The following is a 144179-nucleotide window of genomic DNA, read 5'->3' as shown; positions in this document are numbered from 1 at the left end:
AAGGAGACAGGCAGGGGGTGGTGCCACACACGCTAGGACCCCATCACCAGTGAGGAGTCTCTCTGTCACTCAAACAGCCCACCATTCATAGACAGGCTGGGCAGAGCACTCAGAGGAGGACCTGCAGCTAAACTGACGCGTGATTGGCTGGCTGGACCACAGGGGGATCTCTGGGATGACTTCACAGGGTGGAGCTTCTCCACGACTTAGCTAATTGGGCAGAATCACATCTCTGAGAAACATTGTATGAATGAACTTCCTTCAGCTAACTGGGTGTGAAAACACAAACACAGTGTGTTTTCATTCAGAAAGAATGCCTGGAAGATAGCTACCCACAGACACAGGGAATATGGCATGAATGCATTTTGTTTGAAGACTTAGTTGATTGTTCCTCTAAGTCCCTGAGAGAGTGAGCCACTGAAGATGAAAGAGAATGGCAATGAAGAAGAGGATGCTTACAATGGGGAATGTAGGAGAGTCACCATGTTATGTAAGCAGCAAGGATACACACAGATCTCCATGTGAAGGACTAGGAGACTTCCCACCAGCATGTCACATGCACACAGATACACTATTAAATATAGTATGAAACATGAGAGAAAAGGTTGTGAGTTGATGAGAAGAGGTCTATCCAGGTCCAGTCAAGTAGCGATGAGATCATTCACATCCTGAATAGCATATGGTATGATGCCATCCTCACATCCCCTCCATGCACAATTAAAAAAGCCTGCCTGCCCAGCCATTATCACTTAAATCTCAACACCTCACTTTCCCAGATTAGCCTCCTAAAAGTGTGTGAGCGCAGTTTGACAGGAATTGGATTGTTGGGAGAATGTCATGCAGGCTTACTCACCACCTTTAGGGAGGTGTACATGTGGCGTCAGGTAATTACACCGAGAGCGTTTAATTAAATTCTGCATGCTGTTATTTTAAAGGTCTTTCCATCTATAAATAACTCTTAATAGATAGGTTTATTTGCTCTGGCTCTGCATGCAGCATTATTATACACATGGAAAGGCTGACAGAGTGAGAGAGAAGCAGTCGTTTGGCAATCATCCCTATATTACTCCCTAAGCCAGTGGATGTTGTGGATGCAGTGGTTTTATAAACCGCTACTGTGTTCTGTTCTCTCAGGGTTTTATGTGTGTATTTGTTGGGTTGGGTCTCTGTTTTGTGTAGACAGAAGGCAGTGTCCCCAAGGGAAAGGAGCTTGTTCGGTAAGGGTGGGGGTTAGGGGTGGAGGAATGGCACTAGGGGCAGAATTATGCAAGAGAAAATGTCACATTGTTACGCTTCAGTTTGGGAGAAAATCAATGTCCTCATTCCCTGTGTGATCTGTCAGACTTGCTGTTTATCCATGCCCTGCAGAGCCCTGATCCCCAAAAACCTCCTCAATTTGTCACCCTCCGACCAGCGTCTGTGCTGCTGGGCTTATGCTGCTCTGACGTAGGATGCACGGCTAAGAGACGTCATCCCAGGAGGGAAAGACATGTTTACAGCTGGCCCTGACCCACATAGCACATTTACCAACACTGATTACTTTCACTGCCGTGTGTGTGTGCGTGCGTGCGTGCGTGCGTGTGCGCGCGTGTGTGTGCGCGTGTGTGTGTGGAGGTGTCATGCCCATATATACACAATACACAAATAAAACAAATTTGAGGGGGCACGTGCCCCTGTGCCCCCTCAAATTAGTTTTATTTGTATATTGTTTCTCTCTAATACTACTATACACCTACTAATTGTATGAAGTTGGCTTTAACTAGCCCAGAAAGGTTCCCAATCTCCCAACCTTATAACTAGCTACCAAGAAGCCATTTCATGCTATCAATGAAGTTACAGTAGCTAGCTGCAGGCAGGGAGAAAACAAAAGCGCAAATGCCCCACTTTTTCTAACCCATGTGGCCACAGACGTTTGCATTTATTTTTTTCTTACATCCCATCAATTATAGCACTGTATTGTATTTGTGTGTGTGCGTATTTTGATTAACTGCTTAACCTTTTCACTCGTGAGTTCCAAATATCTCTAACATTTTTTTTATGCGCGTGATGTCACTGTTCCAAAATGTGATTGTTACGCAACAGGACAGTGCCTCAAATCAAGACACGCTGCCTGCTAATTATCTATAGGCTATGTTTCAACTTGTAAATTTCAAATTATTTTCGAACAACTTTTATTTTCTGACAACAGTTTGAATTGAGGTGTGTTCCGCCTCCTCATGAATTCACATAAGAAGTGTGTGGACAATTGTTGTGGACAATTTATGTTTGACGCTTAACTGAGCCAGACAAACTTCTCTCTTCAATGAGAGCCCAAGCACTTCCCCAGTGTTTCCCCAGATCAAATAAGCAGAGATTTGTGCATCTCCAGTCAAAACAGGCCTTGGAGAAAATTTCCCCCGGCACATTTTCCGGCTGGCGCCCGCATTGCCTTCATTGTTGTTTTCCTTACAAATAATAACTTTGGACATGTGTGCATTCCTATCAAAGTAAGTGCCTTATTTTCTAGATATCGTGTGGTCGTTTCTACTGTAGTATACCATAGGTATGTATGGAGCATATTGTATTTACTGTTTTATTCACATGTTTTCAAGTGCAGGTGACAAATCATTCATTCCGATTCCTGCATAGATTTTAATGGACACATATGATGTGTGTAAAATACTTTTTTGAAGATTGTACTGATTATGATGATGAGTTAATGCTAAGCTATTTGCCAGCTATGTGTGGCGCAATATGTTTATTGACATTATACAATGCATTCTGGGTGTCACATAAACATCTCTCAGACCAAAGATGTTATAACAAAATTAGGTGAAGGGATGGTTCACTCATCTTTCGAGTAAACTTCCGGAAGTGAATGAGGGTTAGTGACTGATGGTAGACAAAACATTAGTGAGTAAAGTGTTGATAGACACAGTTGAAGTCGGAAGTTTACATACACTTAGGTTGGAGTCATTAAAACTTGTTTTTCAACCACTTGTCACGTCCTGACCAGTAAAGGGGTCATTTTGGTATTGTAGTTTGGTCAGGACATGGCAGGGGTGTGTTTGTTTTGTGTGTTTGGGGTTTTGATGTATGTTCTATGTTCATTCTATGTTCCCTATCTATGTGTTGTATTTCTTTGTTTTGGCCTGGTATGGCTCTCAATCAGGGACAGCTGTACTTTGTTGTCGCTGATTGGGAGCCATACTTAGGTAGCCCTTTTTCCACCTGTCTTTTGTGGGAAGTTGATTTTGCATTGTTGTGTGTGTAGCCTGCAAAACTGTCTAGCTGTCGTTTGGTTTCTTGTTTTTGTTTAGTGTTCAATAAAAGTTAAAGATGAGCACTCAACCCACTGCGCCTTGGTCCATTCACTACGACGGCCGTTACACCACTCCACAAATTTATTGTTCACAATCTATAGTTTTGGCAGTCGGTTAGGCCATCTACTTTGTGCATGACACAAGTCATTTGTCCAACAATTGTTTCCAGACAGATTATTTCACTTATAATTCACTGTACCACAATTCCAGTGGGTCAGAAGTTTGCATACACTAAGTTGACTGTGCCTTTAAACGGCTTGGAAAATTCCAGAAAATGATGTCATGGCTTTAAAAGCTTTTGATAGGCTAATTAACATAATTTGAGTCAATTGGAGGTGTACCTGTGGATGTATTTCAAGGCCTACCTTCAAACTCAGTGCCTCTTTGCTTGACAACATGGGAAAATCAAAATAAATCAACCAAGACCTCAGAAAAAAAATTGTAGACTTCCACAAGTCTGGTTCATCCTTGGGAGCAATTTCCAAATGCCTGAAGGTATTACGTTCATCAGTACAAACAATAGTACGCAAGTATAAACACCATGGGACCACGCAGCCGTCACACCGCTCAGGAAGGAGACGCGTTCTTTCTCCTAAAGATGAACATACTTTGGTGCTAAAAGTGCAAATCAATCCCAGAACAACAGCAAAGGACCTTGTGAAGATGCTGGAGGAAACGGGTAGAAAAGTATCTATATCCACATTAAAACGAGTCCTATATTGACATAACCTGAAAGGCCGCTCAGTAAGGAAGAAGCCACTGCTCCAAAACTGCCATAAAAAAGCCAGACTACGGTTTGCAACTGCACACGGGGACAAAGATTGTACTTTTTGGAGAAATGTCCTCTGGTCTGACGAAACTGTTTGGCCATAATGACCATCGTTATGTTTGGAGGAAAAAAGGGGAGGCTTGCAAGCCGAAGAACACCATCCCAACCGTGAAGCACAGGGGGTGCAGCATCATGTTGTGGGGGTGTTTTTCTGCAGGAGGGACTGGTGCACTTCACAAAATAGATGGCATCATGAGGAAGGACAATTATGTGGATATATTGAAGCAACATCTCAAGACATCAGTCAGGAAGTTAAAGCTTGGTCGCAAATGGGTCTTCCAAATGGACAATGACCCCAAGCATACTTCCAAAGTTGTGGCAAAATGGCATAAGGACAAAGTCAAGGTATTGGAGCGACCATTACAAAGTCCTGACCTCAATCCTAAAGAACATTTGTGGGCTAAACTGAAAAAGTGTGTGCGAGCAAGGAGGCCTACAAACCTGACTCAGTTACACCAGCTCTGCCAGGAGGAATGGGACAAAATTCACTCAACATATTGTGGGAAGCTTGTGGAAGGCTACCCAAAACATTTGACCCAAGTTAAACAATTTAAAGGCAATGCTACCAAATACTAATTGAGTGTATGTAAACTTCTGACCCACTGTGAATGTGATGAAAGAAATAAAAGCTGAAATAAATCATTCTCTGTACTATTTGTCTGATATTTCACATTCTTAAAATAAAGTGGTGATTCTAACTGACCTAAGACAGGGAATTTTTACTAGTATTAAATGTCAGGAATTGTGAAAAACTGAGTTTAAATGTAGCTAAGGTGTATGTAAACTTCCGACTTCAACTGTATTTATATATATTTTAAAAAAAATCTAATTTTAGAACATAAGACCGAAAAGAGGTGGGGGTCACATATACCCATTAATTCCTGAAGAGTATACCTTATAAATGCCTCATGAGTTTAGTTCAACTGTCTAACCCCATCAGAGCCCAAAATAGGAGCTTGTTTTACTTAATTGTTTGTAAACAATGTAATTGCAAACAAACACCGTACAGCTTCAAAGCATGGTTAAAACTACAGTATTATTTTGATCTCATGGATGGTCAGTCCTTGCATCCATAGCCCTGTCTATGAATTTGAAAGTGGTTATTTTCTCCAGCCACGTTTGCCGAAAAATCAAATATCATATTGTGCCACTAAGGGATTTCATTTTTTACGTCTCGCTACCTGTCAAATTGAAATCCCCTGGGCCCTGAGTGACAACGTGTCTGACTAGAAAACATCTTATCTCTCTCTAGCGGGCTGAATGTTCAGTGTGGAGAGATTTACAACAGATTAAGTGATTACACTTTTCCACAAAATGTCTCTTATGAGCTGCTAATAGACGTCTCTCCCTGTGTGGCCGGCCATGTTTAACAGGAAACAGTGGAGAGGAGAGTCTAGGGGCTTCTGACAGCCTGTCTCTGTCTGTCCCTAGGATGACATGATTAGACCAGAGCCACTCTCACTCAGACAGGAAATCAGGATTTAACTTCCCATGCTTGTCACACAAACACACTATGCTGCTAAAAATAGAATAGCCCCTCCATGTCACACACAGAGGCCTGTTGAGCTGCAGCAACAGCACGTGTGAATGGATAGATGGATGGATGGTTGGGTGGATGGATGGATGGAATAACCCTGCCTGGTAAACAGTTATGAAACATGCTGGTAGACATTGTGGATGGGCTGAACAGCCATCTGTTTATTCTCGTTCTACACACACAGCAATCAGACAAGGGTGTGCTTCACACTCATCCACATTGCTATATTCATTTAATTCCACAAATACTTATGTGCGAGGGGGATACGCTGGCACCAGCTGGAATCATCAGCTTTCCTTTCAGCCTACTACTTGGCCTTATTTCAGCAGTATTACCATGCTCTTGTGACTGGACTGCTAAATTAAGTGCTTAACCAACTGAATCAATCTACACATGGGACCCTTCAGCTCCACTCTATGTCTATGTGCCTTGATTGTTTTGTTTCAAAGAGTAGTCCCAGTCAGTCACAGACCAATACATTGAATGGCAGGTGAGGTTGCTGAGACACTCTCAGGACACAGAGCCTCAGAGTAAGACACTTCTGATGCTGTGACAGACGACCCTCTGACCCTTTCACATCACAGACCTGTGCCCTGTGGCTACTGCTAGTGCTATTACATGCCTCTGACTCCCAGTGTGAATTGGAGATTAACTGGGAACTCAAGAGCTTTGTCAGTCTGAGATGTTCCTCATCGCTCTCTCTCTCGTCTCTCTCTCTCGTCTCTCTCTCTCCCTCTCTCTCTCACTAGTATATATTGAATAGTCCCTCTTTTTTCTGTTAATCTGATACATCAGGCCCTTATCTGGAAAACAGCCTTCTAACAGGCACACAAACAATCTGGAAAAGGCATAACATCCACGTGGTATGCTAAAACATATTTAAGTGTCCTGTATTCCTGTATTGGGTGGTTGGCTGGGGGTTTGATTCTGCTCCAGTGTCCAGGATTATTTCTGGATCAAAAAGGGTTTAGGTGGTGGACGTGGTAGTGGGTGTGTTCGCCAGGTTGGTGTGGCAGAATTTTAGAGGCCCTTTCTTGGTGGTGTTGAGAACTTGCAATTCTACACATTTCTCCATGGAGCTGAGAGAAAATGTTGCCGTTTTAAAGCTAATTTCCTGCAATTGTACACATTTTGCCATGCAGCTGAGAGAATGTTGCTAATTTCATTGTTTTTGGAATTTTCAATTCTCCCTGACTGTCTAGCTTTTATTTTGGTGGAAGTTAGTTCTCAAATATTATATTATAAAAAATGTATAAAATGTATAGGTCCATTATCTTTTCATTATCTTTTCTGGTTTTAGTTGTTTAAAAGTATACTGAAAGCGTTTTTTTCTTTTATCAGGAGACATGGATTTCAATGGTAGAAAAATCCCCAATGTCAGTGAGGCCAACTACAACCATATGTTTTGTCAACCTGTGTGTGTGTGTGTGTGTGTGTGTGTGTGTGTGTGTGTGTGTGTGTGTGTGTGTGTGTGTGTGGCCAAAAGTATGTGGACAGCTGCTCGTCGAATATCTCATTCCAAAATCATGGGAATTAATATGGAGTTGGTGCCCCCTTTGCTGTTAGAACAGCCTCCACTCTTAAGGAAAGGCTTTCCACTAGATGTTGGAACATTGCTGCAGGGACTTGCTTCCATTCAGCCACAAGAGCATTAGTGAGGTTGGACACTGATGTTGTGCGATTACGCTTGGCTCGCAGTCGGCATTCCAATTCATCCAAAAGGTTTTTGATGGGGTTGAGGTCAGGGCTCTGTGCAGGCCAGTCAAGTTCTTCCACACCGATCTCGACAAACCATTTCTGTATGGACCTCACTTTGTGCATGGGAGCATTGCCATGCTGAAATAGGAAAGTGCCTTCCCCAAACATTTGGCACAAAGTTGGAAGCACAGAATCGTTTAGAATGTCAATGTATGCTGTTGCATCAAGAGTTCCCTTCACTAACCCTAACTAAGGGGCCTAGCCCAAACCATGAAAAACAGCCCCAGACCATTATTCGTCCTCCACCAAAATGTACAGTTGGCACTGTGCATTCAGGCAGGAACGTGTTTCCACTGCTCCAGAGTCCAATGGTGGTGATCTTTACACCACTCCAGCTGACGCTCGGCATTGTGCATGGTGATCTCAGGCTTGTATGCGGCTGCTTGGCCATGGAAACCCATTTCATGAGCTCCTGACGAACAGTTCCTGTGATGAAGTTGCTTCCAGAGGCAGTTTGGAACTCGGTAGTGAGTGTTGCAACCAAAGACAGGTGTTTTTTACACGCTACGCGCTTCAGCACTCAGCTGTCACGTTCTGTGAGCTTGTGTGGCATACCAATTCACATCTGAGCCGTTGTTGCTCCTAGACGTTTCCACTTCAAAATAGCAGCACTTACAGTTGACCGGGGAAGCTCAAGCAGGGCAAAAATTTGATGAACTGACTTGTTGGAAAAGTGGTATCCTATGATGCTGCCACGTTGAATTTCACGGAGCTCTTAAGTAAGGCCATTCTACTGCCAAATTTAATCTATGGATATTGCATGGCTGTGTTTCCGATTTTACACACCTGTCAGCAATGGGTGTGGCTGAAATAGCCATGAATTGCATCTTAGCTGACATACCTGCTTGCAAGGTCAGTAGACTTTAGAAAACTAAGCAATTACGAAATGTACTGAATAAGACTCAAATTCCTTTCAATCTTTTACCCAGATTTTATCAGAGATGCAGGCAGCTCAATAGGTATGCTTGGATATACAGAAAAATATACATATTTTTGACATAGAATTAAACATAATTATTATGGCTCTAGATTACTGGAAATAGCTGTTTCAGGTGTTTGAAAAATGCAAAATTGTCCATCTTCTAGGCCTAGCCCCCATCCAGACCATCTGCCGGCCATCCTCACGTACTTTGTGCTCCCTCAGATTTTTTGGATGAGTGACGCCCCTGTGTATGTGCGTGTGTGTATGCGGCCTGTGGGCTCAGGGTGTCGGCGGTGTGTGTTTGTGTGTGTTTGAGTGGGTGTGTATCTGTGGATGAACTCTAATGCAGCGTGGAGGTGTTTGGAAGGGAGTAGAGCTGAGCTGTGTGGTTCCAGTGTCCTACGGCTGGCTGGCTGGCTGGCTGGCTGGCTGGCTGCGTGAAGAAGGAGCTGCAGCTGGGTGACTGGAAATGTGATTTATTTAAAGAGCAGCCCGCATCACATCCTCACGCTTGCTCACATTCTCACACTTTACACCCCACAGGGAGGAAGTGACACTGTAGAATGCTACATCACACTGGTAACAAGACCACAGCACAGCTAGATCGAATATTCAACCAGGAAATGGAGGACACAGGTATGAGGGTCAGCATGTAGAACACAGGTAGAGAACACTGGTAAGAAACATAGGGGGAAATCCTAACTTCCACTTTTAAATCAAAATGTTCACTTAGTCTCCCATTGACACCAACACTCAGTGAAAATTCAACCTAAGTGGAAGATAGGATTCGCCCCATTGAGTACAGGTACGAGACTAATGATACATGTAGAAGGATAGAGACCCAGTGGGAGGATACAGTATATCAGAGCAAAACTAATTTGGTTGACAGTGTAAACACAGACCAAAGGACAATAGTTGAGAGGTCAGGTAATATTGGCAGATGGCAGTGTAGGTCACTAGTAGCAGACCAGAAGAAGATGGCTTAACATATGAGCAGTGTTTCCACAATACAGTGGAATGACTGAACAGATGATGTAAAACAGGTGAGAGGGACCTGGCTCAGGTGTATTGGTCAGATATAGGTGTTTGTATATACTGATATCAGGATTAACATTGGCAGAGTGAGAACAAGAATTGTGGCTTCATAGGGTAGACGACTGCCTCCTTTCCTTCACTTCGTTGTATTGGAACAAAGACACATTGTATGGCTGAAAAGGTTTCCACCAGAAAAGGTTTCCATGGAAATGTTTCCACTGGAAATGTCTGGTTGATAATTGTTATCTACTATATGTTTTTTTCGTGACACCTGGAGTCTAAAATAATTTCTCAATAGATTGTATGACTGCTGAACAGATAAGAGGCAAGGTATAATGTGAAACAATGATTGATCAAATATCCCACTGGTTCTTGAGTGTGCGCTAAGTTGGAGATCACTCTGAGAATTATGTGGAAGGACAGATTGAAGATGCTGAGTATTACTAGCTGCTATACATCATTCTGTCAGATGTTTAGTAAAATAAACTATGCTGTGGCAAGCTGTCACAATCTTCACATGGAACATTTAAGGAAAGAACTTGCCTGAAGTACATGAACAGTGTTCTAACTCGAGTTCTAACGGTTTAGTGGAATGTCTGTTCCTTCATACAGTACAACAGCTCCATTTCTCTTGTGTATTATGTTAGAGTAGGAAGGAAGGATTCAGGTCAAGTGTAAAAAAAACACACAAAAAAACACTACTTTAAAACAAACACAAGTACATATGTAAATAAGTACATTTAGGGTTACGACACAGAAAATGTACTGTAGCTCACATTTCCTCAAGAAATGGATCAGTCTTCACCAAACAGGTAAGACTGTACCAACGTCAGATTATCACAGGGGCAACCATCCAGCTGGAAATTCAGCGAGTGGCCTCCACCATGGTTCAGCGGAGTGGACCCAGCTTCATCACATGCCATGGTACTAGGTGGGTCTAGAGCTGGGCTAACTCCACTGTCATCGGACTTGTGAGCACAAGGGCTTTATGTTCAATTCTTTCAAAAGCATTTATAGTTCACAAAACAGCTGAGATAAGTACTAGGCCATAGCCCTAAATTAGAACCCCAAACAAAGCTCTGGCTCAGCTCAGACCTTTCTATTTAAGCCCTGTTTCCACTGGCACTTAAAATTAGGGCCAAATTAAGACCAAATTCGAGCTGGCTTCGAATGGAATTTTCAAATTTGAGCTGGGTCGAGGGAAACCTGGGCCAGTGCAGCCCAGTTTCACAACTGGTGCCAGCTCGATTAGAATTTGGGCTGGTGATGCAAACACCAGCTGATCATTGATGGATGCTGACACCACATTTAGCTAGCTCGTCTGGGTTTGTTGCTGTTAGCACATGGACAAGCAGTACTGCAGTAGTCTGTCATGACAGAAATTACACGATAGCTGGATCATTCATTATTTTTTGCACTTCTCAAAAAACTTTTATGAGAACAGTCAGTCCTCGAATGCTAGCTACCTAACATTAGCTAGCAAATTAGTTGAAACAAGCTAGCTAGCTAACATGAGCTAGCAGGAATTTTAGCTGCCAGGTTGTATTGAGCTAGCGATCTACATCATATCAAACCTGTTGTCTGGTTTTCTTGATTAGCTAGCTAGCCAATAGCCAATGCCATGGCAAGCAAGGCAAAAATTAAACTAGCTAGCCTGTTATGGTAGCTGCCGACGACACTAAACATTTAGCTAGCTAACGTTAGCAAGCTAAATACATGGCTCTAAATACATGGGGTAACGTTAGTTACAGCATAGTGAGGATGAATTAAATTATTCAACATCTTGCTAGCTAGCTAGCAACATTAGCATAGGCAGCTGCACAGTCACATATTGGCTCTCTAGCAACATGAAATAATTTTTCATTTCTGGAGGCAGTGGAAATGCAATTCGAGCTAGCCCACCAAGGACAGCCCTACCCGGGTTCACTTCAAAGTGCCAATGGAAACGGGGCTTTAGAAACAGAAATGTAGGGCTCTGGCTCTGCGGAGTGAGGACAGAGTGATGCATTCAGAATGGATAAAGTCACTAGTGATGTGCAGTTCATGAACGTTTCGTTCTTTTTGAATGACTCTTTTTACTGACTTGAGAGCAATGCTTCATTTGAGTGGCACCTCTCAGATTTGACTTAGTTTGTTCCGGCACCTACTTGCCCCGATCCGGTATGATTTATTAATTGTTTCACTGTTTGCACTGTAGACATTCTAATAAAAGCAATCAGCGTTAAATCAAGTTGCCTCCTCGTTATTTCTCCCACCCCCAGGAAAGACCATCATGTAAAAACGCGGTGATCCTTCTGCATAATCATCCTATCCTGCTACACTGATTTCAGACCTGCTGTCTTATTTGTATATAGAGGTTATGGGGAGGGCTGGTGTTGTAAGTAACTGATCTTGACACAGGTCTTGGTAATGGTGGTCAGCTCTTGAAGAGGTCCCTACGTGATTACGTCAAGTATCGTCTTCCTACTGAATTTGAATAGTGGGAAAGCCACATAAAAAATGGATAAGAAAAAGCAATCGAGTTTGATTACATTTTTTCAAGTTAACAAATCCAGAGAAAGATGGTGAATCGAACCCAGAAAAAGCCAGAGAACTGTCATTGCCGGAGGAGAGCAGTGAGGGGCAAACTGTTCCTGATGGCGATGCCACTAGCAAGTCAAACTCAGCAGGAGACGGGGAGCTGGTGGGGGAGGGGGCAGTGCATCCACCAATGAAGTGCTCGGAGCAGTTCAAGAACAAGTAAACGTATAACTCCTGGCTTGTCATGCAGAAATCAAAGTTGGAAAAAGGTGGAGTGCTTGGGTCTAGAAACGACTGGAGGGATTATACTAGCAAAACAGTGGGTGGAATGTACAGTAAATTAACATCCTATGCCTCAGACGTAAAAAAAAAACACCCCAAAAAACAAAGAGCCCTCAGAAAAAAGGTTTTTGAACATGCCCGAACCAAGGCGCATTTGGTGGCAGCAAGCCTTATAGACAAGGCTAGAGGGGACACCCATGTTATAGTTAGCACTCAAAATGAAAAAATACACTACAGCTAGAGTCTTCAGAACAGCCTTGGGAGGCTAAACGTCACAGCCACAGGCCCGCTCATGGCTTTAAGCAAGAAATTGACTCTCAGGAGTTAAATGGATTTGACATTGTGGGAGGTTTTGAAAACTAAGGTAGGACCTTTACCTTCACAGTACAGAACAAGTTTGTAATCTGAATATGTGCTTCATATTATCACATAGGCAGGAGGCCTATATATTCTCATATGTGTGTTCTGCTGTAGCCTACACTGATTTCTTTGATTGGAAGTTATATTCCGATATTGTGATATCTGTTCTACTGCTACATGTCTTGTAAGCCCCACAGTTGAGTATGTACGTATGCATATGGCGTGTGTTCTGCAGTATCATCTAAGAATTTTGCTCTACATTTGATGTCTAGAAAATTAGACTATAAGAAATTAACTTGTGTAAGTCCCTTAACTATACTAAAGTATGTGGGCATACTGAAGTCACGTCTAAAATGCTTTGAATGAATCAGCACCTTGGAGAGTGCTGTCCATTTCACCACCATAGATAGTAGGCTACTTACTGTTTACTCTGCCTGCTGCGCTGTTACGTTGTGTTTGACACTTTTTTCTCAATGTGTTCCGGTACCTCAGAGCCCACAGATAATCCTCCTTCTCACGCTCACTGTGTGTTCCTGGACCTTCCAATTTACAAATTAAGCACTGCTTGAGAGTCATGATTTGTTTTTCTTAGTGACTCGTTCGTTTAGTCTTTTGTTTGACCTTCTGGACGGTTTTCATTAGTTACCACAGCCACAAAGTCAGAATTGGCTATTATGGTAAAAATGTATGAAAAAAAACTGATTTTAATAAGCTAAATTGTAGAAATAGGCAGGGCTTATGACTTTGTGGCTGTGGTAACCAATGACGACCCTGCCGGCCGCAATTACTACATCCGGATTAATACGCACTCCTCCAGCTCAGCACCACTGGAGACGTGTTCCGACCAAATGTAAAATAGATCATGCTGCAGTCAGCAACAACAGCACAGAGAAGAAAAATACCTGTTTAGAACTGGTAATTGATCACATGGTGCAAGACTGAATGCAATGAATTCATTACTGTTTTGTAGAACCAAAACATATTGTGCTTATCTACCTCACGTCAGTCAAGCAATGCATTCCGTCAAGAGTTGTTCACAATCTAGTCCGGTTGCGGCCACAACTAGACCTTGTTTCAAATGTATCAAGAAATAATATTATTTGTATGCCTAGCAATCAACAAATGTACATTGTTTAAAGCACACAAGTCTCAGTCACAAATTACCAGGGCCGGCCCTCCCATTAGGCAGGATTAGTGTCACGGCTGTTTGAAGGATTGGACCAAAATGCAGCGTGTTCGTAGTTCCACATATTTATTAAACATGAAACTGAATGCAAAACACTTAAATACTTGAAACCACAAACCGTGACACAGAGAGGACAACACACTACTCAAAAGATAATAACCCACAAACAGGAAGAGGAAAAACCCCTACTTAAATATGATCTCTAATCAGAGGCAATGAGGATCAGCTGCCTCCAATTAGAGATCAACCCCAAACAATCCCAACATAGAAATAGAAAAACTAGAACTCACACATAGAAATAGAAAACATAGAACAACCCAAAACACCCCCTGTCACGCCCTGCCCTACTCTACTATAGAAAATGACATCTTACTAGGGTTAGGACGTGACAATTAGGCAGCCACTATGGCAACAGATTGATGAGGGCGGCATTTCCTTGCTAAACTGACGAAGACGCACCTTCAACAACACATAAAACCAAATGTTATTTGTCACATGTGCCGAATACAACTGGTGTAGACTTTACTGTGAAATGCTTGCTTACGAGCCCCCAACGATGCACAGTTTACCCCTTTGACGCATACAATCACATATTTGTTGACTGGTCCCTGCAGCGTACCATCACAAATATGTGATTGGAACAGTAGCAACAGAACATACGGTGCAACAAATGTGTCTAAACAGCATTGTTGTCTGAAAAGCACCTAAACAATGTTTTGTACTGCTGGGAAATAAAGGTATTCACAACTTTATTCCTCAATTTCACCTTTTACTGTAAAGAACAAATGCGAACTACATCATCCAAACATCACACGGCGCACATCCACAGCCAAACTCATCCCATAAACCAGTCTGAATAACAGGTGGCGCTGACAAAAAAACAAAACATAAGTTAGCGACCTAACAGCTAGGCTTGTTTAGAATGTACCACAACTCTGGTGAGCACACCGGAGAAATGTAATATTGTTTAGAAAAGAAATGCATGTCAGCTAAGCTAACAGCAGCTACATTTTTGTTTATGTTTGAAAAGTGAAAACTCCCTAATCCCAGAATGCCATTCACTACAAGACGCAAATAAACAAATTCAAAGTCAAAGCCCATTGCCTGAAAAATCTGAATTTAGTTTGGCCACTTTTCAGCATTTTACAAATCTTTGATGTACTTGTACACAGTGCATACAAGAACTGGAGCACATGACTTGACAAGTCATTTATCGTTTTTGACAAATCACAAAGCAAATTAAATGTTATCACCTCACAGATCATCACCCCAAATACAAGCCTACTGCCTAGCCTAACCATAGTGCGAAAGCTAAACAGGGATGACACCATTTTCGGGGGTTTCATTTAATTTGTGGTGGGGGTTTTTTGTCCATGGGTGGTAGAAATTGGTGGAAGATAGCTTGGGGGGATATAATGCAGGAAATATTACTATGATGGGGGATTTATCAATAAATGGGGGGCAAACACAGGACAAGTTTACACACTGAATAAAAATAAACCCCTGGAAAGGGGGGCCTGAGTTGGCAACCCTGAGGTACCATAGTTACAATATGATACCGCGTTCAAAACAACTGGGAACTGTGAAAAAACGAGCTCCAAATGGGGAAAATCTTTAGAACGGTCATCAATCTCGGAATTCCAACTCGGGAACTCGGGCCTCTTTCTAGAGCTCTGACCTTCCGACCTGAAGATCACTGACATCATGATTTGACCTCGTATTCTTTCAAGTTCCCAGCTGTCTTGAAAGCACCATAAGTCAGTCGAGTGAACTATCCCTTGTTATAACATCTTTGGTCTGATAGACGCTTACGCGACAACCAGAATGCATTGTACGATGTCAACAAACATGGCGCCACACATAGCTGGAAAATAACTCAGCATTAGCTCATCATAATCAGTACAACCTTCAAAAATACATTTTACACACATATGTGTCCATTACAATCCGTGCAGGAATTGGAATGCATGACTTGTCACCAGTACTTGAAAACGTGAATAAAACATACATACATACGGTATGCTACAGTAGAAACAACAACACGATATACAGAAAATAAGGTACTTACTTTGATAGGAAAGCACACATGTCCAAAGTTATTATTTGTAAGGAAAACAACAATGAAGGCAATACGGCCACCAGCCAGAAAATGTGCCAGGGTGCAAAAGTTTGTGCAAGGTCTGTTCTGACTGGAGATGCGCAATGTCTTCATACTTGATGTCGGGAAACATTGGGAAGTGCTTGGGCTCTCGATGAAGAGAGAAGTTTGACCAGCTCAGTAAAGATCTCAAACATAAATTATCCGCAATAGTGAAATGGGCTACTTCTTATGTGAATTAATGAGGAGGCGCAACACTCCTCAATTCAAACTGCTGTCAGAAAATAAAACTTGTTCAAAAATCATTTGAAATGTACAAGCTGAAACATAGCCTATAGATAATTAGCAGGCAGCGTGTCTTGATTTGAGGGCAGCGCGGGTTAACTGTCCTGTTGTGTAACACGCATTAAAAAAACTCACATTGGGGAAACTGTTAGAGGTATTTGGAACTCACTTGTGAAAAGCTTTAAAAATATAATACAAATAAAATAGTAACACAAGAGAAATAAAATAAAATACACAAGAATGGAGCTAAACGTCTCTTTTTCAAGACCCTGTCTTTCAAAGATAATTCGTAAAAATCCAAATAACTTCACAGATCTTCATTGTAAAGGGTTTAAACACTGTTTCCCATGCTTCTTCAATGAACCATAAACAATTAATGAACATGCTCCTGTGGAACAGTCGTTAAGACACTAACAGCTTACAGACGGTAGGCAATTAAGGTCACAGTTATGAAAACTTAGGACACTAAAGAGGCCTTTCTTCTGACTCAAGGTCCCTGCTCATCTGCGTGAACGTGCCTTAGGCATGCTGCAAGGAGGCATGAGGACTGCAGATGTGGCCAGGGCAACAAATTGCAATGTCCATACTGTAAGACGCCTAAGACAGCGCTACAGGGAGACAGGACGAACAGCTGATCGTCCTCGCAGTGGCAGACCACGTGAAACAACACCTGCACAGAATAGGTACATCCGAACATCACACCTGCGGGACAGGTACAGGATAGCAACAAAAACTGCCCGAGTTACACCAGGAACGTACAATCCCTCCATCAGTGCTCAGACTGTCCTCAATAGCCTGAGAGAGGCTGGACTGAGGGCTTGTAGGCCTGTTGTAAGGCAGGTCCTCACCAGACATCACCGGCAACAACGTTGCCTATGGGCAAAAACCCACCATCGCAGGACCAGACAGGACTGGAAAAAAGTGCTCTTCACTGACAAGCTGCGGTTTTGTCTGATGGTCGGATTCGCGTTTATCATCGAAGGAATGAGCGTTACACCGAGGCCTGTATTCTGGAGCGGGATTGATTTGGAGGTGAAGGGTCCGTCATGGTCTGGGGCAGTGTGTCACAGCATCATCGGACTGAGCTTGTTGTCATTGCAGGCTATCTCAACACTGTGCGTTACAGGGAAGACATCCTCCTCCCTCATGTGGTACCCTTCCTGCAGGCTCATCCTGACATGACCCTCCAGCATGAACATGCCACCAGCCATACTGCTCATTCTGTGCGTGATTTCCTGCAAGACAGGAATGTCAGTATTCTTCCATGGCCAGCGAAGAGCCCGGATCTCGATCCCATTGAGCACGTCTGAGACCTGTTGGATCGGAGGGTGATGGCTAGGGCCATTCCCCCGAGAAATGTCTGGGAACTTGCAGGTGCCTTGGTGGAAGAGTGAGGTATCATCTCACAGCAAGAACTGGCAAATCTGGTGCAGTCCATGAGGAGGAGACGCACTGCAGTACTTAATGCAGCTGGTGGCCACACCAGATACTTTTGACCCCCCCCCCTTTGTTCAGGGACACATTATTCCATTTCTGTTAGTCACATGTCAGTGGAACTTGTTCAGTTTATGTCTCAGTTGTTGAATCTTGTTATGTTCATACAAATATTTACACATGTTAAGTTTGCTGAAAATAAACGCAGTTAACAGTGAGAGGACGTTTCTTTTTTTGCTGAGTTTATTACCAGATCAATGTGCTGAGGTACAAGGTATATGAGGTAGATACAGTATGTACATGAAAGCCGGGTAAAATGACTAAACATGAAGATATATCATACTAAGAGTAAAATGATGAGTGTATAAGTGTGTGTGTGTAATGTGTATGTATGTGTGTTTGTGTTGTGTCAGTATGCATGTGTGTGTTGTGTGCGTATGTCGTGTATGTGAATGTGTGTGGGTTTTGTGTGGGAGTGTCAATGTAGTGTGTGTGAGTGAATGTGTATATGGTGTGTATATACAGTGTGTATAAATAAACCTCACGTAATTCTGCCCAAAAACAATTGCAATTTATCTCAATGAGTGGCATATGGGCTTTTTAGGTGAGAGTTGTTGTCGCCCTGTGATAAGAAGTGGCCACTTTGTCAAAAACAGGGGAGCAAAATATTTTGCTTGTCCATTCCCAGCACGCCTCCCCAGGGTGCTGTTGGAGAGACGCATCGCTGTGGTGCTCCACCAACGTTTCATCACAAAATCATGTAACATAAATTTACATTTTAGTAGACACTCATATCCAGAGTGACTTACAGGAGCAATTGGGGTTAAGTGCCTTGCTCAAGGGCACATCAACAGATTTTTCACATAGTCAGATCAGGGATTCAAACCAGCAATCTTTCAGTTACTGGCCCAGTGCTCTTAACCTCTAGGCTATGTAGCAGATATAGCCTAAGGTAGAAAGAGTATGTGGTTTTTCCTGGAGATAATGAGTCAGACACTTTTTACATGTAATGAGTCAGACACTTTTTACATGTAATGAGTCAGACACTTTTTACATGTAATGAGTCAGACACTTTTTACATGTAATGAGTCAGACACTTTGTCACGTCCTGACCAGCAGGTGGAGTAGGTGTTAAGTGTTGGTCAGGGCGTGGCAGAAGAAGTTGGGTTTTCTTTGTTCTGTCTAGGTTGGGTGTTCCTATGTAGAGGTAATTGGGGTGGACTTCCAATTGAAGGCAGCTGTGTGGTGTTGCCTTTGATTGGAAGTCCTATATTAGTTGGGTGTGTTTGTCTGTGTGTTTGTGGGGAATTGTTGTGAGCACTGCTTTGTTTGGTTTAGCCTGCCACACGTCACATCGTGAGTACCGGTCATTGTTTTGTTTATTGTTTTTTCAGTGGATGCTCTATTCTTTTTTTTAACATTAAAATATGAGTATCCACACTTCCGCTGCGCCTTGGTCCTTCTCTCTCCCGCACGACTTATTCTGTGACAGAATTCCCCACCTTCACAGGACCAAGCAGCGGAAGAAGGCTGGCAAGGACTGGGAGACCGAGAGGCACCCCCAATAATTTTTTAGGGGGGGGCACAAGGGCTGTGTGACGGGGCAGGAGCTGCCCGCCAGTCAACAGTCGCCAGAGCTGCCCGCCAGTCAACAGTCGTCAGAGCTGCCCGCCAGTCAACAGTCGTCAGAGCTGCCCGCCAGTCAACAGTCGTCAGAGCTGCCCACCAGTCAACCATCACCAGAGCTGCCCGCCAGTCAACAGTCGTCAGAGCTGCCCGCCAGTCAATAGTCGTCAGAGCTGCCCGCCAGTCAACAGTCGTCAGAGCTGCCCGCCAGTCAACAGTCGCCAGAGAGGTCAGACTGCGCTGAACTGCCGGAGTGGCCAGACTGCGCTGAACTGCCGGAGTGGCCAGACTGCGCTGAACTGCCGAAGTGGCCAGACTGCGCTGAACAGCCGGAGTGGCCAGACTGCGCTGAACAGCCGGAGTGGCCAGACTGCGCTGAACTGCCGGAGTGGCCAGACTGCGCTGAACTGCCGGAGTGGCCAGACTGCCCTGAACTGCCGGAGTGGCCAGACTGCCCTGAACTGCCGGAGTGGCCAGACTGCCCTGAACTGCCGGAGTGGCCAGACTGCCCTGAACTGCCGGAGTGGCCAGACTGCCCTGAACTGCAGGAGTGGCCGGACTGCCCCGAACTGCCGGAGTGGCCGGACTGCCCCGAACTGCCGGAGTGGCCGGACTGCCCCGAACTGCCGGAGTGCCCGGACTGCCCCGAGTTGCCGGACTGCCCGGACTGCCCCGAGTTGCCGGACTGCCCGGACTGCCCCGAGTTGCCGGACTGCCCGGACTGCCCCGAGTTGCCGGACTGCCCGGACTGTCCCGAGTTGCCGGACTGCCCGGACTGTCCCGAGTTGCCGGACTGCCCGGACTGTCCCGAGTTGCCGGACTGCCCGGACCGTCCCGAGTTGCCGGACTGCCCGGACCGTCCCGAGTTGCCGGACTGCCCGGACTGTCCCGAGTTGCCGGACTGCCCGGACTGTCCCGAGCTGCCGGACTGTCCCGAGTTGCCGGACTGCCCGGACTGTCCCGAGTTGCCGGACTGCCCGGACTGTCCCGAGTTGCCGGGCTGCCCGGACTGTCCCGAGCTGCCGGGCTGCCCGGACTGTCCCGAGCTGCCGGGCTGCCCGGACTGCCCCGAGCCGCCGGACTGCCCCGACTGCCTGGAACGGCCAGAACCTGAGCCGCCTCCAACATAGGTGGGTTGGGGAGGGGGGGTGTAGCACAGTGCCGTCGTTGACGGCAGCCACCCTCCCTTCCCTCCCTGTAGTTAGGGGGAAATTTTTGGGTTGTTTTGGGTGTTTTGTATTTTTTCTTTTGAAGGTGCATTCGGGGTCTGCACCTTTAGGGGGGGGTAATGTCACGTCCTGACCAGCAGGTGGAGTAGGTGTTAAGTGTTGGTCAGGGCGTGGCAGAAGAAGTTGGGTTTTCTTTGTTCTGTCTAGGTTGGGTGTTCCTATGTAGAGGTAATTGGGGTGGACTTCCAATTGAAGGCAGCTGTGTGGTGTTGCCTTTGATTGGAAGTCCTATATTAGTTGGGTGTGTTTGTCTGTGTGTTTGTGGGGAATTGTTGTGTGCACTGCGTTTGTTTGAGCCTGCCACACTGTTGCTGTTGTGAGTATTGTTTGTTGTTTTGTTTTTCTCAAGTGGATACCTTACATGTTTTTATCAGTAATAAACATGAGTGTCCACAATCCCGCTGCGCCTTGGTCCTTCTATCTCCCATACGACATATTCAACGACAAGTACGACTTGTTCTGTGACACACTTTTTACATGTAATGAGTCAGACACTTTTTACATGTAATGAGACAGACACTTTTTACATGTAATGAGACAGACACTTTTTACATGTAATGAGTCAGACACTTTTTACATGTAATGAGTCAGACACTTTTTACATGTAATGAGTCAGGCACTTTTTACAACAAGCACATTTCTCAGATCAAATAGCCTAAACTAAATGGCGCCCAATCATATAAAAAATGTGCTGACGTTAACAAACACCATATCCTAAAAACAGGACAGGTCAAAGGAAAATAGACAGTATGGAATGGACAATCAAGCTACTCAAAACTGTTGTCCAGGAGTTTCACCCCGTGGGATAAATTGTCAAGATCAGTGGTTCAAGTTTCTATCAGTCAATTTTTGTTGAGCTGATCATAGCGGGAAAAAAATAATACTTATGGATTTCCCGCTGTTCTCATTGCAAATAGGCTCAGGATAACTCCTGATAAACTTGGGTAGCTGATATGTATAGCTTAAATAGCCAAATTGATTAGTCACAGGAATCAGGACTAATAAAGCCATTGCAACTGCCTGTTTACAAATGGTAGGACTGCCACATGGATGGGCATTCGTAAAAAACCATTGCAGGTGACACTGTAGGTTACACCTCAGTAAGCACGGACTGACGCCAACTTTTTGTTAGCTTAGCTGAAACAAATAGATTACTACCTCTCCTCACTGATGTCACAATGAGGCCATTGACATAGCAGAGGGGTAAGGGCATGTCTTTGAGTCTGGCCTACTTCTAATTCTAGCACTGCATCCTGTGCCTAATAGACACCCTGATCACTGCTGAGTTATAGAGTGTAACTCTGGATGTCCTCCATCAATGCACTCTTATGCACTTCCTCAGATGTTAAATTGAACAGATGAGTGACATAACTTGATACAAACACATGAGCTTTACTGATACAGGGGCCTCAATTTCCAAAACTCAGACAAGATTTAGCCTGGTCTATTAGACTGTGGTTATGAAACAGTTTTATGAAATAGAAGTTGTGGAATTCTGTGGTGGACCCGGAGGCATGCCCACCACCAAATTAGACACTAAACATTTCATTTGAGGTTTTCATCATTTTCTCTTTAGCAAATCTATGTGAAAGTAAGAGTCTCAAACACTCTTTTAAAACTGTTCAAATAAGGCCAAAGATCTTTGAGTGGATGCTCTTACAAACCCGGACTGATGCCATGCACATTTCCAGAGAAAAGCTAACCACCTGCTTCAAACTGGTCAAAATATTTTATTTTACTACCTTCCTAGTCTTGGTAGCTCAGACAATTAAAGAGATTACAGGGAGTTTTCCCTCCCAGACTAGGGATTTACAAAGTACTTCAATGTACAAACAGAATTTATAAAAGAGTTTGGTTTTTATAGCTGAGGATTTCTCTAATGTCTGATCAGACATACTTGTAGGTTTAATGGGTTAGTATCCTGAGATGTTCCTTATCATTCTGGTACACTTTGAAAGCCCCTGAGTTGAATTGAACAGGAGCCCACAGTAAGCAGTGGCTGGATATAACTATGTGGGGAAACAAAAGTTATTAACATGTTATAACATATGTAATAACCACACCAATCGTAAAGCTCGCCAGTGTAGTTTCTACCACACATTTCTGACCTGGCTGCAGGTAACCATCATATTATGGCGAGCGGGGTTGAGAGTATAAAACTAATTTGTTGTTGAAGTTGATGTTCCCATCATTTCATTATTTCAGCGAGACACAGCAAATCACAGCATCAAAACATTTGACAAGACAGTGGCTTATGTCTTCCCACAGTCTATGTCTCTGGGCCTCAAGTCTCTGTAGGGGAGTTCAGTCTTCCTGCATTGCATGAGTTCAAAAATGCCAAATGTAATTCATTTCATGTTGACTTGTTATTCCTGCAGAGGTAGAGCATTACATGCAGGCAGGAGGGGGATACATTACAAAGGTAGAAAATACTTTGATACAATAAGACAGGGATAGAGTGAACCCCTCTACCTACTTAGCAGGCCATTAACTCTCACGCCACCATAGTGAAGATGATACAAGTAGCTATAATGTGGGATTCCATTACATGAACAGCACAAACCAAATGCACTTAAGGTTGAGATTCAGAGACATGGAAAACCATCTGTGAGACAAGTATCATACTAAGGCACTCAGCCACTCACTACTAGGTAATTATTACAATACTTGGACTGTGATTCAAGTCATACTGCAAATGTGTATCAAACAAGGTAATAGAGAGAAAAACTGAAAAACACTTGTCAGCAGAGTTTAATTATGTCACATGTATAACGAGTCACAAAATGGGAAAAGGATGACACTCTCTCTCTCAATCTCTGAGGGGGGGGGGGTGCAAATGAGGGTTTTGTGGGGGGGCCTTGAGCACCTTGCTCAAGGGCACTGAAAGATTTTTCACATTGTAAGCTCGGGTATTCGATCCAGCTACCTTTTGGTTACTGGCCCAAAGCTCTAACTGCTAGGCTACCTGCCGCCCAAACAGTTACAAAATTGCAAAAAGCAATGTTCACAGTCAAACATGTCACTCTCAAAGGATGAAAATAAAACCACTGATCCAATAAGCCTACACACCAAAAATAAACATTATATGCTACTAAGTTGTGCTCAATCAAAAACGACGCTACATAAACACACACACACACACACACGCACGCACGCACACACACACACACACACACACTTGTGTGAATCTGTAGTTCAAAGCACACAGCTCCGGCTGGAGCATCCAGTCCGCTCAGCAGTAAGCCAGTGCTCTGGAGTGGGGGTGGGGGCTAGAGGGGCATGACTCACTGACGAGCCAGCTTTTTCAAATATAGAAACAGTACAGTCTTGACAAGCCGACAGAACAGTAACAGTAACGCCTGCTCCCTGCTGTCAGCTCCAGCAAACACAGAAGTCTCACCTGCTGCCCTCCCTACAAATAGCCCTCAGAAGGGGCTCTGCCCTCTGGGGCTTCTCAGCAACCCAGGTGTCTCTAGAAATGCTTGTCATCTGTCTAATGCATAGTGACCCAGAGTTACAGGGTGGGGGGTGTACAATAGATAATACAACTCAACACACCATATAAAAACGTGTTCCTAAATGCACTATAGCCTTCTGTTGTAGGCTGTTGTCAATTACAGGGGCCTGATTTGCAAAGGGCAAATTAAAACTTTCTTGGACTAGCCTATATGATAATAGCGGTATATCTGCCAATAATAAGCTATAGTATATGCTAGGTTTAAGTAGTAAACGAGAAGGGGGATACGGATAGCGTAATAAAAATGCCACAGCATCTATTGAAGTGTCGAAGAAATGTGGCAAATATGCCACATGCTGAATACAGACATTTGTACAACATAAACTAATGGTGAATAAAGTATGAACGATCACTAGCTGTCTTTTTCTGAACTAGGATTTGAAATTGTAGATGACGAAGGCATTATCACCCAGCGTGGCTGCGCAAGTTACAGTATCACCTGGCGAAATAGCAAGATCCAGGCGCACTGTCTGAGAACTGTTACTTCAGTAATATAAGACCACAATAATGTAACAATGTAACAAGAATGTAACAGCACTCTAGGCAAAAGTAATTGGAGAAGATATGTCTTACTTTTCAAAAATGTTTCACAGTATTATTTTTAATCGGAGCGACCATTTGGCTCTTGGTGGCAATCCTATTCGATAACAGGTTCATAATATGAATAGTTGTGACTGTTTGATAGCTATATTTATTCTATATCCAGTAGACCACAAAGGGAATGACGAGGGTGACGAATAGCCGACTATGAATATGAAAAGACATTCATTCCACTGAAAATTGACGGTGAATAATAATCTTACCAGAGAGGACTAGAGTGCCACTGTGAACTCCGGATATCTCCACACGGATCTTGCCTCCGCTTCTTTACTGTTTTTCCTTCATCTGGTGGCTTCTCTTCTTTCTGTTACCTGTTAAATGGCAAAAAAAAGTATATATATATATATATCGTGATCCCTGTTCGCTCCTTCTCAAATGCTGTGTAAATGTCATGTATTCACGAGTAAAATTCTCCTGATCTCTTTAAAGTGGGATGTCGAGTGGGTCCAGGGTCCGCCTACTGCATGCAACCTCCAATCAATTGGTTCTCTTGTGCGGTTCCCAGAGCACAACATAATTACATGCATGCATGCTACATACAGTAGCAACCTACATTACTTTCTATGTTCTGCACTTTAATTTGAGGTTGAATAAACTATGCAGAAATAATGATATCCATATGCATTGCCTAGTAAGCCTGTTTATTTGATATACTTGGTTGGTTTTTGATACGTTTTTCTATTTTCTCACCGATGTAGGCAAAATCAAGATGTAGACGCATGATTACTAAACTGCATCGTAGATCATAGACAATTTACCCAATAATATGGAAGAGAGCATATCACACACAATAGACTGTGTTTTCTTTGATGTATTCTCATTTCTTTAGTGATTTAGTTCTATTCTTATGCAAATCTGCATCTTTGGACATTCCATTCCTGTTCAAGGCGGGATAAGCCACCACTTGCAGTGACCTGCTTTGAAGCAGCTGCCACAGAGAAGCCATGCAGAAGCGTGTCTCAAGACTCTCCTTTGTTCACACACACACACACACACACACACACACACACACACACACACACACACACACACACACACACACACACACACACACACCATTTCTAGCACTATGTGCTATTCATGAGAGTGCATACTGATGCCATAGGGCTTGATGTGTCCTATTTCTCATGTTCACAATGGGAAGCTCCCTACCTGCATAGGCCTACTGGAGGCTATATCTAAATTCTACTTGGATTCAGTGTTTCTCTCCAAACAGCACTTTGGGCCCCAATGCCTTATGAATAGGATGATGATAGTGACACGCTGAAAGTGTTCTACAGAGGCTCAAATAGATACATAATCACAGGGAGGATATACATTCATTATATATCTGAACTACATCTGAATTACAGCTGGGATATTTTTCTCCCTCATGTGGTGTCTTATATATGGATGAGCCACTCCATCTCCTTTGAAGTTGTCAGAGCACTGCAGGCCTAGTGAGTAGTGCAGGGGACATTTCCCCTCTGGAATCTAGAAGCCCAGCAGCTGTTCTTAGGGGGCCCAGTGGGGATTTGTTACCTGTTGGGCCATGGAGGCGCAGGCAGCACCATGTGCAGTTCAATGGTCACTGGAGAACCAGAGCAGATGTACACTATGACACAGTTCTCTCTCTTATTACAGAGCAGTCTATTTACAGTATAAATTTGGACACTTGAAATACACTCAGAGGCCAGTTTATTAGGTACACCATCCTGTTTACGAAAATTGTTAACACCTACAGACAGTAAGTCAAGTGGCTTGCTATACTTAGCAGGTAGACAGGCATCGAGGCATTCAATTACTGTTCGATTGAACGTTAGACTGAGCAAAATGAGTGACCTAAGTGACTTTGAGCATGATATGATCGTTGGTGCCAGGCACGCCGGTTCCAGTATCTCAGAAACGGCCGGCCTCCTGGGCTTTTCATGCCTGACAGTGTCGAGGGTTTACAGAGAATGGTGCGACAAACAAAAACCATCCAGTCAGCGGCAGTCCTGTGGGTGAAAACACGTGGTGGAAAAAGTACCCAATTGTCATACTTGAAGTCGGGAGTTTGCATACACCTTAGCCAAATACATTTGCTATATTGTAATTATTTCGTCACTATGGCCTATTTATTGCCTTACCTCCCTTATCCTACCTCATTTGCACACACTGTATATAGACTTTTTCTATTGTATTATGGACTGTATGTTTGTTTATTCCATGTGGAACACTGTGTTGTTGTTTGTGTCAAACTGCTTTGCTTTATCTTGGCCAGGTCGCAGTTGTAAATGAGAACTTGTTCTCAACTAGTCTACCTGGTCAAATAAAGGTGAAATAAAAAAAATTAAAAAAAACATTTAAAAGTTTTTCACAATTTATGACATTTAATCGTAGTAAAAATTCCCTGTCTTAGGTCAGTTAGGATCACCACTTTATTTTAAGAATGTAAAATGTCATTCACAGTGGGTCAGAAGTTTACATACACTCAATTAGTATTTGGTAGCATTTCCTTTAAATTGTTTAACTTGGGTCAAACGCTTCAGGAAGCCTTCCACAAGCTTCCCACAATAAGTTGGGTGAATTTTGTCCCATTCCTCCTGACAGAGCTGGTGTAACTGAATCAGGTTTGTAGGCCTCCTTGCTCACACACGCTTTCTCAGTTCTGCCCACAAATGTTCTATAGGTGTAAGGTCAGGGCTTTGTGATGGCCACTCCAATACCTTGACTTTGTTGTCCTTAAGCCATTTTGCCACAACTTTTGAAGTATGCTTGGGGTCATTGTCCATTTGGAAGACCCATTTACAACCAAGCTTTACCTTCCTGACTGATGTCTTGAGATGTTGCTTCAATATATCCACATAATTTTCCTTCCTCATGACGCCATCTAATTTGTGAAGTGCACCAGTCCCTTCTGCAGCAAAGCACCCCCACAACATGATGCTGCCCTATACCCATTTTCCCTATACCCCTCATGAGGTTGCTACAACCTAGCCTATGAATGAAAGTTTACAACGTACACTACTGGTCAAAAGTTTTAGAACACCTGCTCATTTAAGTTTTTATCTTTACTATTTTCTACATTGTACAGTCGTGGCCAAAAGTTTTGAGAATGACACAAATGATTCTCTCGTTAACACAGTTGTGAGTGTTGACGAGGACAAGGCTGGAGATCACTCTGTCATGCTGATTGAGTTCGAATAACAGACTGGAAGCTTCAAAAGGAGGGTGGTGCATGGAATCATTGTTCTTCCTCTGTCAAACATGGTTACCTGCAAGGAAACACGTGCCGTCATCATTGCTTTGCACAAAAAGGGCTGCACAAGCAAGGATATTTCTGCCAGTAAGGTTGCACCTAAATCAACCATTTATAGGATCATCAAGAACTTCAAGGAGAGCGGTTCAATTGTTATGAAGGAGGCTTCAGGGTGCCCAAGAAAGTCCAGCAAGCGCCAGGACCGTCTCCTAAAGTTGATTCAACTTGCGGATCGGGACACCACCAGTACAGAGCTTGCTCAGGAATGGCAGCAGGCAGGTGTGAGTGCATCTGCAAGCACAGTGAGGCGAAGACTTTTGGAGGATGGCCTGGTGTCAAGAAGAGCAGCAAAGAAGCCCCTTCTCTCCAGGAAAAACATCAGGCACAGACTGATATTCTGCAAAAGGTACAGGGATTGGACTGCTGAGGACTGGGTTAAAGTCATTTTCTCTGTTGAATCCCCTTTCCGATTGTTTGGGCCATCCGGAAAAAAGCTTGTCCGGAGAAGACAAGGTGAGCGCTACCATCAGTCCTGTGTCATGCCAACAGTAAAGCATCCTGAGACTATTCATGTGTGGGGTTGCTTCTCAACCAAGGGAGTGGGCTCACTCACAATTTTGCCTAAGAACACAGCCATGAATAAAGAATGGTACCAACTCATCCTCCGAGAGCAACTTCTTCCAACCATCCAGGAACAATTTGGTGACAAACAATGCCTTTTCCAGCATAATGGAGCACCTTGCCATACGGCAAAAGTGATAACTAAGTGGCTCGGGGAACAAAACATCGATATTTTGGGTCCATGGCCAGGAAACTCCGCAGACCTTAATCCCATTGAGAACTTGTGGTCAATCCTCAAGAGGCGGGTGGACAAACAAAAACCTACAAATTCGGACAAACTCCAAGCATTGATTATGCAAGAATGGGCTGCCATCAGTCAGGATGTGGCCCAGAAGTTAATTGACAGCATGCCAAGGCGGATTGCAGAGGTCTTGAAAAAGAAGGATCAACACTGCAAATATTGACTCTTTGCATCAACTTCATGTAATTATCAATAAAAGCCTTTGTGTAACGTTCGGCTCTGGTGACGAGGAAGCGGACCAAAACGCAGCTGGGAGCGAATACATGTTTATTCAACACACTAGAATTAAACATGTACACAAAATCAAGAAAAACCTGCCAATACGTTACGTGCTCAAATAACGAGACAACACCCCACAAACAGCGTGGGGAAAACAGCACTTAAATGTGATCCCAATCAGAGACAATTAGCGACAGCTGTCTCTGATTGGGAATCGACAGAACCCAACCTAGAATTTCCCACCTAGAGCCTACACAAGGCTAAAACGTAAACAAAACACAAACCAAGGAAAAATACCTAACATGACACACCCTGACCCAATATCCCCGAGTTCACCTGGTCAGGGCGTGACAGAACCCCCCCCCAACGGTGCGTACTCCAGGAACACCAAACTTAAGTCTATTAGGGGGGGACCCGGGTGGGCGCCTCACCCTCGGTGGAGGCTCTGGCCCCGGGCGTGTTCTTTCCCCCGCCTTCACCTTAACCCTACCCCTCTGGCCCGGACTGGACCACTGTGGAGCGGCATGCTCAGGCTCCGGAGAGGAGCCGTCGACCAGAACAGGATTGGGCACCGGTGGACCGGACACGGGCCGTGCCGGACTGTGGACACGCACCGTGGGCTTGGTGCGGGGAACAGGAACGGGCCGGACAGGACTGTGGACACGCACCGTGGGCTTGGTGCGGGGAACAGGGACGGGCCGGACAGGACTGTGGACACGCACCGTGGGCTTGGTGCGGGGAACAGGTATGGGCCGGACAGGACTGGGGACACGCACCACTGACTTGGTGCGGGGAGCAGGGACGGGCCGGACAGGACTGGGAACACGCACCACTAACTTGGTGCGGGGAGCAGGAACGGGCCGGGCCGGACTGGGGACACGCACCACTGACTTGGTGCGGGGAGCAGGAACGGGCTGGGCCGGAGGGCAGTCTGGCAGCTCGGGACAGTCTGGGCAGTCTGGCAGCTCGGGACAGTCTGGGCAGTCTGGCAGTTCAGCGCAGTCTGACCACTCCGGCAGTTCAGGGCAGTCTGGCCACTCCGGCAGTTCAGGGCAGTCTGGCCACTCCGGCAGTTCAGGGCAGTCTGGCCACTCCGGCAGTTCAGGGCAGTCTGGCCACTCCGGCAGTTCAGCGCAGTCTGGCCACTCCGGCAGTTCAGCGCAGTCTGGCCACTCCGGCAGTTCAGCGCAGTCTGGCCACTCCGGCAGTTCAGCGCAGTCTGACCACTCCGGCGACTGTTGACTGGCGGGCAGCTCCGACGACTGTTGACTGGCGGGCAGCTCCGACGACTGTTGACTGACGGGCAGCTCCGACGACTGTTGACTGGCGGGCAGCTCCGACGACTGTTGACTGGCGGGCAGCTCCGACGACTGTTGACTGGCGGGCAGCTCCGACGACTGTTGACTGGCGGGCAGCTCCGACGACTGTTGACTGGCGAGACCCACCGGAGGCCTAGTCCTGGGAGGTGGCACAGGACGGACCAGGATGGGAAGACCCACTGGAGGCCTGGTCCGAGGAGGAGGCACAGGATAAACCGGGCTGTGGGGGAGCACTGGAGTTCTGGTACGGACACTCCTTACCCACACTCCAGGCTGAATGCCCACTTTGGCCCGGCACGGGCGGAGAGCAGGCATTGGGCGAACTGGACCTTCCCAGCGCTCTGGAGACACAGTGCGCAACGCCGGCGCAGGATAACCTGGACCGAGGAGGCGCACCGGAGACCAGACGCGCTGAGCTGGCACCATCCGCCCTGGCTCGATGCCTGCACTCGCATAGCACTTGCGGGGGGCTGGTATGTAGCGCACCGGGCTTTGAACGCGCACTGGGGACACCGTGCGCTCCACAGCATAACACGGTGTCTTACCAGAGCCACGCTGCTTCCGGTAAGCACGGGGAGTTTGCTTAGGTCTACCACCTGCCTCCGCCAATCTCCCCGTGTGCCCCCCCCCAAAAAAAATTGTGTGGCTGCTTCCCGTGTCCGTTGCGCTCCCTCTCCTCATACCAGCGCCTCTCAGCTCTCGCCGCCTCGATCTCCCACTGCGGGCGGCGATAATCCCCAGCTTCAGCCCATGGTCCTTTCCCATCCAGGATTTCCTCCCAAGTCCATGACTCCAGATAGCCTTTCTCCTGGTGCCTCTCCTTGTGCTGCTCCTTGTCCTTGCCAGCCCTCCTCCGCTGCTTGGTCCGTTGTTGGTGGGGTGTTCTGTAACGTTCGGCGTCTGGTGACGAGGAAGCGGACCAAAACGCAGCTGGGAGCGAATACATGTTTATTCAACACACTAGAATTAAACATGTACACAAAATCAAGAAAAACCTGCCAATACGTTACGTGCTCAAATAACGAGACAACACCCCACAAACAGCGTGGGGAAAACAGCACTTAAATGTGATCCCAATCAGAGACAATTAGCGACAGCTGTCTCTGATTGGGAATCGACAGAACCCAACCTAGAATTTCCCACCTAGAGCCTACACAAGGCTAAAACGTAAACAAAACACAAACCAAGGAAAAATACCTAACATGACACACCCTGACCCAATATCCCCGAGTTCACCTGGTCAGGGCGTGACACTTTGACACTTATGAAATGCTTGTAATTATACTTCAGTATTCCATAGTATCATCTGACAAAAATATCTAAAGACACTGAAGCAGCAAACTTTGTGAAAACTAATATTTGTGTCATTCTCAAAACTTTTGGCCACGACTGTAGAATAATAGTGAAGACAAATAACACAAATGGAATCATGTAGTAACCAAAAAAGTGTTCAAATAGCCACCCTTCGCCTTGATGACAGCTTTACACACGCTTGGCATTCTCTCAACCAGCTTCACCTGGAATGCTTTTCCAACAATCTTGAAGAAGTTCCCACATATGCCGAGCACTTGTTGGCTGCTTTTCCTTCCCTCTGCAGTCCAACTCATCCCAAACCATCTCAATTGGATTGAGGTCGGGGGATTGTGGAGGCCAGGTCATCTGACGCAGCACTCCATCACTCTCCAGCCTGGTGGTATGTTGGGTCATTTTCCTGTTGAAAAACAAATGATAGTCCCACTAAGCCCAAACCAGATGGGATGGCGTATCGCTGTGTCACCAGCAAAGCCCCTCCACACCATCACACCTCCTCCTCCATGCTTTACGGTGGGAAATATACATGCGGAGATCATCCGTTCAGCCACAGCGTGTCTCACAAAGACCAAATGACAAATTTCCACAAGTCTAATGTCCATTGCTCGTGTTTCTTGGCTCAAGAAAGTCTCTTCTTCTTATTGGTGTCCTTTAGTAGTCGTTTCTTTGCAGCAATTCGACCATTCACACAGTCTCCTCTGAACAGTTGATGTTGAGATGTGTCTGTTACTTGAACTCTGTGAAGCATTTATTTGGGCTGCAATTTCTGAGGCTGGTAACTCAATTTAACTTATCCTCTGCAGCAGAGGTAATTCTGGGTCTTCCATTCATGTGGTTTTCCTCATGAGAGCCAGTTTCATCATAGTGCTTGATGGTTTTTGCGACTGCACTTGAAGAAACTTTAAAAGTTCTTGAAACTTTCCACATTGACTGACCTTCATGTCTTAATGTAATGATGGACTGTCGTTTCTCTTTGTTTATTTGAGCTGTTCTTGCCATAATATGGACTTGGTCTTTTACCAAATAGGGCTATCTTCTGTATACCCCCTACCCTGTCACAACACAACTGATTGGCTCAAACGCATTAAGAAGGAAAGAAAATCCACAAATTAACTTTTAAGAAGGCACACCTGTTAATTGAATGCCAAGAGAGAATGCCAAGAGTGTGCAAAGCTGTCATCAAGGCAAAAGGTGTCTATTTGAAGGAACACTTTTTTAGTTACTACATCCATATGTGTTATTTCATACTTTTAATGTCTTCACTATTATTCTTCAATGTAGAAAATAGTAAAAGTAAAGAAAACCCCTTGAATGAGTAGGTGTTCTAAAACATTTGACTGGTAGTGTAGATGCACAGGTGACAGACAGTGACACAATCAATACCTGCATCTACCTGATATATGGTGTAATCATTAGTCCAACATTTACAAACAAGAGTTTCTATTGGACAAATTCAGGTATGTTTATCCTCAATTGTGCTCTTTGTCATGGTAACAGCAGTAGGTTACGCTGTTACTCGTTGCAGTTCCAGACAGGTAGGTCGCAGGAAAGATTGAAAACAACAACAACAAAAAGCAGGGTCTAGACAGCCACAAGCCCGGGACAATCCGCGGTTCAAGCCCTCAAGAAAACCCTGCTAGCTTAATAGACAGCTAGCTAGCAGCTAGACTAGCTCCTATGCCAAACAACTCCTTAGACCCGGCCTTGGTCAGCAGGATCACTGAATAGACAGTAGCGGTCCCAGCAACTATTACCATCCGAGTCGCGGGATCCAAAATCAAAAGGTAGCTAGCTAGGAACCAAACTTTTTCAAAAGACTTTCAAAACTTTCCAAAACAGCAAACCGAGCTCTCCCTCATTCCACGTTCAACAGGAAGTGGCGACGTGAATATTCTTAGTATAGTTTTATCTAAACTGTTTAAATGTTTTACAATTAAAAATTTTATGAAATAGTCCACCCTTTCCTCCTCTGATGAGCCTCCACTGATATAGGTTAAACATAATTTTGAAAACTCCCTGAAGCATAACATTTTGTGGGGCTACAATTTTCATGTCCAATTTATTAATCTCCTTTTAAGCCATAACCTCTTCCTCAGGCTGAATTGCTACTGCATATAGACAGAGCAAGAGCGGAGAGAGAGAGCTGGTGGATGAGATTATTCAAAACATAATCTAATGTCCTAAACTGGCACATTTAGTAGATTGGCCCACGCCTAAAGTTTACAAAACAAATAACCCAGATAGAATGTAATTTTAAGTAAAAACCAATCAGGCAAAACAGGGTATTATATTCCTGTCTACCTAATTGAAGTAGCTCATTTGCACATTCATTTGCACATGCACTTTACTGAAGAGCTCATAATTATGACAGTGTGGGTTAATTGTTTAGGATATTGAATGGACAAATACCTCAAGAGGAGACTTTCAGAGGAGACCGGCTGTATTGTGCAACGACAATGTCAAAACTGCCCTCAGCCTGTTAGGGCTGCGTCTACATGTCCAGCCTGTGTGTCTGTGGCCTGTGGAGGTGGACATGAACATGGGGTCTAGCAATCCTCTACCTTTGAGTTCCCCTCCCCATGGCCCTCCTTGCAGTCCTATCCATGCACATAATGAGGGGCAAGAGAAAGAAAAGGATCCCTTCACAGATCACTACACGCAATCAATTGGCTGAGTTCTGTTGGGAGATGTTACGATCAAACCCAATTAAGGTCAATGGTTTGGGCCCCCCTGGTTTTGTCCATCAGGGGAGGGTTGCCATATGAGTGAGAGAGACTCACCATATTGTGAGGAATGTTTGATGTTCGGCTAAAGAGTGACACATCAGCACCTCTTCCTGTTGAGTTGGCACCTCATAAATAAGAGAGGGACTTTTTAAGAAATAAGAGTCTGCAAACGCCCTAATTCTTTAATGAATTTATGGAGTATATTATAATAATATCATATTAGAAGAATGTGTAATGCTACGGAAAGTCAGCAGTTGTTGCAGTGACTCACTAAAGCCTTGTGAAAACAACTCTAATGCTGACTCAGTTGGTCAGGGTCATTACACGGAATAATCATAGAGCTTCGCTTCTACTAAGAAATCAAATGATGAAACTAAAATCTTTATGTGTTAATTCTGTTTCATGACATTCTGTGATGGTGCCTTGACAGACTCAGTAATCCCTGCACTGCCAATGACTCACTATTGATAGTTGGTTGCCCTGTTGGTCCGCAGAGACCAATTATTGATCTCTCTGATTCTGGTGGCACGGGGGAGTGTGGTAGCCTTAAGGGGCAAAGTACATTTATGATGGCCAGTATACACTGAGTGTACAAAACATTAAGAACACCTTCCTACTATTAAGTTGCAACCCCCTTTTTCCCTCAGAACAGCCTCAATTCGACAGGGCATGGACTCTACAAGGTGTCGAAAAAGCATTCCACAGGGATGCTGGTCCATGTTGACTTCACTGCTTCCCACAGTTGTGTCAAGTTGGCTGGATGTTCTTTGGGTGGTGGACCATTCTTGATACCTACGGGAAACTGTTGAGTGTAAAAAACCCAGCAGCGTTGCGGTTCTTGACACACACAAACCGGTGCGCTTGGCACCTACTACCATACTCTGTTCAAAGGCACTTAAATCAAAATCAATGTCTCAGTTGTCTCAAGGCTTAAAAGTCCTTCTTTAACCTGCCTCCTCCCCTTAATCTACACTGATTGAAGTGGAATTAACAAGTGACATCAATAAGGGACCATAGCTTTCACCCAGATTTACCTGGTCAGTCTGTCATGGAAAGAGCAGGTGTACACTCAGGGTATATGACTTCTGTCAATTATTCATTTGGGGGAAAATAACTATCTAACATGGGCAACTGAATCGTCCAGCAGATCTATTTGAGTGGCACCAATAGAAAGCATGAAGAATTTGTATTTGTTACATAATGCTGCTGTACCAGCCAGCCAGCCGGTGTAATCAGCCAGTCTCTGAAGCCTTCATCAACAGGAGACATCTGTCATTCCACTGAAATGTTGTTTGTTATTTCCTCAAGACTTCAAGGGACAGAGAAGGTTTTTACAAGACAAGTTCACAGAACACCCCCTCTCATACACACATAAACACACACAGGGACCACCTGCCACCCCTCACTCAGGCCATCAGAGAACCTGTGCCATGGTTCACAGACACTCTGCTGGAAACAAAGAACCCCTGAGCATTGTTCCTGCTGCAAGAAGAATTCCAGGAAGTGAGACGTTGTGTGCCTCTCCAGGAGAGCCCAGACACAGAGGGACGAGGCCCCAAGAGAGAGGAAGGTGGGGGTCGAATTGAAAGGGATGATTGTACAGAGATCAAGGCTCAAATATTAGATCAAGGCTCAAATTATTATATTAGATCAGGCTTCACTACGATGTGAAGAACCTTATATCCTGTTCAGGATACACATCTGAAGTGTGTGTGTGTGTGTTGATGCAGTAGAAGTCTTCTGAAGTATATTGTACTAGTACATGCAGGGATCTGTCCCTAGACAAAGGGACCGCAGGCCTCACTGACCTCCCTATGGTATGGCTCACTGACCCCACTATGCTGGAGCTTCTCTCGATGAATTCCTCACATTCTCCTTATGAAGGGGTTGGAGCACAGTGGGCTGTACGAGTGTAAAATGTGCAGACTGCATGCTTGTCTCATCCCTGCCAACAACATCAGACGGGGGCAGGAGCAGGACTGCTGGGAAACTACGGGACACAGTACAGTCCTGGGGTCGGCCGTGGATGATAGACACACAAGCTGAAGTCTCCAACTACGCCAAACTGCTGTTTTACAGTAAACCTGGTCATTCAGTCCACATACTGTAACAGCTAGGAAATGGATCTGGCACTGTACAAAGAGAGTCTTTGATTTAGTTGGGTGTGGACGTCCACAGTTAATGGGGTTGTTGTTCGTAAACAGTCAGAGACAATAGCGGAAATGGTGCCCTGATGTTAAAAGGAACAATAGCGGCTATGAAGACAGTTACAGTCAACACAAGCCAATTAGTATATGACATGCTGCAGTAGAATAACCCGTGGCATTCTCTTTCAATCACAAACAGACCGCTTTTAAGATGTTACATAACAGGGTATAATTAGATAATAATTATTAGAGTGTAATAAAAATATGCCTCGCAGAATCTCCCAAATCTACCTATTAAAGGCTCACCTCCTGAATCATGCATGGGTATTTCAGTAATAAAGTGATATACTGTGGGAAGCAGTAATCTACTATCATGTCAATTGTTTTTTTCTAATGTACTTTGTACTTATGCAATGAGCACCTCACAGGAGTCAACTGCAAATCTAAATGAAATGTGGTCTTAGTTGTCTTAGAGATCATCAAAGTAATCTCTCAGATATGATGGGGAAAAAATATGTCATGGTTTTTTGTTGGGAGGAATAAGAAGAATGAAAAGCATTCCTCTGCCTAATATGAATGCTGAAACTCATAAAATATCTAATCCCTATATAAATTGATGTGGCCATCATATGTTCACTACTCTCCAGTTATTGACTTCAGATGTCTTGTGTTTGTACAGATGGCCAGACTATTAAAAAGGTGCTTGCCTGGCTGCATGAAGCACTTGTATTACCAGTGTGTGTTTTTTTGGTTGTAATGTATTTCTTCTGAGAATTGCCTTGGTTGTATTTACCTCTAGGTCACTGAGGAAAATATGTTTCAAAACGTCTCCAGTAAAATGAGGACAAGAACTACAGTATACACTGAAGAGTGAACTTTACCACAATCGGAGAAAGGCCATACTGTTCATGCTGTTATTTTATTTACTATCCTTGCATAAAAAATATTGAAATGGTAAACGTTCACAGAAGACCAGCCTTCCCAGAAGAATGGAGGCTGTTATAGCAGCAAACTCCATATTAATGCCCATGATTTTGGAATGAGATGTTCGACGAGCAAGTGTCCACATACTTTTGGTTATGTAGTGGATGGGAAAGTTCAGCTGACCAGCAGTGGCTACCTGCCCTGTACCACAAAACCCAGAGCCTCTCCATAGCTGGGCCTCATATTGTCCTAGTGGAATCAGGGTCAGAGAACTCAAAGCCTTTTCATAGCTGAGCCTCATGGGCTGCATTTACGCAGGCAGCTCAATTATGATATTGTTCCAATAATTGGTCTTTTGACCAATCACATCAGATCTTTTCACATCAGCTCTTTTTCAGAGCTGATCTGATTGGTCAAAAGACCGATTAGTGAAAAAAAGTTCAGAATTGGGCTGCCTGTGTAAATGCAGCTATGTTGTCCCAGTGGAACCATACCAGTGCCAGAGAACCCAGAGCCTCTCCATAGCTGGCTCTCATGTTGTCCCAGTGGAACCAGGGGCAGATAACCCAGAGCCTTTCCATAGCTGGGCCTCATGTTGTCCCAGTGGAACAAGAGACAGAGAACCCAGAGCCTCTCTATAGCTGTCGTTTGATGCCATTCCATTTGCTCCGTTCCGGACATTATTATCAGTCGTCCTCCCCTCAACAGCCTCCACTGAGCTGGGTCTCATGTTGTCCTTGTGGAACCAGGGCCACTGAACCTAGAGGAGTCACACCAGGACACTCAGGGGTCACAGCAGGGTCGCCAGAGGACACAGGGATAACTCCTGTCTGGTTTGTCAAGACTCTCATCATCACAACAAATCAAGCAAAGTCCCTGCAATTAGAAGGGTTATTTAGGTGATAGGACAGGACAGTCTATTGCAGGTGAACTGTGTCAAATATGCTTTCTTACATGCTCATGCTGTGGGAATGGAGCTGTGTGTCACATCCTGACCAGCAGAGGGAGTAGTGGTTTAGTATTTTGGTCAGGACATGGCAGGAGAAGTCTGTATGGGTTGTCTAGTATGTCTGTTTCTGTGTTAGTCTTGTGACTCCTGATCAGGAACAGCTGGGGATCGTTGTTCCTGATTGGGAGTCATATATTTAGGAGTATGTTTGTCACTTGGGTTTGTGGGTGGTTGTGCTAACACTGCTAGTCGTTTGTTTATACGTAGCCTGTATTAAAAAGATGAGTATCCACATTCTGTCTGCAGTTTGGTCCATTCAACACGGCTTCAACATTTATGACACTGTGGGTAGTCTGGATGGTTGATTTAGTGTCACAAGGTGACATTCTTTGTTCAAACCTTAATTTAAACCACACCACTGGTGTGATTTTCATGCAGACTCTCATGCCCCAAAACAAATTCACACTTTCACTCTTCTAGTTCACATCCCCACATTACCATTACAGATCTAAGAATAGCCTACTAAATAAATATACATATTTTTATGCAGAACTTTGACTGTAAGTTTTAATGAAAGAAAATGAGTTGTATTCAAGCGAATTGGTTCGTGTTTGGGATCTAAACTGTATAAATACATACTGTATCTTAGTCAAGGAGTGCTTTGCTGAGAGACATAGTGCCAGTGCTATCTATCTGCCTTGACTTAGCCTCCACTACTGTACAAATCTGCTACACAATCAGTCATTTGGTATAAGAAAAATGGAAATAGGACATTTGTATCAACAACCCTCTGCCTTCTTGTAGTGGTTGTTATGGAAATACAACAGTGTGACTGAGATATATCCATTCATAATCATAGCCTGGCCCACTACCAGATGCAAGTCACGACTCACCTAGTACACAGCATGGGATTCAGTGGGACAGCTGGGATGACAGGCGCTTGAGCTTCTGGAGTGTGACTGGACCGTGACAGGAGGTGATCATTGTGTGGATGCTGCTGTTTCTCCAGTCTGGCGGCATAACCATATAGACCTCAATGTGTATGATCAAAATCCTCTAATGTCTGGAGAGATCACAGATCATGCTCTGGAGATCTGAGAAAATATACCAAGGCCAAATGTCACTAAAGAGAGCACCACACCCTTTCTCTAGACTTCAAATCTACAGCCATGACTGCATCGGTGGCTATTGTGTTATATAAAACGCCTTGTAAACTGACATGATGAATTCCAGTAAGTGCCTACTCAGTTGTACCAAGATGACACAACTGCCAAAGTGTTCCATTTTACCTTCTGCAGAGGGAATAGACATCTAATTTTGTAGCTGTGGCATTAATCAACAAGGAGATTTTTATTTTATTTTATTTCTCCTTTATTTAACCAGGTAGGCTAGTTGAGAACAAGTTCTCATTTGCAACTGCGACCTGGCCAAGATAAAGCAAAGCAGTTCGACACATAAAACAACACAGAATTACACATGGAGATAAAAGCTGGCGGTCAATGTAGTGCCTTAATGTCAGTTAATCTGCCGAGGCCTGGCTGTCACTTGGGGCTGGCTTGGGCAATAGGCCAATCAGGTCACACTCCACCTGATGTGATTCAATGAAAAACGCAGGGATTTGCCTGAGCTTTTTCTTCTTCTTCAACAAATAAACTAAACCGACTCAAATAAACCACTATTTGTGCTGCCCCTGAAAAGCCGAGTTACAGTAAAGAACCTGTGATGTCACGACCTGCCACCGATTTACACTAATCCACTCAATCCAGGAGGGAGACTGACTGGGCTACAACCAGGTCACCAGTGACTAGGTGTTGGGGACAGAGGGAGACTGGGCTACAACCAGGTCACCAGTGACTAGGTGTTGGGGACAGAGGAGGTAGTGCTCTTTCCTCCAACTGACAGTAGACTAATATGAGAATGGTACAGTTTGGCTATAATGTAATGTGTCCGCACTTTGTGTGACAAAGGGAGAAGGAATGGAGGGAGGAGGTTGCTTGTCATTTCCTCATTGCTGTCATTGGAGCACCAGTCTGCTCACATCAGCCTCCTCAGTATTTAGACCTCATAATATGTGGATGTATTATTTGCTTTGTGTAAGGATGGCTAGGACAACAGTGACCTGTGTATTCTGCAAGTAGGGTCCATCCATAGTTTTAAACTTTAATAAAATATACAATTGAACAAACATGACCAATATTCAGAAAAACAACAACCCCAAAACAGCCATGTTATTACTGCCACGCCTAACTTTAGCGTACTCTAAAATCTCAATGTTAATCATGGAAGCTGGCTAATGAATTGATCCTACTATGTGAAATGACCATACTGACCACTGACTAAGGCTGAACACAGTGATGAAAGCAACTAATACTGTTACTGCCCCCTGCTGATACGAAGATGAACATTTGGCCAGTGTGATGTTTGTTACCTCTTGGATCAGGCAACTATAACACCACACACTACAAAGTGAAGATAATATCAATTAAGCGTTGTATTATTTGGTCTGACAGGGACCGGACGACACAGATGGATGACATTATGCAGAAAATGTAAAACAACATGGCATCAAGCTCTATGTAAGTTCAGACTGTGAGTACTGGTGGTGGATGAGAGCAGGGACCGAGTGGCCTCATCGCCCAGGACCTCTCCCCTCCTCCTGGGACTGAACACTGAGGAGGACGGGTCCATGAGGGAGACCGCCACCTGCCCACACCCACACCCTCCATCACCAGGCCTCCCTGCACAGACCCAGCCTACCTCCCCTCACCCTGCCTGCCAGCTGCCTCCTCAGCAGGTGCACATTACACACTAGGAAGTGACAGAGGGGCAGGCAGACCAGTGCAAAGCCCAGCACACACAGAGAGGCCACTATGGGAAACCCTCCAAAGTCCAGAACCTTGTAGATATAAGGCTTCCCAATGAGGTTGGTGTAGCCAGCCAGCCAGTAGGCCACAGCAATCAGGATGTAGAGGCAGCTAATAAGGAGCTGGTTGAGATAGTGGGCAGGTGGCCAGGCGCAGCTGATAAGAGGAGGTCCAGAAGGGCCTGGGCAGTGTTGCCGATGTGCATGTTGAGGTTGAAGGGGGACAGAGGGTAAATCAGTATGACTGACGTCTGTCTGTCTGTCTGTCTGTCTGTCTGTCTGTCTGTCTGTCTGTCTGTCTGTCTGTCTGTCTGTCTGTCTGTCTGTCTGTCTGTCTGTCTGTCTGTCTGTCTGTCTCTGTCTCTGTCTCTGTCTCTGTCTCTGTCTGTCTATACAAACCTGTGGCTGCAGCAGGAGCTCAGGTCTAGAGAGCGAAAGGCAGAGTTCGGTCAGGTAAGCTCCTCCTTGATCTCCTCCTTCCAGCATCGTGTCCAGCTCAAACCCATATGGATCAAAGTAATAACAGGACAACCTATGCAGAAAGAGGATCAAAGGTCCCTTAAATCATCAACTCAAACAAGCCAAGGAGTGGTTTGATGCAAAACAGATACAAATCAAATCAAATGTTATTAGTCACATGCGCCGAATACAACAGGTGTAGACAGTACAGTGAAATGCTTACTTATGAGCCCCTAACCAACAATGCAGTTAAAAAAAATTACAGATAAGAATAGTAAATAAAAGTAACAAGAAATTAAAAAGCAGCAGTAAAATAACAATAGTGAGACTATATACAGGGGGGTACCGGTACAGAGTCAATGTGCGGGGGCACCGGTTAGTTGAAGTAATATGTACATGTGGGTAGAGTTATTAAAATGACTATGCATAGATGATAACAACAGAGAGTAGCAGCGATGTACAGTATAGTTTTGAATGTCCCGTTTGTAGTTTAATCTTCCGCATAGGTCATCAATTTTATTCTCCAAAGATTGCACGTTTGCTAGCAGAATGGAAGGAAGTGGGAGTTTACTCGATCGCCTATGAATTCTCAGAAAGCAGCCCGCCCTCTGGCCCCTTTTTCTCCACCTCCCTGTCACGCAAATCATGGGGATCTGGGCCTGTTCCCGAGAAAGCAGTATATCGTTCACGTCGGCTCGTCAGAGTTGTGAAAGGAAAAAAAGTATTCTGCCAGTCCGTGGTGAGTAATCACAGTCCTGATGTCCAGAAGTTATTTTCGGTCATAAGAGACGGTAGCGGCAACATTATGTACAAAATTAGTTACAAACAACGCAAATAAACAAACAAAAAAACACAATCGGTTGGGGACACGTAAAACATCTGCTTTCTTCTCCGGCGCCAATCACACACCAGGTCTAGTCTTAACTATGTTTGCTGTCAGTATTCAGTGCTCATGACTTGGCCCAAGTCGAGACATTCCTGCCACCTTGGCTATTCCTGCATCATCTAATGAGTTATTACACTGATCTGTGTTACACTGTGACTGTTAAATCCAATATTAACCTGGTGCAAAACACAGACATACACATGCTTTTGACTTTGATGAATTGATTTTGGATATAATACTCCTAGTCTATCAAGAGGAAGCCAGGTGATATCACATATATGTATAAAACATCATTGTTTCCGGCATCAGGAGCCTGCAGAAATAGGGCTTGATTGTATGCTTAAGCACCAATGTTGCTGTTCCACTGCTCTCCATAGACTTAATCATGTGCATCCCACACCTGTATACATTCAAGGGAACCTCTATGTCTAGTAGTCCAACACCACAAAAAACAGGTTACAGTAATATCAACCACTAATAGAAAACAAGAGTTTTCCATTAGTCAAAACATTTCCATTAAGCACAATTTGTCAAACCCCAATGGAGGAATCACACCTGTTCTGGTGGGTACACTCAAAAGCCAGGTAAGGTGAGAGATCAGTAGTAGTGAGGAGTAACGTTGTGGTCAGGGATCCAGCACACAGTCCCAGGAGGAACAGCTCAGTAATGTCCAGTGAGTCAGACAGGCTCTGTGGAGGGGCAGCTCACATCACAGTACTCCTCCTAAGAACTCAAACTGCCTTATTAAATCATAGTGCCTATTTAGTCGCTACACTGAAGGAACAATTTAAAGCTCTCGAGACATAATGCAAAGGATTGACTATAGTGCTCATCGGCATACTGTAACTTGCAACATCTCTTCATGCGTCTGATTTGATTCTGTGAAAGGCATAGGATTCATCCCTATCCTTGTAATGAACAATGTGCTCTAACATTTAAAGACCAGAAAACAAAAAGTGCAGTTCTATATGGAAGCACGCGAGTACACGTCAGGTTTAATTCTGATCTCTTTCAGATAAACAACTAGAGAGAAGCTCAGCACAGCCACATCTGTATTCTGTACAAACGTATTAACTATACAAACTGTACAGAATGCTAATGACAGCATTTTATACTGAACAAAATTATAAGCGCAGCATGCAACAATTCCAAAGATTTTACTGAGTTGCAGTTCATATCCCTAATCTATGGATTTCACATGACTGGAAATACAGATATGCATCTGTTGGTTACAGATACCTTTAAAAAATGGGCCTCACAATGGTGCACCTGTGTAATGATCATGCTGTTAAATCAGTTTCTTCATATGCCATACCTGTCAGGTGGATGGGTTATCTTGGCAAAGGAGAAATGCTCACTAACAGGGATGTAAACAAATTTGTGCACTACATTTGAGGGAAATGCATGTGGAACATTTCTGGGATCATTTATTTCAGCTGATGAAATATGGGACCAACAATACATGTTGCATTTATATTTTTGTTCAGTGTATATGGAAGGGAAAAAAATACATTAAATGGACAAGAACTAGCTTGGCCTGTGGTTAATAGAATGCCTGATATCTTCATTATTTACAGCTGTTGTTCATGGCCACAGAAAGGAAGAACAAATAAATTAAACCAAATAAAACACTTAAATAACAAATGTACATGCTCCTCTTGTTCTTATCATTTTTACAGTGGTGGGGATAATGGGCAGGTAACAAGGGCATAGGGCTGAGGAAGGAGGGGACGGCTGTAGTCCCTGTTCATGCAAGCTCTATGAAGTGTGCAAAGATGGCCTTGAGCACGGTGTCCTTGTAGGTGTCCGATGCGAGGAGTTCGTAGTTGCTTCCCTTGATGCCCAGGCGTGTGCCCTTGGTCCGTAATGATGCCTGTGGGGAGAGGGCAAGAAGACGCTTATTAAAACAGACAGATTGGGATCAGGCACCCCTCAGGTACACCTGCTAATTGGCCACACATACAAACTCAACACACCGCCACACACCAACCCCATCTGCCAGAAACAGCCCAGGGACATGGAACTACAGGCCATCTTTGCGGGTGAAAAGGCCTCTATAGTTTCTAGTTTTGTCTGACAGTGATGGGTGCAGTGATGCACGGCTGGTTGCGGCCCTGGCCCTTGCCCTCTTGCCAGCCCATTGCCTGCAGCATCTTGTTCCCAATGTTGTCATTAGTCAGACCGTCTTTGTTGGGCTGCTCGTAGTTCCTGTGTGTCAGGTGGTTGAGAAGAGATGGGAATTAATCAAATTATATTAATGAAATGTAATTCAGTTATTTCTGTTTACTTGAATTGATCAAGGCTATAGTTGGACAATAACATATGTTAGGGGAATATGAGACCCTGCTTTTGAGATGGGGGGGGGACAGGATGATAGAATTTCGTTTTCTTGGGCACTGGTGGTTCAGGAACACCATACTTATCCCTTCTTTCAGCTGCTCTGTCTCTGTATTTCAGCAACACAGAGAATCACAGAATAATATCAACATGATACATCTCAGAGGTGTCATTGAATATCTCAACTTTCTAAAAGTCTCCCTGTGAATGGTAGAAATCTTCAAAGAGTATAGCCCACCTCTACATCTTTCCAACTCCTCCAGCTCGGCTTCCGATAGTTTGGATCTTCTGTGAATTTCCAAGTTTTGCTAAAACGATGAACAGAATTAAAAGGTTAATACCCCCGGGAACTATGCAATTCACACATTTAAAAGGCACGACTAGTCTTGGCATGAAAGTGCAACAGAATGCATGTTCTCACCTTGTTTATGCTAAAGGACAACTGCATACCCTGAGCAGATGGCAGGGCTAAAAATAACCCAAAATATTTCCACCCAGACTCATAGAGATTAAAGTGTCATCCTGCTGCTTGCCATTCTGCAGGTCTGAAGCTGTTGGTGCCGCAGCAGGGCGTCTTCGCTAGGGAACTGCATGAGACAGAGCAGACAGGCCAACTTCCTCCAGTCTGTCAGCCTGTCTGACCGCTCATCACCTCCAACTCCCTGATCTGGGTCTGCTGCCTCCTCTGGGTCACTGTCCCCACTGTAAACTGCCACCAGGCTACTCTGCAATACACACACAAACGTTTTACTACTAAGTGAGAACCATGCTGCAGTACACAAGCCACTGGAGAATCGAGGGCTGGGCTTTCCAATAGGGCTAGATACACAGTGACAAAAAATCTCACCACAAGATGGCCTCCAAGGAGCTAAAAACACTCCTAATCCAAGCTGCAAATATATTTGTTTGCATCCTAAAACACTTCATTGTCATTTAAAGGCGTCCGCATGCTTCCCAGCCGAAACAGCTCAGAAGAGTTTGTACATATATTATGATGACATTTTGTGACGTTTTCGGACTTCGGTGAGTGATTTTTTCAGCTGTTCGGGCACACAAAAATTGTTCTGGAGGCAAGTCAAAGTTCCAAGTCACATTCTACGCCCCTTTGTCAGTGACTGGTCAACAGTAGGGATTCTTCAATAAAGTTATTGTTGTCATTCAACGAGAGACGACTCGTTTTCATGCACATTTTTTAATTGAGAAATACTGCACCAAATATCTTAGTTAGATGTAAAATTGCGCAACTAAGATCTCCGCTGCAAAAACGTAAAAAATTATGACAGATTTCTTGAGTTATCTAAAATTAATTCTGACTATTTTGGGAAGTGTATACTGGCTACGGTGTTTCAAAATGGATGAACAGCACTATTGCAACTTTTTTCTCATTTTAAGGGAGTCATGCTGACGCCTTAAGCCTCATCCTTACCTTGGCTGGGGTCTCTGGCTCTCCCTTCTTCACCAGCTCGTTCTTAACCAGCTGGGTCTCAAACCCTCCACCATGCTAGAGGAGCAAAACACACAACAGCTCATTGACATCACTGACACACTCATCATCGTATCAAACAGGTCATCATCCTTCACTGATCCAGGAACTGCTGCACCTTGACATAAGGGTTATAATCATAAGTCACTTTTTCTCAAAGAAGGTGGAGAAGCCTGTATTGGCAGCGGCAGCCTCTCTCCTGTCCTCATCCCTGTCCTGACCCAGACCCTGGAAGCTTCTCTTGAAGCTCTCCTTCTGCTTGTTCAGTCTATTGGCCCAGCGCTTACTATTCTGTAGCTCACTATAGGCACTAGTGCTTCAGTATGGGACTTCCCCCTGTCTGTAGGGGGTGTCTCTGTCTGTCTGTCTGTTACCTGCTGGGCAGACTTGCTCTTGGGCTTGTCCTTTTTCTCCTTGGATTATTTGCTTGATGAGGCTTCTGAAGAGGCCTGTTCTCAGATGGAGTCTGCAGCTGTTGTGTGGTTTCTGCCGCTGCAGGGATGTAGGTTTGTGTCTCACTGTTCCAGTACAGGTACTGTTGGGTCTGGGAGTTGTAGTAGTACTACAGGGAGAAAGATATACATAATATATGATATATTATTCATTATCCATTTTCTAATAAAGCAGAAGTCTGTTAGGGTCATAGTACAGAACTGTCTGTGGATTGAAGTAGTACCCAGATGACTCATTGTATTGGTAAGCGGAGGTGTCAGGACAAAAAATGTGTATTGAATCTCTGGGTATTCAATGTATGGTAAATGATGTTCAAACATAATAGGGAATATGGATTCCCATCTTACCAGATGTGCTATTAGTGAAGTGAAAGAGGCAACTCCGGTGGGGGCTGCCAAGGTGGCTGCTGTTTTAAGTGAAGAGGTATCAACGCCGGAACTGGCAGTCTGTGCTGCTACGTCAATCTGCCTAACTATTTGGTGTATTTGTTGGCAGGAAAACACCACCACCAAATGTTCAACTTGCTGCACTCATCATTATTGTGACAACACACAGTATTTCATGTAGATCATATAGACTGAGCAGCATGTACATAACAAGCAGCATGAATGTTGATGTGAGTCATTAAGCCCTATTTGTATGGCAGGCTGGCTGAGGTGATGCTTTTAGACCTGTGTGGTCTGGGACTTAACCACACCTGCTTCTGTAGCGATCAGGGCCTTCACTCCTGGTGTAGTTGCCATTAAGATACACACACCATGTTAAGTCCACCATATCGATCAGACAGTCTGAGTCACTAGTTGTAGTGTTAAGATGGACTGTGTAGTAGACATGAGTCTAAATGGATTCTTACCTCCTAATATTCAGTCTCCAGGAGCAGGAACACAGACTGGTCTCAATAACTAGACGTAACATAGTAAATGTAAATCCGGGACACTCGAATTAGTATGGACGTATAATGCAAATGTTTAACAGCCCTAAGGTTGCATGTTTGAATCTCATCAGGGACAACTTAAGCATTTTAACTAATTAGCAACTTTGCAACTAATTACTATTTTCTATCTACTTTGCAACTACTTAGCATGTTAGCTAACCCTTCCCCTAAAGCTAACCTTAACCCTTTTAGCTAACTTTTCCACTAGGCCAAACCTCAACCCTTTTAGCTAACCCTTCACCTAACCTTAACCCTTTAACCTAACTCCTAACCTTAACACTAACCTTAACTCCTACAGCTAGCTAACATTAGCGTTAGCCACCTAGCTAACATTAGCCACAAGAAATTGGAATTCGTAGTATATCATACATTTTGTGAATTCGTAACATATTGTATGTTTTGCAAATTCGTAACATTTCATATGAAATGGATGATGGACATCCACAAATTAATACATAACCACAGATTTGATCAAAGGCCACCAGTTATTTTTGCTCCCCCAACTACTAGCCACATTGGCAGGTGGGGTCCTCATACTATCACACCCCATGAGATAGCACAGCCTTGAAGGGAATGAGTGGCTAGGTTCACATTCGCTTAGGTATAACCCCTCAGAGAAAACAGGGGGTCCGCAGATCCGACAGGTGGGAGATAGAGAGAGAGAGAGCTGCAGGTGTGCGCAGTGTGTCAGACCGGAATGCTGTTAGCTCATCCTTGGCCCATTCCCTCATCTTCGGTGTGAAAGATGGAGGATGTGTAATGGGCCAAGAGACTGAACTGGAGTAGAGTGTGCTATATGGAACCCTTCCCTGGGGGAAGCCATTACAAAACATGGCTATGTGAAGCACCCAGAGCCAAAGAATGCCTGAACTCTCAAAGTAAAAGTAAAATCCCTCTTTTCTCAAAATATATAATTATTTAGCTAAACAAAAGCACACAGAGAACAAGCTACCTCCTCTTTTGATTGCTTAGGTCTTCATTCCAAAAGTTCAAATGTATAAGTTGACACTGTGTAGTGAGCTTTAGAGGGTCCGTTACTAATTTAGCAAATTTTTACTGTACAGGAATTATTGTACTGAACGTAGAATAGTTTTTGCTGTCTAAACTGTCAAACTTGAATTTCTGGTAGAATAAGACATGTAGTTCATGAAATTATAAAGGCAATTTAATAAAGAAAGAAATCCGATTCATACAACAAAACCATTGGTTCAGTCCATTGTCTACAAATGTATAACATATACATAAGTATTCAGAGGGGTGGATCAGCTTTAATATTGCGGAAAGATTGTTGCTTTCATCAATGTAATTGTCTGCATCATTTCCAATCCCCCATATATTTTGGGGGGTAAATATATATATCCATATACATACATACATACATACCCACACACATATATCCTGATGTAGCTGCCATTAAGATACACACACCATATCGATCAGACAGTCTGAGTCACTAGTTATAGTGTTAAGATGGACTGTGTAGTAGACATGAGTCTAAATGGATTCTTACCTCCTAATATTCAGTCTCCAGGAGCAGGAACACAGACTGGTCTCAATAACTAGACGTAACATAGTAAATATAAATCCAGGACACTCGAATTAGCTATCATGTGCTTTCATTCTTAAATATATCCATATACATACACATTCTTCCATTTACACATACACATACATATATCCATACTTTTTTTTTGAATATACCTTTATTATTCCCCACAAACCTACCACCCCTCCCCCAATTGGAGTAAACTAATAAACAATAACACTTAGGCTTCTACCTTCAATTTATACATATTAAACACATTTTAAAGACACAATCTATTTTACAATAGTTATATTTTGTTTGTTTTTAGTCCTTCCTCTATTTCTGATGTCCATCCAGTTTGATTTCTATTTGTAACTGTGCTATTTCACAAACTTTCTGAACCTATATACATTTTACAGACCCCGTATGTTTTACATTGGTTATCTTGTTATTAGTCCCACCCTTCAGCTCCATTCAACCCCTCCCATCTATATCTTAACACCATCCATTTTGGATTTCAATTTGCCATATATTTTTCAAATGTGCTGTGATGCTTCACAAAAGTACTGAACCTTTCTTTTCTCATAGCATCTACAGATTGTAAATTAAAGATAAACATTTTTGCGAAAATAATTTTTATATTATTGATTGATTGGCTATGACTTTTCAAATCACCCAGTATTGCTATCTGCAGCGTTAGTTACTCAATACGTTGTTGAAGTACCTTTGGCAGCAATTACAGCCTCGAGTCTTCTTGAGTATGACGTTACCAGCTTGGCACACCTGTATTTGGGGAGTTTCTCCCATTTTTCTCTGCAGATCCTCTCAAGCTCTGTCAGGTTGGATGGGGAGAGTTGCTGCACAGCTATTTTCAGGTCTCTCCAGAGGTCGGGTTCAAGTCCGGGCTCTGGCTGAGCCACTCAAGGACATTCTGAGACTTGTCCCGAAGCCACTCCTGCGTTGTCATGGCTGTGTGCTTAGGGTCATTGTCCTGTTGTCCTGAACCTTCTCCCAAGTCTGAGGTCCTGAGCGCTCTGGGGCAGGTTTTCATCAAGGATCTCTCTGTACTTTGCTCCGTTCATCTTTCCCTCGATCCTGACTAGTCTCCCAGTCCCTGCCACTGAAAAACATGCCCACAGCATGATGCTGCCACCACCATGCTTCACCGTAGGGATGGTGCCAGGTTTCCTCTAGACATGACGCTTGGCATTCAGGCTAAAGAGCTCAATCTTGGTTTCATCAAACCAGAGAATCTTATTTCTCATTGTCTGAGTCTTCTAGTAAACTCCAAGCGGGCCGTCATGTGCCTTTTACTGAGGAGTGGCTTCCGTCTGGCCACTACCATAAAGGCCTGATTGGTGGAGTGCTGCAGAGATGGTTGTCCTTCTGGAAGGATCTCCCATCACCACAGAGAAACTCTGGAGCTCTGTCAGAGTGACCATTCGGGTCTTGGTCACCTCCCTGACCAAGGCCCTTCTCCCCCGATTACTCAATTTGTCCGGGCGGCCAGCTCTAGGAAGAGTCTTGGTGGTTACATACTTCTTCCATTTAAGAATGATTGAGGCCACTGTATTCTTGGAGACCTTCAATGCTGCAGAAATGTTTTGGTAACCTTCCCCAAAAGGGTACCCCAGAGCTCTACGGACAATTCTTTCGACATCATGGCTTGTTTTTTGTTCTGACATGCATTGTCAACTGTGGCATCTTATACAGACAGGTGTGTGCCTTTCCAAATCATGTCCAATCAATTTAATTTACCACAGGTGGACTCCAGTCAAGTTGTAGAAACATCTCAAGGATGATCAGTGGAAACAGGATGCACCTGAGCTCAATTTCGAGTCCCATAGCAAAGGGTTTGAATAATTAATATTTTTAATACATTTCTAAAAACCTGTTTTCATTTTGTCATTATGGGGTATTTGTGTGTAGATTGATGAGGGGTGAAAAAACTTTTTAACCAATTTTAGAATAAGGCTGTAATGTAACAAAATCCAGAAAAAGGAAGGGGTCTGAATACTTTCCGAATGCACTGCATATAGGACCCTCAGCTCTCAGCAAATGGTCACTTATACAGCAAATACACTGCTCAAAAAAATAAAGGGAACACTAAAATAACACATCCTAGATATGAATGAATGAAATAATCTTATTAAATACTTTTTTCTTTACATAGTTGAATGTGCTGACAACAAAATCACACAAAAATAATCAATGGAAATCCAATTTATCAACCCATGGAGGTCTGGATTTGGAGTTACACTCAAAATTAACATGAGGTCTAGCATTGTCTTGCATTAGGAGGAACCCAGGGCCAACCGCACCAGCATATGGTCTCACAAGGGGTCTGAGGATCTCATCTCGGTACCTAATGGCAGTCAGGCTACCTCTGGCGAGCACATGGAGGGCTGTGCGGCCCCCCAAAGAAATGCCACCCCACACCATGACTGACCCACCGCCAAACCGGTCATGCTGGAGGATGTTGCAGGCAGCAGAACGTTCTCCACGGCGTCTCCAGACTCTGTCACGTCTGTCACATGTGCTCAGTGTGAACCTGCTTTCATCTGTGAAGAGCACAGGGCGCCAGTGGCGAATTTGCCAATCTTGGTGTTCTCTGGCAAATGCCAAACGTCCTGCACGGTGTTGGGCTGCAAGCACAACCCCCACCTGTGGACGTCGGGCCCTCATACCATCCTCATGGAGTCTGTTTCTGACCATTTGAGCAGACACATGCACATTTGTGGCCTGCTGGAGGTCATTTTGCAGGGCTCTGGCAGTGCTCCTCTGGCTCCTCCTTGCACAAAGGCGGAGGTAGCGGTCCTGCTGCTGGGTTGTTGCCCTCCTACGGTCTCCTCCATGTCTCCTGATGTACTGGCCTGTCTCCTGGTAGCGCCTCCATGCTCTGGACACTACGCTGACAGACACAGCAAACCTTCTTGCCACAGCTCGCATTGATGTGCCATCCTGGATGAGCTGCACTACCTGAGCCACTTGTGTGGGTTGTAGACTCCGTCTCATGCTACCACTAGAGTGAAAGCACCGCCAGCATTCAAAAGTGACCAAAACATCAGCCAGGAAGCATAGGAACTGAGAAGTGGTCTGTGGTCCCCACCTGCAGAACCACTCCTTTATTGGGGGTGTCTTGCTAATTGCCTATAATTTCCACCTGTTGTCTATTCCATTTGCACAACAGCATGTGAAATTTATTGTCAATCAGTGTTGCTTCCTAAGTGGACAGTTTGATTTCACAGAAGTGTGATTGACTTGGAGTTACATTGTGTTGTTTAAGTGTTCCCTTTATTTTTTTGAGCAGTGTATATCAAAGGTCAGTCTCTGAAGTAATTTCTTTGTTATTTTGGGCTCTGATCTCGAAGACAAAATCTAGACTTGACGATTGTTAAAGCAACCTGATTGGTCTCTATCCATCAGGTAGCATCTTGCATGTGAATAAACTCCACGAAGGCGAAACCTCTGCTTATACCTAGAGACAGCATCCAAATATAGATGGGAGTTGTGCTTTGGAATAACATTCATACTCTGTCACAATCTGCTTCACAACTCATTACACGTGAAACAGTGGGATATTTATTTTGAAGAGGGAAGATGACAGTGCTTGGACCACACTTGTATTATTGCCACTCAAAGATGATAAGATAAAATGTGATGTAAAATGTTTTAACAAAGAGGGACAAGTTCCCACCCTCACCTGGTCTCACAATCTCATCTAACATCCATAAATAAAAACAATCCACAAAACAAAAGACCCACTGGTTTAGGTGTGATGAAGGTTCCTTTGCTATGGCAAATATGATTGATATCGTAGACATGCTGGCGTGTGTAGGGTGGGGGTGCCTGTGGAGCTGAATGAATTGGAGATTCCAGACAACTCTCACATGTCCTCTTCTTCATTAGCCGGATATCCACAGGCTGGGATCCCTGCAGCTGCTCAAGAGCAGCCCAGATCTGAAACACAGGAGGGGGACTTTCAGTGGGCCATAGTTCACCATATTCAAGAGAGGTCACAGTCCACAATGTATGTTTCTTATTTTACACATCAATACAGCATATGGCAGCTCTTTGAAGCATGTATTATTAGTAGTTAAATCAACGTGTGGTTAGGAATATAGATGACCTATACACTAGGCTACCCTGGGTGGCAGGGTAGCCTAGTGGTTAGAGTGTTGGGCTAGTAACCGAAAGGTTGCAAGTTTGAATCCTCGTGCTGACAAGGTACAACTCTGTCGTTCTGCCCCTGAACAAGGCAGTTAACCCACTGTTCCTAGGCTGTGTTGAAAATAAGAATTTGTTCTTAACTGACTTGCCTAGTTAAAAAAATGTAACCTTCCTCTTTGATCTGGAGGGACAGGCCTCTGAGCATGATGGCCTTACTCTCCTCCTCCCCTCGCTCCATCTTGTTATCTTGCTGTTGATAATCGTCATCAGACAGATAGCCATCTTCAGACCTGTCACTGTTGTGACGCATTCCCCCTCTCTGCAAGAAGAACGGTAGTCAACTGAAGAGGGCATGCAAGACTACATAGGGGAACGACAACTACTCTTCATGGAAAACAGCCCGCTGCAGTGGAGATGTTGTTTTTTTATGAATGCATGCCCAAGGTCAATAAAATCTCCATGAATGGAACTAGATTCCTCACCTCAGGGTTGTCTCTATCTCTGCACTCATCATATCGGTCAGTGTCTCTCATCACTCCAGCTATGATCATAATCCCACTCTGGGTCTCTGTCCAGTCTTTCATGCCACTCTGGGTCATCTCGCCACCGGTCTGACTCTGCCCTCCCACTACGCTCACTGACCTCCCACTACGCCAGGCCTTAGAACATAAACACACAGGGTAACATTATTCACATTACGTATTCAGCTAATACATTCCTAGAAAATCGCATGTCTGAAGAAGGGTGCATTGCATCTAGACATTCAGGGGGTAGCTACCACACATCACTGTTTTCTTTTCCTACTCATTTAGCTCCAGAGTAAGATATAAAGGTTGGGAAAAATCTCACCTCTTATCAGCTTCCATGTTTCACTGCTGAACAGCTACAGCCAAACTTACAAATAAATTGTAGGGACGCAATATTTATTTTGAAACGTCTATTGTTGAAAGGCCTACAAATAGTTCAAAACACAACTAGCTACTACTAGGGTGTTAGGTGACGTGATAAATAACGGAAGTTATGCGAGAATCCCCCCAAAAATGCAGTAAACAAATCTGTTTTCACTAATTGTCAATAATTTTGTCGTCAAAATACCTAATAAATCATTTGAAAATATGAATGTGGCAATTGTTACCCATGTCTAAAAATCCCAATACTGTACATTATGATATTTACGCAATATGAGCCCAAATGTAAAGCAAGTGCCCTGCTAAGAAAGTTCAAATCTGTGGGAAAGGCCTTTTTGTGAAACCCCCGAAATTGGTGTGTTCATATATGGTCTTTGTGATGGGTATTCCTAAACCTATCAGAGTAAGATCAATGTGAGATTGTATTGCCAAGAACTACGTCATCAGACATCTTTTGACAGGCAAATAAAAAATGTTATTTAACTAGGCAATTAAGGTAAGATCAAATTCTTATTTACAATGACTGCCTAGGAACAGTGGGTTAACTGCCTTGCTCAGGGGCAGAATAACAGATTTTTACCTTGTCATTTCGAGGATTCAATCTAACAACCTTTTGGTTACTGGCCCAATGCTCTAACAACTAGGCTACCTGCCACCCCAAATACATGAAGCAACTTTTTATTGACAGGGTAGAGTTGATATTGCATAGGATTTTCCTTTCTATATTGTATATATGGACTTGAAGTTTATGTCAATCAATGCCAGGAGGATACGAAGCCTGAAGAGGAAAGCTTTTTGTTTTATTTTGTAAGGACTGCAACATAGATCTTGTATTCATTCTAGAAACACATTCATGAAAAGAGAACTCTAAATTTGGGAAAAATCAGTGGGGCAGTGACATTTTCTTGGCCCACGGGACTAATCATTCAGGTGGGGTTGCAATTTTAGCACACAATTTCAAAGGGAAGTTTTTGTTTACTCAAATGGACACCAATGGACACTGGCTAGTAGCATTCATCAAATACATGAACAGATTATTTGAGTTGTGTAATGTATAAGAATACTGTTCTAGTCCTTCAAATGACTTACTTCTAGAGGAAATTGAGGACATTTTTAAAAGTCTTCTGAGAAAATATCCATCCAGTCAGGTTGTAGTTGGTTGAGATTTTAATATGGTTTATTATAATGAGACTGATAGATTACCCCATAAAATCAAATCAAAATAAATCAAATTTTATTTGTCACATGCGCCAAATACAACAGGTGCAGACCTTACAGTGAAATGCTTACTTACAGGCCCTAACCAACAGTTTAAGAAATATATGCACAAAAAAATCCTTAAAATAAAATAAGAATAAGAAATAAAAGTAACAAATATTTAAAGAGCAGCAGTAAAATAACAATAGCGAGGCTATATGCAGGGGGTACCGGTTAGTGAATGTGCGGGGGCACCAGTTAGTCGAGGTAATTGAGGTAATAAGTATATGTAGGTAGAGTTATTAATAACAGAGAGTAGCAGCAGTGTAAAAGCGGGGGGAATGCAAATAGTCTGGGTAGCCATTTAGATGTTCAAAAGGCCTAACATTGGTGTGAACAAATTGGTGAATTTCTGCCAAAGCCTGGACTTAATTGACATGTGAAGAGTTAAAAATCCTGGAGATAAACAGTACCCAAGGAGTAATAGAAATCGTTCACTACAATCAAGAATTGACTTGTGGGTGATAACCTCTAGTCTTGAGCCCAACACCGTAGAAGTAAAAATACTGCCTGCAGTTCTGACGCATCATAAAGTCATATGGCTGACTGTAAGAATGTGCAGTAATGATGATGAGAAATACTCTGGTGGTTATTGGAAATTAAATAACTAATTGTATTGCATGATGATTTAATTTTTTTAAATTAAAAATCTAATTTCTGGCCTCCTGAGTGGTGCAGGGGTCTAAGGCACTGGTTCTCAATCCTGGTCCTGGGGACCCAAAGGGCTGCACATTTTTGTTTTTGCCCTAGCACTACACAGCTGATTCAAATTATCAACTCATTATGAGGCTTTGATGATTTGAATCAGGTGTGTAGTGTGAGAGCAAAAATAAAAATGTGCACCCCTTTGGGTCCCCCGGACCAGGATTGAGAACCACTGGTCTAAGGCACTGCATCACAGTGCTAGCTGTGCCACTAGAGATTCTGGGTTCGAGTCCAGGCTCTGTTGCAGCCGGCCGTGACCGGGAGACCTGTGGGGCGGCGCACAATTAGGCCAGGGTCGTCAGGGTTAGGGGAGGGTTTGACCGGCAGGGATGTCCTTGTCCCTTCACACACTAGCGACTCCTGTGGCGGGCCAGGTACACGGTCGCCAGGTGTACGGTGTTTCCTCCGACACATTGGTGCGGCTGGCTTGCGGGTTAAGTGGGCATTGTATCAAGAAGCAGTGTGGCTTGGTTGGGTTGTGTTTCGTACGGCTCTCAACCGGGAGTTGCAGCGATGAGACAAGACTGTAACTACCAATTGGATACCATGAAAATGGGGGTAAAAAGGCGTAAAAAAAAATATACCATTATAAATAAATAAAATTAAATGACTATATTGAAGACAATTAAAAAAAAAAAATCTCTTTTCTGTTTACTGGAATGTACAGTGAGGGAAAAAAGTATTTGATCCCCTGCTGATTTTGTACGTTTGCCCACTGACAAAGAAATGATCAGTCTATAAATTTAATGGTAGGTTTATTTGAACAGTGAGAGACAGAATAACAACAACAAAATCCAGAAAAACGCATGTCAAAAAGGTTATAAATTGATTTGCATTTTAATGAGGGAAATAAGTATTTGACCCCCTCTCAATCAGAAAGATTTCTGGCTCCCAGGTGTCTTTTATACAGGTAACGAGCTGAGATTAGGAGCACACTCTTAAAGGGAGTGCTCCTAATCTCAGTTTGTTACCTGTATAAAAGACACCTGTCCACAGAAGCAATCAATCAATCAGATTCCATACTCTCCACCATGGCCAAGACCAAAGGAAACCAAGTCTAGATTTAACCTTAGCCTGCAGCTTTGATATGTGCTGAGAGAAGGACAGTGTACCGTCTAGCCATACTCCCAAGTACTTGTATGAGGTAACTACCTCAAGCTCTAAACCCTCAGAGGTAGTTATCACATAGCTAAGGGATCAACCCTACTCCTCGACCAGAACATCCAGTGTGCGCTCTGAACGCTCCGATAGCAAAACGCTCTGCATTTACGAACTGACAATCTGACAACACTCTGAATTTACCTAAGATTTTCGTAAGATGTCTAGCTAGTAATTTGTTATGCTAGCAAGAGATTGCATAGCAACAGCATCAACTTCCGGTAGACAGGCAAAATGCTAGTATGCTCAACTGAAAGTATACCGTTCGTTTACAGTATACTAAAATGAACTAATAGTATGTAGTATATACTCATGTAATTTACAGTATGTTAGTATGGGTATTTGAACACAGCTACTGTCTGAAGCAGTTTGCAGAGGCAACGAACCGGGCAAGAAGCAGCGCTGCGCGGCATTGGCTGTATTTTGCCAGTGCGAGTTTCTTGAGTGATTGTTTTATTCTTTCAAGTAAAAACTACCAGAATACAGTGGCTACAGCCCTACAATCAATAAAAACATAGCCAAATACAACTGAATTGAAAATGTGCCCCATCTGTCTCTTCTGTGCCTAGGCAAAAATGATTTGCTGCAGTTTATCCTCCCATCACCAGAGTAACTCATCAACACCAAAAACAACATTACAATGTAACCCAGGTGTAGGTCTACCTTATAAGTAAACAATGTGATTAGACCAGTAGCTTTCTGTGTTACAGTTCCGACTTAGCGAGAAGTGTGGGTCAGTGTTACGCTATGTGTGATGTGGTGGGGGTGCTATGTGTTTTGCATAAAGCATGAACATGTGTTAATATGACCACCCTATCCTAAATTATTGGGCTTATATTACTGAAATATGTATTCCTTACTGCCTAATGTGCATATGAAGTGCTTAATTTTGATTTGCATAATGCATTTTAATTTAATATTTTTTATTTTATTTTAATCATCTATGTGTTCTACATCAGCCCTGAAAACGTCATAACAATATGACCATCCTATCTTGAAATATTGGACAAAACATGTTGAATTTAAGTATCCAGACAGGTGATTTGGTACCATTATTGCCTAGGGATTAAGAGTAGGCTGTCACACCAGCCTTCGCTTTGGCTCCCCCTCCTGTCCAGCTCAGGCTTTCGGCGTCGCCAAACCTCTAGCCGCTGCTGAACCTACTGCTGGCAAACGCCCTTCACTCATCAACATTACACACACCTGGTTCCAATCCCCAGTCTATCACTGTATATATATACTCCCTCTCCCATTTGTCATTGTCGGTCATTGTAAATGTTACTTGTTTTCCTGAGAGGAATCTCTCCTACTATTTCCTGAGTACTTTATATTTTGTACTTTGGGTTCGCCCTGTGCCTTTTCGTTTATGAAGATATATTTTGAGCACAACAGCATTTGGTTTTCGTCCCGCTTTGTTCTATGGCGCTTAAATAAATTCAGTAGTTCTAAGCCTGCAACATAGGAAGGTTTCCATTGACCCAGTTATATTCGACAAAACCAATGTCAAAAAGAATATATTAATTGCTGCATGTGTAATGGAAATGGCAGGGGTGGATTTTACTTTTGTTAAACTTTCTTCATTGCGACAAATTATGATGTAAGATGTATTTCTTTTAAAGAAATTATAATTGGCGAATCATTTTGAAGGTACGCAGGGCACGTGATGTCATCGCGTAACCATAAAGCGCCACTCCACATTTAATTCTGAAGGCCTACTCTGCTTGCAGAATTATTTTCAACTATAACAATTGTTTCTTTCAGGACAAGGATTGTCCTGACTTTCAAGAATCCCTGAACCGCTTCACCTTACCTTTCTGGTTGGTTGGCAAGTTTCACTATCCAATATTTCAGATCTACAGGAGTGAAAGTTTCACCATGGCACGGACCATGGCGATATTTTGCCACGTGAGAATTATTAGAATAGGTCAAATATTTGCCAATTATCCGTTCAGGCTTTCACGGGCTACCTGAGACATGAAACAGATACAGTGCCTTCAGAAAGTATTCACAGCCCTTGATTTATTCCACACTTTGTGACACAGCCGGAATTCAAAATGGATTCCATATATTTTTTTCTCTCACCCATCTACACACAACATGTTTTCAGAAGTGTTTGCTCATATATTGCAAATTAAATACAGAAATATCACTTTTACATAAGTATTCACACCCCTGGGTCAATACATGTTAGAATCATCTTTGGCAGCGATTACAGCTGTGATTCTTTCTGAGTAAGTCTAAGAGCATTGCACACCTGGGTTGTGCAATATTTGCACGTTATTCTTTCTACAATTCTTCAACTCTGTGAAGATGGTTGTTGATCATTGCTAGACAGACATTTTGAAATCTTGCCATAGATTTTCAAGCCGATTTAAGTCAAAACTGTAGCTAGGCCACTCAGGAACATTCAATGTCATCTTGTTAAGCAACTACAGTGTATATTCAGCCTTGAGTTTTAGGTTATTGTCCTGCTGAAAAGTGAATTTGTCTCCCAGTGTCTGTTGGAAAACAGACTGAACCAGGTTTTTATCTAGAATTTCACCTGTGCTTAGCTCTTTTCCGTTTTTTATCCTAAAAAAACTCCCTAGTCCTTACCGATGACAAGTGTAGTGACGGGGCGGTGAGTCGGAAGCAGGTGAAATGTTTTAATAAAACAACAAAACCAAGAACACAACACTAAAATAAGGCAGTACGCCGATACACAAGAACAATACCAACTGGTGAGTAAAAATGGGAGAGTGACATATAAAGGGGAGGAAATTATTAAGGTAATGGAGTCCTGGTGTGAATCATAATGATTCAGACGTGACGTGACGAGTGAGTCCATGCAACTTATTATGTGACTTGTTCAGCACATTTTTACTCCTGAACTAATTTGCCATAACAAAGGGGTTGAATACTTGTTGACTCGAGACATTTCAATTTTTCCTTTTTAATTATAATTTTTTTTCTTCTAAAAACATGATTCCACTTTCATATTATGGGGTATTGCGTGTAGTCCAATGACAAAAAATATAAATGTAATACATTTTAAATTCAGGCTGTAACACAACAAAATGTGGGAAAAGTCAAGGGGTGTGAATACTTTCTGAAGGCACTGTAGGTGGGAGGGCATACAGGCTGTCGCCAATTTATTAATGCATAATTTGCATAAATTAAACCACTTCAACCACAAAATGTTTATTCGACACTGAATTGGATATCTTTTTCAGGTGTGACGTCATTATGTCCAGCTGTTTTGATCGGCACAAGATAGTTAATAAATGGAAACGCACCCTAGCAGGAAATTGTCCCGGGACAGGACTCAAAATTGGGGGACGGTGGAGGCTAGCTACTTTTCTTGAGAAAACAGGGGAGTGAATTGTGGTAAGATCATATATTTCGTGGGGACGGTCGAGTGGAAAGAAGCTACAGAGACAAGCAGGAACTTCTGTTATGAGTGTGGGAACTTACTGCCTCTAACTAAGTTGCAGGAGACAATCTTATGTTCCTGCTGTGAGGAATGGAAGAGAAGAGAGAGGAAGAAGGCATTCAAGAGAATGAGGAAAGCAGAGGTTGAGGTTGAATTTGATGAAGATGGTGATAGAAAGGTTAGATGGGAGGGGGTGAAGATGACTGGTGGCAAGTGCAAATAGAGTGAGCAGTACACCAGGTCAAATTCTGGAGGTGAAATGGAAGTGAATGATGGCTAATGAGGGCGAGTGAAGTGGAAGGTGTGCTGAAGAGCTCGGAGCCTGAGTCATGCATTAATGGACATGATAAAGAAGAATCTGGTTCAGTAGGAGTGACATTTTCGGAGAAAGTGGATCCTTGCCTTTTGTCGGATCCATTTGTGGGTTCAGGGTGGGTGGGAAAGGAGTTTGGTGCAGTTGAGTCAGTAAAGGTAAACTGTAGTGGACTTGTGATATTTGTGTGTGTTTCTTCCGCCCAGAGGGAGCAGGCTCTGTGTCACGCAACTCAGGCAAGATCGGTTTCTTACTTTTCTCTTAGGAACAGGGCGCCATTGAAAGGAGTGATTTCTGGGGTAGCGTTAAATGCGGAGGTGGAGCAATTGAAGGTGAAGATTTCTAGTGTTTGTGACACCCGCTGTTTGGTGCGACGCAGACCTGGTGGTGAGCATGAGGAAGTAGAGGAGTCACTGTCTGTCGTTTTGAGTCAGAGTCTTTACCTGACAAAGGCATGTTAGGATATATCAGTTATCCTTTTAGAGCTTTTGTGACTGCGGTGTTTCAGGTGCCACATGTATGGTCATGTTGCAGCAGTGTGTAGGAGGGAAATTTCAAGATGTGGGAAGTGTGCAGGAGGGCAAGGGACAGTGTGTCAACTCTAGGGGTTGGTGGAGATCAAGCATGCCATGATTATGAAGATAATATATTTGGAATCAGGGGTGGATGGAGAACAAAACACACATTTTTATTTATACAAATTTTTAAAAGATTTTGGAATTCAAACTTCAATAGCTCTTACACAAAGCATGCCATGACTATAGCTAGGGTTCCATCCAATAGCAAAAAAAGAAACGTCCCTTTTTCAGGACCCTGTCTTTTAAAGATTCACAGATCTTCTACTGACTCTGAAAAACACCAAAAGAAAGATACCCAGGTCATCTGCGTGAATGTGCCTTTGGAATGCTGCAAGGAGGCATGAGGACTACAGATGTGGCTAGGGCAATAAATGGCAATGTCCGTACTGTGAGACACCTAAGACAGTGCTACAGGGAGACAGGACGAACAGCTGATCGTTCTCGCAGTGGCAGACCACGTGTAACAACACCTGCACAGGATCGATCCGAACATCACACCTGCGGGACAGGTACAGGATGGCAACAACAACTGCCTGAGTTACACCAGGAACGCACAATCCCTCTATCAGTGCTCAGACTGTCCGCAATAGGCTGAGAGAGGCTGGACTGAGGGCTTGTAGGCCTGTTGTAAGGCAGGTCCTCATCAGACATCACTGGCAACAACGTCGCTTATGGGCAAAAACCCACCGTCGCTGGACCAGACAGGATTGGCAAAAAGTGCTCTTCACTGACAAGTTGCGGTTTTGTCTCACCAGGGGTGATGGTCGGATTCGTGTTTATCGTCGAAGGAATGAGCGTTACACCGAGGCCTGTACTCTGGAGCGGGATCGATTTGGAGGTGGAGGGTCTGTCATGGTCTGGGGCGATGTGTCACAGCATCATCGGACTGAGCTTGTAGTTATTGCTGGCAATCGCAACGCTGTGCGTTACAGGGAAGACATCCTCCTCCCTCATGTGGTACCCTACCTGCAGGCTCATCCTGACATGACCCTCCAGCATGACAATGCCACCAGCCAGACTGCTCTTCTGTGCGTGATTTCCTGCAAGACAGGAATGTCAGTGTTCTGCCATGGCTAGTGAAGAGCCCGGATCTCAATCCCATTGAGCACGTCTGGGACCTGTTGGATCGGAGGGTGAGGGCTAGGGTCAATCCCCCAAGAAATGTCCGGGAACTTGCAGGTGCCTTGGTGGTAGAGTGGGGTAACATCTAACAGCTTGAACTGGCAAATCTGGCACAGTCCATGAGGAGGAGATGCACTGCAGTACTTAATGCAGCTGGTGGCCACACCAGATACTGACTGTTACTTTTGATTTTGACCCCCACACATTTCCATTTCTGTTAGTCACATGTTTTCCCTTGAACTTGTTCAGTTTGTCTCAGTTGTTGAATCTTGTTGTGTTCATACAAATATTTACACATGTTAAGTTTGTTGAAAATAAACGCAGTTGACAGTGAGAGGACGTTTCTTTTTTTGCTGAGTTTATATGGAGGGTGCTCTAGCAAACAAACAACAGAGACCTGAGGACACCATCCAACCTGGAACTGAGTGAGTAGAGTTTGGTCTGATGCTATTTTGAAAGCGAAGAAGAAAAAGAAAGTACATTACAATGATATATTTTACTTTATGGCGAATGAATGCTGAGTTAGAGCTGCCAGGCTTGGAAAGACAGACCAGATACAACTTCAATGACACCTACTCCTGCTTCACTGCTGCTTGGATTCCACCTGGCGATCTGTTCACTGTCTGCCCTGGCCTGTCTCACCATCTGGTACAGATAACCCCACCACACTTCCCCCCTCTCTCCCAAGCTTTCGCTCACCTCCAGCACACACGCACTGTTGGGGCGAGTGACTCTGAACTTACAATGGATAGCCCCAAGTCGTTATATATTATTTTATTGTGCATTTTGCTATTTGCCTCATGACTCCTGCATGCTTTGTTGACTATGAACTTCCTTGTTTACCCAACCGTGGGACAGACTGTTTGTTCCCACACTCGGGACTCTGACTCTCTATTGGTTACAGACTTTTGGCCTCCCATCCTATTCTAACCACCTCTCGCCGGCTTTGTATTCATGTTACCTGATGAAATTGCTGTACAATATGATCTTGTTGCCATCTGATGCACATTCAGATGTCATAAATCAGCACTGCAGAACTCTCCCTGTCCTATGGCGTGCCTTGATTGTATTACTGTTGATGATATCTGGTAATGTGCATGTACACCCTGGCCCATCTACTGTTGCTAGCCCCAATTCTGACTTGTGCTCTGATATCTGCTTTACTGATTTCTGCTCTCGTAAAAGCCTGGGTTTTCTGCATGTTAACACTAGAAGCTTATTACCTAAAATGGATCAATTGAAGGTGTGGGTTCACAGCTCCAATCCAGATGTGTTGGTTATTACTGAGACGTGGCTATGGAAGAGTGTTTTGAATACTGACGTTAACCTTTCTGGTTATAACCTTTTTTCGGCAAGGCCGGTCTTCCAAAGGTGGGGGAGTGGCAATCTTTACCAAGGATCACCTTCAGTGCTCGGTTGTCTCCACCAAGTTTGTCCCCAAACCATTTGATTTGCTGGTTTTAAGCATTAAACTTTCAAATAGCTCTTTGTTGACTGTTGCTGGGTGCTATCGTCCTTCATCAGCACCAGCCCGAACACTACCTGCCCTAAGCTCTCTCCTGGCCCCTTACACTAAGTCTGAATTTGTCCTGCTAGGTGACATAAACTGGAACATGCTTGAACCACCCGACCAAGTCCTTAAGCAATGAGACTCCCTAAATCTTTCTCAGATTATTACCAATCCCACAAGGTATGACTCCAAACACCCAGAAAAGGCTACTCTCCTCGACGTTATCCTAACAAATAATCTTGATAGGTCTCAGTCTGGTGTTTTCTGTAATTGTCACGACTCCCGCCGAAGTCGATCCCTCTCCTTGTTTGGGCGGCGTTCGGCGGTCGACGTCACCGGTCTTCTAGCCATCGCCGCTCCACCTGTCATTTTCCATTTGTTTTGTCTTGTTTTCCTGCACACCTGGTTTACATCCCCTCATTACTCTACATGTATATTATCCCCTGTTCCCCCCCCATGTCTGTGTGTGGTATTGTTTTTTTCATTACATGTGTGACGCTTCAGGCTGGTTTTGTCAGATAGCCCATACCTGCCCAGCTGATAGGTGCATTTAGCAACGCGGTATGTTATAACCCGGCGCTGGTTGGTTATTTGTATCATTTTTGTGTATTTTGTGCACTATCGCTTTGTTCCTTGGGCCGGAGTGTTGTGACACAGTTAATTCGGCTGTTTTTTCTCTGCCTGAATAAAGTGTGCCTGTTCACTCATCTCTGCTCTCCTGCACCTGACTTCCTTCGACCAGTTGCGCACACTTTGACAGTAATGGCCATAGTGGTCACTGTTTTACAGCCTGTGTTCGTAATGGCTGCTCAGTGAAACGACCTGTCCTGATTTGTCAGACGCTTGCTAAAAAAAACTTTAATGAGCAAGCCTTCCTTCATGAACTGGCCTCTGTAAAATGGTATCGAATCAGCTCTGTCGAAGACGCTTGGACCTTCTTTTTTTATATTTTCAGTGATATTGTTAATAAACACGCCCCCATAAAGAATATGATAATTAAAAACAGTTACCACCCCTGGTTCAACCGGGATCTTGCAGAGTTACTCCACCTCAAGAATTGCATTTGGAGCAGTTCTCGCTCTGTGGGTCTAACCCCAAGAAGTTCTGTAAAACGGTTGAAGACCTGGAGAATAAACCCTCCTCCTCACAGCTGCCCATGTCCCTTAATGTTGATGATGCGGTTGTTACTGGCAAGAAGCACATGGCTGAGCTTTTTAATCACCACTTCATTAGCCTATTAGGCTCTATGCATTATACCGCCTCCAACGTTCTAATTTACATCCGATCGGGTTGATGACTTCCGGAGCGAGTTCTGCTATTGTTTTTATCATTACTTTATTAGCTATCGTCGATGCATTTCTGACTGAAATAGTTCGCACTGACTACGTTTAAATTACAGCCCCGCGAAGGAGGTGCTAATGAACATTGTTCAGTGCCTCTGTGTTCAGTTTCTTCCAAATGTAATGGTATTGTGAGCTTCCATCGTTTCCCAGTCGATGTAGAGCTCAGAAAAAGATGGTTGGTGGCAGTACGTCGTGACAGCTTTGCTGTCACCAAACACACAAAGGTGTGTAGTACACATTTCGTCGAAAGTGACTTTGTTGAGGGCAAAATTGGAGGGCGACAATACCTAAAAAGAGGTGTTGTTCCTACGGTCTTCGCGTGGAACTGGCACATTCAAAAGAGACCTGGTGTTTGGGAAAGATGACTGAAACCTCCTGCTGTACATGTGTTTATTTGCTAGCAGCAAAATAATAATTTGTTTATCTACGGCATGTATCAATCATTTGTTTTGTAGTGAATATCAGTTTGTGTGGAGCTTGTATTGGCTTTAATTAGGCAATGAGTAACAGGGGTGGGGGACAGAAATCAAGTAAACACAGAATAGCCAGAATTCAAGATTGAATACAATGTTAGAGATGTGTAATTGATTAACTGAACTGTTGAACATTTGCTGAAATACATTTTTTTTAAACAAATCTATTCTACTGTAGATTTCTTCACAAGAACATCAATACTTATTTTTCATAAAACCACTAAACTTGGCACCCATGCAGGGGATCCATTCAGGTGCAAGATAGACACTTCTGCAAGTAGTGGTAAAAATAAAAGTGGTCAACCTTCTCTCGTATAGTTTTTGAAACCTGTAGATCTGTATATATCCTTTCAACTAGGATGTCCTCCTGTGCACAAATGACAAAGTCACACCAGCTACAACCTGTGAGAAGGATTTGACCTTGCACCTGCCAGTAGTAAGCATGAGATCTCTTCAACTTCAGCTCTCCATTCTGTATCTTCAGGTAAGGGCAGTCAACATAACTTGGTACATTTGGGCACTTGACCTCTAAGAGTCCAAAGTGTGGTCTCACACTGGGATCAAATATGATTCCATCTGGAGAGGATCCTAACCACGGAGCATCTGGGTGCACTACGAAGCCACACGGAAAGAAGTTAACATTCTTCAGTGTGCAGTACTCCTGTACAGCCACTGGTTCCATGGCCCCCTCTTCATCTCCATGGTCTGCATACCAGATCCCTTTAACATCCGCTCACCTAGGTGGTTAGATGAGGTCTCTCCCCGGACATGGCAAACCTCTCGGAAACGAGAGGATGTTATTCTCATTTTCCTGAGCTGATGCCATTCCGGGCTGCTGCTCTGCTCCCATGTAGCAACCTCGACTTTATGTGACATCTCGTAGGTTGTCTCTAATGCCTTGAGGTGGAACTGCTCCTGATGGCTAAGGACGTAAGCTCACTGGGAAGCCTGAAGCCATCTAATGGAAGTATTGGTGGAGAAGTGGCATCGGCAATCTTCACAATTTCACGGGTCTTTGGCTGTGGAAGCTGATAGGACAGAACACTGCCGGCTTGCACTGGCCCAAAGGCGGACTCAACCAGGGGAAAGTCAGCTGACATTTCCATTGTTGTCACAAGAGGGGCAGTAAGTGGAGAAAAGTTGGAATACGTTTCTGAGACGTGGAGAAGGTCCATATCGGGCATGTATTCATTGAGTGCTTTGTAGAGAGAAGTTCTGCAAAACATTTTAAAACCTTAACATCAGGTTGGAGAAATTACTATGACAAAGACTCATGTAACTTTTCCAGAAACAGCACAAGCCCGAAAGTTCAAATAAAATGAATTAAAATATACAGATTTATAGATTATATATTTACCCCGAGTCTTTGTCCCAAACATTTGTCATTATCATCTGGATACAATCACAAAAAAAAAATTCTAAAATGTTTCCATTCTAGGAACCTCCAACTTACCTTATTCCATCAGCACACGAGTTAGTAGGTTTACGGAACTCTATCCCATCAACCGGACCTGGTTTCACACCCTAATTAACAAGGATTTACTGTTACATAGGCTGAATACTTTTCAGGTGCATTTTTTAATGGATATTGATAGACTCACAAGTGTTCTTGGCTTGTGCCAACGCTGTTCTGTGTCTGTGCAGCTGTGAACTGGTGGTGCAGCAGGAATGTTTAGTTGAGAGTAGTGCGCTGTCTGGTAAAGAAGGGCCACCAGATGATTGCAAAGAGCACTTCCTGCAACACAGGAGCAGTGGCTTTGGACCACTATCACTGGTACGGAGTGCTTTAACACCATCTGTGAAGATAAGTGAAGTGACTGAAGTGAGAAACAAGAATGATGCAGCCCATAAATAACAATAAACATAGTAGTGTCTAGTCTTATTAACTAAGGGCTCATTTAACTATACAGGAATAGATTGTGTCTCAGTAACACAATTACCAAACACTGCATCAACAGATCTTAACAGGTTATTTGGTAAAGTGGGCAATTCTAAATTGGGATTGGGACCCATCATTAATATCTATCTACTGATAAGATTAAACGTTGACACTGTCTCCAACACATTTTGACCATAATGACAGTGTCTCACAGGAGATGTTTAACAAGGTCCCTAGTAGCTATCTATAACCTTTCCCTACTCTCATGCTGAGTGGCTTTTCACTCTTCCTCATGGACCTGTGACAGGCAGCCCTCACGGTGATCTCCCCTGTCAATGTATCTTTGTTAGATACTGTGTAGAAGACATGAATAACAATTATTTTTAGCTAGCAAATATAGCTAGCAAGCATAACTTAACCAAGCTAACGAAAATACACACATTCTCAGGTAGATTCTGTCAACGTTACATAATTTTACGAAGTAACTAGCTAGCTACAGTTAATAGTTAAATTAGCTAGCTAATGATTGTAGCTAGCTAACGTTATATCTGTCACTGACTTGGTACTCACCTTCATAGTTGTCTATGTAGCTTCCTATATACATCTTGAACCCCTTTTCATTCTTGCTAGCTGGAGTCTTTGAGGCTGATTTAACAATTCGATGTACATCATTAATATTAATTTGAGGCAAGTCCTGAAGACACCTAGTAAAAAACTGCGACATAGTGGTAGTAATGTTATATCGTCGATTACAACTAGACTGACCGGAAATGCAACACCGATAGGAAGTGTGTTTAGAACGTTCGATCATGGAATGTGCATAAGGGCTATTGGATGGAAACCTAATGATTTTTTTCCCTACACAGAATATAATTAAAAATTATTGCCTGATGAATACCTTTCTGATGCATTTCAGCACAGGAGGCTGGTGAGGGGAGAACGGCTCACAATAATGGCCAGAATGGAGCTTGTGCTTGATGTATTTGATACCACTCCACTAATTCCGCTTTAGTCATTAGCACAATCCCGTTCTCCCTAATTAAGTTGCCACCAACCTCCTGTGCATTTCAGTCATTTCAAACCATGTTTCCTTCAGATTGAAATACTGGGAACCCCTGACTTACCAGTTAAAAAGTATTGCTAATGGCCTGGCTTCCGTAGCCTGCTTTATAACAGTAACCATTAAAATATCTTAGAATATTTCCCTCTGCTTCCTTCTTTAGTTTGGGCCGGCATACAGCTAACGTCGTTAGCTATGTTGTGATTCCCAAGAAATGTTTTCTTTATGCGGATTCTAGAATATATATTCACATAACTGTCGCCAATTGGATGGAAACCTAGCTCCAGAAATCACTAGCCAGTTTTCCTGATGTTTTTGAGACAATCAACACAAAATGTGCATCTTAGAGTACAACATGCACCTAATGTTGTGTCAAATATTGCTATCCTTCTGTGGTTGTGTGGTCCAATGATATTTGGTGAATTGACTGGGACACTTTTTGACCCTCAAAATCATTTTGACCAAAATAGATGTTAATCAGTCCCTGTGGTATGGAGAGCAGGACACAAATTTATGGCTGAGGGCAGCGACCAGAGGCTATATTGGCAGATGTTATGTGTATGGAATAACTATGAACAAATACAAGTTGGTCTTGATAGAACACAGCCTATACTATATTCCAGTAACACCTTCAACCAGCCATCTATGAATGCTATCCTTGAGCCAAACACTCTTTCAAGCCACTATGTCAAAAACATGGACAACTTACTTTTAAACAGTTTATTACATTTCATTTGAACAATGAGGGAAAACACAATTACAACAAGTGAAAGACATAAGTAGAATGACCACAGTTAAAGAGCTGACTATTCATTTTGGCACTCCCTCTTCCTGTGGCTCAAATTATCCTGGCTCAGCAAAAGAGGAAGGATATTTCTGCAATGCATATTCTTTAAAATCTCCATAGGGGTGGGTACACTCCTTCACATAATCACTTTTGAATTAACCTTATAAACTTTCCCCTATTAGGATGTTCTTAACTAGTTTTGATTTGCACAAATACATTATGTTAGTCTGTGATCAAATAAATACAATGCAGAGCTAGTGTGCAAAGATTAAGATGGACTCTTTAATGCTATCCATTGTAACATTGTGGGAGATGCTGTGGTATTGTAGTCACCATCCAGCAGCCAAATACACACAGTGTGAAGTGTCTTTTGTGGTCCCACAGACCAAATACAAAACTGTAAAAATATATAGCTAGTTAAAAAAAAGGACAAACATGGAAATGGTCACAAATGTAGTTGTCAATCCTCAGCCAAACTGCAACACCCAGTCCAGCATACCATCTTGGTTTAGGTCAATGTCTCTCCTTTTGTGACCTAAACAGAAAAAGGGGGTTAGAGAACACATTATGATGACATCCAGTACTGTACAGGCAAAACAAACTGGAAACATTTCATGTATTTACAACATAGAATTAGAGTGGCAATTCTGACACTTACCCTTGCTTCAATGTACTCAATTCTCCGCTCTAATGCTGTCAGCTTTTCGTTCAGGGTGGCCAAACGAGACCGGCAGGACATATCTAAAGCAAAGGAAATATATGTTCCACATATTTTCATTTCTGATCACACTCATAAGAAAATATGGTTAATTGACTTTGAATAAAATTGCATCAATATCATAGGTTATGAAGATAATGCACATGTTCATAATCTCCCAAAAGACAATGCACATGTTCATAATCTCCCACGTGTAGGCTAACTATTGCACTGTAGTTCAATAATGCAATCAATGTCTCAATTGACAGTATGCATGGGACACGTAGGTACCAAAGTACACAGAGGCTAGCTACGCCCTGTCCCAGTATCTCTGCGTTAGAGGCTTGACCACTTTAGCCAACAAAAAAAGGATCATAAAACTCCACGGAACCCCTCTTGCGCAGTGGAACCCAGAACGATATGTGACCATTTGGCTAGGGTGACACCGTTCTGCTGAGGACACCCAAACCAGAGTGGCCGCCACAAAGCCCAAAGAGCTTGACCCTCCCTGGTAGTTCCTGTAGCCCTGCTTGGGATATTTAGCCTATTGATTGAGACGCAGGGCCCGTTCTAGCTTGGTATGGCAGGGTGGGTTAATGTGAATTGGGCCATGTTGGAGATAATAATGCAATTAGGTTATAGTTTATTGAGATGCATGAATACAATACACCAAAAGCTTGATTTTTATGGCAGTTTTTTCTTCAAGTAGTAATGATTTATGTTCACAAATTGGTCAATAGATTTGATGATTTAACGTATGCAAATAAATTATGAATTGATAGTTCACCTCTGTATATTGTAAATGTGTTAAAGCTAAATCAAATCAAAGTTTATTTATGATACAGAAGCGTAAACTGCACAATACAATGAAATGCCTACTCGCAATTAAAGCGCTCTCCTCAAACAGTGCAATGCTACTTGTATTTACATTAGGCTATAGCCTACAAATAACTATACCACGTAGTCAAATCAAATTGTATTTGTCACATGCGCCGAACACAACGGTGTAGACCTTACAGTGAAATGCTAACTTACAAGCCCGTAACCAACAATTCTGTTAAGAAAATACCTAATAAAAAGCAAAAAGTAAGAGAAGAATAACACAATTAAAGAGCAGCAGTAAATAACGATAGCGGACCTATATACAGGGGGTACAGGGAGAGGTTGAAAATGTTAGTGAAGACACTTGCCAGTTGGTCAGAACATGCTCGCAGTACACTCCTGGTAATCCGTCTGGCCCTGCAGCCTTGTGAATGTTTACCTGTTTAAAGGTCTTACATCGGCTGCGGAGAGCGTGATCACACAGTCGTCCAGAACAGCTGATGCTCTCAAAGCATGTTTCAGTGTTACTTGCCTCGAAGCGAGCATAGAAGTAGTTTAGCTCGTTTGGTAGGCTCGTGTCACTGGGAAGCTCTCGGCTGTGCTTCCCTTTGTAGTCTGTAATAGTTTGCAAGCCCTGCCACATCCAACGAGCATCAGAGCCGGTGTATTACGATTCGATCTTAGTCCTGTATTGACGCGTTGCCTGTTTGATGGTTCGTCGGAGGGCATAGCGGGATTTCGTATAAGCTTCCGGGTTAGAGTCCCGCTCCTTGAAAGCGGCAGCTCAGTGCGAATGTTGCCTGTAATACATGGCTTCTGGTTGGGGTATGTACATACAGTCACTGTGGGGACGACGTCCTCGATGCACTTATTGATAAAGCCAGTGACTGATGTGGTGTACTCCTCAATGCCAATGGAAGAATCCCGGAACATATTCCAGTCTGTGCTAGCAAAACAGTCCTGTAGTTTAGCATCTGTTTCATCTGACCACTTTTTTTTATTGATCTAGTCACTGGTGCTATAGAATTGTATTGATCTAGTCACTGGAGGATAGAATTGTGGTCAGATTTGCAAAATGGAGGAAGAGTGTATGGCGGTATACAGCTCATTGAGTGCGGTTTTAGTGACAGCATCGGTCTGTGGTGGTATGTAGACAGCTATGAAAAATACAGATAAACTCTCAGCAGATAGTGTCGTCTACAGCTTATCATGAGATACACTACCTCAGGCGAGCAAAACCTTGAGACTTCCTTAGATATCATGCACCAGCTTTTGTTTACGTATATGCATAGGCCCCACCCCGTGTCTTACCAGAGGCTGCTGTTCCGTCTTGCCGATAGTGTATAACCTGCCAGCTGTATGTTATTAATGTCGTCGTTCAGCCACGACTCGGTGAAACATAAGATATTACAATTTTTAATGTCGCGTTGGTAGGATATACCTGCTTTCAGTTCGTCCCATTTATTTTCCAGCAATTGAACATTAGCTAGCAGGACAGAAGGCAAAGGCAGATTAGCCACTCGTCGCCTGATCCCCGTAAGGCACCCTGATCATTTTCCACAAAATCTCTGTTTCCTTCTCCAGCGAATGACGGGGATCTGGGCATGGTCGGGTGTCTGTGTTATATCCCTCTCGTCCGACTCGTTGTTGAAAAACTCTGTCTAATCTGAGGTGACTAATCGTAGTTCTGATGTCCCGAAGCTCTTTTCGGTCATAAGAGACGGTAGCAGCAACATTATGTACAAAACAAGTTACGGACAAGGCAAAAAAACAAACAAAATAGCATGGTTGGTTAAGAGCCGATAAGGCGGCAGCCAACCCCACTGGTGCCAACTTCCAAAAATAAGTCGTAAGACTATTAGGCTATACTGCAACAACAACAAAATAATCATGAACTGGCCGAATGGCAGAGCTATGATTCAGCTATCCTTCAGCACCACAAGTTGGTTCAACTTCTCTACCATCATTGCTCGATCCTGGCGCTGTCCTTTCAGAACCACGAAGGGCGCTCCAATTGTTTAAAATAACACTCAAGATATGTTGCCTAAGCCTAATAGTCCTACTCATCACTTATTATTACAAATCAAATATTATTACTTCTCACAATTGTGTTAAATCAAAGCTGAAGCAGTGTCTCGCAAGATCATATAACGATCATTTCATATTTAACATAACCGAATATAACAGCATAGTATAACGTTACAAAAAAAAATAAAACATTTCTAGTGAGATTTTATGATTTTTATTTAACTGGGCAAGTCCATAAAGAACAAATTCTCATTTACAATGACGGCCTACCCCGGACGACGCTGGGCCAATTGTGCGCCCAATCACGGGCGGTTGTGCCTGGATTCGAACCAGGGACTGTAGTAACACCTCTTGCAGGATATATGATTTGATTGAAACAAAATACAAGAAAAGCTAATAGTTAACACGAACTGTGCTAATTTGCTCACGAAACAGTAATTCAAGAAGATCGAAATGCATAGGTTATTCCCATTAAAATAATTGAGATCAATCAAATTATTGAAACTGCATCTGCATGCCACCGGTAAAATTGAAAGAATTATCGTTCACAATTGACAGCGATGGCCTATTTTGAAATTAACTTGGTGTTTGAGGGTATTAAAAATATAAAATGTTGAAACTGTGTGAGCATAGGCAGACGTTGCAATCGTATGCATATTCTATAACAGGGCTCCCCAATCTGTTCCTTGAGAGCTACCATCCTGCAGGTTTTCATTCCAACCCTAATCTAGCTCACATGATTCTAATAATTAGCTGGTTTATAAAATGCATCAGGTTAGTTACAACTGGGGATGGAGTAAAAACCTACTGGAGGGTAGATCTCCAGGAACAGAGTTGCAGAGCCCTGTTCTATAATGATAGGTTTACTCAATACATTACATCTGTCGGTACAAACTATTATGCACCGCCAATGTCAAGAGCTGTTGTAGTCTTCCGACCTGTGCGGATGAATACCGGCCTTAACTGGAGTAAATGGAGATAGTGATACTCATTTGATGAGTAAGGAAAGTATTTTGACGTTAACTCTCGCTTCCTGGGCGTAGACGATACACCCCTCCTTAATAATGCAAGTTCACACTCGTTGCAAGCTGGTGCTAGCGATCCATTTTAGAACACACAGATACAAAATCAGTGTTGGCTCACTTCATCTTATGTTAAGTTTCTAATACAACATGTATTTACAAAAGAAACATACGTGTATCGAGTCCAGTCAAATCTCATCGCAATTAGCTAGCAAGCGCAGTGAACCCGTTTCATCGATTGCTCGATAAATTAAACGTTGTAGCCATAACATTGCAAGTATAATTCTTAACCCGTGATATACATAATAGTAAGAGAGTCGTACTGCAGGTATATTATATTATATTATTGCTGTCTTGGATGGAAACCAACTAACGTACTACGTTAGCCAAGAAGACCAGCAGGGCTGGAAGTAGGCCTTCACATTGACAGCCTTTTTGTTGCTGTTGCCAAGTCATCTAGCTACTGAGTACTTACCGAAGGAATTTAGAAAATCTGCTATTTTCTTGATACTGCTCGTGATAACCTCAATGTATTCTCGATTTGCCCAGTCTTGGTGGATCTCCCTCTGCACGGGATCTTCTTGACCGGCCATTTTCTGTTTTGAGGAAGCTGTGTTAGCGCTAGCTACCAGCAGGTAGCGACAGTTCCCTGAAAAGTGAACTACTTCTTTGGGGGGATTTATCAGCATCCAACTTTATGGTGCATTATCGCTGCCTACTGTATTGGAGGTTGGGCCAGAGACGGGGAGAAACTAAATCCTACCTGCCTGCCCCGTTTCTCTTAAAATATAACAAACTATTTGAGACTATCTAATGACGTTCTACACAATATACTCTTTAAACGAATGTCATGTATCCCCTTCATATTAGATCTATGCCTCTATTTCCCTATTACTGCCCACACTATCAATACATGCTCCACTGTCTGTTTCCTGGCAATAATTACACTTTTCTATTGGATGCTTTCTTATCACATTTAAAGTATTATTTAACCGTTTGTGTCCCACCCTTAATCTTGTCCCTTCCTGCAATCTTTCCTGTCTTTCCTCTGTACTTGAAATAAATGCCTGCCCTTAGTATCTCTATTCCACTGCTCCTGCCATCTCTGCACCATGACTGTCCATATGACTTTTTGCCTCTGTCTTGCTAATTGAAGCTACAACATCAACATCCCCACTACTAAGTGCTTGTTTAGCCAGTACATCAACTGCCGCATTCCCCTCCACCCCCACATGGGCTAGGACCCAAGTAAATCCTATCCGTATACCCATCTGTCTAATCCTGCCATGGGTTTGTAGTACATCATAAAGCAGGTCTTGTCTGCTATTTGAGCTAAAGGACTGCAGAATCATCAACAATGCACATGAATCAGAGCAAATAACTACTCTGGCTTTACTTCCCCCACCCCCTGCAAGGCAAATAGTATGGCCATCAGCTCTGCCGTATATATAGACAGATGATCTGTAATACGTTTCCTGACTGCCATCCCACATTCCTGCACTACAAATGTTGATCCAGTATGTCCTGTTCTTGGATCTTTTGAAACATCTTTGCAAATGGCCACAAAATCCTGATACAGTATCCAGGCGTCTATTAAACAAATCAGATGGATCAACTCCCTCCCTATCTTTCCCGTAATCTCTCCAACACTTCGAGATCAAATACTGGAGGCGAGAGTAGCCACGGTGGGTTTACAGGAATAGCTACTGTTGGACTAAACTCCCTTCCATACAGTTCCATCTCCTTCGCCTGGATATTACACACCCTCCCGAAGCTTGTGTTCTGTCCTCGCTCATGTTTCCAGCATGCCTGTAAAATCCCTTTCACAGGATGAGACACCCCATGTCTTGGGGTCCTGAGTGGCGCAGCAGTCTAAGGCACTGCATTTCAGTGCAAGAGGTGTCATTACAATCCCTGGTTCAAATCCAGGCTGTATCACAACTGCCCGTGATTGGGAGTCCCATAGGGACAATTGGCTCAGTGTTGTCTGGGGTAGGCTGTCATTGTAAATAAGAATTTGTTCTTAACTGACTTGCCTAGTCAGTCATTGTCAACTGCTGTCTCCTAATCTGCAGTGGCATATCCCTCATTTCCACCTGTAATGCAGACACTGGGGAGGTCTGAAATGCCACACTACATATTCTGAGTCCTTTCCCCTGTATGACACCTAACCTTTCCAATGAGGTTATACTGCCATAGTCTATTACAGATCGGATCAGTACAAGATACACGTTCCTCAATAAGGAACACCCATCAGACAGCGCATCACATTTAGCACCTTCTTACACTTTCCCACCACTCTGTGTGTTCTGCCCAGGTCAGCCTAGTGTCAAAGTACACCCCAAGGAACTTGAAGGGAACTTGAACTCCTCCTGGTAAAGAACACTGTCTGAGTTTTCGCTACAGAGAACCTGAATCCCCACATTAATGCCCACCGCTCTACCTCATCAATTGCTTCCTGTACCTTCCTGACTATGTATGGCACATTTTTTTCCCCTCTTTCATAAGGCCCCATCTTCTGAAAATAACAACCTCCTAACATCCGGCCGTACCTGACAGTAAACATCATTGATCATGATTGAGAACAACAAAGAACTAATCGCGCTCCCCTGCGGTGTACCTTTATCCACCAGGTAGCTGCCTTATAGAGACTTCCCCAATCTCACCTGGACAGACATTCCAAACAGGAAATCCTTTATCCAGTTGTACGTTCTTCCTGCTACTGCCATAATATCAAGCTTGATTAACAACCCCTCCTTCCACATCATATCATACGCCTTCTCTACATCAAAAAAGACAGCTACAACAGTCTCCTTGTTCACTGAGCCTTCCTGACCTCTGCATCTAATCAGAGCACTGGGTCCATAGTTCCCCTCCCCTTCCTGAACCCACTCTGATGTGGCGATACTAGCCCCCACCTAGCCTTTCTGTAATCATACTTTCCATAACCTTACATACAGTAATGTTAAAGCTATTGGCCGATAGCTTGTTTGCCTCATTGGGTCCTTCCCTGGCTTCCGGATTGGTACCACTACTGCCACCTTCCAGCTAACCTGGTAGTTTCCCCTTCTCCCACACTCTGTTGTACAACACCAATACCTTATCCTGTGCCTCATCACTAAGATGGGCCAACATAACATAGCACACCTCATCTTTCCCTATTGCCCTATCATCTCTGCCTTGGTAAATGGTGCATTCAACGCATCATTTAAATCAAGTCAAATTGTATTAGTCACATGCGCCGAATACAACAGGTGTACACCTTACAGTGAAATGCTAACTTACGAGCCCCTAACCAACAGTGCAGTTTCCAAAATTATGGATGAAATAAGAGATAAAAGTAACAAGAGCAGCAGCAAAAAATAACAATATATACAAGGGGGGGTACCGGTACAGAGTCAATGTGCGGGGTCAACGGCCAGTTGAGGTAGTATGTATTTGTAGGTAGAGTCATCAAAGTGACCATGCATAGATGACAACAGAGAGTGGCAGTGGTGTGGGGGCAATGCAAATAGTCTGGGTATCCATTTGACTAGATGTTCAAGAGTCTTATGGCTTGGGGGTAGAAGCTGTTTAGAAGCCTCTTGGACCAGTGTTATTTGCCTCGTAGCGAGCATAGAAGTAGTTTAGCTCGTCTGGTAGGCTCTTGTCACTGGGCAGCTTTCGGCTGTGCTTCCCTTTGTAGTCTGTAATGGTTTGCAGGCCTTGCCACATCCAACGAGCGTCTGAACCAGTGTAGTACAACTCGATCTTCGTCCTGTATTGGTGCTCTGCCTGTTTGATGGTTCGTCGGAGGGCATAGCGGGATTTCTTATAAGCTTCCAGGTTAGAGTCCCACTCCTTGAAAGCGGCAGCTCTAGCCTTTAGCTCAGTGCGGATGCTTCCTGTAATCCATGGCTTCTGGTTGGGGTATGTACAGTTGAAGTCGGAAGTTTACATACACCTTAGCCAAATACATTTCAACTCAGTTTTTCACAATTCCTGACATTTAATTCTAGTAAAAATTCCCTGTCTAAGGTCAGTTAGGATCACCACTTTATTTTAAGAATGTGAAATGTCAGAATAATATTAGAGAGAATGATTTATTTTAGCTTATATTTCTTTCATCACATTCCCAGTGGGTCAGACGTTTACATACACTCAATTAGTACTTGGTAGCATTGCCTTTCTGCCTGCAGCTATGGAACCCTGACCTGTTCACCGGACGTGCTACCTGTCCCAGACCTGCTGTCCCAGACCTGTTGTTTTCAACTCTCTAGAGACAGCAGGAGAGGTAGAGATACTCTCAAAGATCGGCTATGAAAAATCCAACTGACACTTACTCTTGTGTTACTGACTTGTTGCACCCTCGACAACTACTATGATTATTATTATTTGACCATGCTGGTCATTTATGAACATTTGAACATCTTGGCCATGTGCTGTTATAATCTCCACCCGGCACAGCCAGAAGAGGACTGGCCACCCCTCATAGCCTGGTTCCTCTCTAGGTTTCTTCCTAGGTTTTGGCCTTTCTAGGGAGTTTTTCCTAGCCACCGTGCTTCTACACCTGCATTGCTTGCTGTTTTGGGTTTTAGGCTGGGTTTCTGTACAGCACTTTGAGATATCAGCTGATGTAAGAAGGGCTATATAAATACATTTTAAATAAATCCCTACTAATAAATCCCCCCCCCCCCCCAAAAAAAATGAAACATCCCAAGCCCCCCAACCCATTAAACTTTATATCATGCTGAAACAACCCACCCTTGGGATTACTCAGCATGTCCACAACCATTTCAACAGTAACATCTGTTACCCCCAATAACTATTTGGCTGTATCCCCAATAACCTTCAACCTGGAATTTATGCTTTCCACAACCCAAGTCATGTTAACCTTTACAATGAAAGCTACGAAGTTAACTTTATTCACTATTAAAGTATCCTTTGTCTCAGCACCTTCATGAGCGCAAGACTTCTGAACAGGTCTCGAAACCATGCAAGGACCAGCAGAAGCCCCAGCACGGACATTAAGTCCGCTTAGTACAGGAGCAGCCATGGAAGCGCCATCATTCCACACTGTAGCTCCACCAATCTTTTTTTACATCCCTTGCATACGATATAGAATCAGTCATGATGTATCTCTGAGCCTCTCTCTGCACGTGGCATCCACTAAATGTTGCACTATGTTCCCCCTCACAATAACAAGACTTAACCTCCACATTGCTCCCACATTCACAGAGAGTTCTATATGAAAGTCACATTAGCGGTTAATTAGCGGTACATTTTTTAGGGTTAATTATAGGAGAATATATTGATAAAAGTTACCATGTCCCATATAGATTTGCACGGTTATCAAAACGTCACGTCTGGGTAAACCTACACGAAACACAGACCTTGCATGAGGTAGTTCTAAAATACCCTACGGAAAAATGAATGGTGGAAAAACGATTGGAACCATTTTCGGGTTTTACCGCTAGGTTTTATGGGTATTATGACGCGTCCACTGTGCCGGACTATAGACAGTACTTTAATTAGCATAGCAACGCCCGAGATATGTAACCACGACACACGTCTTTGCCAAACGAAATAGCTACATTCGGTAAGATAAACATCAAACACGGCAGCGTTTTGTTTCCTAATCGGTTGAATCGTGTATTATTAGCTAGCTATAGCATCCTTCAACCTACTCATTCAGCTAGCTAACAGTCAGTAGTAGCTAGATAGCTAGCTTGTCAGCCAGCTCTTCTAGCTAGCTAAAGTACTGTTATTCTCTGTTTTTGGCAATTGGCAAGAATCCCAAGATGGTACATGTTAACAGTATAAGTTATATAGTTAGCTGGCTAGTTGTGCATTCACAAGTAGCTTGCTATACGACCAAATGGACAGTAACGTTCTGGCAGGTATTTGATCTAGCTACTGTAACTAGCTAACGTTAGTTCGTAGTAGCTAGCTAACATGGTGGTGCCAGTGAATCAGTTAGTAAGCTAAAATATGCGATTCTTTGTTCGCTAGCTAGCTAACGTTAGCAACTTTGGGAAACAGGAGTATATTGCTGCACTGTCCAGTTTGTTAGACGCCAAAATGCTTGTGCAATGCATTCACCAGGGCCCGGTTTCCCAAAAGTATCTTAAGAAAAGGCTAAGTTCGTCGTTGGGAAACCGGGCCCAGTTCTCTCGAAACATAGTGCTGATATTAACTTACTTCCATTTTCAAGATTTTGTCATATCAGAAGTTATTCCTATGAAACCTGCTCTTACACATGTTCTCTGTCTTATCACCTTGCTAGATATGGCTGAGCCGGAGCTTCTGCTGGATTCCAATATCAGACTTTGGGTGGTCTTGCCCATTGTCTTCATCACTTTTCTTGTTGGGGTGATTCGACATTATGTCTCCATTTTGCTTCAGAGTGACAAAAAGCTGACATTAGAGCAGGTATCAGACAGGTAAGGGTATTGTAAGCATGTAGCCCTGCCTAGATGGTCTGTGCATTGACCGTTTATAAAAACGTATTTCAGTAGGGTAGGGTTAAAGTAGAAATGTCTTACTGTAAGTTTGTTTTTGACATATTCCTCTCCAATATTCAGCCAGGTTCTCATCAGGAGCAGAATTCTCAGAGAGAATGGGAAGTACATTCCAAAACAGGTGAGATCAATGTTGACCATAAAACACTGACTTGCACTGTTTGACTCTTCAAGTTTTTTTTAAGTGTAGGCTAGTTGCACTCAGACTTTGAGAATTCTCTCTTTTACTTCAGTCATTTTTGATGAGGAAGTTTTACTTCAATAATCAAGAAGATGGATTCTTCAAAAATACCAAAAGAAAGGTTGTTCCTCCCTCCCCAATGACAGGTGAGCATAAGAGAATCACATCATTCCTTCTCATAAAATCCTATTCTCATACCATGATAGGCAGGTATTGGGCCGTGTATCTCTATTAAACCCTGACACATGATATGGAGCATATTATTTCTAATAGCGCACCAATTACAACTCAGTTTGTTTGCGATTGTACTCTGTAAAGCTACACTAACTGTTTCTTTGTCCAGACCCCAGCATGCTGACAGACATGATGAAGGGCAACGTGACCAATGTTCTTCCCATGATCCTCATCGGAGGCTGGATTAACTGGACCTTCTCAGGGTTTGTCACAAGTAAGTAACATCCTCCTCGCTCACTGCACTGAGACTGCGTTGTTTGGATGATGATTGTCACTAGAGAGCTTCGATATCAACTTTATTTTATGGTACAGAAATTACCAGGTATTTACTAAGAAATTGCATGGTAAAATTGTTATTACATAGAAATAACCTATAAATAACAGTAGTATATAATTAAGTTAGTTTCTTTGCTATAAGCAGTTTATTCAACATTTGCACAGACTGTGGTTTTATGTAAATTGCCAAACTTACAATGTTCTCTAACTATTTTCTTGTTCCTCACAGCCAAGGTTCCTTTTCCTCTCACCCTGCGCTTCAAGCCCATGTTGCAACAAGGAATCGAGCTACTCTCACTTGATGCATCCTGGTTAGTTGAGGAAATACATACTTGTTAAATTATCTGAGTTCCGTGAAGTTAATATGGTAATATTGCCTCAGTCCTTTTGCTAGTGTAAGTATTGATGAAGTATAACCCCATCCTCATTTATGTTTTAAGGGTGAGCTCAGCGTCGTGGTATTTCCTGAACGTGTTTGGGCTGCGAAGCATGTACTCCTTAATTCTAGGACAAGATAATGGTAATTTTCATCCAACTTCATAATTCAGTTTAGTTTTTCCTGCAAAGGTTATTGATGCATGTGTTTCTGTAAACTATATGTGACATTTTACATTTACATTTGTCATTTAGCAGACGCTCTTATCCAGAGCGACTTACAGTAGTGAATACATACATTTCATTTTCATTTCATGCATTTAAAAAAAAAAAAGAAGTGGAATCATAGTTTACAGAATCAAATACTTAAATACTTACAGCAGTATTTGTTATCAAAAGCAATAGACAGAAGGTCATTGACCTGATTTGAGGCAACAACAAATCATTTGGAGAATTGCGACTGCTAGTAGGCAAGCTGTCTTGCCTTGATTTGATAATAGGCATGTTTGCAACCATTCAGTGTCATGTCAGCAGCAAGGCTGGTTATAAATGGAACATGATTCCATAATGTCAACTATGTTGAAGTGGCAGGCCTCCAATTCTTCACAGTCCTGGTTTTGTCACTCTAAAGTGATATGAAATAACAAGAGTGTTGATGCTGGTGTAATGTGACACATGCAGGTGCAGACCAGTCCAGGATCATGCAGGAGCAGATGAGTGGTGCTGCCATGGCCATGCCTGCAGACACCAACAAAGCCTTCAAGGTAGAGTTGTCTACTCTTGATAACATTGACTTACTCTCCATGGTGAATTAAATTCCTACAGGTCCCAGCAGAATCATCTGACAGACAGATGTTTATTTCCCCTTTTTAGGCAGAATGGGAAGCACTTGAGCTAACTGACCACCAGTGGGCACTGGAGAATATTGAGGAGGAGTTGATGAGTAGGGAACTGGATCTGGATGGAATGTTCAGTAAGGAGTTACCAACGGGTATCTTCTGATTGCCAGTTCATTACTGCAGGGAACCTGCCACTGGACAACATTTTAGTTTTACTTAAAGTGGCTGACTTTGAGTTTTTATAGGAAATGACATAGAGAATGATGTCTACATTAATTTCAGTGCCATCATTGTCCATTTAACTTTAATTTGAGATTAACAGTAGATTAATTAATAGAAAACATTATAGTACCAAGTTCAATTAATACTTTTAACTATTTGGAAGATTCAGTGTCAGCTATGTAAAACTCATTACAAAAAAAGGATAATAGTAATGGAAAAACTTAGAAATAATGTATTGTCAAAAACAAAACATTTAAAAGGTGAATGAAAACGTGTTGTATCACCACTTTGAATTATGTTTGACCTTGTAGTCTGATTCTACCTATCTGCCAATTGTTTGGTCATACTTGTTGGTTATTTGTGAGCTTGTCGTTAAAAAAAAAGAAGAAAAAAAGGTTTTAATATTATTAGTAACTCAACTCATTTGTAAGAGTTGGCTCTTAGCAACATAAGACAACTAGGCATTGAAGTAAAAACAACAAACATGGTCATTGCTGATGATTAAATTCCAGTTAACAATCTTTTATCATTCCTCTTTGAGTTTGTGTGCAGCATCCTGTCATGGCTGACATGAGGCAAATCTAGACATTGGGTGCTGGAAAACTACTGTTTGTGATAGTTTTATGCAATGTGTTATTTTTAATATTTATTTCTCCAATTTATTTTTAACATTTCCCTTGTGCTTTTGTATAAAGACTGTTTTGACTAAATCGCAGTGGAGTTTTATTCCCTCTTAATTGCAAAGAGACACACGGAACCCAGTTGTCATGGCAACGGCTTGGCACCTTTCTGATGACAGCAAACACTGAAGGCATCATTTAGCTATCTGACTGTCGTGAACTTTTAATCTAAGAAAATTGGAAGCAAAGTATTTGCCTACCAAGTTGATGATAATAATTACAGATGGTTACAATACATTAAGAAGTTGCTGCTACTTTAGTGGAGCCCTCTACCGTCGAGCTCCAGCAACTTTCTGCGGTTTCTACTAGATATCACAGCCACAAAGTCAAAATTGGTTAGGGTTAGGTTTAAATATGAATTTTAAGAAAATTAATTTCGAAAATAGGGGGGTTAATGACTTTGTGGCTGTGGTAACTAGTGATGACCTCCCCCAGATCACGGAAACAGCAAGTCTCACCAACATTGTGGTGCTCGTGCATCCGCGGTTCTTCTACTGCGCGTTCACGACTCCGGCTCACTCACTGCATGATGGCGGAGGGAGGCGGACCCGAGTCGGGTAGCGCGGCAGACCCCGAGTCTGTAGCCGCTCAAATACCGACACCTTCAACCGAGAGTCAAAAACAGAGTATCGGAACACTTCTCAAAACAACTCTACGAAAGAGCGACGAGTGGTAAGGAAGTGTTTTGAATGTAACTTTAGCAGCTAGACAATAGCTACGGTAATGTTAGCTAGGCTAGCTACTTTTCAGTTCATGGGAACTAACGTTAGCCAGCTAGCTAGCGAGTAGCATAGGCCTGTCAGAGACAGGTAAACCGGTTCCTATTGCATTGAACGGGAAATCGTTTGATTTGTGGAGTTAGTTGGGCCAGAGTAGACATGTGACAAACATTAACAAATTAACGTTTCTTCTCACCCGATAGTTACTGTAGCTAGTGCAAGCTAGTTAGCTAGTTGTACTTAGTTAATAACTAAGGTTAGCTAGCCGGCAAGCTATCCAAGCGAAGGCATTGCGCAAGTTAACTCTGTCTACTCACATTAGCTTGCTAGCCGGCTAACTAGTTACGACATGACGAGGTGTAGTCAAAAGGCCCCTGTTCAATGCGATAACGAGTGACTGCGAAGTAATGTTATCTAGCTAACGTTAGCTATTTTACAAGCTAGCTAATGCTTTGTCATTGAAACTGGATAACACCCAGCGACTGGCCCTCTCAGATGTTCAGTTGCCAAGGCCACAGGTTTCCAGTTAAGATCTTTGCAAGGTTTTAACTTTAACTAGCCATATCCATACTGAACAACAAGGGACGGGAAACAACCAATGTGGGCTCAGTAGAGCTAGGCTAACCAGACAGGCACTACCAGTACATGCGACTATTAAACACTGAATCCCTGAACACGTTGTCATGAGACAGCAAGCTGCCGGGTCATAACGTTGTGTTTGTTATGGTACATACATCTAAATAACCTAAATACACATGTTGTGAATTTAGCTAAGTAAGCAATCGTTTTAGTTGGGATCGATGGCAAGTTTGATATGCTTTTGGGGCAAGGCTACAGACAACTTCGATTGTTTTGGCCTCCGAGTCTTTCTAAACAGGGTAATGTCAGCTGGGTAGATGTTTTTAGCAACGCAGGTGTACAGTGCCTTCAGAAAGTATTCACACCCCTTTACGTTTCCCACATTTTGTTGTTACAGCCTGTTGTTACAGCCTGAGTTTAAAATTGATTACATTTAGATTTTGTCTCATTGATCTACACAACACCCAATGATGTCAGTGAAATTTTGTTTGTAGAATTTAAAAATAATAATACAAAATGAAAAGCTGAAATGTCATGAATGAATAAAGTATTCTACTCCTTTGTTATGGTAAAATTGTAATTAACAAATTGCATCATATGTTGCATGGACTCATTCTGAGTTGAATAATAGTGGTTTTAATATAGTAGTCAAAATATAGTAGTCAAAAAGCCCCTGTTCAATGTGATAACGAGTGACTGCGAACTAAAGTTAATTAGTTAGCTATTTTACATGCTAGCTAATGCTTTGCCATTTGAACTGGATACCCTAAAAGACTCTCAGCTCTAATCGCCACTAAAGTTGCTTCGACAAAGTATTGAATACTCTACGTAGTGAATACTAATACAAATGAGATTTATGTATTTAATTTTCAATACATTTGCATAAATTTTTAAAAACATGTTTTTACTTTGATTATGGGGTATTGTGTGTAGATGGGTGAAAACCCCAAAAAACGATTTCATCCATTTTGTAACACAAAATGTGTAAGTATATGAATACTTTCTAAAGTCACTGTATTTACATACACTAGCATTGGTTTAAACTGTATTGGGTTGCACAAAAACAGTTAGTGGGAAGCGAGAAGTTAAATACAACTCCATTTCAACTTACTGTGCCGGTGGGCAGGATTGTTGGGAATTTGAGGCAAAATATCTAAAGGATGGTATTCATAAACATACTTTCCAGACGTTGGTGTGTTGTAGACCCACTCCCTCTGCTTACCTCATGAGCTCCCAAGTGGCACAGTGGTCTTAGACACTGCAGTACCTGTTTTGAATCCAGGCTGCATCACATCTGGCCGTGATTGGGAGTCCCATAGGTTGGCACACAATTGGCCCAGCATCGTCCGGCGTAGGCCATCATTGTAAATAAGAATTTGTTCTTAACTGACTTGCCTAGTTAAATATAAAAACATGTAAAAAATAAGTCCCCCACAAGTTGTTCCTTTTTTGTATTCCTATGATGCACGTGCAGGACTTTAATTTTGACATGAGGTAAGCAGAGTCAACAGACCCACATTTGGAAAATCTGTTAATACGATCCTTTAGATATTTTGTCTGAAATTCCCCCATTATAATGAACAACTCTTCTGCCCGCTGGCACAGTAAATTGAAATGGAATTCAATTTAACTTCTGGCTTCCCATTGGATGTCTTTGTGCAACCCAATACAATTGAAAGCAACGCTAGTGTATGTAAATATACCGCGTTGCTAAATGCACCTAGCCCATAGCTGCCCAGCTGATATCTGACAGACTATGGCTGCATTTACACAGGCAGCCCAATTCTGATTTTTTTTTTGCCGCCAATTGGTCTTTTGACCAAACAGATCTGGGGTTTTGTCAATAATTGCACAAAAGATCAAAATTGGCCTGGCTGTGTAAACAGAGCCTAGTATGCTGACTCCTGACCTCATTTTAAACACAGCTGAGATGGGCATTGTAAAGGCTTTAGTTGCATTACCATGTGTCTCATTTAAAGTACACCTAGCTAATTTAATCACTAAGTTCTCAATTCTAATAAGGGTTCTTTAGAAATAGTGTCCCTTGCCTGGACTTTGGACCATGTGTAATCCTGCTAACAAGCTTATGCGTTGGAAGGGATTCTTACTTGAGATGAGATTAAAGACATCCTAGCTCACTGTTACTTTATGTGAATGTGACTTAGAGCGCAAGACAGTTTGTTTTGGAATTGCATAATATGTTGACAGATGAATACTAACCAGGTTTCCATTCAACCTTTTTATGCAAGTAAAGTACATGTCGGATAAATGTCATGACGGGCCTGATGGAAAAATAACGTTTTTTGGTAAACTTTCCAAATGCCGAAAAAACTAAATACGCTAGACAAGGTGGCATCCTTTTTGTGTCAGTAAAATCAATGATGCAAGAAATTTTGGTGTAAAGGTTTTTTTAATGCACAAATATTGACATAACATTCATATCGAAGTAAACTTTGAGTCACACGATGACGTGTGGTCCTCCCAGTAAGATGAAATAAGTTATGATCAACTTCAGGGTGGTGAAAGTGCAACGTGTAGAGCTTGATGCTCCTTTCCAATAAATATTGACGGTCTTATTCTGGTGACATGATGCTTTTCTGCCGTTTGAAGAAAGAAAACATCTTGCTCTTTTGTCAATAAAAGTCTCATGTAGGCTTTACGTGAGTTTTAGCCATTGGCACGCACAAAGAGCTGTTGGCTAGAGCGCATGTGCCAATACCAGAGTGGGCACACTCGCTATATAAAGCAACATTTTTTGTGAGAAAACCATCGGAGTTGAAAATGCGATGGAAACCCATTTTAACTACACTGAACAAAAATATAAACTCAACATATTTGGTTTCATGAGCTGAAATAAAATAACTCAGAAATGTTCTATACGCACAAAAAGCTTCTCTCATGTTGTGCACAAATTTGTTTACATCCCTGTTAGTGAGCATCTCTCATTTGCCAAGATAATCCATCCACCTGACAGGTGTGGCATATCAAGAAGCTGATTAAACAGCATGATCATTACACAGGTGCCCCTTGTGCTGGGGACAATAAAACAATGCCACAGATGTGGCAAGTTGAGAGGGAGTGTGCAATTGGCATGTTGACTGCAGGGATGTCCACCAGAGCTGTTGTCGGGATTGAATGTAATTTCTCTACCATAAGCCGCCTCCAACGTCGTTTTAAAGAATTTGGCAGTACGTCCAACCGGCCTCAACCACAGACCACACGTATGGCTTCATGTGGGCGAGCAGTTTGCTGATGTCAACGTTGTGAACAGAGTGCCCCATGGTGGCGGTGGAGTTATGGTATGGGCAGGCATACGCTACGGACAAAAACACAATTGCATTTTATCGATGACAATTTGAATGCACAGAAATACCTTGACGGTATCTGACCAACCGATGCATACAGTGCATTCGGAAAGTATTCAGACCCCTTCACCTTTAACACATTTTGTTACGTTATAGCCTTATTCTAAAATAGATTAAATCATTTTTTTCTTTATCTACACACACTACCCCATAATGACAAAGCAAAACAGGTTTTTAGAAAATTTGCCAAATGTATTAAATAAACTGAAATCACATTTACAAAAGTATTCAGACCATTTACTCAGTGAAGCATCTTTGGCAGTGATTACAGCCTCAAGTCTTCTTGGGTATGACGCACACCTGTATTTGGGGAGTTTCTCCCATTCTTCTCTGCAGTTCCTCAAGCTCTGTCAGGTTGGATGAGGAGCTTCGCTGCACAGCTATTTTCAAATCAAATTTTATTGGTCACATACACAAGTTTAGCAGATGATTTTACGGGTGTAGCGAAATGCTAGTGTTTCTAGCTCTAACAGTGCTGTATTATCTAACGAGTAATATCTAACAATTTCACAACATATACCCAATACACACACATTTAAGTAAAGGAATGGAATTAAGAATATATAAAATATGTGGATGAGCATTATCAGAGCGGCATAGACACAATAGAATAGAATACAGTAAATACATACGAGATGAGTAATGCAAAATATGCAAACATTAAAGTGACTAATGTTCCATTTATTAAAGTGGCCAGTGACATAGACTTTTTATATATATATATATATATATATATATGCAGCAGCCTCTGTGCTAGTGATGGCTATTTTAACAGTCTAATGACCTTGAGTTGGAAGCTGTTTTTCAGTCTCTCGCTTCCAGCTTTGATGCACCTGTACTGACCTCACCTTCTGGATGATAATGGGATGAACAGGCAGTGGATCGGGTGGTTGTTGTCCTTGATGATCTTTTTGGCCTTCCTGTGACATCGGGTGCTGTAGGTGTCCTGGAGGGCAGGTAGTTTGCCCCCCGTGATGCGTTGGGCATACCACACCACCCTCTGTGCGTCTGTAAAAGTTGGTGAGGGTTTTAGGTGACAAACCATTTTCTTTTCAGCCTCCTGAGGTTGAAGAGGCTCTGTTGCGCCTTCACCACACTGTCTGTGTGGGTGGACTGTTTCAGTTTGTCAGTGATGTGTATGCCGAGGAACTTGAAGCTTTCCACCTTCTCCACTGCAGTCCCGTTGATGTAGATAGGGGGGTGCTCCCTCTGCTGTTTCCTGAAGATCCACGATCATCTCCTTTGATTTGTTGACGTTGAGTGTAGAGGTCGACCGATTAATCGGAATGGCCAATTAATTAGGGCCGATTTCAAGTTTTCATAACAATCGGAAATCAGTATTTTTGGACGCCGATTTTGATTATTTTTGTAATTAAGTCAGTTAAGAACACATTCTTATTTTCAATGACGGCCTAGGAACGGTGGGTTAACTGCCTTGTTCAGGGGCAGAACGACAGACTTTTACCTTGTCAGCTCAGGGATTCAATCTTGCAACCTTACGGTTAACTAGTCCAACGCTCTAACCACCTGCTTTACATTACACTCCACATGGTTACGCGGATGCAGTAAGAAGCTAAGGTAAGTTGCTAGCTAGCATTAAACTTATCTTATAAAAAACAATCAATCAATCATAATCACTAGTTAACTACACATGGTTGATGATATTACTAGTTTATCTAGCCTGTCCTGCGTTGCATATAATCGCTTAGGTACACGTTGCTCCAACCATAAACACCAATGCCTTTCTTAAAATCAATACACAAGTATATATTTTTAAACCTGCATATTTAGTTAATATTGCCTGCTAACATTAATTTCTTTTAACTAGGAAAAATGTGTCACTTCTCTTGCAAACAGAGTCAGGGTATATGCAGCAGTTTGGGCCGCCTGGCTCGTTGCGAACTGTGAAGACTATTTCTTCCTAACAAAGACAGCCGACTTCGCCAAACGGGGATGATTTAACAAAAGCGCATTTGCGAAAAAAGCACAATCGTTGCACGACTGTACCTAACCATAAACATCAATGCCTTTCTTAAAATCAATACACGAAGTATATATTTTTAAACCTGCATATTTAGCTAAAAGAAATCCAGGTTAGCAGGCAATATTAACCAGGTGAAATTGTGTCATTTTGCGTTCATTGCACGCAGTGAGGGTATATGCAACATTTTGGGCCGCCTGGCTCGTTGCAAACTAATTGGCCAAAATTTTACGTAATTATGACATAACATTGAAGGTTGTGCAATGTAACAGGAATAACGTTTTGTTTTCGAGATGATAGTTTCCGGATTCGACCATATTAATGACCTAAGGCTTGTATTTCTGTGTGTTATTATATTAGAATTAAGTCTATGATTTGATAGAGCAGTCTGACTGAGCGATGGTAGGCAGCAGCAGGCTCGTAAGCATTCATTCAAAATAGCACTTTTGTGCGTTTTGCCAGCAGCCCTTTGCAATGCATTGCGCTGTTTATGACTTCAAGCCTGTCAACTCCCGAGATTAGGCTGGTGTAACCCATGTGAAATGGCTTGCTAGTTAGCTGGGTGCGCGCTAATAGCGTTTCAAACGTCACTCGCTCTGAGACTTGGAGTAGTTTTTTCCCTTCCTCTACATGGGTAAAGCTGCTTCGAAGGGTGGCTGTTGTCGATGTGTTCCTGGTTCGAGCCCAGGTAGGAGCGAGGAGAGGGACGGAAGCTACACTGTTACACTGGCAAAAGTAAAGTGCCTATAAGAACATCCAATAGTCAAAGGTATATGAAATACAAATCCTATAGAGAGAAATAGTCCTATAATAACTACAACCTAAAACATCTTACCTGGGAATATTGAAGACTCATGTTAAAAGGAACCACCAGCTTTCATATGTTCTCATGTTCTGAGCAAGGAACTTAAACGTTAGCTTTTTTACATGGCACATATTGCACTTTTACTTTTTTCTCCAACACTTTGTTTTTGCATTATTTAAACCAAATTGAACATGTTTCATTATTTATTTGAGGCTAAATTGATTTTATTGATGTATTATATTAAGTTAAAGTAAGTGTTCATTCAGTATTGTTGTAATTGTCATTATTACAAATAAATAAATAAAATGGGGGGAAAATCGGCCGAATAATCGGTATCGGCCCTTTTGGGGTTTTTGGGCCCTCCAATAATCTGTATCGGTATCGGCGTTGAAAAATCATAATCGGTCGACCTCTAGTTGAGTGAGAGGTTATTTACCTGGCACCACGCTCCAAGAGCCCTCACCACCTTCCTATATGCTGTCATTGTTGGTCATCAAGCCTACTACTTACTATTGTGTAGTCTGCGAACTTGATGATTGAGTTGGTGGCGTGCTTGGCCACGCAGTCATTGGAGTACAGGGCGTACAGGAGGGGGCTGAGCACGCACCCTTGTGGAGCCCCAGTGTGGAGGATCATCGTAGTGGAGGTCTGGTTTCCTATCTTTCAGGTCTCTCCAGAGATGTTCGATCTGGTTCAAGTCCGGGCTCTGGCTGGGACATTCAGAGACTTGTCCCAAAGCCACTCCTGCGTTGTCTTGGCTGTATGCTTAGGGTCAATGTCCTGTTGGAAGGTGAACCTTTGCCCCAGCCTGAGGTCCTGAGTGCTCTGTAGCAGGTTTTTGTCAAGGATCTCTCTGTACTTTGCTCCGTTCATCTTTCCCTCGATCCTGACTCGTCTCCCAGTCCCCGCTGAAAAACATCCCCACAGCATGATACTGCCACCACCATGCGTCACCGTCGGGATGGTATTGGCCAGGTGATGAGCGGTGCCTGGTTTCCTCCAGACGTGACGCTTGGCATTCAGGCCAAGGAGTTCAATCTTGGTTTTATCAGACCAGAGAATCTTGTTTTTCATGGTCTAAGAGTCCTTTAGGTGCCTTTTGGCAAACTCCAAGCGGGGGTGGCTGAGGAGTGGCTTCCGTCTGGCCACTACCGTAAAGGCCTGATTTGGTGGAGTGCTGCAGAGATGGTTGTCCTTCTGGAAGGTTCTCCTATCTCCACAGAGGAACTCTGGAGCTTTGTCAGTGACCATCAGGTTCTTGGTCACCTCCCTGACCAAGGCCCTTCTCCCACGATTGCTCAGTTTGGCCGGGCGGCCAGCTCTAGGAAGATTCTAGGTTCCTAACTTCTTCCATTTAAGAATGATGGAGGCCACTGTGGTTTGGGGACCTTCAATGCTGCAGACATTTTTTTGTGCCCTTCCCCAGATCTGTGCCTCAACACAATCGTGTCTTGGAGCAACGTGGACAATTCCTTTGGCCTCGTGGCTTGGTTTTTGCTCTGTCATGCACTGTCAACTGTGGGACCATAAATAGACTGGGGTGAGCTTTTCCAAAACATGACCAATTAATTGAATTGACCGGCGGTGGACGCCAATCAAGTTGTAGATACTTCTTCTCACGGATGATCAATGGGAACAGGACACACCGGAGCTCAATTTCAAGTCTCCTAACAAAGGGTCTGAATAATTATGGAAATACAGTGTTTCTGTTTAAAAAAAACGTACGTCTAAATCTATTTTCGCTTTGTCGTTATGGGATATTGTGTGTAGATTGAGGAAAAACATGATTTAATCCATTTTAAGACTGTTGCGTAACAATGTAGTAAAAGTGAAGGCGTCTGAGTACTTTCCGAATACAGTGTATCTATATTCCCAGTCATGCGAAATCCATAGCTTAGGGCCTAATACATTTATTTCAATTGACTGATTTCCTCATATGAACTGTAACTCAGTAAAATCTTTGAAATTGTTGAATGTTTCCTTAAAATGTTTTTATTTTTTTTAATTCTGTGATATTTTTTTTATTTGGTACATGGGAATTTAACCGCAAAATGTATTTTTATATGCACTACGTCATCATTCACAGACTTATCTGCAAGAAGTCAATTTGATGGAAACATCTCTGGTTTAAAAATGCGCATATTGTTTTTATGCAGATTTTGGAATATTCACTTGATAATCTGTAGCCAATTGGATTGAAACCTAGCAATTGTTAGACATAATTTAGAAACTAGTGGCACAGGTTGTCTGCATGCAAGGCAAGTTTATATAAAACATTTCTTTTACCGTTATGTGATATACATTTTATCCTGCAAGTTATCATTCCACCCAATACAGTAGCACTTCTTTTTGCAGGTTTCTGATTGATAGTCGGTGGTTCAAGCAGTGGAAGAAATATGTGGGATTTGACAGTTGGGATATGTACAATGTTGGAGAGCACAGTCTCTATCCCGGCCCTGTTGACAACTCTGGCCTGTTCTCAGGTAATGCAGGCATCATATTCACTTCCACAAACTGTCACATTGTATTTTAATCTGTGTGTAGGCCTGTGTGTTTTCTTTTGTCTCTGCTGTGAGCATGATTCTAATAAGTGCAAAACTAGTTATAAACGAGCACTCTAAATACTTGATGTCATAAACTTACCTTGACACTCTCTTTCTCCTTAGACCATGAGACCCAGATCCTGAAGGAACACCTTATAGATGAGCTGGACTATGTCCTTGTGCCCACTGAGGCGTGGAACAAGTTTGTCAGCTGGTATGGTTGCCTTGAGGGCCAGCGTCCCATCGTCAGAAAGGTGATGCCATTTAAAATGTATATTTTCACCCTTTTGCTTTAGTCTCTCTCTTTAACCTTGCTCTTTTTGTCTAGGTGGTTGAACACGGCATGTTTGTCAAGCACTGTAAAGTGGAGGTCTATCTGTTGGAGCTGAACTTGTGTGAGAATGACAACATGGACAATGTGGTCACACGTCATTTCAGCAAAGCTGACACTATAGGTGAGAGAGAACACTGTACTATGAGCCAGAGAGCAAACTGACGTGTGAACTAACTAGATATGTATCATCTTCAGCCACTTCTGACTTTTAATTAACTAAATATTGTGTGTGCCCTGTCCAGACACCATAGAGAAGGAGATGCGGTCACTATTTGAGATCCCAACGGGGAAGGAGACTCGACTGTGGAACAAGTACATGAGCAACACGTACGAGCAGCTGAACAAGCCAGACAGCACCGTACAGGATGCTGGTCTCTTCCAGGGCCAGGTAGAGTACTGTCTCCACCCCAACACCTAAATCCGCTCACTCACTACTAGGACACACACAGCTAGAACTAGACCCTTTGCCCACTGGCACTTTCTTCATTAGACACACCGCACACGTGAATATTTTTGAGGGGAAGCTGCAGTGGTGTCGTCACTTATAATCTCATTAACAGGGTTCGCTTGAGGTGCTTAACTTCTATGGGCTAGGTGGGACGCTAGCAGTGAAATATCAGGGCGGCAAATTCAAAAACAACGTCATAATTCAACTTTCTCAAACATACAACTATTTTACAGCATTTTAAAGATACACTTCTCCTTGATGTAACCACATTGTCCGATTTCAAAAAGGCTTTACAGCGAAAGCAAAACATTAGATTATGTTAGGAGAATACATAGACAAAAATAATCACACAGCCATTTTCCAAGCAAAGACATGTGTCAATAAAACCCAAAACACAGCTAAATGAAGCACTAACCTTTGACGATCTTCATCAGATGACACTCCTAGGACATTATGTTACACAATATATGTATGTTTTGTTTGATAAAGTTCATATTTATATCCAACAGCATTTTACATTGGCGCGTGATGTTCAGAAAATGTATTCCCACCAAAACGCCCGGTCAATGTACACATCAATTTACAAAAATACTCATCATAAACATTGACAAAATATATAATAATTATTTAAAGAATTATAGATAGACTACCCCTGGATGCAACCGCTGTGTCAGATTTTAAAATAGCTTTATGGAGAAAGCAAATTTTTCAATATTCTGAGTACATAGCTCAGCCATCACGGTGAGCTATACAGACACCCGCCAAGTTCGGGGCAACCTAAACTCAGAATTAGTATTAGAAATATTCTCCTACCTTTGCTGATCTTTGTCAGAATGCACTCCCAGGACTGCTACTTCCACAAATGTTGTTTTGTTCCAAATAATCCATATTTATGTCCAAATACCTCCGTTTTGTTCGTGCATACAGATCACTTAACCAAAGGCATAACGCGCGAGCGCGGAACCAGAGACAAAGTCAAAATGTTCCATTACCGTACTTAGAAGCATGTCAAACGCTGTTTAAAATCAATCTTTATGGTATTTTTAACGTAAAATTGCGATAATATTCCAACCGGGCAATAGCGTATTCATTCAAGGAGAAAAAGAAGGAACAGCGTGCTCGCGTGACGGCGCATGTCCTATCCCTTTGTTGCCAGGCAGTCCACTCAGAAACTGAGCTCCTATACTCTGCCCAGTGACAGGAGAATGCTCAAACCACTTTCTGAAGGCTTTAGACAGCCAATGGAAGCCTTAGAAAGTGCAACGTAACCCCACGGATACTGTGGTTTCGAAAGGGACTAGAAAGAACTACAATTCTCAGATCCTCCACTTCCTGGTTGACTTTTTCTCAGTTTTTTGCCTGCCATATGAGTTCTGTTATACTCACAGACACCATTCAAACAGTTTTAGAAACTTCAGAGTGTTTTCTATCCAAATCTACTAATAATATGCATATTCTAGTTTCTGGGCCAGAGTAGTAACCTGTTTAAATTGGGTACGTTTTTCATCCGGCTGTGAAAATACTGCCCCCTAGCCCAGACAGGTTAAAGTACTTGAATTTGGCACTTTGAAATTAAAATACTGGAATACCTTGATACTTTAAAAGTACTTGAATTAAAATGAGAGAAGAACAGAAAATCATCTAATCTGAAAAATATTAGGAAAATGTATTGGTTTTACGAATACATTTCCAGGCAGACTGCCAAATTAGATTTCCTCAGGTGTTTTTCACTCTCTGCTTGTCAGGCTCATTCCACTGCCACTCAGTCAGGCAGGCAAATAACTGACTGACTACGTGCCCCCAAATGTCACATCATCGCTAAAATGCCGGTCAAATGTACATTCAATCCTGCCTTTGGCGTCTATGGGATATTTCTGGAATCTTTTATTTCAGCTTATGAAACATGGGACAAACACTTTACATGTTGCTTTTTATACTTTAGTTCAGGATAGTTTACACCTTTTTTTTACCACTACATCACTGGACCCAGCCAACCCACACCGTGTAAGGTGCAAAAAATGCGTCAGACTTTGCGAGCATAGGTGAATCGACCCTGAAGGTGGAATGACACAGCGCTGCATCTTGCGTAGGCACCAGTTCTACATTGTGACATTGTACTTTTTCTCTACAGAGCTTTTTTGCCTCATTCAAAGGGCGCCCGCGACATTCCGCTTTATCAAGCAGCAGCCGTGCTCCTGCTGTTCTGGTGGCCGTTCACATGCCATTTCTCATACAGCCCACCCGCCCTTCTCCTGACCGGCTACATTAAAGCTACCAGTCTGAAGCAAGATGGTTTTTCATTGCTATTATGTAGTATTTTCCCAAATTCCCAATGAAAATATAATAGTCATTAAGCTGGAATTGTGTAGGAATGCGAATAGGAAATGTGTTCACCCGTAGGCATGTCCCAAAACTCTGCTCGTCACTACTCAAATTACAACCTCATCAGTACTGACTTACCACTCATGTATGTAGTGAAACACGTATTATTGAGTAGAACTTGTAAGGTAGTGATTAATAGTAAGTTGTTATCATTTTTCATGAGTTTGTGGCGACATACTGACATCTGGTGGCGACTAGAAACAATTGCATAATAGGAACTATTACAAATTGATGGTCCTTGAAATTAATATTAGTGCTTGAAAAAGTACTTAAGTCCTTAAATTTGACTTGCAACTGTGTACGAACCCTGCATCAGTTTTTCCCTCCCAACAGTTGAAATTGCATCAAGAGGTTGTTTTGCTCTTGGTTATGTTATCCAGCAGCGATTAACTCTAATATTTAAGTGTGTTATGACAGAGTTGTTGAAATCAGCTGGGTTCAGCACGGCTCTCACTGGTGTGATGCCCACACAGGTGCTCGTGATTGAATGCAAGAACGAGGACGGCACGTGGCCCAGACAAGCCTCCCATCCAAAGTAAGTCTATCGTTATATGGTTACCCATCCTCTATTCTAGGACTTTGACTAAGGTTGCAAAGCGACACTATATTACTGGATCTTTCGAAGTTTATCAGTAAACTACTAGAATTTTGTTATCTTTCAAGGATTTTATGTTATCTAGCACAAGACGTCTAGTGGCCATTTTGGGTACTTCAGATTATCACAGGGGTCTGTAATATTATCTTTAGCCTATTACATGTAAAATGTAAGAAATAATTAAGATTTTGAAATAAAAAAAGAATAGAATGACAAAGCTGTAAACATTATCCTAAATATAAACCATCAACATAGTGAAACCCATTGGTGTTTTAATATGGGGGTTTCAGCATGAAATAACCTTTAAAAAAATTTACACATACTGTTTTTACAATGTCAGTATGTATTTGTTTTCAATGTTTTGGCCCCAAACTGGTGACAGGTGTGAAAAGTGAATAGTTGCAGAGTTTATTGAAAATAATGCCATTGTTAATATTTTAATTATTAGGCTATTTTCTTTTGAACCATACTAGATACCGTCTTGAACCGTCTACTAGAAACTCATGGAAAATATCAGACAAAAAAAATTAATACTATATATGAATACATTTTCAAAAAGTTTTTCCAAGTATAAATTATGATAGATTTTTATAGATTTTCTGTTTATTACAGAAGATTCCCGTAACTTTAGTAAATTACCGGTAGCTTTGCAACCCTACTTGTTGACTAAAATGGCTAAAATTGTCACATTTACTATTTTCTCTGTCTGGTAGGCTTGAGCGGTATACTGTATACCAGGGTATTTGGTAATAGCCACGAGATGTTTTTCAATACCGTTGAAACTCTTCTTTGGAGTGTTAATATTTGTAGCTACTTTTTGAAGTAAATACCTGTAGTCAACTTGTGCAATATGTTAGGAGATAAAGCAGATCATGTTCTTTATTTTATCTGTCACATTATTTTACATTTACATGAAGCTTGCCATAGTTCCCCAGAACAGTTGAGCCAGTCATGTTTGTTTGTAAATTGCACAGTGGGAAAAAGTGGGAGCAGGTGAGTCCAGCTGTGTATTGACAGAGGTTGCTATTTATATAGAAAGTAAAGTGTTTTATTTACTTCAATAGTCTAATCAGGGATGTGCAGCTATAGTTTTCCTTTGCAGAAAATACTTTAGTGCAACACATTTGGCAGATAATAGCTTCATTTTCATCAGATGACAACCGAAGCGCAACAGTATTTGGCTGTCAGCCATCCAAGTACATGAGCTTACAATGAAAAAGCAAGGTCTTTTTTGCAAAAACTTTGCATGACCATCATATTTCCAATGTTTTATCATAGAAAGAATGTAGCGGACTACATTTCCTAAAGTTTTGCTGACAGATTAAAGTAGGCTGACTACACCAAACAACACATCAGTCAGAGGAGCACTGTCTGCTAACACAATGCCCATTTCTGAATTTTCATCTGAGTGGAGAAGTGTAATGGAAGCACAAAATGTGTCTGATGCTGAGCAGAAATTACAATTAGAAGCATTTTAGATGTTTACAAAATGCAGCGATATATTTCTTATACACTTTAGATTTTTTCCCTCGTGGAAAAACACAATTCCCTTAAGTTTAACTTGCTAGTTATCAAAGTAAGTGACTTAATTAATAAGGTGACGGGGCATCAAATTGTGCTAGCTTTCTGCCGTGTTTCAGAAGTCGATGTCCTTTTGGATGGGTTAACTGTACAGCTGGTGCTGCCATCTTGGTTTTCTGTGTTTTTTTTTCTTCTCTCTGTTCTCGGCCTGACTGCTCCCCCCACACAATCTCTCTCGTTCACATTTGCTTGTAAATGTCCAAAATTACATTCAGAGCTGGATTGCCTGTCTTTGCCATTTGTTTATTTTAGTTTGCTCTTGTAAGCATATTTAGCTAGCAGCCCCCAAAGAAATGAGCTTTTGTGCTAACTTTGTTAGCATTCTGGTAATAGACATCCAATGGGCTTTTTAGCATTTCAGGCACCGCCTTGTGTACTAAAACGGTAATACCGTAATTCCTGGGATGAGAGAAAAACAATATGAAAATCTGGATACCACCCAACCCTAATGTTTGAATGCAGAAAATAGTATATATCAAATAATGTGTCTGAAACTTTTCCAGTAAGTCTATGTTCATGTTATTCAGATCCAGTACAGCTACATCCAGGAATTTCACTACTTCTCCAAAGCTCTCTTCCAACTCGTCGGCAACCATCTCCTCAACAGTAACAAATGGGGACAGCAGCAGCAACTCTGGCTATACACTGAACAACAGCACCTCCTCTGGCAATAGGCAAGCAAACTGTCTTTTTATCACTATGTCACAATATGCAGTCACTGGGATATCACTAGCCAGTCAGACCAAGTCAATGGAGTCCCATTTACACTACCGGTCAAAAGTTTTAGAACACCTACTCATTCAAGGGTTTTTCTTTATTTTTACTATTTTCTACATTGTATGAAATAACACATGGAATCATGTAGTAACCATATTTTATATTTGAGATTCTTCATAGTAGCCACCTTTTGCCTTGATGACAGCTTTGCACACTCTTGGCATTCTCTCAACCAGCTTCACATGGAATTCTTCTCCAACAGTCTTGAAGGAGTTCCCACATACACTGAGCACTTGTTGGCTGCTTTTCCTTTATTCTGTGGTCCAACTCATCCCAAACCATCTCATTTGGGTTGAGGTCAGGTGATTGTGGAGGCCAGGCCATCTGATTCAGCACTCCATCACTCTCCTTCTTGGACAAATAGCCCTTACACAGCTTGGAGGTGTGTTTGGGGTCGTTGTCCTGTTGAAAAACAAATTATATTTCTACTAAGCGCAAACCAGATGGGATGGGGTATCACTGCAGAATGCTGTGGTAGCCATGCTGGTTAAGTGTGACTTGAATTCTAAATAAATCACTGACAGTGTCACCAGCAAAGCACCATCACACCTCCTCCATTCTTCACGGTGAGAACCACACATGCGGAGATCATCCATTCACCTACTCTGCATCTCACAAAGACACAGCGGTTGGAACCAAAAATCTCAAATTTGGACTCATCAGACCAAAGGACACATTTCCACCGGTCTAATGTCCATTGCTTGTGTTTCTTGGCGCAAGGAAGTTTCTTCTTCTTATTGGTGTCCTTTAGTAGTGGTTTCTTTGCAGCAATTCGACCATGAAGGCCTAATTCACGCAGTCTCCTCTGAGCAGTTGATGTCTGTTACCTGCACTCTGTGAAGCATTTATTTAGGCTTCAATTTCTGAGGCTGGTAACTGTAATGAACTTATCCTCTCCTGCAGAGGTAACTCTGGGTCTTCCATTCCTGTGGCGGTCCTCATGAGAGCCAGTTTCATTGCGCTTGATTGTTTTTGTGACTGTACTTGAAGAAACTTTCAAAGTTCTTGAAATGTTCCGTATTGACTGACCTTCATGTCTTAAAGTGATGATGGACTGTTGTTTCTCTTTTTTGAGCTGTTCTTGCCATAATATGGACTTGGTCTTACCAAATAGGGCTATCTTCTGTATAGGGCTATCTTCCTTGTCACAACACAACTGATTGGGTCAAACACATTAAGAAGGAAAGAAATTCCACAAATAAACTTTTTTAAATTGAAATGCATTCCAGGTGAAACTGGTTGAGAGAATGCTAAGCGTGTGCAAAGCTGTCCTGAAGGCAAAGGGTGGCTATTTTGAAGAGACTCAAATATAAAATATATTTTGATTTGTTTAACACTTTTGTTTTTGGTTACTACATGAATCCATATGTGTTATTTCATGGTTTTGTTGTCTTCACTATTATTCCACAATGTAGAAAATAGTAAAAATAAAAAGCCTTGAATGAGTAGGTGTTCTAAAACTTTTGACCGATAGTGTATGTTTCGGAATATTTGTACAATCCATTGATGTTTGACCTGTTAAACACTGGACTCAACCTTACTGTTTCTACAGATTGGGAGGTTACAATTCATACAGCTCCTCCTACAACTACAGAGAGTCACCATCTCAACCTGGCCTCTGTGGTCTCAGTAACCTAGGCAACACCTGTTTCATGAACTCCGCTCTCCAGGTACCACACACACACACAAACACAAGGTCTGTGTGCAAACTCACATTAGCTTATACTGCACAAAGAATTCATATGGACTCCACAGCAGCTATTGGGTCCTGTAAAACTAAATTAAACTCAGTCCATAGCCGCCTGTGCCTTTTTTTTTAATAGCTTGGCAATGGCACGCATTACAGCAAATAAAAGCCTTTTTCAAATAAGTAAACACCAGTCTAAATGAATTGTTTACGAGTTTACCATGAATTGTTTACTTGGTTTAATGTTTGATTTGTTACATTAAATAATTCCGTAATGACACAAAAATTATGGCAATCATCCGTTATTATCTCCAGTAAGAAACTGCTAACAGCTGAGAACGGCTAGCTAACTGGCAAGCACAAAAACAGTAAACGTCTTCGGGAGTAAAGACACCCCCCTCCCCCAACCCTGACAGTGTGTAAATGCTAACACATTTAATGCAGGAAAGAAATGCATTTATTAAAGTTCTGGAATTAAACAAATAAAATTTTATGTCACATGCTTCGTAGACTAACAGTGAAGTGCTTTCTTACAGGTCCATTTCCAACAATGCAGATTTAAAGATGAATAAAAAAATATAAATAGTCACACGAGAAACAAGTACACAGTGACTATCTTTGCTTATTTGAGCTGTTCTTGCCATAATATGGACTTGGTCTTTTACCAAATAGGGCTATCTTCTGTATATCACTCCTACCTTGTCACAACACAACTGATTGGCTTAAATGTATTAAGAATGAAAGACATTTCACAAATTAACTTTTAACACGGCACACCTGTTAATTGAAATGTACTCCAGGTGACTACCTCATGAAGCTGGTTGAGAGAATTCCAAGAGTGTGCAAAGCTGTCAAGGCAAAGGGTGGCTACATTGAAGAATCTCATATAAAATATCTTTTGATTTGTTTAACACTTTTTTTTTTTTGGTTACTACATGATTCCATATGTGTTATTTTATAGTTTGTCTTCACTATTATTCTACAATGTAGAAAATGGTAAATGTAAAGGAAAAACCCTTGAATGAGTTGGTGTGAGCAGGCAAGCAGAACCTCAAGACTTCCTTATTATTAGAGATTGCACATCAGCTGTTGTTAACAAAGAGACACGTGCCCTCGAGTTCACGAGAAGCTGCCGTTCTGTCCTGCCGATGCATACAAAAACCAGCTAGATTTATGTTAACCGTGTCCTCGTTCAGCCACGACTCCATAAAGCATAGGATATTACAGTTCTTCAGTTAACTATGCAAATTAGCAAAAGCTGTGTGCTTTAAGGAAATAGAAGCCAGTCTCTAATAAGCTCCCGTTGGGATCAGTGATTTAAGCAAATTAACGCCTGACTATTAATTTATGTTTCAGGAAATGTCGTGCTATAGAGCATATTTCCCTTGTCTAAGACATCCAATTGTCCCTTGTCTAACACTGAGCTGTACTTACCTCTCTAAATCAGTTGATGGTGTGGAAGAGCAGGCCACAGACTCTCAGGCTTAGACAGGCTCTCTGACTCTCTCTCTCTCTCTCTCTCACACACACACACACACACCAAACAAGGTTTGAGCTGTATATTTCCCCTTTATTCACCTCACTGTTTTGTTGCAGTGCCTGAGCAACGCGTGCCCTCTCACTGAGTACTTCCTGAATGACCAGTATGAGGCGGAGATCAACCGGGAGAATCCATTAGGAATGAGGGGGGAGATCGCAGAGGCCTACGCAGACCTGGTCAAGCAGATGTGGCTTAGCCGCAGCAGCTATGTGGCTCCCCGCACCTTTAAAGTGAGCAGCACCACGGATACATGAGACTGAATTTCTATAGGTTACTGCAATGTAGTCCTCTTGTAGTGCACCTTCCTCATCCTCTTTTTGACCAGTAGATTTTCCAATTCAGTCAGTTACCAGTAGATTTATCCAATAGTCAGTTACTAATTTACGAACTCATTGCAGACAGCAATGAGCATGAAACACTCTGTCACAATTACTATAACACGTGTGATTAACAAGCTGCACAGTCTGCTAACCTCCACCCTGTGTTCCCCCTCTATCTCAGACCCAAGTGGGTCGCTTCGCCCCCCAGTTTTCAGGGTACCAGCAGCAGGACTCCCAGGAGTTGCTGGCCTTCCTGATGGACGGGCTCCATGAAGACCTGAACCGCGTTAAAAAGAAGCCTTACCTGGCCCTGCAAGATGCAGGGGGGCGGCCAGACGAGGTACACATACGCACACAATCTTGGTGATGCTAGAAAGGAGGATTTCCCATAGCATTGTCATTAAGTCCTATTATGTTTGTGATCACCTCTGTACAAATCTCTTAACAGTTTTTTTCCCCCCCCCTTCTGAATGACAGATTGTAGCTAAGGAAGCATGGACTAATCATCGCCTGCGCAATGACTCAGTCATCGTGGACATATTCCATGGCCTGTTCAAATCCACTCTGGTGTGTCCAGAGTGTGCAAAGATCTCTGTGACTTTTGACCCATTCTGCTACCTCACACTCCCTCTGCCCATGAAGAAGGACCGCACTATGGAGGTGTTCTTGGTCCGCATCGACCCCCAGTCCAGACCCACGCAGGTAACACACACACACATACACTGGATGGGTGCTGCTTTTCCCCCTCAATGTAGTTACACTGTCATTATTATAACAATATTTGTTTGTTTATTAAGGATTTCACAAAAGGACATGACAAACACAGAGTAATATAAAACCAGACAATGATATCAGACACACCAAAAACAAGAGAACTAATAAATAATTGCACCACTGCTATACCCCATTATAAACTTACTTTAGATACAGTTCACCTTTTAAGGCCCATTTGACCAAGCAATGAAAGGGGCCCCAAGTATATTCAAAGTAGTTTATCCAGAAGCAAGTAAGAAACTCTCATAGCCGGCCAGCTGTGCTATGGTACTGGCCCGTTCATCAAAGGGAGGGGGATCTTCTTTCTTCCAATGCCTTAAGAGTAAGCACTTAGCTGTTGTGATGGCCAGGATAAGCCATCTCTTTTCAAAGGAAGTGAAAACATAGGCTCAACAGCTGAAGATGAGGACTAACATATACAGTTTTACTGTGATCAGGAACGTTCTTAATTAATTAATAACCTCAAAATCAACTTGTTGTATATTATTCCACCAATCTCTTAGCGCTGGACATGACCAGAGTATATGTGTGTTAGAGGCATCATCTCCAACATCGGTCTTCTGGTATTAACTTTGGAGTCCAATTGAATTTATTTATACATAGTATTCAAATTAGACATGCATGATTTCCACTCTTCGTGGGATATATGTAGAGCCAAATATTTTGCCCATTTGTACTTTAACCTTATTTAAAGGATCAGACAATTCCTCCTGTAGCAGATTATACATTATTTATTTTATTGGGCTGGCGATGGGACAGGTAAGGGTGCTTCCCAACCATTTTGACAAATAACTTTGTAGCTGGAGGTGTCTCCAATATTCATTATGTGGCAGCTTATATTTCTCAGTAATTTGAGTAAAGCTTAAGAGTTGCTTAGAATGCTCATCAAATAGATCTAACCGATAATTTATTCTGTTCCTCAAAAATGTATTACATCCAATTAGGATACTCTTTTTGTGCCACAGAGGAGATTTATAAAGGTCCCTTTTTATCTTACCCCACAAGGTTCTAGTGTTTGTAACAGTGGGGTGATTGTTCAGTTGTGGTCTTACTGTGCCAAAAATTCCAAGCCAGGTCAAAATATGGTACCAGCCTGGTTTAGCCCCTCCCTTCCAACATGGCAACCAAATACTGATATGTTTGACATTGAAAGTAGTACTTCCTGAAGTTATGGAGACCAGATCCACCTTTTTTGGGGGAAGACTGGCTTATATAAAAAATATATGTTTTATACCTAAACTGCTGAGAGTTACCCCAAAGAAAATCTAGAACATGCCTATAAATATCTTCAAAGTAATAATCTGGGATATATAGAGGGATATTACAGGTGCCAGCATGTTAATAGAATACATTTTACCCCATAATGAGATATATATATTTGACCATCTAGCAAAGTCCTTCATTTTTAGAAGAAAGGGTTTCATTTTCTCTCCAACAATATCCCTGTGGCTGGGTGTTATTAGAATGCCAAGGTATCTGATACTCTTAGTGGACCATCTACACTACCATTCAAAAGTTTCTAAGTGACCCCAAACTTTTGAACGGTAGTGTACATTTCATAATAATATTCTTAAGCACAGCCTCAGACAAAACATTCATTAGTTTAAACCTGGGCTAGTTGAATATCATTAAAATATAGTGTCTGTGTATGGTTCATGTTCTGAGGTGCCCCTATTGTGTTTCTGTTTTCGCGATGAGGTCTGCAAAGTAAATAAGATATTTGCATATACTCATTGAGTCATTGAGGTGGTTCTCAAAACCAGACCAGTTTTTTAATGGGGACCTAGAAACAGAGTGGTCTTTGTACATACTGCCGTGATGCCTTCGATTTCAGAGTGGACCGCGGTTCACCGACGGAGGTCATACCATCTATGTGTCTTAAGTCAAAATATTTGTCTCTCTCCATCCTTCTCTTTCTCCCTCTTCATCTCTTTTTTTTCTCATCTCCAGTACCGAGTAGTGGTCCCCAAGCTTGGCTCAGTGACAGACCTGTGCAGCGCCTTGTCCCGGCTTTCTGGAATCCCTGCTGAGAATGTGAGAGCTTTACCCTTTATGTGCTGCTAGCTGAACAAGGGCCATTGTACTTTTAGACTCTCTTTTTACAGTCCCTGCCTGGCATTTGTACACATGTCCTTTATGGTTGTGTGCTCATGATGACATTTTTGTTGTGACTTGATAGGATTAAAATTATCGGTCAGTAGGCTTGGCGATACTCTGGCATATATTTCAAAATTTCAATACAGTAAAAAAATTAAATAGGGGGGATTTGGGGCATCCACGCCTCATGTTAAGATCAAGCTTCTTGGTTACAGCAGAGACATTCTAGCCTGACTACCAGTCTCTTTAGCGAACAGAGACCTGGCCTTTCTGCCATCTTCAAATATATTCTATCATTAATGAGCTCGAGGAGATCAGAAGAGTTGATCCGGATTCGATAACCCTCAGCTATTCTCCAATCACAATGATTATCCAAATATTTGGACTATATCACCTTTTTTTTTTGTTACTCTCCACAGAAGAGGTATCAGGTTTGCTAAGCAACCGTTTTTTGTTTGTCCACACAGCACGTCTAAATTCTGAAACTAAGGGTGCATTCGTAAATTCACTCCGGCTATCTACTCCGATTTCAGAGCACTCTCGTCTGAGTTGTGCCAGAGTGCAGAATAACTGATGAATTTACGAACGCTCAACACCTGTTGAATATGGCCGGTGTCAGTAAACGTTGGCAAAAAAGCGTAATTAAATTGTTGGCAGCACCACAGCTACAGTCCCCAATGCTATGGATAACATGAAAACAGCTTAACCAGCTCTGCTAGGGCAAGTAAAATTGGCAGAGTGAGGTGTTTGGAAGTAGCTAGCCAACATTAGCCAGTTAGCTTGGGTGCTTGACTCTCTTTGTGCGGTCAGAACTCTCGGATCAACCCTTCTCCTCGGCCAGAGCGTCCAGTGTGTGCTCTGAAAGCTCCGAGAGCGAAACACGCTGAATTTACGAATGGACAATCTGACAGCACTCTTAAATTTACAAACGCCCAGAGCGCACTCTAGCACTCCAGATTTTTTGTAATTCAATCTAAATACATATTGCAATTCCAACCACAAAACCTATTTGCATTGATTTTAAGCCTCAAAATACAACATCTTGCCCATCTGACAGCTAAATATTTGTTTTTGACATTGTTATAATTCTATTTTTAATGTTCCACATGTTGCCATGGAAAATATTAATGTTATTTCTAACAACCAATGAGCAACTCTGCCGTATATCCAGCTGCATATTACATGTTGAGATTGCTGAAATGCCAGTCTCTTTGGCAATGGCATGGAGTGGCAAGGAGTGGAACGTTAGCTAAAGACGGGTGCCCAGACTAGAGAAATTCACACACCAAAAAAAAGAAGGATAGCTTCCGGTAATACTATATACCCCAGTATAGTACAGAAACGGTATGAACATTTGGATACCACCCAACCCTATCGGCCAGTAAATGTGTAGATTAAGTTAAAATGATTTAATGCTTTGTAGCCTTTTTTCAATTGTGAGGATAACATTTTGTCCCACTGACGGGTCTGATGAAGGGACTCCAGTTGAGAGGAAACCATAAATGCTCCCTCCTGTCTTCCTAGATGGTGGTGGCTGATGTTTACAATCACCGGTTCCACAAGATCTACAGACGAGACGACGGACTCAACCAAATCATGGAGAAAGATGACATATTTGTGTAAGCCTGGTCTCTTCTCTTGCACTGGAAGATAACATATTGAACAGTGGTTGGGTATGAGCAGACGTCAAACAGTATCTTTATTGTCCCAGGGAAATTAGTTTACAGAATAACCACTTACAGTGCCTTCAAAGTATTCACACCCCTTGACTTTTTAACGTTTTGTTGTTACAGCCTGAATTTAAAAAGTATTACATTGAGATGTTGTGTCACTAAGGGCTACACAGATAATACCCAATAATGTAAATGTGGAATTTTGTTTTTAGAAATGTTTACGAATGAATTAAAAGCTGAAATGTCTTGAGTGAATAATTATTCAACCCCTTTGTTATGGCAAGCCAAAATAAGATCAGGAGTAAAAATTTGCTTAACAAGTCACTTAAGTTGCATGGACTCATTGTGTGAGCAATAATAGTGTTTAACATGACTTTTGAATGACTGCCTCATCTCTGTACCCCACACATACAATTGTCTGTAAGGTCCCTCAGTCGAGCAGTGAATTTCAACCACAAAGACCAGGGAGGTTTTCCAATGCCTCACAAAGAAGGGCACCTATTGGTAGATGGGTAAAAAAACAAAAAAACAGACATTGAATATCCCTTTGAGCATGGTGAAGTTATTAATTACGCTTTGGATGGTGTATCAATACACCCGGTCACTACAAAGATACAGGTGTCCTTCATAACTTCGTTGCCGGAGAGAAAGGAAACCCCTCAAGGATTTCACCATGAGGCCAATTAAAACAGAGTTGAATGGCTATGATTAAGAGAACTGAGGATGGATCAACATTTTAGTTACTCCACAATACTAACCTAAATTACAGTGTGAAAAGAAGGAAGTGCATCCTGTTTGCAATAATGCACTAAAGTAAAACTAAAAAATGTGGCAAAGAAATTAACTTGATGGCCCGAATACACAACACATCAGCATACCACTCTTTTATATTTTCAAGCATGGTGGTGGCTGCATCATGTTATGGGTATGCTTGTCAGGAGGTTCTTTAGGATAAAAAGAAACGGAATAGAGCTAAGCAGAGGCAAAATCCTAGAGGAAAACCGGGAGACAAATTCACCTTTCCGCAGGACGGTAACCTAAAACACAAGGCCAAATATATGCTGGAGTTGTTTACCAAGACAACATTGAATGTTCCTGAGTGGCCTAGTTACAGTTTTAACTTAAATCTATGGCAAGACTTTAAAATGTCTGTCTAGCAACAACTAACTTGACAGAGCTTGAAGAATTAAAAAAATAATAATGTGCACATATATTACAATTCAGGTGTGGAAAGCTTTTAGAGACTTAACAGTTGTCAGTCTTTCTGGGTATCGCTGCCAAATGTGATTCTAACATGTAATAACTCAGAGGTGTGAATACTTAAGTAAATTAGATATTTCTATTTCATTTTCAATACATTTTCCAAATTTTTCCAAAACATTTGTGCTTTGTCATTATGGGTTATGGTGTGTAGATGGGTGAGGAACATTTTGTTTTTATCCATTTCGGATTCAGGCTGTAACACAACAAAATGTGGAATAAGTCTAGCGGTATGAATACTTTCTGAAGGCACTGTACAGTATCCACCACAGATACAAAATGTGTTAAAATCATTAAAAAGGAACACCCTAAGTGTGCTACTGTATCATTCTCCATGTTTGTGGTCCAGGTATGAGGTGGCGGAGGAGGACAGGGAGAGGATGAACCTGCCTGTGTACTTCAGAGAGCGCCACTCCAAACACACAGGCGGCTCCACGGGCACCATGCTGTTCGGCCAGCCCCTCCTCATCACTGTTCCCCGGCAGAACCTGGCCGCTGACATGCTCTACGAGAAGGTGCTGGAGAGGATTGGGTGGGTACGCTGTCTGTCTGTGGGCCTGCTTTTGTTTCCACTTCTGCTCATATGTACAGTATGCAGCAAATAGACTTGAGATATTGAACATGTACTTAGTGTGCTAAATGTGGGAATAGCACGTGGCAAAACTTTAACGTGCGATATTTACCCACTGTTTTCCCGTTCCAGGCGCTACGTGAATCGCGCTCAGAGCTCCACTGGTGAGGGGAGGGCGAACGCCTCTGCCTCCTCGGCCAGCTGCAGCCTGGCAGCTGAGTGCTCCGCAACATCCTCCAATCACAACACTGCAGGGAGTGGTAGCCCCCTGTCAGAAGGGCCGTCCTGCAGCTCCAGCAACGGCAGCAACCACTCCGGGACCTCCAACAGGTCCAACGGGAATGGTGTGTGTGAGGGTAAGCAACAACATGGAACCGAGTGCCCCAGCAGCAGTAAAGGCAGCAGTTATTTACATCTCATACACCTATTGGTTTCGTTATTATCCCATGATAAATTATGTGTACTAAGCACATTTTAGTTTTGCATTCATGTAGAAGTGCAATATTTAATTGCCACGGGCTAACATGGCTTGTGTCAATCCGATATTGAGATTTCAGACGTGTGTGTGTGTGTGTGTGTGTGTTGGTTCCAGGTGAGGAGGAGGCCATGGATCACCAGGTGAGCCCGGAGCCAGAGAACGGACAGTCGGGGGAGGAGGAGGAAGCCTCAGACCTGGAGAATGGCCCTAAAACCAAACTGTGCTCCAGCACCCCGCCCAAACTCTTCTCCTTCAGCATGGTCAACTCCTACGGAACGGCCAACATCAGTCCACTGCCTTGTGACGGAAACTTCCTCAAACTCAATAGTTAGTATTCAGTCTTGCCTCTGGCTTTTCAGTGTTTTGACCAGTTACAAGAAGAGAAAATGTCTTGAAATAAATGTTTTAAACTTTTTTAGTTAAAGTCAGGTGGTTAAAATATGTTGGTTGAGTTGCCATTAGAAAACCGGCTTTCGATGTGTGTTGAGGGCTGACCAAACCTCATCTCCTCCATAGCACATTCCACAGTGGCGATTGACTGGGACTCGGACACAAAGAAACTGTGTTACGACGATCAGGAAGCAGAGGTCAGTACAGTTTCAGTTGACTTGGTTAGGTTGACCTGAAGCCCTTTTATTAATGTCAAAATTGGGATGCCAGTCTGTCTATACAGTGTGTATCTGTCTGTGTGACTCAGTCCTCTATCCTCTGTGTGTATTGTAGGCCTATGAGAAGCACGAGAGCATGCTGCAGGCCCAGAAGAAGAAAGCCACAGTGGCTCTGAGGGAATGTATGGAGCTCTTCACCACCATGGAGACGCTAGGAGAGCATGACCCATGGTGAGACCTGGCGCAAGAGAAACAGGCCTTCATTACTCTACTCACTAAATCATTGAAACCACTACTTTATAATGTCGTTTTGTGTGTTTTTGTCTGTTTCACTGATATCAACGATGCCTCACCTTGTCCTAACAGGTATTGCCCCACCTGTAAGAAGCACCAACAAGCCACAAAGAAGTTTGACTTGTGGTCGTTGCCTCGCATCCTGGTGGTCCACCTAAAGCGTTTCTCCTACAACCGCTGCTGGAGGGACAAGCTGGACACTGTGGTGGACTTCCCTGTCAGGTACAGACAGCACTATGCCAAGAGGTGGAACTGTTCTGACCGATATGTGTCCTCTTTTAGTTTAGTTTATTTGCACACATAGAAAGAGTTTGTAAAAGTCCAGCAATTGGGGATATAAAACTGTGATGGGCAGTAGGTGCCTCTTTTTTTAGAATTTTTTCAAACAATGATGGGGATAGCTTGGCAAAATCAGTTGGGAGTGAGTGCCAGATCATAGAGCCTCTGTAGGTAATTCAGAATTGGTTGTTGAATGTGGGTGACGTAGATGTTGTTTGTTTCTTGTTGAGTACTTATTGAGTTTATATGTGGTGGTGAATTAGAAGAAAGGGGGTAAACTGATTTTAAAAAGCCGTAAAAAAAAGGGGGCAACTTTTAAGAGTTAATTTTATAAATATTCAGGAGTTCTCATTTTTTTAAAGTCATGTGCAGTATGGTCTAGGGAGGGGCATAAGTAATCCGAGTATTCAAACCAAGTCAAAACTCAATCTTTACCAGATATTTAAAAAACATACTGAAACTATTTTGTCAATGTTGTCTTGAAGACAACTTTAATTTGCTTTGACTCTAGTGTTCCATTTGTACATGTGCGTTTGCGGGACACAGCAATAAGTAAGCTAAGCATCACAAAGTTCTGCTCCCTAAATTCCCTTTCCCCTCCATGTCCGACTCACTCAATTGTGTTCCGAATGCTGCATACACATGCGTGCTGTGTGCGCCTACAGAAATAAATGCCTATAAAATGAATCTAACTGATGGGATACACAAGCTACATTCCTTGACAAATGACGACAGTTTTACAAATTCAAAATGGACTGGTTGACTGAAGTAGGGAAATATGTGTTCCAACATGGGGATGAATTATGATTGTATCAGTTTTGGAATAATTGCACCCCCCCAAACAACATAAAGGTTCCACAATAAAAATAATCAAAAACATTAGTTTGATAAAGACTGAGCATATTTTCAGCAGAATCATTCATACTCACCACACAGATGTCCTGGCCATAATTCATTCCCATGCAGTGTTCAATGTAGAATTGTTCATCTATTTAGAAATTCCAAGGAACAGGCACAATAAACTCAATTGAATGTCTGTATATTGAAAAGAAGACACATTTTGGTTTGTAACCCTGACAAATGTCTTTCAACTTGCCGTTTCAAATGATCACTCTTTGAGAAAAACTATTCCAGACCCGAGATCCAAATGACTTCGCACTATTTTATTCTGTTATACACGTTTTTGTTTTTTTCCAAGTACGCAGATAAAAAATCTGCCCCGTACTCGAACAGTACAAAAAGGTAAAATGCCTATCCCTAGAATGGTCTCTAAAACTGGCAGATGTTATTATTCTTACAGAGTGTTTCTGCAGGTGACCGATTTAATAGTAGTTTGGTATGGTGTGCTGGCCCATATAATGTTTAGAAGTGCTTCTGTTTATGAGATATCTAATTTTGCCAAGTATCCCTGCATTTTTGCTGATCTTGGGGGTTGTTTTTGTGTTTCCATGACAATTCATCAATCAAAACACCAAGAATACGTGTTGTACTGGCTGGATCAACAGGTATATTATCAAAATGGACACCTATATAGTCTCTCTTGTATTTTCTGCTCTTTGGACCAGATAGTAAAACATTTGTTTGTTTTAGATTCAGTGATAATTTGTTGATTTTTAAACCACTCTTATTCATAAATTATTCACATTAAGATGGGACATTGTCTGTGCTCTTTATTCTTTGTACTTTGAGAGGTCAAATTATGAAAGCATCCTTTTGATTTTGTAGTCAACTTTTATGGACCGACGGTATTGACAGCTTTTACACTAGAGGGTGCTGGTTTGCTAGATATGTCAGAAAAAGGTCTTTGTCCATTTGAGGAAATCATGGTCACATATTTGTGAAGTGTGTCTAAACTGTCAGGGAATTTGACGTCACGCTCCAACAGACAAAGAGCATATATGGTTATAATTACATCTGGTAATAACTGCTCACAAGGAAATTTCACAATCACAAAAAAGCCCTTTCAACTAAACCATTTTAAAAAAAAATGTATTTGCCATTAGCAGAATACCCAAGTTATTCCCCAGGTGGTGACATGAAGCCAGTGAAATGCTGTGCCGTGGTATAAAAGCAACCTGTGTGGAGGTTGTCTCGCTGAATGCCTGGGAGCCTCCCTGTTTTCACTGACCCCTTCTGAGTCACATTATCCAGCAAGAAGTAGAACTAAATGTTGCTGACATAGACAACCACTGCTGCGTCCAAGAACCTGACTCATGCTTACTGAGGAGGTTTGAGACAGACGGAGCCATCTGTTGTACCTCACCCCTCTCACCATCATATCAGCTGTAGTACTGGCTGACCATCGTCCCCCCCACACTGGGTTCAGTGCTGATGACATGTCCAATATGAATCACATTTGATATAATAAAAAATGGCTTTCTGTACAGCCCTGTGCTTATGTTTCTAGCTGTCAGTTAAGTTATTGTCTATGGGTGTAAAAGGCAGGTTTTGCTGATGACATGTCTTCTCTCTCCACACAGGGACCTGAACATGTCTGAGTTTGTGTGCGACCCCAAGGCCGGCCCCTATGTTTATGACCTCATAGCAGTCTCCAACCACTATGGAGGAATGGGAGGAGGCCACTGTGAGTAATGTTTGCCTCTGCTAGCAACACCCTGGTCAGGTCCATCCTTATTGCAGACCTAGATAATGAGATACACAGTACACGCATCCTACCCCACTCACATTAATGACACAATCAGCTCTCACTTTGTTACATTTCAAATTACTGTTTACCTGGGAAATAGTGCTGAGCAATTAGTGCTTTTTGAGGTCGGTTCAGATTCGATTATTTCAAAAATCGCGGGTTTCGGTTTGAACAAAAATGTAACATTAACCCACATAATGCATAGTGCATTTAAGTGCTGTAACACAGAATCACACAATTAATAAAAGTCCCATGGTGGTAGTAACTGCCCATTACTGTTTATCACTTATTAACCATCATTTAGTCACATTCTATTTCAGTTGTGTATTTTACATTTGTTTTATTTGATGACTTTATTTAATAGTTCTTCAATGTAAATAAGGCATACTTTTATGACTGCTGAATACCATCTATTGATCACTTAGATAATGTATCTCCAGGTAGAGGCCTCGCAAAGCAACTGCTTTCTACCCCTCTCGATCGCATGTGTTTGTCTCTTCTCTCCCTCTGTGTCTGTCCACAGACGAACAAGTAGGCGGGCAATGGATTATGGTCATTGTAGTTAATTACCATGTTACCTGCGCTAAACTATGTAGAATATTGGCCTGTTGGAAACTACAACTCCATACTACATCGCACAGTTTGGGCTTGATCTGATTTATCTCTGGAGAAATTGTGCATTGAACTCATAGAAAGAAAAAAATGAATTAAACTGAGCCACAGTCCCCTGTATGAAAGGTATGAAATGTGTTCACTACTGTAAGTTGCTCTGGATAAGAGCGTCTGCTAAATGACTAAAATGTAAAAATGTAGTTTAAAAACGAAAATAACCGACATTTTTGTTAATCGCTCTGCAATGCTGGGAAAACAGAAAACAGAGAAGAGTTTGCTGAAAGGGAGGTTTAACTGCAGGTGATCCGAGGCCATTGTTCTTTTTATATTCACTCTGTTCCTGTTATTTGAATACTACTATCTGCTAACATAGGTATTTGTTTTAGTACCTGGTAACCTGAAGCAGGTCAACTATGCAGAATGTATGTTAACAGATAAGGTGGCTGCCTTTTCTCTAAGGAAACTGAGCTTATAATCATCAGTATTTAATTAGTCTGTTTGTTCCCACTTACTCATGTAGTGTCAACTTTGATGTCAATTTCGATTTGCTCAAACCTTTTCGTGTGTTTTAGCCAAGCTCTTGTTTGGTGACTAACCAGGCCTTCTAGTGGAAACCAGTTCATCAGATATTCATCCTAGCTCAACTTTAGTCCACCATGACCATAGTTTTATAATGTTCCTCCAATATCTTGTACCTGCAGACACAGCCTACGGCAAGAACAAAGCTGATGGGAAGTGGCATTACTTTGATGACAGCAGTGTCTCAGCTGCCTCAGAGGATCAGATTGTGGTGAGTGAGCCACCTCAACCCTTACTTTCATGTGTAACTCTGTATATGGCTTTTTAGAAAATCTGATTATGTATATACATTTCTATGACGTGGGACTCGTTATTACCCGTTTGAAAGCTATACACCGAGTATACAAAACATTAAGAACACCTCTTTCCATGACAGACTGACTAGGTAAATTCAGGTGAAAGCTATGATCATTTATTGATGTCACTTGTTAAATCCACTTTAATCAGTGTAGATGAAGGGGAGCAGACAGGTTAAAGAAAGTTGGGTTTTTTTTAAGCCTTGAGACATGGGTTGTGTAAGTGTGCCATTGAGGGCGAATGGGCAAGACGAAATATTTAAGCACCTTTGAATCAAATCAAATTAATCAAAGTTTATTTGCCATGTGCGCTGAATACAACAGGTGTAGACCTTACAGTGAAATGCTTACTTACAGGCTCCAACCAACAGTGCAATAAAACATTTTTTTTTAAAGGTATTAGGTGAACAATAGGTATGTAAAGAAATAAAAAGACAGTGAAAAATAACAGTAGTGAGGCTATATACAGACACCGGTTAGTCGGGCTAATTGAGGTAGTATGTACATGTAGATATGGTTAAAGTGACTGCATGTATGATAACCAGAGAGTAGCAGTAGCATAAAAGAGGGGTTTGGCAGGTGGCGGGACACAATGCAGGTAGCCCGGTTAGCCAATGTGCGGGGTCACTGGTTGGTTGGGATAATTGAATGTATAGTTAAATTGACTATGCATATATGATAAACAGAGAGTAGCAGCAGCGTAAAAGAGGGGTTGTTGGGGGACAGAGAATGCAAATAGTCCGCGTAGCCATTTGATGACCTGTTCAGGAGTCTTATGGCTTGGGGGTAAAATCTGTTGAGAAGCCCTTTTGTCCTAGACTTGGCACTCCTGTACCTCTTGCCATGCGGTAGTAGAGAGAACAGTCTATGACTAGGGTGGCTGGAGTCTTTGACAATTTTTAGGGCCTTCCTCTGACACCGCCTGGTTTAGAGGTCCTAGATGGCAGGCAGCTTAGCCCCAGTGATGTACTGGGCCGTACGCACTACCCTCTGTAGTGCCTTGTGGTCGGAAGCCGAGCAGTTGCCGTACCAGGCAGTGATGCAACCAGTCAGGATGCTCTTGATGTTGCAGCTGTAGAATCTTTTAAGGATCTGAGGACCCATGTCAAATCTTTTTAGTTTCCTGAGGGGGAATAGGCTTTGTCGTGCCCTCTTTACGACTGTCTTGGTGTGTTTGGACCATTCTAGTTTGTTGGTGATGTGGACACCATGGAACTTGAAGTTCTCAACCTGCTCCGCTACAGCCCCGTCAATGAGAATGGGGGCGTGCTTGGTCCTCCTGGCCATGCAGTCCCAGGATCCTTGGCTTAGTGATGAGCTTTGAGGGCACTATGGTGTTGAATGCTGAGCTGTAGTCAATGAATAGCATTCTCACGTAGGTGTTCCTTTTGTCCAGGTGGGAAAGGGTAGTATGGAATGCAATAGAGATTGCATCATCTGTGGATTTGTTTGGGTGGTATGCAAATTGGAGGGAGTCTAGGGTTTCTGGGATAATAGTGTTGATGTGAGCCATTACCAGCCTTCCAAAGCACTTCATGGATGTGAGTGCTACAGGTCTATAGTGATTTAGGCAGGTTGCCTTCGTGCTCTTGGGCACAGGGACTATGTTGGTCTGCTTGAAACATGTTGGTATTGCAGACTCAATCAGGAACATGTTGAAAATGTCAGTTAAGCACATGCCCGGAGCACATGTCCTGGTAATCCGTCTGGCCCCGCAGCCTTGTGTATGTTGACCTGTTTAAAGGTCTTACTCACGTCGGGTACGGAGAGCGTGATCACAAAGTCGTCTGGAACAACTAATGCTCTCATGCATGTTTCAGTGTTGCTTGCCTTGAAGCGAGCATAGAAGTTATTTAGCTTGTCTGGTAGGCTCGTGTCACTGGGCAGCTCGCGGCTGTGCTTCGCTTTGTAGTCTGTAATAGTTTGCAAGCCCTGCCACATAAGACGAGTGTCGGAGCCGGTGTAGTACGATTCAATCTTAGCCCTGTATTGATGCTTTACCTGTTTGATGGTTCCTCGGAGGGCATAGCAGGATTTCTTATATGCTTCCGGGTTTGAGTCCCGCACCTTGAAAGCAGCAGCTCTACACTTTAGCTCAATGTGAATGTTGCCTGTAATCCATGGCTTCTGGTTGGGGTATGTACGAACAGTCTCGATGCACTTATAAAGCCAATGACTGATGTGGTGTACTCCTCAATGCCATCGGAAGAAGAACAGGGTGTGGTAGTAGGTGCCAGGCACACTGATTTGTCAAGAACTGCAACTCTGCTGGGTTTTTCATGCTCAACAGTTTCCTGTGTGTATCAAGAATGGTCCACCACCCAATGGACATCCAGCCAACTTGACACATCTCAATATTAGGAAGGTGTTCCTAATGTTTGTTATACTCAGTCTGTTGTTCCATGTGTCCAGTGTTTATTATTTAATAACGTCAGCATTGATGAAAGCTCCCATTGACTTCCTGTCCTTTGGTGTTGTCAGTGTTGCTGCAGTGTAACACTATCCCCACCTCTCCCCTTCACAGACAAAAGCAGCCTACGTGCTATTTTACCAACGCAGAGATGTGGGTGACGTCCCTGCCAAGCCTTCGCCCTCTGCCTCTCTGGGGGGTGCCACCGCTGAAGCAGCTGATCACATGGATACCAACTGAGCAGCGCTGATGCTCAGGGACATGCACTGAAGCAAAAATAATGACAAAAGAGATACTTTGATGCACACACCAAGCTACTTCAGTGACATAAGACTTCTCAGTCAATATTATTAACTCCCCCCAGCCCTGTGTTTTATTTTATTTTGCTCATACATCGTCACAAAGAGCCAAAAGCCTTGTTGGATGCGTGACCCGCGAGACTTCCTCCCGGAGCTGGTGGCCTGCTGATGTATGAAACCTAGTTTACTCGTTTGGAAATAATAAGGGGAATAGGAGGCAAAGAATCCTCTCACTGGACAAACAGAATGTTAGATGTGCCCTAAAATGCATAGGTATTATTAACACAAACTTTTCTGTTACCCACTAGAAAGGTACAAAATAAAAAAGCCAAATGAGCATCTTGTTTTTACCAAAGTGTTCCAAATTGTACATCGTAAAGAACTGTACCAACTTCACTGACGGACTGGGGGAAAGAGAAACCTGTCCTTGAGTTGTCTCTGAGTGGTATCTGTGATGATAACCCTCCAGTGCAGGGGTGAATTTATGCAAAGTTGTATTTAACATTGAGATATGCACACAATTCAACACATGACACTGATGGATCCTGTGACCTTCTACCTCCTGTGAATGGATCCAGTTAGAAAGTCACACTGGATGTGTTCCCTCACACACTCACAGAAACATACACACTCAGGCCCTCTCATTTTAGTCTTCCTCTGGGTTGGCTTGCAGGGCCTGTGTCCACAGTAGATAGTGTTTAATTGATCAAGGTCCTGTTTACTGGGTCTTGATGTAAGCCGTGGCAGAGGCTATTTATTTTCATAGACATGAGTTCAGTCAGACCTTAGCGCCTGCTCTTTATGAAGCCCAACATGCTAACTCTCTCATTCATACACTGCCCTCTGTATTTATTTGGACAGTGAAGCTAACATATGTAAATTTGCTCTATTTTCCAGCATTTTGGATTTGAGATCAAATGTTTCATGAGGCAACAGTACAGAATGACACTGAGTGATTTTTTTCGTAGATCTGTTTTATCATTTAGAAATGAAAGCACTGAGTCTAGTTTATTTCCACAAGTGCACAAATTCACTTATAGCGTGTTAAAGTAGTCAAAAGTGTAGTATTTACTGGAGTAGAGAGCCAAATGTACAAATGTTTGCTTCACTGTCCAAATAAATATTGTGGGTAGTGTACCCCTTTCTCTCTGAGAAGTCTCATCCTGATAAAGGTGTGCTGCTCCCCCTCATCACACAAAAGCAACAGCGGCCTTTTAATCCTGCAACCTGTTTAAAAAGGAGGCACTTTTAGTTTTACTTTAGTCACATCTGGAATTTTAAATATGTACGACATGTGGTGAGGCCCTGACCATTCGTACATTTCTGGATAATATTACTGTACTTTCAAAGAAAATTTGATTGCTGACTGAATGGACCCCCTCGACTGCCCCGCTATGACTTATCCTTAGGCTACCTGTTCTGTATGGTATTACAGTCCTGCATTGAAATTGCTTTTGTTTTTTCTTAAAAGCACACTGCTTGATGCAAAATGTGATGTGTATGAAAGAGGTGCTAAATTTATGAAACTTGAAATTGTTGCTGTTCATAAGGCGCCTATCCGTTAAATAGAATTTGGACAGCAATAACTTAAAGGCGTCCTCGGTGTGTTTAGGACTGCAGGCATCTGTGTTCTCCCACCAATGGACTTTCAGACAACCAATCAGCTGTTAAATAAAATATGTTGGTGACGTGACAGCTTGCTCATCAATGGATGGAACAAGGACTCCTACAAATTGGTCTGCTTGTATGTTGTTGGACTGTTGCTACGTAGCTCTATATTCTTAACTGACACTTTAATGTGTCCCATTGAGTAGTAGTAGTAGTCTTCAGTAATAGCTGTTCAGCTTGCGAGGGCTAGTGGTGGCAACACAATACATGATGGCAGGAACCAGTGTCTCTGATACCACTTACCCCAGATTCAACACCCTGACCTTAGCGTAATATTTCTCTACGTTGCCAAGTGTCTTGTAAAGGTTCATACAAGACACCAGTAACCGGAGCTGTGCAGTATATGGCTCTGCCAGTAACTACTTCATGGATCAATTTCCCGTAAGATAAATTTTAGCTCTATGGCATTTGTCTTTTTCCATGTGGCACAACAGCATGTAAATGTCTTTGGGACTGCAGATGTCATACTTGCTGGTCAGTCCATTTCTGATTATGCCCTCCTAAGATGATTACATGATTAATATAACCATATTTATGCCAATGAATAGACAATCTTTATATATCTGTAATTATTATTCTATAGCAAATTAAAAAGACATCTAGATGTCCAAAACAGATTTGATTTTAAAGTTTATTTTCTTTACAATCCTCATGAGAAACTTAGCCATTTGAGCTTCAATTTGCTGTCAAATATCTTGAATAGATCTAAATATCAAATCAAAGTTTCTTTCCATACACAAATTTGCAGACGTTACCGAAGGTGCAGCGAAATGATTATGTTTCTAGCTCAAACAGTGCAGTAATGCCAAGCAAAACAATACACATAATCCAAAAAAGTCAAATTAAAAAATATAACGAGCAATGTCAGAGTCCGGAATATAAATATATGATATATATATATATATATAAATGGTGTATAGACAGTATCAGAATAGAAAAGGTGTGTACAGCAGTAGTTATATAGAATGGGCCATGACTATAATACAGTATGTAAACATTATTAAAGTGACCAGTGTTCTGTGTCTATGTACATAGGGCAGCAGTCTCTGAGGTTCAGGGTTGAGTACTGGGTTGTAGCCAGCTAGTAACAGTTACTAAGGTTCAGGGCAGGGTACTGGCTAGTGGCCACTGTAATAATCACACTATTTCAAAAATAGGTACATAACTGTTCTAGTGTTAATCATATTGCCAATATCTGCAATATACATTTTTAATGGAGAATTACTTGGAATGAAAATACAATAAAGACTGGAAGCTAAAAGGGTGTCTTGTTTGGGCTGGTTGCTTTTCAGAACAGTAAGAATTTGAAAAAACGAGCTATTGCATCACAGACATTCTTGCTTAAATTAGTGTATTGCGTAAGTACATACAGTTATTCACCATATCCTTAGGCAATAATGTGATGCAACCTGAAATTGCATCCATTTCCTTGGTGTTTTTTTTACAGAATTTCTTCCTGGAGTCGTTGAATGAACTAAAATGGCATTCAAAGCATCTAAGCAAATAAACATCTATCAGGAAATGTTTCCTTACTGTGATATGTGGTTGTCTCACCTAGCTATCTTAAGATTAATATGCTAACTGTAAATTGCACTGGGTAAGAGCATCTGCTAAATGACAAAAATTTAAACATCAGGATATTTCCTCCCTCAGATCATTTAAATCCCCCCCTCAAATGGTGCTATAAATTCTAAAAAATAAAGTTCAAAATCTACTGCCTGTTCACACAACCACACTGGTAGCCTTTTTTGGTTGTGTTCCAGATGGGAACTGGCGAGGTAATCCTGCTATGATTCATTGACCTACTTATAGCCTCAATGATTCAGAATGTCATTCACCGGACAACCTGAACAACCAAATTTTGCCTGTCAGAATGACTTGCACTTCCTCACCTGGCTATTCTGAGAGAAAAAAAATCCCTTCTCTTTCAGCCTTTTTGGCTCAGGTGCACATCTAGAATCAGCAGCTTCCCCTTCCCCAATCCTTACCTTAACCATAAGTGGGGAAAATGTTAACTGACAAAAGATCAGCATTTAAGGGCAATTACAGCAAATTTTTGCTCATGCCACACTTTCACATTTGACCTGAGCATTAATCACATGAAACTTCTGTAAAAGATTGAAGACAGACAACACAAAGGGGAAAATCATTTATTGGGCAACTTCTTACATTGAAACACAGTTGTGCTTTACATGGGCCAAATGCAACTTATGTTAAGTCTTTTACATTTCATCAGACATCCCTCTCACAAAAGGCTTGGTTTCAATGGATGCCTTCATTTAATAAAAGTTCAGAACACAGCAGCATTTTGCATATGAGAGCACAGCACATGATTTGAAAAGATAATGGGTGTGCTGCTGTCACACAGAAGCTAATCTTGTAAGGAGGAGGAAGTATTTGTTGAATGGGGAGCTGTTGAAAGTTGTTTATTTTTTTAGTTATGGCCAAGCACATTTCCCAAAGTGTGACAATACTCTATAATTTGAAAAGCCATTAAACTCATTGACATGATTTCCACTCCCCACCATTGCTTCTGTGTGACCAACACTGGAACAGTTTAGTTAGCTGTATTGAGAAGCTCCTTGATGTCACCCTCAATGTTGCTGGTAAGGAATCTCCTGCCATAACGCTTGAATGGCTCTCCGGCTGGCCCAATGAGGAACTTCTCAAAGTTCCAGGCGATGTCAGTCCTGCAGACGGGACTCCAGATGATGCACTTGGGGTCATTCATTAAGGTCATGGGCTCATCGCTTGGGAATGGCAGCTTCTCCTTGAGGTACACAAACAGGGGGTGGGCGTCCTTCCCATTCACATCCACTTTCTCAAGGAGCTGGAACTTCGGCTCAAAGCCATTTCCCGGACGGACATACTTTAAGGACATCAGGATCTCTTCGTTCTTGCAGTTCTCCTGCAGGAGTAGATGGGAAGAATATGTAACATGTACAGAAAAGTGTTAGATGTTTGATCCCAAAAGTGGCCTAATATCAAGGTGAGTCCATTGTCAAAAGCCATAGCTAGAACCCTCAATAAATTGGATGGACACCATCTAATGTCATCATTGATAGTGCCCATCTTTCCCCTTCATTAGGAATTGAGACCAGGCCTATAGCTACATGTAAGGACACTGAAGCCCAACCTTGGTATTTTTTTCCCGACCCATGGCAAAATGAGTAGAATTGCGTGAAATTACTCATTCAATTACCTTTGCTACAGCATCCAAAGTGATAATGGCTGGGTCATTTTTACTTGTTTTTGCTGTTCTCAAAATAGAGTTTTTAAATTGTAAGTCGCTCTGGATAAGAGCGTCTGCTAAATGACTTAAATGTAAATTGTATAGAAATGGATTAGTCCTAAATGAGCTTACATTTTCTAAAACTGGATGGGGGGGGGGGGGGGGGGGGCTATGAGAGAATACAGTGACATTAGCCCATATTTAGAATGATAAGAAAATGCATCCCCTCTTACCTGATGTCCGAACTGATTGCAGGGCACCCCCAAAATCACTAGCCCCTTGTCGGCGTACCGTTCATGGAGCTCATTCATCTGGGTGTAATCCCTGGTGGTCGTGCCTCAGAGTGACGCCACATTCTCGATCAGCACCACTTTACCCTGAAGAGACGAGAAATTAAACAATTCTCCAGTAAGGAGCTTTGCTGTCAGGTCGTAGAACATCTTACATACAGCCATTTACCTCGTAAATGTCACTCTCCGCTTCTGTCTGCGAAAATGCTCTATTGGACTTTTTATACAAGGTATCAACACGGAAATGGGAGGTACTTCATGAACATTTTAGGGACGGTCTAGAAATATTGGGATATTTTGTATTAAAATCGCACGAGTATGCGTTATCCAGGACAAACAACTTTGTACACTTGAATAATACAATACGATACAAATTATAATGACACCCCTTGGACGTCTAAAGTAGAGACAAAGATTTTTATAACTAAACCAAGATAGACCACAGCTTGTCGTTTCCATTGGGAACAAATGAGTCATAGTGGGAAGAACAAGCAAGGAGGTGGGCAGAGCCAAGCACGCGCAAGCGATATCCTATTGGCGCGTTCTAGTATAGATCTGCATATTTCCGTTAGGTAACGCTTACTATGTGAAGTGCGGATGTGCAATAGCTCCATTCGCCTTTGCACTCCTAAACAGTGCAATTTAAAAAAAACCTTGCAAAGGGTGAAGTCTACAAAACTTAGTCAGTTCTGTTCATAACATATTCTCGTTTTGGGAACAGAAAACTGTATTGAGATTAAATGTTTAATTGATGAGAAGATTTGCAGAATGTCGGCCAAAATACATCTGCTCCATCTTCTCCCACGGCCCCCAGTGGGCTTCCTCTCACTACCATATTTGGTAGTGTGTGGAAACGCCAACCGGATGCCTCGCATTTACACATCCAGTCAAATATCTGTACCATTGTTCTTTCTGTGTTAGAGACTGAGTAGACGGCTAGAGGTTCACTGGTTTCACAATATTGCTACTGTCTTGACTTTATACAAGGTCCCTCACTGCATTGCTGGGAATCTGCCCTGTACTTTGAAGAGTTGCTCTCACCAATTCTTACAGTACGTTTCATTCTCTAAAATCCTTCCTAAGTAAGTAAAATGAACAAATTATTGCAGGCCACGCTTCCGTGAAACATCTGTCTAATTTACAATCTATCAGTTTAGAGAGTTAGCTAAAGTTAGCGAATGAATAATTGAGTAACACGAGATTAGTTTTATACTTGCGGCTACTCAACCTCTACAGGATTAGTGTGTGTGTGTGTGTGTGTGTGTGTGTGTGTGTGTGTGTGTGTGTGTGTGTCCCACCCCCGGGACGGTTGAGCTAATGTAGGCTAATGTGATTAGCATGAGGTTGTAAGTAATTATTTTTAAATCCCAGGACATAGACATATCTGATATCGGCATAAAGCTTAAATTCTTGTTAATCTAACTGCACTGTCCAATTTACAGTAGCTATTAGAGTGAAATAATACCATGCCATTGTTTGAGGAAAGTGCACAATTATGAACTTGAAAATGTATTAATAAACCAATTAGGCACATTTGGACAGTCTGATACAACATTTTGAACATATATGCAATGGTTCATTGGATCAGTCTACACCGCTGCCATTTAGTGGCTAAAATCGAAATTGTGCCTGGGCTGGAATAATACATTATGGCCTTTCTCTTGCATTTCAAAGATGATGGTACAAAGAAACAAACAAAAAGTGCATGTTTTTCTCTTTGTAATATCTTTTACCAGATCTAATGTGTTATATTCTCCTACATTAATTTCCACAAACTTCAAAGTGTTTCCTTTCAAATGGTATCAAGAATATGCAAATCCTTGCTTCAGGTCCTGAGCTACAGGCAGTTAGATTTGAGTATGTCATTTTAGGTGAACATTTAAAAAAAAAAAAAGGTCAGATCATTAAGAGGTTTTAACTAATTTAGCCACTAGACAATTTCTCAACCCAACAATAACAGTGTGGCTAGCTAGCTAGTTCCATCCCAGCTGCCCACTGCACTGAGGATAGGAAACTCTGTCACCACCGATAAGCCCACTATAATTGAGAATTTCAATAAGCATTTTTCTACGGCTGGCCATGCTTTCCACCAAACTACCCCTACTGCATTCAACAGCACTGCACCCCCCACAGCTACTCGCCCAAGCCTCCCCCATTTCTCCTTCTCCCAAATCCATTCAGCTGATGTTCTGAAAGAGCTGCAAAATCTGGACCCCTAAAAATCAGCTGGGCTTGACAATCTGGACCCTTTCTAAAATTATCTGCCGAAATTATTGCAACCCCTATTACTAGCCTGTTCAACCTCTCTTTCGTGTCGTCTGAGATTCCCATAGATTGGAAAGCAGCTGCTGTCATCCCCCTCCTCAAAGGAGGTGACACTCTTGACCAAAATTGCTACAGACCTATATCCATCCTACCCTGCCTTTCTAAGGTCTTCGAAAGCCAAGTCAACTAACAGATTACCGACCATTTCGCACCGAACCCTCTCCGCTATGCAATCTGGTTTCAGAGCTGGTCATGGGTGAACCTCAGCCATGCTCAAGGTCCTAAACGACATCGTAACCGCCATCGATAAGAAACAATACTGTGCTGCCATATTCATTGACCTGGCCAAAGCTTTTGACTCTGTTAATCACCACATCCTCATCGGCAGACTCAGTAGCCTTGGTTTCTCTAACGATTGCGTCGCCTGGTTCACCAACTACTTCTCTGATAGAGTTCAGTGTGTCAAATCGGACGGCCTGCTGTCCGGACCTCTGGCAGTCTCTATGGGGGTACCACAGGGTTCAATTCTTGGGCCAACTCTTTTCTCTGTATACATCAATGATGTCGCTCTTGCTGCTGGTGAATCTCTGATCCACCTCTACGCAGACAACACCATTCTGTATACTTCTGGCCCTTCTTTGGACACTGTGTTAACAACCCTCCAGACGAGCTTCAATGTCATACAACTCTCCTTCCGTGGTCTCCAACTGCTCCTAAATACAAGTAAAACTAAATGCATGCTCTTCAACCGATCGCTGCCTGCACCTGCCCGCCTGTCCAGCATCACTTCTCTGGACGGTTCTTGGAATTTGTGGACAACTACAAATACCTAGGTGTCTGGTTAGACTGTAAACTCTCCTTCCAGACTCACATCAATCATCTCCAATCCAAAGTTGAATCTAGAATTAGCTTCCTATTTCGCAACAAAGCATCCTTCACTCATGCTGCCAAACTTACCCTCGTAAAACTGACCATCCTACCAATCCTCGACTTCGGCGATGTCATTTACAAAATAGCCTCCAATACCCTACTCAACAAGCTGGATGCAGTCTATCACAGTGCCATCCGTTTTGTCACCAAAGCCCCATATACCACCCACCACTGCGACCTGTACGCTCTCGTTGGCTGGCCTTCGCTTCAAAAAAAAAAAAAATGCATGAAATGTATGCATTCACTACTGTAAGTCGCTCTGGATAAGAGCGTCTGCTAAATGACTAAAATGTAAATGTAAAAATAATCGTCGCCAAATACATTGGCTCCAGGTCATCTACAAGACCCTGCTAGGTAAAGTCCCCCCTTATCTCCGCTCACTGGTCACCATAGCAGCACCCACCAGTAGCACGCGCTCCAGCAGGTATATCTCTCTGGTCACCCCTAAAGCCAACTCCTCCTTTGGTCATCTCTCCTTCCAGTTCTCTGCTGCCAATGACTGGAACGAACTACACAAATCTCTGAAACTGGAAACACTTATCTCCCTCACTAGCTTTAAGCACCAGCTATCAGAGCAGCTCCCAGATCACTGCACCTGTACATAGCCCATCTATAATTTAGCCCAAACTACTACCTCTTCCCCTACTTTATTTATTTATTTTATTTATTTTGCTCCTTTGCACCATATTATTTATATTTTAACTTTGAACTTTCTTCAAATAACAAATCTACCATTCCAGTGTTTTACTTGCTATACTTTATTTACTCTGCCACCATGGCCTTTTTTGCCTTTACCTCCTTTATCTCACATCATTTGCTCACATTGTATATAGCCTTATTTTTTTCTACTGTATCATTGATTGTATGTTGTTTAACTCCATGTGTAACTTGGTGTTTTTGTATGTTGTCGAACTGCTTTGCTTTATCTTGGCCAGGTCGCAATTGTAAATGAGAACTTGTTCTCAACTTGCCTACCTGGTTAAATAAAGGTGAAATAAATAAAATAAATAAATAAATGTACTTACGAGAACAAATTGGGTCAATAACATTGCGGACTATAAAATGGCTAACTAACCATGAACTTTATCATCATGTCATCATCCAATCATTTCTCTTTTTTTGTAAAAGGGAGGGTGCCGGAAACAAAAAGTGAGCGCAAGAGGTATAGGATCAATATCATGCCAAATGTATTGTGAACACACAGCATGCATTTTGTATTTGTGTATCATGATCTGTACAAATAAGAACCAATCCACAAATGTAAATCACTTTCCACAATGTAAATAACTTTCCACAATTATAAATCACTATCCACAAACGCAATTCATTATCCACAAACAAACGCCTTTTATTTGTATTTGTAAATCAATATATCACATTAGATTTTTTAAAGAACTGCAGATATGCAGGTCATTTCCAAGGGCTTTAAGTGAAATGACTGCCATAAAGATTTGCACATAGGAGAGATATGCGCAAACATGGCAGATATGGCAAACCTGCAACTCCATATTTGGAAGCGCTTAGGTCACCTGACTTTTGGCAGGGATTTGACGACAAGAAAATACAAGAAGTTCTCATGCGTAGAAAGCGATTTGTAGTCGTAGAAAAAAAGTTTGTATCCGTAGAAAGCAATTTCTATACGTCGCTGGTAGCCTCTCGTTCGGCCATGTTGATGCTTGCCTTTCAAGGCTGCAGAAATTATAGAATGATAACCATAATATGTTAATCATAGTACAGTCCCTTGCCGAAAGTATTTACCCCCTTGGCATTTTTCCTATTTTGTTGCCTTACAACCTGGAATTAAAATAGATTTTTGGGGGGTTTGTATCATTTGATTTACACAACATGCCTACCACTTTGAAGATGCAAAATATGTTTTATTGTGAAACAAACAAGAAATAAGACAATTGAAAATTTGAGCATGCATAACTATTCACCCCCACAAGTCAATACTTTGTAGAGCCACAGCAATTACAGCTGCAAGTCTCTTGGGATATGTCTCTATAAGCTTGGCACATCTATCCACTGGGATTTATGTCCATTCTTCAAAGCAAAACTGCTCCAGCTCCTTCAAGTTGGATAGGTTCCTGCTGGTGTACAGCAATATTTAAGTCATACCACAGATTCTCAATTGGATTGAGATCTGGGCATTGACTAGGCCATTCCAAGACATTTACATTTTTCCCCTTAAACCACTCGAGTGTTGCTTTAGCAGTATGCTTAGGGTCATTGTCCTGCTGGAAGGTGAACCTCCGTCTCAGTCTCAAATCTCTGGAATGCTGAAACAGGTTTCCCTCAAGAATTTCCCTGTATTTAGCGCCCTCCATCATTCCTTCAATTCTGACCAGTTTCCCAGTACCTGCCGATGGAAAAACATCCCCACAGTATGATGCTGCCACCACCATGCATCACTGTGGAGAGTTGTATGGCATTGAAGCTCGTCTGGAGGTTAGTTAACAGTGTCCAAAGCAGGGCCAGAAGTATACAGAATGGTGTCGTCTGCGTAGAGGTGGATCAGAGAATCACCAGCAGCAAGAGCGACATCATTGATGTATACAGAGAAAAGAGTCGGGCCGAGAATTGAACCCTGTGGCACCCCCATAGAGACTGCCAGAGGTCCAGACAACAGGCCGTCCGATTTGACACACTGAACTCTATCTAAGAAGAAGTTGGTGAACCAGGCGAGGCAGTCATTTGAGAAACCAAGGCTGTTGAGTCTGCCGATAAGAATGTGGGGATTGACAAGAGTCGAAAGCCTTGGCCAGGTCAATGAATACAGCTGTACAGTATTGTCTGATTCTAAAGCCAAGGTGTGTGGAAACACATATTGTAGGCTACAATATGAGGAGGAAATTACAGTCCTAAAAATGCTTTCCAGATTCACTGACTCATGCCACGTTTACATTGTGACGTATTTCATTACCCTGTACGTCATTTTCATGGAGTCTTGCCCGGCTACAGAATGGACAAGTGTAGTGTTTGTAACATAAGGTGGAGGAGAGCCTGTCTCGTCAGAGATCGCATTTACTTTCGGAGATTGAAAAATATTACCTTTTCATTCAAGACATGATAAATATATTTTTAAGGTGATAATAAAACATGTTTTGTTTAGTTTTGTAAGCGGTGCGTAACTGGCTACAGGGAAGTCAGGCACAGGAGAGCAGAAATGGGTAACAGCCGGAGCACTTAAATGATGCAAAAACCGAACTGCACCCAGAACAGCAAAATACGGGTTGAAATAACCCGTCGCACACCAGTCTGAAATTTACGAAACACTTACAACAAACAATTCCACACACAGACATGGGGGGAACAGAGGGTTATACAGTGGGGCAAAAAAGTATTTAGTCAGCCACCAATTGTGCAAGTTCTCCCACTTAACAAGATGAGAGAGGCCTGTAATTTTCATCATAGGTACACGTCAACTATGACAGACAAAATGAGAAAAAAAATCTAGAAAATCACATTGTAGGATTTTCAATGAATTTATTTGCAAATTATGGTGGAAAATAAGTATTTGGTCACCTACAAACAAGCAAGATTTCTGTCTCTCACAGACCTGTAACATCTTCTTTAAGAGGCTCCTCTGTCCTCCACTCGTTACCTGTATTAATGGCACCTGTTTGAACTTGTTATCAGTATAAAAGACACCTGTCCACAACCTCAAACAGTCACACCCCAAACTCCACTATGGCCAAGACCAAAGAGCTGTCAAAGGACACCAGAAACAAAATTGTAGACCTGCACCAGGCTGGGAAGACTGAATCTGCAATAGGTAAGCAGCTTGGTTTGAAGAAATCAACTGTGGGAGCAATTATTAGGAAATGGAAGACATACAAGACCACTGATAATCTCCCTCGATCTGTGGCTCCACGCAAGATCTCACCCCGTGGGGTCAAAATGATGACAAGAACGGTGAGCAAAAATCCCAGAAGCACACAGGGGGACCTAGTGAATGACCTGCAGAGAGCTGGGACCAAAGTAACAAAGCCTACCATCAGCAAGGGCATTGAAGATGAAACGTGGCTGGGTCTTTCAGCATGACAATGATCCCAAACACACCGCCCGGGCAACGGAGTGGCTTCGCAAGAAGCATTTCAAGGTCCTGGAGTGGCCTAGCCAGTCTCCAGATCTCAACCCCATAGAAAATCTTTGGAGGGAGTTGAAAGTCCGTGTTGCCCAGCGACAGCCCCAAAACATCACTGCTCTAGAGGAGATCTGCATGGAGGAATGGGCCAAAATACCAGCAAGTGTGTGAAAACCTTGTGAAGACTTACAGAAAACATTTGACCTGTGTCATTGCCAACAAATGGTATATAACAAAGTATTGAGATAAACTTTTGTTATTGGCCAAATACTTATTTTCCACCATAATTTGCAAATAAATTAATAAAAAATCCTACAATGTGATTTTCTGGAATTTTTTTTCTCATTTTGTCTGTCATAGTTGAAGTGTACCTATGATGAAAATTACAGGCCTCTCTCATCTTTTTAAGTGGGAGAACTTGCACAATTGGTGGCTGACTAAATACTTTTTTGCCCCACTGTATACACGTCAAGTGATGAGGGAATGTAAACCAGGTGTGCGGGAAGACAAGACAAAACAAATGGAAAATGGAAGGTGGATCGGCGATGGCTAGAAGACCAGTGACGTCGACCGCCGAATGCCGCCCGAACAAGGAGAGGAACCGACTTCGGCGGAAGTCGTGACAAGTTTCTTCAACTTGTTTCTCTAACGTTATAGCTAGTCAAGCTAGCTTGCCCTGCAGAGCAGCTAGCTAGCTAAAAGCTAGGCTAGGTTGAAGATCCCGTTGTAGCTAGCAACCTCCACCTAATAATTATCATCAAAAACAAACATCATTACCATCCTCTTCGGTCCTGGACTGAACAAGATGCAAAGTTAGAAAAATTTCCAAGTGTGTGCAGTCCATCTCACAATGGAGCCTTCAACTGCAAGGGGGCGTTGCGTTTACACTCCATTGTGGAGGTCCCCAATGAAATGCATGACATCTGGTGCAACTTAACATAGTGCTTATGGGTAACGCCATATGTCCACCAAATGGCATGAGTTTTGCAGTATGTTGTTTTTTCTGGACTAACATTTTCTGTACTTGATGCACATGTGCTTCGTAAGGCTGCAGAAAGGTTTGCAACATGGAGAAGGTCATTTTCGCTGTCTCTGGGTTCCCTGCCATGTTCGACCAAAGTGCCAATTTCTACCGGGACCTCCATGCTAAAAATGCTGCATGGAGACACAATGCCAAAATGATTGGATTATCTGCTCAGTTGAATGTGAAATAATTAGCTGTAAAGTGGAAGCTAGGTGCTGGCAATTTCTTAGCTAAGCTATCTATACTGAACAAAAATATAAACACAACATGTAAAGTGTCTGCCATCTGCCCTGTACAGTTGAAATCAGGATTCATCTGTGAAGAGCACACTTCTCCAGCCTGCCAGTGGCCATCAAAGGTGAGCATTTGCCTACTGAAGTCGGTAATGACCCTGAACTGCAGTCAGGTCAAGAGCCTGGTGAGGACAACAAGCACGCAGATGAGCCCCAACGCAGCTTTGCGGACTGCTCCATTGACAATTAATGACTTCCGTCGGAACGCAAAGAGTTTGATGCATGTGGTGGAAATGAGAATAAAGCCTCGTTTACATTTCCCATAAGCACCATTATGTTGCGCCAGATGTCATGCATTTCAATGGGGATGTCGACAACAGAGTGGAATCGCAACACCCCCTTGCGGTTGAAGGCTCTGTTGCGAGACGGACACTGCATATTTTGACATTTTCAAAACTTTGCATCGTCTTCAGTCCAGCCAGAGTCTATCGAAGAACAGGAAGTTAAACAAACCACAGAAGAAGATGAAAATATGTGGTTTTCACTGATGTCTTTATGGGATAGCTATCAAATTGTAAACCATTACACATTCCTATAAGTGAGTACTATTTTAATAGTAATGTTAAGTAATACAATGTGTTAAGCCAATTATATTATATGAGTGTTGCCTCCAGTTTAATTTTATTGTGATGGTAATGATGTTTGTTTTTGATGGTAGTTTCTTGCTACTGGTTTCTTCAACCTAGCCTAGCGTTTAGCTAGCTAGCTGCTCTGCAGTGCAAACTAGCTTGACTTGATATGAGGTTAGAGAAACAAGTTGAGGAATAAGTAACTAAACAAAACATGTTTTATTATCACCTAAAACAAAATATTGATCCTGCCTTGAATGAACAGGTCATGTTTTGGAATCTCCCAAAATAAATGCGATCTCTGACAAGAGACAGGCTCTCTTCAATCTTACATTACAAACACTACAGTCGTGGCCAAAAGTTTTGAGAATGACACAAATATAAATTTTCACAAAGTCTGCTGCCTCAGTTTGTATGATGGCAATTTGCATATACTCCAGAATGTTATGAAGAGTGGTCAGATGAATTGCAATTAATTGCAAAGTCCCTCTTTGCCATGCAAATTAACTGAATCCCCAAAAAACATTTCCACTGCATTTCAGCCCTGCCACAAAAGGACCAGCTGACATCATGTCAGTGATTCTCTCGTTAACACAGGTGTCAGTGTTGATGAGGACAAGGCTGGAGATCACTCTGTCATGCTGATTGAGTTCGAATAACAGACTGGAAGCTTCAAAAGGAGGGTGGTACTTGGAATCAATCTTCTTCCGCTGTCAACCATGGTTACCTGCACGGAAACATGTGCCGTCACTATTGCTTTGCACAAAAAGTGCTTCACAGGCAAGGATATTGCTACCAGTAAGATTGCACCTAAATCAACCATTTATCGGATCATCAAGAACTTCAAGGAGAGTGGTTCAATTGTTGTGGTGAAGGCTTCAGGGCACCCAAGAAAGTCCAGCAAGCGCCAGGACTGTCTCCTAAAGTTGATTCAGCTGTGGGATTGGGGCACCATTAGTACAGAGCTTGCTCAGGAATGGCAGCAGGCAGCTGTGAGTGCATCTGCACGCACAGTGAGGCGAAGACTTTTGGAGGATAGCCTGGTGTCAAGAAGGGCAGCAAAGAAGCCACTTCTCTCCAGGAAAAACATCAGGGACAGACTGATATTCTGCAAAAGGTACAGGGATTGGACTGCTGAGGATTGGGGTGAAGTAATTTTCTCTGATCAATCCCCTTTCCGATTGTTTGGGACATCCGGAAAAAAGCTTGTCCGGAGAAGACAAGGTGAGCGCTACCATCAGTCCTGTGTCATGCCAACAGTAAAGCATCCTGAGACCATTCATGTGTTGGGTTGCTTCTCAGCCAAGGGAGTGGGCTCACTCACAATTTTGCCTAAGAACACAGCCATGAATAAAGAATGGTACCAACACATCCTCCGAGAGCAACTTCTCCCAACCATCCAGGAACAGTTTGGTGATGAACAATGCCTTTTCCAGCATGATGGAGCACCTTGCCATAAGGCAAAAGTGATAACTAAGTGGCTCGGGGAACAAAACATCGATATTTTGGGTCCATGGCCAGGAAACTCCCCAGACCTTAATCCCATTGAGAACTTGTGGTCAATCCTCAAGAGGCGGGTGGACTAACAAAACCCCCACAAATTCTGACAAACTCCAAGCATTGATTATGCAAGAATGGGCTGCCATCAGTCAGGATGTGGCCCAGAAGTTAATTGACAGCATACCAGGGCGGATTGCAGAGGTCTTGAAAAAGAAGGGTCAACACTGCAAATATTGACTCTTTGAATCAACTTCATGTAATTATCAATAAAAGCCTTTGACACTTATGAAATGCTTGTAATTATACTTCAGTATTCCATAGTAAACATCTAACAAAAATATCTAAAGACACTGAAGCAGCAAACTTTGTGAAAATTAATATTTGTGTCATTCTCAAAACTTTTGGCCACGACTGTACACTCAAATGTTTTTTATAACTAACCCAAGATAGACCAGAGCGTTTCCAATGGGAGCAAATGAATCATAGTGTGCAGAATATGCAAGGATGTGAGCAAAGCCAAGAACGAGCTAATGAGATCCTGTTGGCTTTTCTAGAATTTATTTGCATATTTTCTTTAGGGAACGCTTACTCTATGAAGTGCAATGTGCAATTATTCAGTTCACCCTTGCACTCCTAAACAACGCACTTCTTTAAAACTTTGGCAAAGGGTACAGTCTACAAAACGCAATCCACTGTTTGTTACCGATTCTAGTTCTGGAAATAGATAACTGTAAGGAGATCCAACGCTTCATTGATGAGAAAATTTGCTGAATGTCGGCTAAAATCCATCTCACTCCATCTTCTCCCACAGCCGGCCACTGGGCTTCCTCTCGTCACCATGTTTGGTAGTGAGTGGAAAAGCCAACCGCACACGTATACATCCGGTGAAATATCTGGCTTATTGTTTTATCTGTGCTACACTTGTCTGTTTAGTAGTGGGGCAAGACTCCGTGAAGATGACATAAGGTGTAATGAAATACGTCACAATGCGTATGGGGCATAATGTGAATGAGACTTCACCCAATGATGAGCAGCTCACTCGCCGGTTATGGCCGATGTGTTTGCGCCAAAAGCCTATATCTCTCTCGTTTTACTTTGTAAAACAACGTTTGGAAGTTTATCGAACCCAGTTTCCCACGGGGGCCAGTACAAAAAAAACATGTATGAAATGTATGCATTCACTACTGTAAGTCGCTCTGGATAAGAACGTCTGCTAAATGACTAAAATGTCAAATGTAAAATTTGTATAGCCTACAGCAGAAAGATTAGTCTTCTCTTTTCATCAGGAGCCACACGGCCACCAATGGTCTCAAACATAGGTTACAATGTTGCGAAAAACATCTGGCTCAAATTAAGTACTGCATCCAGTTTCTTTCAGCCTGAGCCTGTGTGAACAGGTAGTACGTTACAGTCAAACCAAACCATATTTGAGGAACGCTCAACTCCGTTCTCTGATATCGAGGCAGAGTTGAGTTTTGAGAACTGGTCGCGGAATTTGCTTGCAACAACATTGAGTCACCATCAGATGATTCTTGTAAATGTGTCAATTCTGAAAACGCGTACCTGTACCTAAGTTTGTCCTGTACAACTGCGGTCCATCTACGGGGTGCTGAAATTCAATAAAAACTTTTATCTAATACAACCACCAACTTTTTCACCATTTGTGTTACTCAACTCAGCACGAATGTGCATGTGCCAATTGAATCTCAGCTTACATAGTAAGTAGTACTAGCAACACAAATGAGGAAAAGGTCAGTGGTTGTATTCGCTGAAAGTTTGATTAAAAGTATGCATTGCAGCATCCTGCGAAGGACCACTGTTGTACAGGAAAAACATAGGTAGCTACAGGTAAGCGTAGCTTACATAGCAACATGAAGGTGATTCCATGTTGTTGGTTGCAAATTCCACGACCAGCTATCAAAACTCAGTTCCACCTCGATATAAGAGAATGGAGTTGAGCATTTCTCAGCTAACCAAACCATTGCCCTGTGGGCAGACCCAGCACCAGGATAAAGTTAATAAGGGGGCAGTTGAAACTGGCAAGGTGGCAAGCATTTTTGGGGTTCTTGCAATGGAATTATATTGAATGACGCTTATATAATCACGCTATACCACAATAAAGATAAAGTTCAAATGCAGAGACTCCGAGATCATTGAGTGCTTTTGAAATCTGTAGCCTCTGTTGCGCTGTATCAGCACAATGGACAGCGCCATACAGCTAGGCCGCTTTGGTAATGAATATAGGCTACAAGTTATGGCAATTCACATTACAAACAACCTATGTGAATGCAGCAGTACACACAGCTGTCTTACCAACATAGTGCAAACTAAATGCATAAAGTAGTAGCCTAGTTATTCATGCATGCAAACAGTTCAGCAACACGTTGTGATATGGCACAATACATTTTTGTGAATCAAATTCGACCCACGTAATCATTTAAGCAATGCCATCCTACCATAAACATGTTTCCAAAACGTACAGTTCCATTTAAAGCAACAAAAACCAATAGGCTACCAAGAAGACCATAATATAACGTAGCCTATCTATTTATATATACTGTATGTAGCTATACCCAGGGGCGTCATTTGTGTTTTTGCATTGGAATTTTATTAAATTCTGCTTATACCATAATAAAAACAAACTTTAAAAAATGCTTTTGACCAAGAAGTGACAGGTTCAATGGAACGAAATATCAGGACCATGGAGAGTGGGCTACACACAAAAGCAAGATCTTTATAGAAACAACCAGCTAGATTGTTTCAATCATAACTTTTCAGAAGAGTTGCAGCTTTCTAAATTCTCCGTGGAATGTCCTGAGTAATCGATTATTCCATTCTCCCCCTCAAATACCAGTTGGGTTAGTTGAGCTTTCTTCGGGTGTATTACGCCTCTTCTCTGCTGACTGAAAATGTTTGTCGAAGTGGATCATTTGTTCTCGCATTTAGCTGTGGACTCCCCAAAAGTCAGTCCATGTTTCAGTGCAGTAAGCACGATCGGGATAGCGAAGAGAGGCCCATTGCAGGATATCAAGTGGGGTCCATTTGTCCTCATTGGATCCAGAGCGGGCGACTTCGGTCTGAAAGAACTGGCGAGCAACACTAAACTCAGCTTCCACCAAAACACACCAAGACAGTCATGAAGAGGGCACAACAAAACTTATTCACCCTCAGAAGACTGAAACGATTTGGCATGGGTCCTCAGATCCTCAAAAAGTTCTACAGCTGCATCATCGAGAGCATCCTGACTGGTTGCATCACTGCCTGATATGGAAACTGCTCTGCCTCCTACCGCAAGGCACAACAGAGGGTAGAGCGTATGGCCCAGTACATCACTGGGGCCAAGCTTCCTGCCACCCAAGACCTCTATACCAGGCGGCGTCAGAGGAAGGCCCTGTAAATTGTCAAAGACTCCTGCCACCCTAGTCATAAACTGTTCCGTCTACTACCGCATGGCAAGCGGTACCTGAGCGCCAAGTCTAGGTCCAAAAGGCTTCTTAACAGCTTCTACCCCCAAGCAATAAGTCTCCTGAACAGCTAATCAAATGGCTACCCAGACTCATTGCATTGTGTGTGTGTGTCTCCCTGTTACGCTGCTGCTACTCTCTGTTTATTATCTATGCATAGTCACTTTAACTGTACCTACATGTAAATACTACCTCAATTACCTCTACTAAGCTGTGCCCCCGCACATTGACGATGTACTGGTACCCCCTGTTTTATAGCCTTGCTACTGTTATTTTACGGCTTTAATTTTATACATAACACATATTTTTCTTAAAACTGCATTGTTGGTTAAGGGCTTGTAAGTTAGCATTTCACTGTAAGGTTGTATTCGGCGCATGTGACAAATAAAAATTGTTTTGATTTGATTTGAACTGTTTTGCTTAGATCCAGAAGTGGTTTCACCTTTTTCATTCTAAAAAGTAATGGCTCTCTGGGTCAAGGGCACACAGGGCCTACACCAGTTGGCTGTTGCATTCGCTGAATCTTTCAGGCATTTCACCAATGACAGCATCCAACGTGCTGAAGAACAGTCTTATACACTCAGTCTCTTCTCCTCTGTCCTGCTGGCCTACTGTACTGTCCACCACGTATTGCTGGAAATCTGTACGTACATAACGTTGTCGTTTGCTTGGAGCTGGTGGTGCGTCAGTGCCACTGGCTCTGCACTGTGCCCAAATGGCTTCAAATCCACTGTCACATCTTAACATCTCGACAAACTCCAACGCACTGCGGACCACTTTGACTCCAGTGTAAAGATCCGTTGCTTTTGCCTGGAGTAATTGGTTTGGAGGATCAAGAAGACTGAGGATTCTGTGGAGCATGGTGGCTGTAAACTTAAAGCTGGGGACCGTCACTGCCTTCAGAAGCCCTATTGCCTCCACTCTTACTTCTGTGTTGTACAAACGCATGCGTTTTCACCTGCTTTTTATGGAAACCCAAAGGAGTCCTACCTAACCACCCAGTGGCTTTCTATAGCCCCCCTACACACACTGCGGCGCACCCTGTTCATTGCGCTGACACGGCGCAGCGGAGATACAGATTTTGCAGCAACCTGTCACTCAATCATTAAACTTTTTTGCTATTTTTATATAGAGACATACAACTAAAACTAAAACTGTAGGGGATAAAGTTTGAACTGATGGGCTTAGCCCCCTTTAGTCCCCTTGTGGAACCGGGCCTGCCTGTGGATGACCTCTTCATTTGTCTCATTCCATTTTCCAGAAAATGATGCTCAAGAAGAGACGCCCCTCTGTGGAAAAAAGCGAAAGTGCTGCTCCACAAGGGGGGGCAAGTAAGTAATTTCAGTCCTTCAGGCTCTCAAACAAACAAGGAAACCAGACTGTGTCTATTGACTTTGTATGTCTCATGAGAAATACACAAACTAGCTAGTGTCAGTCAGTTCATTAGGGATACATCCCCATCTCATTCAGAACCCAAGGAAAGTAAGACCACTGGGCATCAGTCCAAGGCCACTACTCAGGAGGACACCAATAATGACTCTGTCTTTGGTCAATTTCTGTGTGTGGGCTGGTGTCATCTTGAGAAAAGGCAGTATATCCAATGAAATTGGTAAGAAAGACACACACCCTCAATAGTCATTCATCAACATATTGACTAATTATTGTTCTTAACTGGCAATTGGTGGATAATGCATCATTATATTGCTTTGTAAGCTGTAGAACAAATGGTTTTCCAAAAGAGACTCCAGCAACGACTGAAAAAGAGTCCCAGATACCCCGGTGTGAGTATAATGTTTCCAAACTGTCTTTGGTATTGCACATTCTATAAAGTGTGATGCCTGATCTTCTGACCTTGATGTCTAACAGATTGTCCAGGAGTTCATCAAAGGACTGGAGTCTCACATTGAGGATCCTGAGAGGTTCAGGAACTGTCTCCTCCCTGTGTACCATGCCTGGCCGATGGGACCTGCAGGTAACGCCACAGATCACACAGCCCCAAGGGGAGCAGGGCACCTGGCTCTCTCAAATTCTCTGAAATGTTTGCTCAGTGGCAGTAGAGAATTAGAAAATTGTTCCATGGAAACATCACTTTGTGTCCTGTCTGTGGTCCAGCTCTGTCAGCTCATTTCAGGAGAGTCTGCTGTGCATGCTGCTGGGGATTGAGATGCTGCAGGTTTGACAGCCTCTCTCGATGCAAAAACACATTGGTCTAAGTAGTGTTAGGGTCATTTTCTGTCATCGGCCACTGTATGTGAAATTCAAATATGACCACAATTTTGTAAAGCCTTTCCTGTTTTCTTTTTGTTGTAGACTTGTCATTAACACTATGACAGCAGATCTAACCTATACTCTACACTAATTCCATCTGTATATTCCCACTAAGTAGCAAGGCTAGACTGACTTTCCTCAAACCTCACTGTAACCTGTCACTACAGGAGTATCAAGGCATAAGGCGAGACCCAAATGCAGACACAGGAGGCAGATGGTTGGAGTCTTACAATGTTTATTAATCCAAAGGGTTAGGCAAGAGAATAGTCGTGGACAGGCAAAACAGTCAAAACCAGATCAGAGTCCAGGAGGTACAGAGTGGCAGACAGGCTCGTGGTCAAGGCAGGCAGAATGGTCAGGCAGGTGGGTAAAAAGTACAGAAACAGGCAAGGGTCAAAACCGGGAAGACTAGAAAAATGATAATGCAAAAAGCAGGACAACGGAAAACCGCTGGTTGACTTGGAAACATACAAGACGAACTGGCACAGAGAGACAGGAAACACAGGAATAAATACACTGGGGAAAATAAGCGACACCTGGAGGGGGTGGAGACAATCACAAGGACAGGTGAAACAGATCAGGTCGTGACAAGGAGTTAGCAGGTAAGCTGATGCAGCTGGTTTCCATGGCGCCAGTGGAGATTCAGCGTGACATCATCAACAGTTTGCCAGAGATCCTGGAGGACTCCCAGCACAGTGACATTGCCAGCGAGCTCAAGTGGGTGGAGCCCTGTTAGTCTAGTGTTTATTGTGGTGATATGTGATGTCATGACTTATGATAAATCACTTTGACTATCAGTTATGTCTCCCTCCTTTTCTCTCTCTCCTCTCTGATAGATGAGGTAGCAGACACACAAACAAACACACACAAACACACACACACACACACACACACACACACACACACACACACACACACACACACACACACACACACACACACACAGTCTGTCCATTTATTGTTGTTTCTGGCTAAAGCTCTCATTGAGGATTCAATAAGGCTAGAATTACACTCTGTGTTGGATCTGTTCAATAAGTAATGGGATGTTCACAGCTCAGGGCTGTAACAATTATGCTATTGACTGATTGCCTCTGTACTTACAGTTATTCTGAGGCTCTTAGCAAATGAGATCAAATTGCTTGTTGACTGATAGCTGCCTTTAGAGCTAGAGTACTTTCTGGCCTTTGAAGGTGGTTGTTCATCTATTTAAACATACGTGTACATTTGCTTTGTATCTACAAACTGCTCCTTTACTTCAAAGATATCCCAAAAATCAATACATTACAACAATACAGAGAATATTTGGGGACAAAGAAGAACAAGGGACAAAGGGGCTGCTCTAACAAACTTAAACACCAACACACTCCCATCATCTCAGAGCACCAGTGTATACTATTATGAATCCACAGAACACTCGACCTTCACTCAGATTATACATTTGCAATTATTCAAAACAGCAAGGCCACTTGTCTTAGTTTCTGGTCTCATTTTGCCACCAGGTCCTGCAACACCTCAGCATCCAGCAGCAGTCAGGACAGTGTTGGAAGGCATCAGGTTTTTTATTTTATTTTTTATTTCACCTTTATTTAACCAGGTAGGCCAGTTGAGAACAAGTTCTCAATTACAACTGCGACCTGGCCAAGATAGAGCAAAGCAGTGCGACACAAACAACACGGAGTTACACATGAGATAAACAAACGTACAGTCAATAACAGAATAAAAAAGTCCATATACAGTGTGTGCAAATGTAGTAAGATTAGGGAGGCAATAAATAGGCCATAGTGGTGAAATAATTACAATTTAGCAATTAAACACTAGAGTGATAGATGTGCAGAAGATGAATGTGCAAGTAGAGATACTGGGGTGCAAAGGAGAAAAAAAAGAACAATGTGGGGATGAGGTAGTTGGGTGGGCTATTTACAGATGGGTTATGTACAGGTGCAATGATCGGCAAGCTGCTCTGACAGCTGATGCTTAAAGTTAGTGAGGGAGATATAAGTCTCCAGCTTCAGTGATTTTTGCAATTCGTTCCAGTTATTGGCAGCAGAGAACTGGAAGGAAAGGCGGCCAAAGCAGGAGTTGGCTTTGGGGGTGACCAGTGAAATATACCTGCTGGAGTGCGTGCTACGGGTGGGTGCTGCTATGGTGACCAGTGAGCTGAGATAAGGCGGGGCTTTACCTAGCAAAGACTTATGGATGACTTGGAGCCAGTGGGTTTGGCGACGAATATGTAGCGAGGGCCAGCCAACGAGAGCATACAGGTTGCAGTGGTGGGTAGTATATGGGGCTTTGGTAACAAAATGGATGGCACTGTGATAGACTACATCCAATTTGCTGAGTAGAGTGTTGGAGGCTATTTTGTATATGACATCGCCAAAGCCAAGGATCGGTAGGACAGTCAGTTTTACGAGGGTATGTTTGGCAGCATGAGTGAAGGATGCTTTGTTGTGAAATTGGAAGCCGATTCTAGATTTAATTTGGGATTGGAGATGCTTAATGTGAGTCTGGAAGGAGAGTTTACAGTCTAACCAGACACCTAGGTATTTGTAGTTGTCCACAAATTCTAAGTCAGAACTGTCCAGAGTAGTGATGCTAGACGGGCGGGCAGGTGCGGGCAGCGATCAGTTGAAGATCATGCATTTAGTTTTGCTTGCATTTAAGAGCAGTTGGAGGCCACGGAAGAAGTGTTGTATGGCATTGAAGCTCATCTGGAGGTTTGTTAACACAATGTCCAAGTCAGGGCCAGAAGTATACAGAATGGTGAGGTGGATCAGAGAATCACCAGCAGCAAGAGCAACATCATTGATGTGTACAGAGAAAAGAGTCGGCCCGAGAATTGAACCCTGTGGCACCCCCATAGAGACTGCCAGAGGTCCGGACAACAGGCCCTCCGATTTGACACACTGAACTCTATCTGAGAAGTAGTTGGTGAACCAGGCGAGGCAGTCATTTGAGAAACCAAGGCTGTTGAGTCTACCGATAAGAATGCACAGTCGAAAGCCTTGGCCAGGTCGATGAATATGGCTGCACGGTATTGTGTTTTATCGATGACGGCTATGATATTGTTTCAGACCTTGAGCGTGGCTGAGGTGCACCCATGACCAGCTCGCGGAGAAGGTACGATGGGATTCGAAATACTTTAAAAGGGCAGGGTAGGATAGATATAGGTCTGTAACTGTTTGGGTGTAGAGTGTCACAAATGTCAACCAATCGGCATTCCCCAATGCACCTTGAAACCTGTGCCGCGCGGCAACAAAAGCAATGACCATAAACGCACCCAAGCAGCACAGGAAAAAAGACATCATCTAGCTATGATGAATAAAAGAAAACCTTTACCAGACGATAACTATCCTCCCTCAAATATAAAATAGGGACAAGTAGTTAAACAATCACCATCCTCCTGAGTTCGCCCTCCCCCAAAAAATATTATATATACACATGTAGCAACATAGACAACTGTAAAGCTATCAGCTAGCTGGCAATTAGGCAGACAGCCAGTGAGTACCTTATCCCTGCCTCTGTATCACTAACGCTAGCATACAACTCTAACAATAAACAAGCCAGCAAACATATTAGTAGCTAAAATTCCCTGAAGTAATATAAACAACATACATTACTACATACACTCATGTTGGAGTTATTAAAACTAATTTTTCAACCACTCCACAAATTTCTTGTTCACAAACTATAGTTTGGCAAGTCGGGTTAGGACATCTACTTTGTGCATGGACCAAGTAATTCTTCCAACAATTCACTTATAATTCACTGTATCACAATTCCAGTGGGTCAGAAGTTTACATACGCTAAGTTGACTGTGCCTTTAAACAGCTTGGAAAATTCCATAAAATTATGTCATGGCTTTAGAAGCTTCTGATAGGCTAATTGACATAATTTCAGTCAATTGGGGGTGTACCTGTGGATGTATTGCAAGGCCTACCTTCAAACTCAGTGCCTCTTTGCTTGACATCATGGGAAATAAAAATAAATAAGCCAAGACCTCAGAAAACAAATTGTAGACTTCCACAAGTCTGGTTCAACCTTGGGAGCAATTTTCAAACGCCTGAAGGTACCACGTTCATCTGTACAAACAATAGTACGTAAGTATAAACACCATGGGACCATGCAGCCGTCATACCGCTCAGGAAGGAGACGCGTTCTGTCTCCTAGAGATTAACCTACTTTGATGCGAAAAGTGCAAATCAATCCCAGAACAACAGCAACCTTGTGAAGATGCTGGAGGCAACAGGTTCAAAAGTATCTATATCCACAGTAAAACGAGTCCTATATTGACATAACCTGAAAGGCCATTCAGCAAGGAAGAAGCCACTGCTCCAAAACCGCCATAAAAAAGCCAGACTACGGTTTGCA

The 144179-nt window shown here is 42.5% G+C and overlaps 3 protein-coding genes and 2 pseudogenes across 3 annotated transcripts; 2 read left to right on the top strand and 3 right to left on the bottom strand.

Annotated features, from left to right (window-relative positions):
* Positions 1–44152: 44152 nt before the first annotated feature.
* On the bottom strand, positions 44153–47421 carry LOC115149803 (RNA-binding protein 5-like; annotated as a pseudogene).
* Positions 47422–69730: 22309 nt separating this feature from the next.
* LOC115150535 (probable protein BRICK1) lies at positions 69731–75018 on the bottom strand. The gene is made up of 3 exons (XM_029693941.1): positions 74857–75018; positions 70471–70553; positions 69731–70347 (listed from the first exon to the last, which is right to left on the bottom strand). Exons 1-3 carry the CDS (start codon positions 74972–74974, stop codon positions 70321–70323), a joined length of 228 nt encoding a protein of 75 aa, XP_029549801.1. The 5' UTR covers positions 74975–75018; the 3' UTR covers positions 69731–70320.
* A 4830-nt stretch (positions 75019–79848) lies between these two features.
* Positions 79849–83718, top strand: LOC115150533 (ER membrane protein complex subunit 3). The gene is made up of 9 exons (XM_029693940.1): positions 79849–79959; positions 80647–80803; positions 80945–81002; positions 81115–81208; positions 81406–81510; positions 81802–81883; positions 82013–82092; positions 82629–82711; positions 82821–83718. Exons 2-9 carry the CDS (start codon positions 80649–80651, stop codon positions 82947–82949), a joined length of 786 nt encoding a protein of 261 aa, XP_029549800.1. The 5' UTR covers positions 79849–79959; positions 80647–80648; the 3' UTR covers positions 82950–83718.
* A 466-nt stretch (positions 83719–84184) lies between these two features.
* LOC115150532 (ubiquitin carboxyl-terminal hydrolase 4) lies at positions 84185–120725 on the top strand. The gene is made up of 22 exons (XM_029693939.1): positions 84185–84360; positions 93493–93620; positions 93804–93934; positions 94009–94135; positions 94257–94402; positions 97318–97379; positions 99548–99694; positions 101350–101467; positions 103081–103254; positions 103526–103684; positions 103822–104046; positions 106069–106152; positions 107740–107834; positions 109498–109680; positions 109852–110075; positions 110312–110524; positions 110714–110784; positions 110921–111036; positions 111172–111321; positions 113859–113962; positions 115339–115427; positions 118037–120725. Exons 1-22 carry the CDS (start codon positions 84215–84217, stop codon positions 118160–118162), a joined length of 3018 nt encoding a protein of 1005 aa, XP_029549799.1. The 5' UTR covers positions 84185–84214; the 3' UTR covers positions 118163–120725.
* A 1300-nt stretch (positions 120726–122025) lies between these two features.
* Positions 122026–123690, bottom strand: LOC115150534 (glutathione peroxidase 2-like; annotated as a pseudogene).
* Positions 123691–144179: the final 20489 nt, after the last annotated feature.

Source organism: Salmo trutta, chromosome 16 (assembly GCF_901001165.1).
Source record: "Salmo trutta chromosome 16, fSalTru1.1, whole genome shotgun sequence".
NCBI lineage: Eukaryota > Metazoa > Chordata > Actinopteri > Salmoniformes > Salmonidae > Salmo > Salmo trutta.
The sequence above is the reverse complement of the archived record's forward strand: the minus strand, read 5'-3'. Positions and strand labels throughout refer to the sequence as shown.

Coding starts and splice junctions, on each gene's coding strand:
- LOC115150533 (XM_029693940.1), top strand. CDS start 80,649: ATGGCTGAGCCGGAGCTTCTGCTGGATTCCAATATCAGACTTTGGGTG. Junction 81,511..81,801: donor CTTCTCAGGGTTTGTCACAA/GTAAGTAACATC, acceptor TGTTCCTCACAG/CCAAGGTTCCTTTTCCTCTC. Junction 81,884..82,012: donor CTCTCACTTGATGCATCCTG/GTTAGTTGAGGA, acceptor TTATGTTTTAAG/GGTGAGCTCAGCGTCGTGGT.
- LOC115150535 (XM_029693941.1), bottom strand. CDS start 74,974: ATGGCCGGTCAAGAAGATCCCGTGCAGAGGGAGATCCACCAAGACTGG. Junction 70,554..74,856: donor AGATTTTCTAAATTCCTTCG/GTAAGTACTCAG, acceptor CCTTTGCTTTAG/ATATGTCCTGCCGGTCTCGT. Junction 70,348..70,470: donor TTGAGTACATTGAAGCAAGG/GTAAGTGTCAGA, acceptor TTTTCTGTTTAG/GTCACAAAAGGAGAGACATT.
- LOC115150532 (XM_029693939.1), top strand. CDS start 84,215: ATGATGGCGGAGGGAGGCGGACCCGAGTCGGGTAGCGCGGCAGACCCC. Junction 104,047..106,068: donor CCCAGTCCAGACCCACGCAG/GTAACACACACA, acceptor TCTCATCTCCAG/TACCGAGTAGTGGTCCCCAA. Junction 110,785..110,920: donor ACGACGATCAGGAAGCAGAG/GTCAGTACAGTT, acceptor TGTGTATTGTAG/GCCTATGAGAAGCACGAGAG.